The sequence below is a fragment of the Juglans regia genome, chromosome 2 (genome assembly GCF_001411555.2).
Source record: "Juglans regia cultivar Chandler chromosome 2, Walnut 2.0, whole genome shotgun sequence".
Lineage (NCBI taxonomy): Eukaryota > Viridiplantae > Streptophyta > Magnoliopsida > Fagales > Juglandaceae > Juglans > Juglans regia.
Window position 1 is genome coordinate 35,824,982 of NC_049902.1, and position 130,482 is coordinate 35,955,463.

A 130,482-nucleotide genomic window follows, 5' to 3' on the forward strand; every position below is an offset into this window, starting at 1 on the left:
CCTGTATCTTTCAAATAACTGTGCTCTGGTCCAACCCCAGGATAGTCCAAGCTATTAGCCATAAAGAAAAGGTGTCCAAAATTTAGAAATAAATACAACATAAAGCCACACCAAAAGTCATATCAAGTGTCTTACCCAGCACTTATGGAATGAGGTTCAATAATTTGCCCGTCCTCATCCTGTAATAAATAGCTCATAGCTCCATGCAAAACCCCCACTTCTCCTTTTGTCAAGGTAGCAGCATGTTTACCGCTGTCCAATCCAAAGCCTGCAGCCTCCACACCAATCAACCTAACATCTTTGTCATCAACAAACTCATGGAAGATTCCCATGGCATTTGAACCCCCACCTACACATGCTACCAGAACATCTGGCATCCCTCCCCATTTTTCCAGTGCTTGTTTTCTAGTTTCTTTACCAATTATTGCATGGAACTCTCGAACCATCATGGGGTATGGATGTGGCCCAGCAACAGATCCCAAAATATAATGAGTCGTCTCAACATTAGTTACCCAGTCCCTAATAGCTTCTGACGTAGCATCTTTCAAGGTGGCTGTCCCAGAATGAACTGCTCTAACCTGTATTGAACAGTTAATTAAACGACGGATTATAACAGTCAATGCATCGATTAGGCTACATCACAGAAAGAATCAAAGGATGAAAACTATGACAAATAGACCTCAGCCCCAAGAAGCCGCATTCTGAAGACATTAAGTGCTTGCCTCTCCATATCTTGTGCACCCATATAAATGATACACTGCAAACCAAACCGAGCACAAACAGTTGCTGTCGCGACCCCGTGCTGACCAGCTCCAGTTTCAGCAATTATCCGATTTTTCCCCAATCGCTTGGCAAGCAAAGCTTGGCCAACAGCATTGTTGATTTTGTGAGCCCCCGTGTGATTCAGATCTTCTCTCTTAAGGTAAATGTGCGGGCCTTCACCATTTGGACGCTTATAATGCTCAGTTAGCCGCTCCGCAAAGTAAAGAGGACTCTCCCTTCCAACATAATCTTTCAGGATTGCATTCAGTTCTTTCTGCAATATCAACTATTTTTTAGCTCACAATACAGTAACTTCGACACATGTACATAAATTCATGCACAGTTCACAACTAGAGTTCTTTTCCCCCAAGACACTTGATTAGGAGTAATGTACTTCAATAACGCTCGATACTTTCTCGCTTGATTGAGCTTTGACAAACTGGGGAATTTTTTTTGGAAAGGCAGAAATTTGGTTCCTTTTGTGGCAAATTATCAAGCCCTCAAAATTGCTATGCACAGTTAAGTTGGGTCTCAGCGTCTCATTACACTCACACCAATGCATTACTTCGATAACACGTCAAAACGATACGAAAATCACGAAAATGAAGCCCTCGGACAAGGAAATCTCAATCCTCTATTTCTAACCCTCTATTTGGTATCCGGGAAAATGAGGGGAACCCGAAAAGAAAGAAAAAAAAAGGCCCGCAGTTTACAAATCAATGTCCTCCGAAAATTCATACTTTCCTCCCAATAAAAAAAGTCTTCGCCAACATCCCAACGAACCGAGCCCCAGCAAACAAATGAACCAAAACAGATTGGACATTGGAGGAGTGAAAAGAACCTGAAAGCCCTCGTCGGCGGCGAGAGAGTGGAAGGCGGACTCGAGCTCGGAGAGGGCGTGCATGAGGGTTTCGGGGACATACTTGCCGCCGAACTTGCCGAAGCGGCCGAAGGAATCGGGTCTCTGAAGGAGAGAAGTAGCGGTAGCCATTTGGAGAGCCCGGCTGTCTAGGGAGCATGATACAGCAAAAGAAGATAGAGCCTTGGAAGGGCAGGAGGGGGTAAATTGGTGGAAGCGGAAGGGGAATTTGGAGGAGAGAAATGGTTTGGGGAGAGCTAAGGTGGTAATGGTAGTGGCTGTAGAAGAAGAGGGTGGTGTTGCGGGTGCGGCGGCCATCTGTGGGAAGAAATGGTTCAGTGATAGTTATCTATTTATTTTTATTAATTTTCAATCAGTTGGGCATTTTAATTTTGGATAGAGTTGTGATACACATAAGCTCCACACTCTGCACACCCACTTAAAAATATGTGATTTTATTTTTTTATCTTCATATTTCATATTGAATAACATAAGCTCCACACCCTGCACACCCACTTAAAAATATGTGATTTTATTTTTTTATCCTCATATTTTATATTGAATTCAATATGAAATATGAGGATAAAAAAATAAAATCACATATTTTTAAGTGGGTGTGCAGGGAATTCAATATAAAATATGAGGATAAAAAAATAAAATCACATATTTTTAAGTGGGTGTGCAGGGTGTGAGGTTTATGTTTAGAATTTTTCTTTTCGATACGGGGAAGAGGGATGCCGTTTTATGCATGTATCTCTCGACTGAAAGTACACAACAGGGACAGGTCACTGTCTGGATTTTCTTCACGTGTTGTTTTTGCATTCCGCAACGTGTGTGCTTTCTTGGAGTTGTTCTTTTTTCTTTTAGCAATGGGCAATCTTATCCAACTTATCAACTTTTACGTACCATATTTTTTAAATTTTTTAATATCTTTTAATTTTTTGAGTTTACCTTTTTTAAAATAATTCAATCTTTTTATTCATTATTTATATATTAAATATTTAATAAAATAATAAAATAATAAAAATTAAAAAAAAATATAATGTGTGAAAATTATGTGAATAGTAAAAAATTGTATAGATTTTTTCTTTAACAATACTTAAGGCCAGTTTAGTAATAGAGTAAATTGAGATGATTTTATATGATATTTAAAAATTAAATAAAATATTATTAGAATAATATTTTTTAATATTATTACTATTTAAAAATTTGAAAATTTTAAATTATTTATAATATTTTATGTAAAAATTTAAAAAAATTATAATAATAAGATGAGATAAAATATTTTCTAAATCTAAACATGGCCTAAATCTTTTAGAAATACATTTAAAAATATTCACTAATCAAATTATAATGGTTGATACTTTGCCGATAAGCAAAATATTTAAAATTGCACTTATTCTTTCTACTCCTACAAGAGATTCTTCATATATTCTATTAATATTTTTTTAGTAAATAGCAAAATCATAGATGGGGAACTATACTAGACTAAGGACCTACCTAATTTTATTGTATAAATTTTCAATACCAATGATTGGATCATGCAAACTATAAATATATTTTTTCTAATATTACTCATCATCTTAATTCTCATTATTTTATAATGTGACATTAAACGATAGGTTCACAAGTAAAATATACTAAATAATCTTCTATCATCTAATATCACATCATGAGATTATGAGAATTAGGATTTACTCATACATATATATACACACACACATACATATAATCTATTATTTTTTTCTATGCAAGTTTAGTATTTTATAGATAAACTAAAGGATTACAGGTTACAAGTTTCAATGGAGTAGAAGTTCCCTACAGTCATTCCAAAACCAACAGATACATCACAAAAAAAGAAAAAAAAAGGGTTTTTGAGCAAAGTAAATGGCTCACACCTATGTCCTACTAGGAAACGCTACTTGAAGCGGTTTTTGTATAGTCTGGTAAAACAGACTATACTACTACGACTAAAAGCCGCAGTAAAAGGGGTTGAGTTGCATCTTGTTGGTTTGAATTGACTAGAAGAAACCGTCACGTCCACTTTCACTAGATCCTCAGTTCGAAAAAACAAGAACATAGGATAGCAGCCCGAAACAAAGGTGTGTGACTTGCACGCGCTACCGTTAGAGTGGAATAGAGGGTCAGATCCGAAGGATCCAAGGCCTCTGATGCCAAGGGGCCGCACGTGTCGACAAAAGAAACTCCAGGACGCGATAACACGTAGATGAAGCGCACAACATAAGTTGCGCATGCGTTAAAAGCGCCAAACAAAAGAGCAAAAATCTTTCGCGAACTGGAAGATCGGCGACTGGAGATGCAAAAAAGGCGGCGCGTGCTAGTCGAAGAACGCCGAAAAGCAATAAAGCGACTTGTTTCGTCGCTGTGGAGAAAATATAAGACAAAAACTAGAAAAAAAAAAAAAAAAAAAAAAAAAAAAAAAAAAAAAAAAAAAAAAAAAAAAAAAAAAAAAAAAAAAAAAAAGACAAAACAAGAAAGGAAATTAGGCTACTAAAGCTGGCTAGTGGAGGAGGTGGGTGGAGCTGGTGGAGCTGAAGCTCCACCCACCTCCACCCAGTAAACGAGTTGGAGTCCTGACGACGTCAAAACGGTTTTTTTCGCCTGGGTAGAGAGAAAAAGCTCTCCCACATACATATAATCTATTGAGACTCTAAAGTGCTCTCAAATTTTGCTTATATTTAAGTATTGTTATATAGAAATGATAATATATATTATTTTATTTTTACTTATATATAAAAGCGTCAATTCAAAAGGCAAGTGTTTTTTTTGTCTGACTTTGTCTGACAATTTTATTCTCATGAAATTGTCTGTTTTGTCCCTTATGAAATTGTCTGAAAGCTTAATATCGGAAGAACAATGATTGTCTACAACTTCTCTCTATGCTCTCTCATCCTCTCTCCCTCTCTCCCCTACCCAAAATCACGACATATGGTTGCTTTCGGACTCAAAAAGACACTTGAAAGTGCATTAGCGAATAAATCTTTGGTAGAGGTGTAACCGGTCCGGTCTAGTTTTGGATAAAATCTAGGACCGAATCGGTATGTACCGGTTTTGTATTTTTCAAAACCGATTACGCACCGGTTACCCTCCTAAACCGGTACTTTCGGTTTTACCGGTTTCCGGTCCGGTCCGGTCCAGTTTTCCGATTTTTTTAAAATGTAAGTTTCACAATTTGTCATTAAAAATTTGTTTATAAAAAAAAAAAAAAAAAACTGATATAAAAAATATTGTTTTATACTTTTATTATAAGTTATATATTAGTATTAGTTATAAACTATATATTTAATATTAGTATTATTTATAAACTTTTAGTGATTTAGTATTAACATTTTATGTAATAATTTATAAATTATAATAAGAAATTATTTTATATATGAATGTATATAATTATATATAAAAATTTCACATAAAAATTTATAATTATACATAATATATAAAACTTATATATATTAATATATATAATATTTTGCATAAAACTTATATATGCAATAATACAAATATTATTTTTTATATATATTTTTTTATCAACCGGTCTGAAAAATCTTAAAACTAGAACCGGTCGAAACCGGTCAATTTTCACATTTTAAGAACCGGTCTCGGACCGGACAGGTTCAAAACCAGTAAAATCGGTCCGGTCCGGACCGATTTTCCAGTTTGAACTTACAACCCTAATATTTGATAACAAACCAGACATACATCAAGCAAACTAAGTGAGGCAAAAATTTTCACGAGCCGCACTATTTGTCGACTATATCCCACATGATCAACATAAAGTTCTATCAAGAAGAAAGGAAGCCAACAAGCCCAGAAACCCATAAGACAATAAAATAAAATAACAACAAAAACAAAACTCCAAAGTAAATTTCTTCAACACATACAAAAAAGAATGGGAATGGAGATGAGTTCCCTTTGCTCTGTCGTTATCTCCGTTCCACACGAGCATCTCATCCAACAGACACCGTGTAAGCCCAAATCCATTGTGTATTCTCCATCTCGATGTCTCTATCACCAACGATTTTTGCTCCAACCACTGTTGTCTTCAACCGCGTCTCCTCCATCTCATTATGCCATCATCGACCTCCAGCCGCACCATCGTGAATAACGGTACAACCACTAAGCTCCATCACGCCCTTGTTTCTTCCATATAGTGCTTTACTTTTCATTGGGTAAGCTATGCCGCACAGCGCTCCTGGTTCTAGAATTTTTATGGGCATCATACCTATTAAATTTGAAGTGTTATGTTTATGAAATAGTAAATCTTTTAAAAGTAATGTTTTATTATAAACCATTGTAACTTTTAAGTTTTATTTCCTTTCTTACATATAAAGTTATAAACCGATTCAAGACTTCACCCAGAAATACTAATTTAACATTTATATTATTTTGTATTTTAAGCGGAATCATATGATTCTGATGTGATATTCTACTCATAAAAATAGGTATTCTACCCATTAGTCTTGAAGTGTTATATTTATAGAGCGATAATCATTTTAAAAGCAATATTTCATTATGAACTGTTGTAACTTTTAATTTCATTTCATTTCTTATATATAAAAATATAAGTTGATTTAAGTCTCCACCTAAATGCACTATTTCAATATTTATTATCTCGTCAAATAAATCGTCCTATAAATTATTTCGAATTTCTCCACTATAAAACTCAGTCTATCTCTCTTTTTCATACATAATATACATAACAATCTGTACATTGTGCAGGTTATAGGCTTGTGTTAGTATAATTACAAAGATGATCATTGAAAAAAAAAAAAAAAGTGAGAACCGTATGACGTGTACCTATCTTGTAAAGGTTTTGAACCTTTTAGTGTATTGACCAAATGACCCTAACATTTTTAGATGGGCTAAACTCTCATGGACTTTCGTTGTAGTTGGGCTTATCCTAATTTCAACTTAGTTTTAATGGGCTTGAATTATAAGTTGAACCGTGTCTTTAATTGGGCTCATTAAATCAGCTTGCATCTCTTGCTTTAGTTGTTTTGTTTGTTTTAGCTCGGCTTATTTAACTTCACATGGGCTTTTGTTTTACGAAAAAGCTTGTTGCAAGCGCCCCTATGCAAGCGGCGTGCAAGCGGGGCCTACGTGGCATAAACAAAACGAATCGTTTTGTTTTCGATTGGGTTTTTGTCTCCTCAGTTCCCCGCATTTCCCTCCCACCCTCTCTTTTCCCTCAATCAATTCCCTCCCTCCCTCCCTCCCTCCCTCTCTCTGTGTTCCCTCAATACCCGCACTCCCTCCATCTCTCTCTGTCATACACCCACACGAAGCTTCCTTCCTCGACTCGTCGGCGCGAAGCGGCTACCTCGGGTAGACGTCCCTCCCCATCTGGGCCATCCCTCAGCAGGTCTATCCTCGGTTCGTCTCCCGCAGAATCGATTCCACCGCGGCCTCTCGTCTCCCACAAATGTGAGATTCTGGTAAGTTTCCCTATCTCAAACCCTAACCCACCCTAACCCACCCTAAGCCGCCCCAATCTCGCCCATCCCGAAACCCTAACCCGCCTCCCAAAACCCAAACCCTAGCCAAAGCCCTCCCCAATCTCGATCACCCAGAAACCGTAGCCCTAGCCCGCCCCGATCTCGTTCATCCAGAAACCCTAGCCATAGCCCTCCCCAATCTCGTTCACCCAGAAACCCTAGCCCGTGCCCGCCCCTTCCTGTTCATCCCGAAACCTAATCCAAGCGGTAATATTGTTAGGTCAGAGGTAATATTGATATTGAATTTATGATTGGTTGTCGAATCTTTGATGGGGCAGATGAGATTCTGATATTCCTATGGTAATTGTTAGGTCAGAGGATAGATTGAGATTGAATTTTTGTACTGTTGTCGAATTTTTCATGGGGCAGATTCTGTATTTACGCTGTGAAGTTCTTTACTTTATTGTTTTTGAACCCGTAAAGGTAATACTGACAGTTAATATTGAACACGTATGAGTGAATCAGTTTATTATAAGTTTTTGTTCCTATGGTAATTGCTAGGTCAGAAGTAATATCTCTTGATTGAATTTATTTATTTATTTGTTGTTTTCCAATTTATCATGGGGTGGCTTAACGTGGATTTATTCTTTGACCAAGTTATCTAGTTTATGGTATTTGAACAAGTATTGAGACTATTGTAATGAAGTTATTTTTTGTTTAAAGTGACTATTGTAAGTATGAGACTACTCTGCCTCATGGGGCAGACTATTGTTTATTGTTCATTAGACTAAGGTAACAAGTAAGTTGTCCTCTAATTTTTGTGAAGTTGTCCTCTAATGTTTGTTCAATATATTTTCTGGATTTTGATCCTCACCCCAGCTTCTGTTTGTTTGTTCTCCTGTTTATTGCCTGTGTATTGTAATGTTGACAGTTATGCTGGAATTTAAACTATGTCCTTCTGTTATTTTACTTATTCAAATGAACAAAAATTCTGGCAGCTTAGATTACAGAAGTTGGGGTTTTTTTTTCTCCTTCTAATGCTATGGTAGGCTAGGTATAACTACAACAGGCAGTGACACCATTGGTTTCAGTGACCCTTAAGTTTTCATAAATATGTATCTTTTGATATGGGCCTCCTTTCCACTGTGCTTATTGTTGAATGTTAGAATGTCGTCATCAACTCTATCTTCTTCATCCTCTGGTATACGTACTTGTCAACCATTGTGCTTCTGCGATCTTCAAGCTACATTCAGATACTCAAATACTCCCAGAAATCCAAGACGACCATTCTTTGGTTGTCCAAATTATAACACGAAGGTAACTACATCACTTGTAATGTAACATGTTTATTAAATTGTTTGCAAATTAAAAACATCTAACATTTTTTTATATATGTTTGCAAATATTAGGGATTACCATATTGCAAGTTTTTCAAGTGGGTAGATGGTGATCAATACATGCAGCTGGAATTACAAGATAGAAAAAATGAACTATTAAGGAAGGAGAAAGAGGTCGATGAGAGACTTCGCGACATTGAGAAGAGGGAGATTGAGCTCCGTAAGAGGGAGGATGAGATTGAGAAGAGAGAGATGGTGCAAGATGGTCGAGATGAGGAGTTTAAAAAGAAGGAGTTCATGCTCATTGAGAAAGAAGCTGGAATAACACGTTCATGGAAGCTTCTTCGGCTGTCTTGGGCTTTTTTAGTTGTTGTTTGTTGTTGGTTAGTGAGTTGGTAGTGGTTTTTGTTGTTTCTTAGTTTGAATGTGTAATTTAAGTGTTAGAAGTCATTTTCTTTTTTATGATGAAAAGTTTGTGAATGTGCTCTTTATATGAGTGCACCTGCTGTTAGGTAATATTTACTCTATTTGGCTTGTATATTCTGTTATTATGTTGATATTGTTAGGTAATATTTATATGAGTGCACCTGCTGTTAGGTAATTTATTTTATAAAACGTTTTGATATTGTCATAATAATAGAACGTTAGGTAATTTATGTTGATATTATTAGGTAATTTAACTTATCATATATTATTAGGTAATATATGAGTGCACCTGCTGTTAGGTAAAATGTTAGGTAATTTATGTTGATATTATTATGTTGATATTGTTAGGTAATATTTATTTTATAAAACGTTATCATATAAAACGTTTTATATGAGTGCACCTGGGGTTCACTGAATAATTTGATTTAGGTTCTCATGTATTCATGCATGCGAACACTTTCTTTTCTGTCAATGGCAGCACGTGTTATATGGTATTATATTAGGATCCCTTTTTATCCTCCAATTCTGATAATCTAATTCAACTTATAAAAAAAAATCTGATAATCCTTTTCTCTTCTTTTATTGACTATTTAAAATAGTCACTAGTCACTTCTCTGTTTCAGAGTTCAATGCATTTGATATTTAAATTTGTCATAATTCATTCCATACCAAACATAGTCTATGGACATAATATTCCAAAATTATGTGATAAACATTGACAATAGCTCCTAATATTATGTAATGTTGGACTAGGACCCAAAACATTGACAATAGCTCCTGGTTCCAAAATTCAAGTGTTCAATCTGTATACAAACAATCTAGCAGCCCCTGTCATGTTTTCAAAGATCCATATCAACAACGTTTTTTTAATGAATAAGAAAATAAGATCCATATCAACAACTTCATTACTTAGCACAAGGACATTGGTGTTTAATCACCAACAAGCATCAAGATGCATTTAATCACCAAGAAGCATCAAGATACCAAACAACCAGTACAGCTGCATGAGAAGGTTTGCATTCAAGTAACATCACCAAAATCAGCATTTGATTACAACATCACCAACAGGACACTATGATGTTCTTACATTTACACCAAATCCCAACACATACTGTAATAACATTAACTAATTCAACATTTACACAAAAATGCCCATTTAATTAATCCAGTTGCTCAGGTTGTGATCCATCGAACCCATGTTGTACCGGTTGATCTCCATCCAACCCAAACTGTATCTGTAAAGATTTGTACGCAAAATGTGAAAAGTGAAACTAACTAAAAATGGTAAAAGTGCAAAACTGAAATTATTAAGTGAAAATATTTGAAATTATTACACTTTCTTGACTTGCAATCACTGTTTCCTGGAGCTGGGTTCCACTGTCTCGAACAGGCTGTTGATTAATAATAAAATGGTATATTATTAAATTTTTTTTTGCATTTACTTCTTCCATAGGCAAACTAAAATATAACAAAATATAACTTCTAATTAATATACCTGCATTTGTCTAGGACTGGTGATATCTACATCTGATGGGCGAAATAAATTTCTACACACATCCGGGAGTGGTGTATCTCCTTCATCTCGCTAATGGACCATGTAATTACGTTATAAATCTAATGTACATAACCATGTATATATGTAATACCATTAATATTAAGACATGCACCTGTTTACGTTTCCCTTTGACTGGTGCTTTTTTTTGCTTGGCTTTAACCTTCCGCATGTCTTTCTCCATCCTGGATGCTCTCCTTAGAGATGGAGGTCTTCCTTTCCCTCGCACAACATTTGGACTTAGTACGGGTTTTGAACTACCACCAGCATTTGTGTCCAATGTTGTAAAACCAGCATTTGAACCTGCCAAGGGCGTAGAATTGTTGAATATGACATACTATGAAGAACTACTTAAAATAAATAAACTGTAAAAATTCGCATACGAACCTGTTTGGGTCATAGATGGGGGGTGTTGATTCTCACGGTAGAGGTCAATCATTGAATATAACTTCTTTTTTGCATCTTCAAACTGCTCACTGGATCCCGCTGCATAAGTTATCATCTGATAACATATATTTAACAAACTTGAATATCTATTACCATCTGGCCTCTGATCCCTAGCATCATAGCTACTGTGGATTAACGTGTATCTCCTCTTGATGTCATTTCTCCATCGATCTAAAATGTACCGGTCTGGTAATAACTTTATACCGTTAGCTTTGAAGATGGCTAAAATATGCCTACACAATATCCCCCTCATCTCGAATAACCCACATGAACACTTTCCATCGCAGTCTTCCACATTGAAGTTAACTGTATAGGACACAAGTTTAGTGAACTCTTCAACACGAACTTCATCTTCCACCAGATATGTTTTCATTACACCATCCTCACTGAGTAGACAAGGATCCATATCGAGCACACCCATTACTTGCTGCTGGACTTCCCTAAATTTAGAATTCGTGTACAACTCTTGAAATCTCTTCTCAATTGGAGATCTAGATATACAGGGAATGGTGACACTAAATGTGTGGAAGTCTGCATTGTTTTCATTCTCAATTTTCTTCCTCAGCGCACTGTCAAACTGGTCGACAAACTCCTTCAAGTTTGTTCTCGCATGAACATAACCATCAAAAAAAGCATTCATACTTTCACTGCGCTGGGTTGTACTCATTCCAGCCCAGAAGTGCTCTTTCAAGAATACTGGTACCCAATGGTGACGCTCATCATATAAACTTTTCAACCAGACATTCTCATGTAAATCATATGTGTTAAGTAACCCATCCCAACATTTCTCAAACTCCTCAATTGTTTGAGTGTCGTACACAGATTTCATTAGGTGACTTTTTAGTCCACTTTTGTAGGCAGCATATGACCCAAGCTTCTCGGAAACTTTTTTCAGTATATGCCATAAACAGAATCTATGCCGACTTTCTGGAAAGACAATAGCAATTGCGTTTTTCATTGCTCTATCTTGATCAGTAATAATAGCTTTTGGAGGTATACCATCCATACACTGCAACCAGGTCTGGAATAACCATGTAAAGGTCTCTGTATCCTCACTTGAAATCAACCCCGCTCCCAAAAGAATGGATTGTCCGTGGTGGTTGACACCAACAAATGGTGCAAATGGCATCCTATATCTATTCGTGAGATATGTGGTGTCGAATGTGACGACATCACCGAAATACTGGTAGGCCGCCCTACTGCGTGGATCTGCCCAAAATACATTCTTTAGCCTCCCATCATCACTTAAGTCCATCGATGCAAAAAAACCATTATTCTTGTACTGCATCCTCAAAAAATAATCTCGAAGTGCTCCAGCACCACCTGCACCAAGTCGTAGATGACGTGCCTTGTCTATATAATTGCGACAATCCTTTTCCAAAAACGGGAGGTTCTCGAAGCCACCTGCACCAACGACAAGAGATCCGAAACTCTTATTCATCCGGATCCCAGCCAAGTCGTTTGTATATAGGACTCTTTTTACAGTCTCACTCACTTCTCTGTTACAACGAAAGAAGCGAGCTTTCTTTGGACTGAGGCCGTGATTATGTGTATTATGGACTGTTGTCAACCGCATCTTTCCATCAACCTTTAAGGCATTAATCCTTGCCTTACAATCCGTCTTTCCCGTCGGGCGTGGTGCTGCGACGTTCAAACTCTTAACCCGGGCCTTCCCTCCACGGGCACAACCAAGAGTGACATATCTGATACTTTGATCATCTCCCCTCTCACTCCTTTGTGTCATCACCCCAAACCCGCTTTTCTTAGCATAATCCTTATAATAGATATGTAAATCTTCAAAAGAATTGAATTCCATCCCCGACCTTGGCTCCTCAATTATATCATCACCATCCGTTTGCACTAACTGTGGTGAACCAGTAGTGCAACCGTCGGTTTCCCGTGATTCGGGTCTATCCTCTTGACTTTCTTCATCAACCATTGAGTTTGTACATGGCACTTCAGTTTCCCTACAATCGGGTCTATTCTCTGAACAACCCCTTGCGCTCGTTGTGGAGCTTGTAGCGATGTGAGGAGTCGGAGGCCCAAACCCATATTGAAATGGGTAACCAACATTCTGAAAAAAAAAAAAATAATAATAATACAAGAGCAATTAAACTCTAAAAAACCCCAACTTACATAACAAACAAACAGACGTTGAAAACCACCTGAATGTTACTGGGATATTGGCTGCCATCTGGATATGGCAGAAAAGCTGGTGACCATGTAGGCACTGGTCCATAGTAACTGTGCATGTGATTTGGATTTGGAAAGTTTGCTAAACCCGTTTGAGGGATGTCCTAACATAAAAATAATAATGATAATTCGGATAAAAAACATTGAGTAGACCATTTCCAATAAGTTTTTGAAATATAAAATAACATACTGAGGTATGGGTGTTTGCGTGAGATGGTGTTAGCGGGTTTGAGTGTTCTTCCCCTTTTTCAATGCCCTGTACAAATTGTTCAATATCCAATGTCAATCTTTGGGAAGAATACTACAACTTCTGACATGCTAGGGTCCAAACAAATGTTTCTTCTATATAGAAATCAAATACCAAGTTTCATGCCCCAATTCCACAACATTGTAAATTTCTATTTAGAGGCACCCTTCCTTTAAAGGGTTTGTTCCTATTAATCTTTCTGATTGACTGAACCAAGTGCTTCGATGGGCTCCGAGTGCTGTGGAAATTATTCTCAACAGACACTGCCCCAAATGGTATGGCTATGGTCGCAGGCTTAAATGGCTAGAGAGATTCGCATATGTGAACACCACCAGCTTGCATGTCTTGTATTTGGCTTAAAAATATTTTATGGTGAATATTTAAATTTGCAGTAGGAGTTCACATTTCCACAATTAACATGACATGCATTATTTTATTTTACCTCTTAAAACAAAGTAACATGGCATGCATTCATTATTTAGGGATAGCGACATTTACAGAGCAGTGATTTATTGGGAAATGAATGCATGCTTTTCACAACCTTCACACAAATGCTCATCATATAAACTTTGTGAACACACAAATATTATGCGTTTTTTTTTTTACTCGAATTTCATTCACATGAATATACATTTCTACGGCATAAACACATCTTCATTCATCTTCCTGGGTTTCCAAACACACACAAACAGAAGCTGCTTTAAGCTGCTTTACCCAACTTTCACACAAATGCTCATCATATAAACTTTGTCCACACATGAATATTATGCGTTTTTTTTTTTTACTCAGAACATGAATTTCATTCACATGAATATACATTTCTACGGCATAAACACATCTTCATTCATCTTCCTGGGTTTCCAATCACACACAAACAGAAGCTGCTTTACCCAACTTTCACACAAATGATCATCATATAAACTTTGTCCACACACACGAATATTATGCGTTTTTTTTTTTTACTCAGAACATGAATTTCATTCACATGAATATACATTTCTACGGCATAAACACATCTTCATTGCTCTATCTGGGTTTCCAAACACACACAAACAGAAGCTGCTTTACCATTGCGCACCGAGCCCAGTTGATATCCACCGTGCTGGACCAGTTACTCACGGCTCGACTTGAAGACCACGAAATCCCAGAGTAATCAAGAGAGTCGATTTGAAGCCGAAGACCCCAGAGCTTTCGAGAGAGGGAGATTGAAGCCGAAGACTGTTAGACCTCCCTAACTCTTGCAAACAAACAACACAAAAATGTAAGACCTGACCCAAGAAGATGAAGAACGTGCGACAAAGACACCCACACCGACAAACCCAGGAAGATGAAGAACTTGCGACACAGACACCCACCCACGCCTCAGATCACCCACGCCGAAAATGACCTGACCCAAATCACCTACGCCGAAGACAACGCAAGCTGATCTGAAGGAAAAATACCAGCCGAAGATCTTTGTTTCGACGTCGACCACCGAAGCGGGAATCTCTTCACACCAGCCGAAGGCGAAGACGAGAGAGGTCGAGGGGGAATCCAAAACAAACGAAAGAGAAATGAAACCAGAGTGTTCTGTTTGCACGCCGCTTGCGTTCGGCGACTGTGCCTAGAAGAAGTGTTTGTTTTATTTAAAAATTATTAGTCCATAAATTTTATTTTGTAGAAAATATTTACGGATTTTAATTATGTTATTAAGTATTAATTTTACAACAAAATTTAGTAGTAAATAATAAGAGCCTACTTTTATTTTTAGCACGTTAGGTCTGGTTAGGTATATTTTATGAAAATAATTTACAGTATTATTTAATAGATTTAAATAAGATATAATTTCCTACTAAATTGTAATATGATATTAGTCTTAAATTATTATTAGATTATATTAATAGTTTTTCCAGGATTTGAATTTTAAATAAGATTTTAGGTCAATTATCAAAAATAGTTTTCGTTGTTATTTTGCTAGCTTCGATAAAATTATTTTATTATAGTTATAACTAGAAAATAAAGAAGTATGTTCAGCATAATTAAATGACATTATTATTCATTAGATTTCTTGTAAATTTGAATATTTATGTTATTCATAAGAAAATTTAGCCATTTTATGAATTGAGATTTCATGACTTGTTTTAATGGATTCGTGTAAGGATTAAATACTTTACTTAATTATAATTTGGAAGTGAGAATAGGTTATTAGTATTTGAATAATTTAAAATATCAGTATTTATTGATTTTCGTATTAAATGGAATATTTATTTGATTATTCTGTATTGTATGAATTTAATTACGTGAGATATTATGACACATTTTCCTAGACATATTTAGTGGCATTTAATACTTCATGCAACTGATGAACTGCGAAGTTAGATTTAGGAAGCAGCGCATCGAGGTAAGTAATTTAATCATGAATTAGGATCATCACGTCCGCTTAAATAAATTATTATTAAAGTCAGTTATTTGACAACCACTTTTTATGTATCACGCATGTCATAATATATGCAAACATGTTATCCAAAATAGTATACGATTATGTCATTTCGCATCATGTTCAGATTCAACACTTTTAATTATATACATATTATGTCATGCATTTCAGGTTGCACAAGACACGTAAGCTTCCTTAAATTTAAGTGCAAGATAAGATCACATCAATTTAATCAGGTGGTCATTCAAAATTGACCACTTGATTCAGGATGAATGTGCAAGGAAAACTAAAAGAGTATGACTTAAGTGATAAAGAAAAACTAAAAGAATATGACTTTCAAGAATTAAAGGAAAAGTATTTTATGATGGATTGGATGTCATGTCAACTATGCATGGAAAAAACCATAAAAAAACATCTTGCTAAACTTTCTCCCAAACATATTCTCGATTGATCACCACTTTCACATGCAATCAAATCTATCCCAAGAAATGAAAAATTTCCAACCAACATCCTCAAATGTTTGTATGATTTTGAAATACTGGTTTCATTTGGCAAGAGAATGATCATAGGTAAATACTTGCATATATTTGTTTTCATAAATTCCATTTATATAAAGAATGTGTTTTTAATTAGGTGTTGTTCAAAATTTATCTTTGAAGAGCTTTTATTTAATAAATTATTACCATTGTCTGCTTTTATGAAAAGATTTTATTTTTGTATAAGTTTTTTTTCCCTCCAATTGGGCGCTACGTATAAGGGGTATACGTGGCTTGCAAGTAGTATATTATATATATATATATATATATATTTGACAAACTCTCTACACCCGTAATGAAGTGTATTTTTAAACAATCTGACCATCAATGATCTTCTTACCTTATGCTATTTAATTCTCAGCAATGAATAAATTTTATAATTCGGATATTGTTATTTATGATATTGATCCAATTTATAACCGAAAAAAAAGTGAAAAGATTAGATTATTGAAGTAAATATACTCCTTTTTTTTTTTTTTTTTTTAAGTTCAGAAAGTTGAAACTAGTTGTAAAATCTCAGAATCACATGTTCATCATACTTTACACAGAATTAATGCCAGATAGGTGCACAGTCAATGGCATACATTATGAAGACCATCCCAATTTACTTCATGAGTGCATATACTGGAACATACGGCAAAAGGCTTCAGGAAGTCACTAGCCCATATTATAATATGCTTATCCACACCTACCGAGAAATCCCAAGTGCAGCTCATTCCTTTTGGGAACTCGACCAAGTCACCAGCACCTAATCTCCACCGACTCAGAAGCCCCATCAGGCGTAACCTTCACTTTTCCTTCAAGCAGATAGCAAGTCCATATATCCATAGGAATTTGCTTGGAGGGCAACCCCACTTGGGCCATTTTCTGATACCGAGTTGGGTGAGCTTGGATTCGGGTGGGTTCTTCTCGATCTTGATTCCCAGTTTCTCAGTGGCCATGGTCTCTGCTCTAATTGAACCAAACTGCCGCCTAACCCTGTCTCTCGAACGGCTCACGGGAAGAATAGGAAAGAGGTGATAAGGAGTGTTTGGTTTTGGCACATAGGAAAGACTGGCTTGGTGATCGAGCACCAACACGCGCCATGTGCAATGTGTATTAGCGATGGCTCGAGATTCTCATTTTTTGTGGGTGGCCAAGTAAATACACTCCATTTATTGCTAACGAATTCCAATTTTTATTCCAAGTCCAATCAATATCTTCTTTACATTCTTTCTATTCTATAAACTACGCCGAATTGAAAAACAAAAAAACTTCGCCCTCTTTGTACAATCATGCGATGATTTATACTTACTAACATCGGTTATATATATGTAAAAAAAATTAAAAAAAAAACCAATAAAATAGCCAAAAGAAACTAAATGTAAAAAAAAAATTCTACTCATCATCCTCACACCACACATCACAAATACTTATTTAATTTAATTTTTCTCTTACCAAATGTATGGTATGTTGTATATGGTTGATGTGTAGAAGAACTCAATTAGTTTAGAAAGAATAAAACCAATTTTAAAAAATAAAAATAAGTGGTGTAATAATGAATAGTAAAACTCAATATAAAAAAGAAAATACGACCGTTATCCAATGAGATGAAACTTAAAAAATGATATTGTTAAAAGAAAATTATTACATACACAAAGAGATTACATAAAAGTAGATACAAACTAATGTGACTTCATAAAATCTATTAGATCTATTTTATAATAAAAGTACATTTACAATTCAAGGTGTCAATTTGTGAATTTATTTTTATTTACTCTCTTTATAACTTAAAAGTATTTATCTCGTTAAAACTTAAAAAGGAATGATCGTGATTGAAGAAGAAACCCGAACCAGGCACTCACTCCAAAAAAGCCAACAGGGTCTTAATCACCTAGCCATAAACAATAGTAGTATCAGTAGTCCACCATTTTGTGTCTCCATCTTTTCCAACATATCAGTTTTGGTTGAGTCGGGCCTTAATAAGTCCCACAATATATATATACAAAATATATATATATATTTAAGCCCAACAAAAGAAAAAGAAAATAGAAATTAGAAATGTATGCTTGAAGTTCTTGATCTAGTCCTCCAAAACCAGTCTGCTCAAGTGCTTATGAACTTTGCAATAGATATGTATAACTTTTGGAGATTTTGTTTTGAATCCAAAAATAGACTGCCTAGAAAAAAATAATAATAAATAAATAACAGAGTACAAATGTCTTCCAAATGAAAAATTGACTCCAGAGTCGAGCAAGAGGTCAAAGCAATAATCAGGTCCTGATTAATATGTAGAAGAACACGAGTCAAGACATTCACCAGTTATTTCAGCAACCTCGGCACTAAGACAATCAAAACTGAACTCCATCTATAGAAAAAGCACAGGCATTCAGTAAATAGTACCTACGCATATCAAATCAAAACATGTTCCACATGCCAGAAGGAGGCACATCGAGCAGCCAAATTCTCGTTGTCACTCGGCAGAGTTCTCGTGCAGTAGTACATACTCTCGGCTACAAGAAAAGGCAATATATAGAATCATATTACAATGATGCAATGGGACTGTTCAGGTAGAGATTCTAAAGAAATTGTGATAGTTCAATGCATGCTTCACTTGCCAATCAATATTTTTCATAACCACACTTAAATGATGAGCCCCCCATGTTTATTTAAGATTTTTTTTTTTTTTAATAAGAAAGTTTTACTCATCAAATAAAATAGGCGAAACCCATGCATACATGAAGTATACAAAAGAAAACACTTAATTATATTCTATAAAAAAAATAAAAAAAACGAAAACAGGTAATCATGAACGTAATCTCCATTAAGCACTAAAGCTAAAAACCATTGACATCAAAGAAAACACAGAATTTCCAGATTTCCTCTCCCTGTTATTAAAACATCTCTAGTTCATTTTCCATCAAATACACCACATAAGATACAAATGAACCATCTTCCACGAAGCAGCCACTTGAGGAGAACTTTGAATTTGGGTCCAACACGCAAGTAGATCCACTACTTTCATAGGCATCACCCAAGCCATCCCAACTTTACTGAAAACACCATCCCACAATGTCTTTGCCACCTTGCAGTGCAGTAATAATTGATCCACAGATTCTCCATGTTTCTTACACACGAAACACCACTCCATAACAAGACTGCGCTTTCTCAAGTTATCAATTGTCAGAATCTTCCCGAGTGATGCTGTCCATATGAAAAAACGACTTTTGAAGGCACATGTGACCTCCAAATACTCTTCTAAGGAAAAGGAGAACAATGCTGAGCAGTCAACACCTTATTGTAAGACCGTACCAAAAACATTTTATTACCCGTATGCTTCCATAAGATTCTATCCCTCTCATTACCCCCAAACCCCAGTGAGTGTAAGAAGCTGAAAAAATCAGAGACCTCGTCAATTCCCTAGTCCCATACAGCTCTAATGAAACAAACATCCCACTGCAATATACCATTGGAATGGTTTAACAAATCAGCAACAGTAACATTCTGATTGGCTGCCAAACGAAAAATAACCGAAAACATACTAGAAAGAGCCCGATCACCACACCAAACATCAAGCCAAAAACGGATCCTTGAGCCCTCACCAACAAAAAAATTTATACGTTTAGCAAAAATTTCTCAACCCTTTCTAATAAATTTCCAAAGACTCACCCCATAAGTCCCCCTTGCCTCTTTAGAACACCAACCCCCCAATCACTCGCATATTTCTGATCTATAACCTCCCTCCACAATGACTCCCCTTCCAATTGATACCTCCATAACCATTTTCCCAGTAAAGTCTTGTTGAAACTTCTCAAATTTCAAACCACCAAGCCTCCGTTTGAAATGGGAGAACAAACTCTATTCCGACTAACAAGGTGAAATTTAGGCTCCGTTTGGTTACGCAGTTGAGATGAGATAAAATATTTTAAACAGTAGTGAAATTTTTTAGTTAAGATGAGATGAAATAGTTTGTAAAAAAAATGTGTGAATAGTGAAATGAGATGAGATAATTTTTAATTTTTGGGATTTGAAAAATGTGTGGGTCCCACTGTTGATTAGAGAGCTGAAAAGTGCACTGTTTACACTATTCACGCACAGTTTTCATTGTTCATGCACTGTTCATTTACTGTTTATGTAAGTTTTGCACTGTTCACTATCAGTATTCAATGTTCATTACTATTTATTTAAGTTCATGTTTTTAAAATTTAGAGATAAAATAGTGTGTTTGGATAGGGAAAACTACCATATGGTATAGATGAGATATTTAAAAATATTTCATTTGTACTGGCTAACCAAACCGGGCCTTCGTCTCCTCACCCAATCCACCCCATAGAAATGTACGAAATAATTTTCAATCCGGTTTGTCACCCCTACAAGTAATGGAAATAAGGATAGGTAAATAAGTTAGGAGATTGGAGAATACTTTTGATAAGAGTAACTCTACCCCCTTTAGAAAGATATAAACGCTTCCAACCCGCTAGCCTTTTCTCAATCTTCTCAACTACCTCATCTCATATGGACTTAGGTTGCGTTTGGATGTTGAACTGAGCTTAGCTGAGTTGAGTTCTTTATGAATAATAGTGAGTTGAATAGTAAAAAGAATCATGTGAGACCCATTTAAACTGAGTTTAAAGTGTGTTTGAATGTTAAGATGAGTATAATACTTTTTATGGGAAATTGAAAAAGGTTATGGGTCCCACATATAAAGATGTTTTAAGTTGAAAAATGATGTGGGTCTCATGTATAAGAAGATTTTGAATTGGAATGAGTTTAGTAATTTGAGAGTTGAGTATTTGGATGTTAGACTCAGCTTAAAATTATACTGAATTCAGCTGAACTCAGTTGAGTTCAGTAACCAAACGAAGCCTTAGCCTTAAAAGCGCACCCAACGGAAGACCAAGATATTTCATAGCTAAAAAAGCAACTTTACAACCCAATAGATCCGCCAAACAGTTAATATTCTGCACCTCCCCCACCGGAACCAACTTCGACTTATCCAAATTCACCTTAAGACCTGTTACAGTTTCAAAACATAATAATACAACCCTTAAGGCTTGAATATACCCGCGATCAATATCACAAAAAATAAGTGTATCATTTGCAAAAAGAATGTGAGTTAAGAGTGATAAAACCATCATACGCATTTTCCACCGAAAAACCAGATAGAAACACCCCTCCCCCTCCAAATAGCAGCCTCCACCATTCGACTCAAAGCCTCCATATTAATGACAAAGAGGAAAGAGAATAATGAATCCCCCTGTCTCAAACCGCGAGAGCTATGGAAAAAACCACAAGGGTTTCCATTAACTAGCACTAAAAACTGAAAAGTAGAGACACAATGTCATGGATCCTCTCCCCAAATCCACATCTCCCAAGCATATAGAAAAGGGGAGTCCCAATTCACATAATCATGTCTTTTCCGTATCCAGTTTACAAATAACACCATGAACACCTCTCAATCGACTATCAAGACATTCATTAGCAATCAGAACAGAATCAAGTATTTGCCTACCCTGAACAAAAGCATTTTGAGGTTTAGGAATAATTTTTTCCATCACCATACTCGTACAGTTAGCAAGCACCTTGGAGATTATCTTATAAACCCCACTTACAAGGCTAATATGGTGGGAATTCTTCAACTCAGAGGCCCTGGCTATTTTAGGAATGAGAGCAATAAATGTAGCATTAAGAGACTTCTCAAACTTATGATAAGAAAAAAATTCCTGAAAAACCCGCATCACATCTTCTTTCATAACATCCTAACAAGCTTGAAAAAATGCCATAGAAAAACCATATGGGCCAAGGGCTTTATCTTTAACCATCCCACACACCACCTGATAAACCTCATCGTCCTCAAATGGTCACCCCAACCTGCTCGTAGAAAAAGGATCCAATGTATACAAAAGCCAACCCATCAAGATTGGGCCTCCAACCAGTTGTTTCGATTAGAAGACCTTCATAAAACTGCACAATATGATCTTGAATCACGGAGGGGGATGAAAGCACACTATTTTCATAACGAAGAGCTCAATGGCATTATACCGCCTATGTGAGTTAGCCAATCGGTGAAAAAATTTAGTACATTTGTCACCCTTTTTCAACCATAGTGCCCTCGACTTTTGCCTCCAAGGTATCTCCTCCAACAATAAAATCCTCTCAAGCTCGATCATCACTTCCTTTTTCCTCATCAACGCCACCTCATTCATAACTTCATTCTCCTCCCCAACCTCCAACACATGCAACTCCTCCAAAATGGAATTTTTCTGATTATCAACATTCCCAAATACTTCAACATTCCACTTCTTTTACTTATATTAAAAAAAAAAAAAAACATAAGTTTTCCAACAAGTATAAAACTAGGCGTTCCCGTACATTGATAAGAAGTCCACCAACTCCTAACCCTGTTCACAATCCCTTAAGCTCTTAGCCACATGTTTTCAAACTTAAAATACAGCCTACCTCCATGTATACCACCACAATCTAGCAAACAGGGAAGTGATCTGAACAGACATGAGGCATTCTCTTTAGACATAGCTCAGGAAAATGAATTTCCCAAGATGGAGAAACAAGGAATCTATCCAGTCTCAACCAGCTCCTACCATTGGACCAAGTGAATGCTCCCCCTACTAAGGGAAGATCCAAAAGATTCAAATCAAAGATAAACTCTAAAAATTCCTCCATAGCCGAAGACAAGGTTCTCCTGAACGCTCACTAGGAAACAAAATAATGTTGAAATCCCCACACACACACACCAAGGCAATTCCCACAAATAATACAAATCCACCAATTCCTCCTACAATAAACGTCTATCAAGTTTGGCCCATAGACTACCACAAAAGCCCAAATCCACCCTTCCTCAATATTTTAAAAGAGCATGCTACACTAAAATGCCCAAACACTCATCTACTAACTCCACCACTTTATTATCCCACATCAAAAGAACACCTCTTGAAGCTCCTAAAGAAGCCAAATACACCCAACCCACAATAGCACACCCCTACAAGCTACAAATAATACTTCTATCAATAAAACCCAGCTTCATTTCTTGAAAACATTCGATATCAATCTTCCAACAATGGAGAAGAGACCTAATACGAAGACGCTTGTTCACATCATTAATCCACCTCATATTCCAAGAAAGAATCTTAGGCTTCATTAGAAAAATGAGACTCCCTTTCAATATGTACCTCCCAACATTGCCCTCCTTTGTGTCATAATTGATAGAACATTCTAACCTTCTTAACTCCCTTTCCTTCTTAGAGGCTGACTTCAAGGCCGATGAGCGACCAGCTTCGATAGCGACAAGAAGAGCCTTAAATTGCTTTTCAAAGCCTATGCACGATATCCCCACACATGCATGTAAATCTTCAACCTTTTTTAAAACCCAATCCGAGGCATTTTTAGCTGAAACATGAGGCGGGAGGGTACGTATAGGAGTCGGGCTACCCACATCCTCATCAAAGCATTCCCCCTCATATAATTCCAACTGTAAATTGTGCTGAACCAAATCCCCTCCAGAAGAAGTATCCTGATGTAGATCTTCAGAAAAAGCCAATGACGAGCTATCATTCATTTCAGGATGCACAAGATTCTCAACTGGAAAAATAGGCTTTAATACCAAAGGAACTGAATCCAACAAATGCACACCATTAACCAAAGGAGCCAAAGATACGAACGGATTAAATTCACCTTCACTCACCACCTCCTTTTCAGTGTCCTGAACCACTAATTCTCCCTCTTCCATCTCCAACGACAGAACCATTTCCGACACACCACCAAAGGGGTCGTCGATGACCGGCGAAGTAGTCTGTGCAACCTTTGAGACCATTGGATCAAGTAGCAGCGTCGTCATGCTAGAAGAGAAAACACCGAGACTCCCGATACAAGTCTTAGTCTTCCACACCCGTTTTGGGCTTTTAACCAGGCCCAGCCCATTCACTTTATTTTTACCCTTCAAATTTACCTCCTTGTGACCCATACCAGAAGCCTACCCACCCATACACTCTGCTACGTATCCACCAATCCATTTTTACCTTCAAAGCCCACAGGGCCCAACCCCAACTTAACCCATTTCAACATGAGATCCACATTAATTTCATATCCAATAATGCATCATGCATAGCCTTCAATGAGAAATCCTTCCCAGCCCCTGACGTGCTTTCATTGAGACTCAAATCGTCACCCTTGAGAATATGAACAGATTTTTGCATCAACTGCCCTCTCGCATGCAAGATCTTCCCACCAATCATCCCACGGACCTCCCTACTGCCCTCCATACACGGCAACGGCTTCTTCAAGACCTCTACAAAAGTCCCATTTCGTCCCTCATCAACATAAGAATATGATGCAACCTTCTCAGGTACTCTGTATTTTACACCTGAAACAGAGGGAGAAGAAACAGCCACTCTCAGCAATTCTTCAAACCTCCTCACCCCCTTGCCCTTTGACCCTTCTGGAACAGAAATGAAGCCACGTCTTCTTTTTTGTCCAAACTCCGACATAGACAAAAACCTCCCATAGCTATTGTGACATCTTTGAACCACCAACACTCGATTCCCCTTCCTACAAGTTTTATAAAACTCAGAGGAACCAACGAACGCTCCACAAGCACCCACCACAAATGCCAACTATACCATAGCAGCAACATCAATGGAAATGAACTTAGTGACCCTATGAATACTCAGTGATCCTCCACCATTGAGCATTTTCTTTTTTAAGCTCAAAGAGCTTCTAATCAATACGTAGCTTCCGACACGAACCCATCAAACAAACAAGAACCAAGAAACAACCCAAAAAATAGCAAGAACAATAGAAGAAAGAAAAGAAGAAATGAAGATGCTTAAATAATTCTTGATCCTATCAAGTCCTATGCTTTGAAATTATTCAGGGCATGAAATAAACTTGGCCAAGTTGTAATGACTGTTGATTGGAGCGGTAGATAATATTGAAGGCTTTGCATGTATTCATGGCTCTAAGGTGTCATGCATGCCAATGTACCCAGTCTCCCCTTGGGAGCACTGATTAACTCCAGTTGGAATGACACTATTGAAATAATGGAACATTATTATTTAAATAGGGGTGATACACAGTAAGATCATGCACCAAGGTGCAATAAGGAAGAAATACTGAAGCTTATTCACCATATCAGAAACCCAACAAAGCTCAACTCATTTCATCATTTTGTCTTTAAATATGCAGAAACTGATCACGCTAATTACTCCTTTCCATAAAAAATTTAAGTTTTCCACAGCAATATTGGATTGGGACTGTCCTAAGACAGTCATGAAGATGGAAAAACTACCACTTTTAATTATTTTATATCATAGATTCATTTTTTTTCCCATTTTTTTAATAAATCTTTACCAAAAGTAAAGTTTCGTTTTATTGAAACGACTTTATGGCAGATCTAAAAGATAATATACACTAGAAAATATACACCCAATTGACATGGTAGTTACCCACTTCTGAGCGCATAAAAAAAATATGGGGTGAAGGTTGGGTGGAACCATTACTTGATACCAGAACAGTTATGATGCCTTATCATGCAGTAGGCTAAAAAATATGGCGTGGGGAATACACTAGAAAATATACACCCAATTGACATGGTAGTTACCCACTTCTGAACGCATAAAAAAAATATGGGGTGAAGGTTGGGTGGAACCATTACTTGATACCAGAACAGTTATGATGCCTTATTATGCAGTAGGCTAAATTGATAGACCAAGGATGGAATTAACCATCTACCCACAGGTTAGGTGATGTGATTAGGTGGGGTTGGAGGGTTGTTTAGGGTGCGTATTACCTACCAATATTGGTTGATTTGTTGCCGGGTGAACTTAAGTTGCACCACTAAATGGGCAGTCTAGATAAATGCCAATTTATATAATTTGTACAGAGTATCAAATTTAAGATTCTGAACAACAAAATTAAATTGCAACTGCAATAACACAGACAAGATAAGGCAGACGAGACAAAGTAGTTCCACAAAAGAATGAAGAGAAACAAGAAAGCAAAAAAACTGCCCCCTTATTGCAAGCAAAGCATGCTTTGGATAGATCTCAGCAATATTCTTTTCTTTTTTCCTTGGATAGGTAATCTTAGAAATAATTCCTTTTTTTTTTATAAGTTAATCTTAGAAATAATTCCTTTGGCAGGAGAACTATAAAATTGCTATACTTTTCTCTTATAAAGGGAAGAGGAACTTTTCCATGCGACAAACGAAAGCTTATAATTAACACCACAAATCTGCATGGCATCCTATGGTTAAAAGAATCAAGCCAAAGCAACAAAATCCTAAATATATTCAACCTTCTCCAAATATCCTTCTTCCACTGGTTCCACACAATTAGACAAAATTTGTACTCCAAAATAATCAGACCCCTAAAGCTTTTGGTGGATATCAGGAGTTCCTTCATTCAGCCTAGTCCTATACCTAATCACAAGTAAATAAACAAAAATATCAATGCTATGACCCAAGCAAACAAGTCTGCATTCAAACAGCATTAACATTTCTCAAAGCCATCGCAAACTCATTCATGCACCACATTATCATATTTAAAGGATTTGAGAAGTCATCTCCTTTACTTTAGAGAACAAGCATAACTTTGATACATGAGTTTAAGAGAGGGAGGAAGCATCACATTTCACTTTTTACCTGTAGTTCCCCTTAATTTTTTTTGATCGGTAAACAAAATTTTATTGATCAAAAGTGATACAAAGGATGCCCAAGTATACGGGACATATACATGAGCAAATTTAAGTCTAGCTTAGGGATACAAGGAAATCGTGAAACGACCTGCCCTGAAAATCAATTACAATTGACCAATGGAGTAAAGTATTAAAAAACAAAATTCTAAGCTCATCCATTGATCTCTCTTGATCTTCAAAGCATCTTGCGTTCCGCTCCCCCCAAATGCACCACCATAGACAAATAGGTAGCATCTTCCATATGGAGGCAATTTGAGAGTTGCCCCTAATACCTCTCCAAGAGGCTAAAAACTCACTTACCTTTTCTGGCATCACCCATGCTAACCCCACCCGTGCTAGGACCTCGGACCATAAGGACCTGACAATCTCACAATGTAGTAAGAGATGGTCTGCGGACTCACCACTCTTCTTACACATATAACACCAATTCATAACTATGATGCCGCGTTTCCTCAGGTTATCTATGGTAAGAATCTTTCCCCACGTGGCAGTCCAAACAAAAAAGGCTGCCTTTAGAGGTGCCTTCGTCTTCCAGATGCTCTTCCATGGGAACGGGACTGAGTTGTGCACATGTAAGGAATGATAAAACGAGCGGGCCGTGAAAACTCCTTTCTTAGAGGGACGCCAATATAACTTGTCTTCTCCTTCCCCCGACATCCGCGTGGAGTACACAAGGTCAAAAAAGGCCGAAATGTCATCCATCTCCCAATCTTGTGCATTTCTATTGAAAGTAAGGTTCCATTGGAAGGAGCCATTTGTAAAGCTAAGTAGATCGGCAATGGATGCATCATTCCGTCTTGCTAAGCTGTAGACTCCTGGATATACATCCTTGAGTGCCCGATCACCACACCATAAGTCATGCCAAAATTTTACCTTAACACCGTTGCCGACTTTGAAGCAAGTGTGTGCTGCATAGATGTCCCATCCTCTTCTGATATGTTTCCAAAGCCCTACTCCATGGGGACCACTCACCTCATTGGAACACCACCCTCCCCATGATTCCCCGTGCTTCAAGGCAATGATGGTTCGCCAGAAGGCCTCCTGTTCATGGTGGTATCTCCATAACCATTTGCCAAGCAAGGCTTGGTTAAATGCTCTCAAATTCCGTATACCTAAACCTCCTTCCTTAATGGGGGAGCAAATTGTAGCCCATTTCACCAAGTGATATTTAAACTCTTCCTTGATCCCTCCCCACAAGAAATCACGTTGAATTTTCTCCATGCGATGAGCCACCTTGGCGGGAAGTGGGAATAGTGAAAGGAAGTATGTTGGTAAGTTAGAAAGAGTACTTTTTATGAGAGTTAACCGGCCCCCTTTAGATAAGTACATCCTCTTCCAACTAGCTAGTTTCCTTTCCATTTTTTCTATTATTTCATCCCAAATAGCTTTAGAATTAAGGGATTAGTTCCCCTTAATTGAGTAACCGTTGATCATGAACCTCTCAATTTCAACTTCCCTTCTAGTTTTTTTTAATCTTTCTTATGGTTAGGAATTTTCCGTCAATACATCCACCCATCTAACAGTCACAAAAAGCCAAATGCCCACCTATGGCCATAGATTTGAGGTGCTGGTTATCCTACAATGGTGAAAACTTGAATAGACAACTTGACACTATTTAAGAACCTTACAAAGTTAACAGCATAAGAGCCTCAATGGTCCATTTTTACTCCAGGTATTACCAAAAAATCTCAAAACCTTATCATGACATCTAGACATAGGTGTTACCTTTTCCACCTCTATTTGTTCAGCAAACAATAATTAGGTTCTTAAAAAGGGATCAAAAACTGCTTGTTTTTTAAAGATATCAAATCCCTAAGAAAAACAGACACAATAAACTGCTACTAACATAAAATACAATAGTCCAACTCAAAGGCAAATTCATCATAAAATACTATAATCTGATCTAAACATTTGAAAGCATAAGTTAGATATTAATGAGTGGCCTACCTACTATTACCAAATCTGATGGTGTCTCTTTCAAAAAGTTCGTAATAACGTTGAGGTTCAATGGCATTATCCTGCAAACATCACAGAACATGTTGCAGAATGGCTACAAATGACAAGCAAATTTCATTTTTGTTGATGCTATTTATGCAACTGAACAAATTATTGAGAAAAATGTAAAAGGGATGTCAATATGAGCAACTTACATTAATATGAGTTTTATTTGTGCTTCCGAGGTCCATTAAGTAAGGCCTAACATGGTGGAAACAAAAGAACTTACCTATTAAATTGAAGATATTCTCTTGGCAATCAAAAACAGAAATCATAAGGTACTTTAGTCTCACCTTACTTGCTTTGATAATGTACCATCAGGTTCTTCCTTTTCTACTTGTCTGACAGGTAGGGGAAAGGAAATTAAACAGTGTTCAAGAACATCAATGACTGAATGAAACTGCTAAATATAGATATACCGGAATTGAATGACAGCATGCTGCTTGCTACAAGATGGGTGGTCTGTCGGAATGTCTGCAACCCTACGTTCCCTCCCAAAAAGATAACAACTTTGACGGTGTATATAAAGGGGCTCTGTCGATGATAGGTACTTCTTAGAACATATGTATAGTGCCAGGAACTAAAAAAAGCCTTCTTGAACATCAAGAATATTCTCTGACAAAGAAAAATTAGTAATGAATAGGTGCAGCTAGCATTAGCTAATATAGCCCACGATTGTTCAACTTTTTGGCTTCCACTCGATGTAAGCAGAAAGGGAGAGTGAATAATAGTTCAATAACATTTACGCCCTCATAATTCTTTATTTATGTATTATTTTAAAGGGGTGAAACTGAGTCAAATGATTTTTTTCCTACTTTTTCATTCTCTTCCCCATGCTAAAAACCAAACAAGAAGATACAATCAGTCTATTATCCACTCCTTTCTTCCCTTCATCCATACATGTCAAAGGAAGAACTACCCTCTCCCTTTCCCTTTATTTTCATTTCCATTGCTCATTTCCTTTTTCCTTCCCCACCCCCTCATGCAATTAGACATGGTATAAGAAGAATAAACTGAGAAAAGCAGCTGGGCAACAAGAGAACATGCAATTTTATTAGTATCAAACAAAGCATAGAGATGTATCGTGCAAGAAGGGAAGCAAGAACAAAGAGATATAGCTTGCAACTATAAGCTCTACAGGACTTAAATACTCACCATTTAGCACTTCACCAGCCTTGAAGACATAAAGTCGCCATCTTACATTCGGCTTTCGAGCATCAGGGGGTTCAGTGAAGAGGAGTGTCACACCTAACAAGGAAATACCCACTTAGCAAAGGAATGAAAAATTCAAGGTCAAAACCAATTTCACATCCAACTGGACAATCAAATCAGACAATTCTTCACTAAGAAACACGCATAGGAATGAGAATAGTGCAGTGAAATCTAAGAAATGAAAATATCACCTCTGACTCTATTGGTTTCTGCAGCAAGCTTTCCAGATAGTTCAAATGAAGGTTTTTGCTGCAATAAAGATAACAATAATTAAATAGGATGCATGTTATTTACTCATTTAAAACAAATTACACCACAATAATGATGCCCGGCATTTAAGGATAATCAATACCTCTTCTTGCCACAAACCTAGCACAAGTTGGTGTAGATAAAGATAGAAACAAAAGATCTTGTCATTATGATGAAAAAACCAATATGACCAAGCTAAACCTTACCGTTTCCTTAGCTTCCAGAGCCTCCTCAGCAGCCTTCATCTTAGCTACTGAATCATTCTCATTATTCCTGCTCAAGCAGCAAGCAGCAAGCAACCACCAGTTAAAAGCTTTACATCAAGATCAATCTCAATAAGATTAGTGTATTGTCCGACTTTAGAGAAAGAAAAGAACAAAAGGAAAAAAGATAAGTTAACAAATTCAAGTATATTGATGAGCCTAATTTAATTTATCTACCCTAGTTGGTGGAAATCTAAAATGCATTTTTGCTGTAACTGGAGCAAACTCAGATCCTTCAACTCCAGATCCTAAAGTTAGACTTCCCTTTTTGGTTCAGGGAAGGAGTTGTTATTAATATTATGAAGAATTTATTTTTCCTTCCAAACTAAATTCCGCAAAATTCTTGTGAAATTTTTAATTTCTTTTATTTATGCAGTTGAGATTATTTCTCAATTTCATTTTATTGCTAACACCTTACTTCACATGTATGCAAGGCTTCTCCCCTGTTGGCTGAGGAAATGAAAATGCTGAAATCCAGAACCAAAGGTATAATAGAGAAAAAACAGTCGCATAACAGAACGAAAAGCTTCATTTAACGGAAACATTATATATAAAATCTTTTTGTCCCTTATGCATTAAAAAATCAATGTGTACAAATCTAAGGAGAAGAAGCCATTACTCCAATGTGCATTTTCAACACTTCCATCACAGCACAAACTGAACAAAGCAATAAAATAGAGCCAGTTTGATAAGTAATAATTTGAGAAACTCAGCAGCTTCAAAGAACTATAATGAGCTGCTTCTTAAAAAGCCACCTAAAATAGCCCAAGCCACTTAACAAAAGCAAAGAAAAGTTCACTGCCAAATGGGCAGCAAGGCAACTTCTGCTTCATAAAAGCAGAAGCTGAAGGAAAGCCACACTCCATCAAACAAAGCCTTGGCAATAATATATGGAGTGTGGTTACAAAGTTGCAAAGGTGATTTATATATGATAACTGGCCTTTTTTTTTCATTTCTCGGCTAAGATATATCTTAAAAAGATTCCTTGCTGAAGCTTAAGTGAAGAGTTTGAAATTCTTCAGCAGCTTACCGGTCTTCAGAGCCTCTTAAGTTTGCCACCTGAAATTATTTGTCAATTGAACTCACAGTCAGGAACTTTAGATGAGCACCAACACAAGGCAAACAATCTTAACAAATATGCACTTCTGATCCTTTTTCTTTTTCTCCCTTTTAGATCTGAACTCGGGGGAAATGCATGTCAAAGAAAATAAATAAATTCAACTGAGAGCTCAAACTAAAAGTAAATCATTCAACAACTAAATTTCTCATCCACTCCATTTTTTTTTACCTCTCTACTCCATTTTTTTCTCCCATAAGCTATCTTATTAAGAAAAAGAAGTCATTGTCCATCAATTTTAAAACACTAATTTCTAAAAATTTTATAGCAGTTATCCAAGATGACAAAACTAGTTAATCCTATGCCAATAACGGCCTGCAAATGGAAAATAAAAGCAGTTCTACTATGAAAACAATTTTAATTGCATTGGTTTTTTCAATGCGAGAATAATTGTAAGAAAACAAATAAATAAGGAAATTCATTTGAAGGAGTGGATATCACCAGACACCTCGTCACGAGCTCTGGTATCAGCAGCTGGTGGAGGCGAATGAGATCTATGCTTGCTCCTGTGATGACGATCTAAAGGAGAATTAGACCGCTCGTGCCTTGATCTTGAAGACTTGCTTTCATTACCATCTCTACCTGACCTTCTCCCCTTTCTCTCTTCCCCAATTTCCCTATCAGAACCCCTTTCTCTGTGTGTCCCAATATCACTACCCCGGCCATGGTTCTTTTCATGCTCTGTATAAATTTCTCTCCTAGTCTCATTATCATCCCTACCTGACCTTTTTTCTTTTCTCTCACTTCCAGTTTCTCTCTCAGAACCCCTTCCCCTATTTGCCCCCCTATCACTCCCCTTTCCCTGGTTCTTTTCATGCTCCCTCTCAGTTTCTCTCTCAATCACATTATCATGCCTCCCTGGCCTTCCCTCTTTCTGCTCACTCACAGTTTCCCTCCCAGAACTCCTTTCCCTCTGTCTCCCCCTATCACTTCCCCTGCCATTATTCTTTTCAAGCTCTCTCTCAATTTCTCTCTCAACCTCTCTTTCAGCTTGAGCTCTCCTCAACGGCTTTTTCCGGGGAGAAGGCGAGCGAGCTCTCTCAGTTTCCCTTTCATCTTGAGCTCTCCTCAACCGTTTTGTACGAGGAGAAGGTGAGTGAGCAGTGGGAGAACTTGACCTCACATGCTTTGGAGATTTAGCACGACCAGAATGTTTATCTCTTGCCGGAGAACTAATCCTGTGGGAGCTCTTTTGTCGAGTGGGTGATCTCTCTCTTTGAGGACTCCTTCTATGAAGAGAACCCTGACCCCTGACTGGAGATTCTGAATCATTGGATATATTTCGCCCCATCAGTGATTCACAATACAATATTGGACTTTTCTAGCTGCAAAATTAAGAGTTATAAGTTAAGAGTATAAAACACACGCAGATATACATATACACTAATGTATGTATGTATGTAAGACAAAATCAGAAACCTCTAACAGAGAACAATGACAATAAGGAGGTTAAAAATAGATTTCTGAAGATTTTGAACTTAGGATTTGCAAATTACCCAACGATTGTCAGCTTAAAACGCTGAGAAAAAAAAAGACCCAACCATGAATGCTGCTTTAACTTGCTTCCGAAAGAGAATGGAACGAGGGGATTACTTCAACTAAGCCATGGCATCGAACCAGGCCCAAGTTGAATCATGACTGAATAATCTAAACTTACTGTAAAGTAAAATGCTATTAGAAAGAAAGACCTCAAGATTGAGCATCTTTTTTTTCCCTACATTTGTCTCAGCCCCAATGTCCAAGAATCCCGAACAATGACATATCAAAACAAAACAACTGATCTATAATTTCCAGCCTCGTGTTTGTCGTCTTGTTGCCAAATGCTACACAAGTATAAGCACCCATATGCCTACGTTAATGAACGTAACGGTGCAACCCTCCCTAACGCTCTGTTTGTCTCAGCGGGAAAATCTCAGGTGAAACACCAATCAAAACGAGAAGCGAAAGGACCGAAAAATAAAAGTAAACAGAAGTAGTTACCAACTCGGTGAGCGAGGAGAAACGGAGTGAGTCGGACCGAACTCGATCGGTGCTGATAGGGTTTGGGATTTCGCTCGCTTTGTATGTGCTTATGGTTTCACTGAGGGTTTTGGGAATAACAATCTGATTGGATTTTTGCCCGACAGATCCTCTCCGTCTATGCACAAGGGTCCCAAAATGAACAGACGGCTACGATTAATTCAATCTCACAAGTCAAATAGAGGCAATCTTTTTTTTATCTTTAAAAAAGCTTCCAAATGCGACGGCAGGATGATGTGTCGAATGTCGTCGTCTTAATAAATTATCGTCATAACTAACTAGAAAGGAACCGTTAAATTACACTTGTCATTTGCTATCCATACACTATATATTTTGTGCCCGCGAAAAACTTCTGTTTACTTGAATATCAAAAAGACGCAACATTTCGTCGAAACTCGAAACATCGCATCGTTTTCTTCCTTGCAACGTTTCACTGATACAAAATGGACCCAATTTATGGCTTTTCGAACAGCCCACGGCAAAACTATCTGGAAGCCATGGCCGGGAACTTGGACATGTTTTCAAGGTTGACCGACGAAATTCTCTTGATCATCATTTTTTTCTTGCCGTTCAAAGAAGCCGCCAGAACTTGCGTTCTATCCAAGCGTTGGCGTCATATATGGCGGGAAACAAAGAACATAGACTTTGATGAGAGGTTCTTTGTCGGAGTTGGTGAATCCCAGGAAAGACAAGAAACTCAGAGACAGATTTTCATAGATTTTGCAAGACAATGGATGAAGAACTATAAAAAAACTGGCATAGATAAGTTTCGGCTCTCATGCTTGAAGCCCGTAAATTTCCGTGAGGATGTGGAGCGCTGCATTGCATTTGCCATTAGCCATAATGTGAAGGTGTTGGACCTTGATTTTTCGGATCCAATATTATGGGAAGAAGATGGCTTTAGCAATCATGAAGCTTTGTTTGATTTGCCCATGAATGTGTATGGACATGTTGTTCTGGAATCCCTGAAGTTGTTTTCTTGCAGTTTTCGGGTGTCTGACTTCATGAATCTCAAAGCACTGAAGCATGTATCTTTAGGTTGGCTTCAGTTGAAAGTGTCTTTTATTGAATCTTTGTTACTGAATTGTCCACTGCTGGAGAGTTTGAGCTTGACGAAATGTTGGAACTTAGAGCATCTGCGTATCAACGGACCAAATTTGCGGCTAAGAAGTCTAGTCATTGACAAATGCAATTTTCTTAGAGATCATTGGTTTGACATAGAAGCGCCGAATTTACGGTTCTTAAAATATTCAGGGGTGGTGGGAATTTTTGACATAGAGATAAACCGGAACTACATGGAAGAGGCAGATCTGGATTTTGGACTTGAGTTCGAAGTTGATGAAGCTGTCGGTAATCTTCTTCATAAACTCCTAGAACAACTTTACCCCATCAGGGTTTTGACCGTTTGCAGTTACATGCTTCAGGTATATATATGATCTACGTTATTTCTACATTTCCACACATCCATATTCGATTTCATTTTAAGAATTTTTATATCATTGATCTAAGCATGATATGATGTACTCTTTTGGTTAAAGGTTAAACCCTAGGATCAGTTCTACTTGTGTGTGTTTCTCTCTAGGCATCATGAATTTTAGTAAAAAAAGTTCTCGGGATTTTGATTTTATAAGGAATGTGAAGACCATTTATGCTGCATCCCAAGTCTGTTTTGACCGTTTATGTTCACTATTTTAGGTTATTCCCCTTGGAGAAGAACCATTGCGTATGAGTTTTCCCTTGAACTTAAAGCACTTGATACTGAAAGCTGCTATGCACGAGAATGAATTATATGGAATCAGATTCTTCCTGAACAGTTGTCCTTATTTGGAGACTCTTACTATTGAAATAGGTCCTGGAAGAGTTTTTGATGTAAGTATCAATAAGAATTGCTTAATTACTTACTTTTTTTCCTTGGAGTTATCTTACAAATAATCTCCATTTACTTTGGTTTATTTTAGGATTATACACCTCCATTTGAGTTGAACCCTGATAGATTCTGGACGCAGTGCCCCAAATTCGATTGCCTAGGTAGAAATCTTAAGGTGGTAGATATAAAAGGCTTCACAGGGACAAGACATGAAGTTTGCTTGCTTTGCTATCTAATCTTTTATGGGAGGGTCTTGGAATGCCTTAATATCACTATTTGGAAGGAAGGAGGAGCTAATGGTGGAAATGTGGAAGTATACCGAAAAAGAGCTCAAGGGTTGCAGAGTTTTAAAAAAGGCTCCCCAAATCTGCAGATATCAATCTATTGAATCACTGATACTTCTGCTGCTTACTATTGACTACAAAAAATGGATAATCGAGCGGCTCTTACTAGTTATTGCATATAGGAATTTGTATGAACTTAGATAATATAACAGATACTGTTAATTTGTCCTTAAACTCAGTATAGTCATGGGTGTATAGGTAGGAGTTCTTTGATTTACAGATTGTTTTATTGCTTTCAAGTGTCATTTGAGCAGGTCTCCAATGTGTTGTTCTTGAATTTCCAACTACAACCTAATGATTAGATTTGGAATGTTTAATTGCAAATTGCACGAGTGCAAGGGAAAGAGAGTGGCTTTTTCCGACTGATTCTGGTCTAAATCCCACTGAAAAAAAGGAAATTGATTAAGGGATTAGCTTTATAATTGCCAAAATGTAGTTGCTGTTTTTACTAATCTGGCACATTGTAATGGTGCCGTGTAGAGTTTTCTGCAGTCTAATAAAACTATAACACTTGAGGTTTTTTCATATTTCACAATAAAATGTTCTGCTTGTTTTTGATACAGAAAAGTGTGCTTTTGCTCTTCCATTTCCAGGCGGTAATTGCATCGTCTCATTCATACTTAAAAGTGCTATTGGTATTGTATTATGGACCGCACCCTGAAAAATATGAAGTCCACTGAGGGTAAAAAAATCAAAAGATATAAAATTCTCAGATCTTTGCTATTTCTTTGCTTGTGAAAACATTTTGCTACAACCACTATTCACACCCCTCCCTCCTTTCATTGTAAAACTAGTAATTAGAAATTTAGAAGTTAAAAAAAAAAAAAAAAAAAACTAAAAAATGGAAAAGAAAAAATGACAGACCATGAAAATGGACAAGTACTAGGTGGTGAGCCCTGGGGTCAATCAGCTGGGGGGTTAAGGCATTTGATTGTAGTTTTCTTTTCAGCTTTGTACATGTGGATCAGTGCAGAACACGCCTTAGAAGTCGATGATTGGCTCTCCAATGGTCAGATTCCGCTCTACCTTCCATGGCAAGTTAAAGAGCTTGGCCATGACAAATTTGAAAATCTTATTCACATTTATGTTGTGAGTTGCACTTGAGAAGAAAAGGGTCGCCTTCATAGCCCTTGCATATGCCCTGGCCTGTATACACAGAAATCAAACTTGTTAAGCGGCCAAGTCACATGAGAGAGGCATAATCTTTAGCAAAAGTCCTGATTTATCTGAAGTTTTCTTTATATTTTAATCCAACTTTAATTAACATGTGGCCCCCCTGTGCTTATCTCTAACGCGGAGAGAGAAAAGAAGATTGACAAAGGAAGACTTTTATGTCTGCAGAATTTTCCTAGTCATTGTACAAGTAAGAGAAACACTTTGGTCAATATAGTTACAAACATTGGGGTGTTTGCTTAGTTACCTGAGTCACGATTGTCCACTGCAAATCCGGAGGAAGTCTAACAAAATCATCAAATTTTGTTCCTATTAGAATGGGAATTGCAGTCTGCATATGAAGAAATATGGAAAAAAATAAAAATAAAAATATTAGATATAAAATCGTCCATTCATATCAGTTCTTAATCATGAACTTTGGGGCTCCACTCACTCTAAGAAATCATAAGCACTCATTTTGCAGGTCAAGCACCAAAAACATTGAAGGTGAAGATGTTTTGTGGGGAATATGAACTTGACATTTCTGTGATAAAAGAGCAATTATTGTACCTTAATATCATGTCTTTTATCTCTTTCCTTAAACAGACACTACTTTATTCTTAAAAAATGTCAATTATTGTCATAAAACAGAACTGGTGCCTGCATCATCATCAGCATTAATGGAGTCACTGTCCTTATAATTCAGAAACTTTTTCCGTGTGCAAAGGCACTCGTATCAACATTTAATAACTGATGTGAACTATTTATCCAGAATTAATATGATTAATTATTACCTGATTCCACTTTCTTGCTTGACTATACCATCCGATAACACTGAAAATGCACAAAAATGAACAAGTTTTTTCATGAACATGAATACAACAGCTATTCGGATCTATTTTTCACCCAAAATAAAAGAGAATTATAAGCACACCTATTTAGTGTACTCCGACTAGTAAGATCGAACATGAACAAAATTGCTACTGCATCTTTACAAGCGATTGGAACTTGGTCGTGTGATCCGGGGTCACCTACATCCAAATAAATATGGAAGAATATTAAGGCCGGAAAAGTTGATTTGATCCGCAAATAGGGCTCTGGAATCAGCAAGAACGGAATCAAACAAGATTAAACATACCTCCCACATCCCAAATGTTAAGTGAAATCCGGGCACCTTGAACAGATAAAGTCTTGTCCATCAAATTTAATCCTGCCATCTGCAAGCTGCTCTTTTCCTGCTCATCTCCTACGTATTTTATCTTCAAAAAGGGAAAACAAATCATGAAGAAAAAGAAAAAAACCGTTTAGGTTGTGTGACATGGATGAAAGCAGAAATTAATCACCATCAGAGAACCAGAAAATCATGGGACTTGTCGCGAAATACTAAATCTACTCACCACAAAGCTTGTTTTTCCAATCTGGCCATCACCCAACAGACTGATCTTCAAGGTCACCAAATCTGAATCCGTCTCATACCCACCACAAGACATGGAGGATTCATCGAATCCCAAACCCGCCTCTATTGCCTCCGGCGGAGGAAACGAACCCCGGCGAGACAAGCGCCGGTACTGGCTTGCCTTTCCCGTGGAACAGACAAGAATCCTATCCCAGATGAATCGAAAGAACTGCCGGATAAACGAAACCCTTTGGAGTACGCTCCACCGGATGTTGATGTGAACAACTTTCCGGCAAAGTTGTGACATATTTCTAGCTGCTTCGTGAACAAACTTGGCCATCAAGAAGGCTGCCGAACTTGTAATTGTATTCTCATTGTATCTGCGTTTGTTTTGGTACGTTTGGTCTTATTAACTAATTAACAGCGAACATACGGAGGTGACTGTGTTATTGGAAGACAGTTGACCGGTATTTTATTTTTTGTATTTTTTCTTTTTGATTTCGATTCCCAAGCAGTCCACGTTGCCGGCTCATTGGAAATGGAAACTACGAAGATGGGGGCATTTTGATCTGCTGGCTACCAAAACCTCGGATAAGGGGTATCTTTTGGTCTGAGGTGTATTTAGATAACAAGTGTGTAATGCTTATAAGAATATGGAATTTTCTACTTTCTAAAGGGATATTAATATAGCATGAGCAATGCTAGGTACAGTCCCTATTTAGGGACTGTATGTGCAGGTCTAGGCTATTTAAATTTTAAAATTTTTTAAAATTACAAAATTATTTCTCCTAAAATAATATTTTCTCTCATTTAATAATGTGCCTGCACATGCAGTCCCCCCTTGAGGACTGTAAATAGAATTTCTCATATAGCATATTTGATATTATTTTGGCCCACACGAGAGAACGTATTAAGATAAATATAAATAATTAAATATACATATTTTTATCAGTTTAAATTTTTGAAATGAGTTATAATTTCACATGGTATCAGAGTATAAGTTTGAATTCTAAGGCTTGGTTTGTTTTCATAACTTCTCACAACTCATCTCATCTAATTATTACAATTTTATTAAATTCTCACATAATATAAAATAAATAATTCAATTTTTTAAATTTTAAAATAAAAATAATATTAAAAAAAATATTCTAACAATATTTTATTTAACTTTTAACTAAAATAATAATATATTAATAATCTCAACTCGTCTCATCTTATCTACGAAAATAAATGAGGCCTAACTCTTCAATTATCTTATTGTTGAGAGAGAATTTAACCTATGTATAAGAAGATTGTTACAATATAAAATAAATAATAAAATCTTTCTCTTCTCATCAGTAATACCATTCTTTTAAAAATTGGAACAAATATTTGTGCAGTGATGCCTAGAAATTCGGGTCAGTGTTCAAATTTGTGTATTGCATTTTTCTATTGGATAATTGTGATAAAAAAAAAATAATAAGAACACGATAATAGTGATAATATAGTTAACTGCTAGCATGAATGATGAGATGAAAACATTTAAAAAAAGTGAACATCCCATTGGTGGACAAAATCACACATACCCATCTTTAGTTTGTCGCTTTTTTCCATTAAAAATATATATATCATAGCAAAAGAAAGAGAAAGGCATAAAAAAATGGGTTCTTTAATTGATTGGTTTATGTATAAATCTTCAACTTCACTCATCGTATATGCTTTCTCTAATGGTCACTTCTTACCCACTTCACCAGCTTATGACATGATATTATTAGATATTATCAAGTATAAATTTAAGAAAACGTCTATTTATCATCTTCACATATTATATATTATACATTTTTTTTCTTATTAAACGTGTGATATATAAATAATGAGTATAAGAATTCAATTAGTTTATAAAAAATAAAATTCAAATTTTTTTTTTTAAACGTGGGAATGATGAGTAGTAAAATTTTAAATTTAATAGATTACATTAACTCACGTTAGTTTATAAATTTATTTTTATGAAATTTTTTTATGATTGTAATACTTCTCTTTTACTAAAAGATAAATATTTTAGTTATAAAAATAAACTTACAAATTAAAGTTTTTTTTATAGAAAAATTAATGTATTTTAATATGATATATCAAGTTGTATAAATATTTTTATTATAAAATAAATCTAAAACGTGTCTTATTATACTCCCATTGAAAAAAAAACTTGTGAATCCGTTTTTAACGCATTGAATTTATCAACAAGGTGGATTAAGATATTCTATGATGATAAAAAAATAATATTGATATTTTAATATACTTTTATCATCGTTTGGTTCGTTTCAGTTTAGGTGTCCCAATATATATATATATATATATATATATATCTCACATCAATATATATATATATATATCTCTTTCTCTCTCTCTTACATCAATACTTATTATTTGTTTTTCTTACTTGAATTGAACTTTGCCCTGGCCTCATCGTTAGGTATTTCTTTCTGTATTTAGTGGGGGTAGGACCCTAGGGAGGTCCAATATTGGAACACCTGGACCGAACGAACTGATTATCATACAGTGGTGTACGTGTAGGTAATGCTTCTGGGTTGGGTTGGTATGAAAACTCAGTTCCAAACATTAAAGAATGCTTGCTGCTAATTAATCTTATCAACATCTAAATAATCATCATTCTGCACATAATTTAGTCCACCTTCTTGTTTAAAAATAGAAGACAAGTGATACAGCCGTAAAGAGAATGATTTCATTAAAGTAAATTTACAAACGTAACTATATATGATTCGTTAAATATATCTTTTTTATAATAAAAATAGATTTACAATCTAATATATTTTATCAAATCAAATCAACTTGTAATTTTAATTTTGTAAGATATTTTATGGTTAAAGGATTTCGCTTAAGGATATTGTGTAAATAAGTCTCCTTCAACCTATCAAAATTTGAACATCTTGATACAACTCCAATCACATACAATTAATCAGTAATGCTAGATACAATTATAAGATATACAAGTTATTCGCATTTATTTTGAAAAAAATAGAATTTACTATTAAAAAAATAATTTTTTCTCACGTGAGTCTCATATTTATCCAACTTATTTAAAGGAAGTGTGCGGACTTGCATATCTAATGACTGCAATTATAATTTCTCATAATTATTACTACCATTATTCCACCAATATTATTAGAGTTTGGTTCGCATCTAGTGACAAAAGAAAAATGCTTTAAATATGAAGAAATTTTATAAACTGATATGATTTTATGCAATACGTTAAATTGTAAATTATATTTAATATATCATACGAAACTATTTCAATTTATGAGATTAAATATCTTCGTATCCTTACTTTAATATTTGTTTTATAATTTAAAGAATAATTGGAACCATCTCATTGAAAAAACAAACAAGTGGGAAGAGAATTGTGTTGGGATGTAATTACATAAAGACCACGTCTAATCATGAACTATAAATTAGGAGAATAACATTTTAATGCATAGATTCGAACACCATCATAGTAGACAGATTTAATAATATTGTCAATTAAATCTTGGTGCCACGTTGATTTCGTTAATGCGATTTGTCGACACATCAAAGGAGACTGAATTGAAATTTATTTCAAATGATGGGCCCTCCTGTTTTAACTTGAATATATTCAAGTTTGTATGGCCCAAAAATCGTCAAATATAGTCAAATTGGCCTTTAATGTTTGTGCTTTTATTGTATTTGGAAAGCAACCACCGGCGATAATAGGAAGAGGAATTAATCAAGTTGTTGGATGCTATGAATGACCTCGTAGCTTTTGTATGTATCCAAGTTGGATTTTGCTGTTGGCATTAAAGTCAACAACATATTCTTGACCCTTCCTAACTTTAAAATAGAAAGATAAATATTTTATTTAAAAATTAATTTTTTTTATAAGATTGACGCAATTTCATATCATATGTTAAATCTGAATTTATAATATAAGATAATATATTAAATCATATTAGTATGTGTGTTTACTTTTATATATTAGTACCTTTTTTTTTTTTTTTTTTTTTTATATATATCCCTTTACCAAAAGAATCATACTATTTTTAGAGGAGATCAAATACGAGCACGAAGTCGTTAATTTGTACGCAAGAGTTGGCCTCGGCCAGGCCTTATGCGCATGGTGCAGGGTACAGTCGCTGTACGCCATATATGTAATCTTAGAGTGTATAAATATTGTATAATTATTTTAAAAAAGAGTAGAGTCTATTATTAAAAAATTATTATTATTATTTTTTATATTAATCTCATATTTTCTCTTTTTTTTTTTAAAGAAATTGAGAGGAGTTTGCATATTTCATGACTATGAATATTATTTATAGGTAATTAAACGTTATTCCTTCAACAAATTTGCCTTTTTTAATTTTTCGTTTTGGGCTCCGGTGTATTAGTATCCTTGCACGCAGATTGCTCGTTTAGATGACAAATAGAGCTGTTGCTCCTGTTATTATTTGTTCTCAACTCTAGCTAAATTGACAGTCTTGGGTAATAAAACAGGTGGTTATCAACTGGGCTGAGCTTAGTTTTGGGCTGTCATTTATGGGTCTACTGGTCTGCTTATAAAAATAGAATTGGGCTTTGGGTAATTAACAGACCCCCAAAACCCTTGTCCCTTCCGTTTGCGTCCTTAAACCCTACTTTCCCGAATCTCCAGTACAAACGTTCATCAAAGGAAAGCTCTGTCTGAACTCTTCAATGGAGGAACCGAGCTCAGCTTCGAAAGATCAAGGTACAAATCTACATATACCACTACTCGAGTTTTTCTCACTCCAATTTCGGATCCCGGGAAAAACTTTTGTAATATACTAAGAAATCTCTTAAAAAACTGCCCAATTCAACATAAAATGCTCTGAACTTGGCCGTTTGGAGGATTTTTTTTGGGAGATGAGATATGTAGAAATTCTCATATCGGGACTTATACTGGGAAGTGATTGGATTAAGGGGTTATGAAATTTCTTGGATATTAGTGAATGTCATTGTGCAACGTGTCAATTATCATCATATTTATGTTTGTTTGTTTGTTTGTTTTTTTTTTTTTTTTTATCTCGTTCATTCATATATTTAGTTTTAACTCTGTCATTTTAAAACTGAGGATATGTCTCCCTTTGAGGCTCATCTGAATGGGAGGTTAAGTACGCCGAGGTTTGTTCTTCCTAATTTTCTAAGCAACTAAACATAACGTATGGTTTAATTTATAGGAGTTATTTCTTTCAGGTTTCAATACGAAACTATAAACTGAATGAGACTTATTTAAAGTAAATATTGATTGTGATTGGAATTGCAGGAAACTGTAGCAATATTCTTTATTTTATGTTTGTATTTCAATTGCAGTCATTGTAGATGATGATGATAATAGTGAGGTTGAACGAGCAGATCCCAGGTTTGAAGTCAAAGTGAACCACGAAGCTAAACTTAAAGAAATATTGCATATGATTAATTCGATTGAAAAAAAACTATGCTCAGATGGTGTAAAGGAGTTCATTAAGTTACTAAAAGGTAACACTGGAGGTGAATTGCTCCGTCTATATATAAGGGCTTCTTCTAACTGCTCAGAGCTTCTAGATGCTTGGAAACTTCAACGGGGGAAGCCCGGATTGTCATATATATTGTCACTGGTATCTACTATTCTGGGTCATCCTGATGGGATGTACCATCCAAATGATGCGGAAAGAATAGCTGTTAGTAGGGTTCTTGACAAGTTTGCAAAACTTGTCATGGAAGAATACATGATAGATGTTTATAAGGAACTGAATAGTACAGAAGTGAAGCACCAAACTGCTGCACTGTTGCTAATGGCTTCAATTGTCCGGCGTAGGCCAGGATTGGCCTCTGAGTTTGCAAAGAAATTCGACTTCAAACTCAAGGCATTTTCCAAGCTTTCTGTATATAAAAAGAACCAAAATGAGAAGAGAATGAAGCAGTCATCGAGGAAGGCTTTTGTTGGCTTTGCAATGTCATTTTTGGAGGTGGGGAGACCAGGATTGTTGAGATGGGTGCTGCAGCAGAAGGAAATGTATTCTGGTGTCCTTCGTGGTCTTGGGGATGATGACGACGAGACTATTATTTATGTTTTGTCCACATTGCGTGATAGGGTTCTTGTGGAAGAGTCCTTGGTGCCCCCTGGTCTTAGAAGTGTTCTCTTTGGGAGTGTTACCTTGGAACAATTGGTCAGCATTTCTGGGAGAGAAACGGATGGACCTGCTGCAGAGTTGTCGTACCATATTCTTGTCCTTGTTTGTTCTGATCCTTGTAATGGTTTAATGCCAGATTTGAAGAGACACCCAAGCCCATTGAAAGGTAATCCGAAACGACTTGTTGAACTCATGAAAAAGCTAAAAGCAACTGAGATTGGCTATCACAGAGACTTGCTTTTGGCTATTGTTAGTGGGAGTCCCTCTTTTGGTTCAGCATACATGGAAGAGTTTCCTTACAACCTTGAAGATTTTGCATCACCAACCTGGTCAGTTTCCTTATACCATTGCATGTCTAAATGATCTCTCATCATGTGTTTCATTATTTTTTTTTCTGTATTTGTTTATTTGCAAGGTGACTGAAGCATTTGCAGGTTCTCTATTGTTTCTCTGGCTGCAAACTTGGTTTCCTCAGTGGGCACTGGCCATCCTTTTGGTTTCCTCGATTCTAGGTCTCATAATCCCCCCTTGTTTGATGATGAGCATGTGCAGAGTATCTTGAAATGCTTGTTTCCTCGTCCATTCAGCCGGTCAGTAATTAATAAGGGGTTGCTTCACTCAAACTTTGTTGTGAAGCATGGAACTCTAAAGCTTCTTTTGGAGGCACTGAAGTTGCTGGACTCCTTCATTGGTGCATTGAACCATGGTTCTTATTTAAGTGATCAAATGATGCAAGGTTGGGCATCTCTCAAGCAAGAAATTCAGAATGAAGTCCGAACCTTGCTCCCTGATCCACAAGTTTTACTGACTCTACTTTCATCTCTGACTCGCCACTCCAAAACTCATGGGTCTTGTCTGAAGAGAACGGCATATTCAGAAAATTTTACTGAACGTAGCGGCAATAAACTAAAAAAGCTGAAAAAAAACTTTGGGAACAAGGACACAGATATCATTGTAAGTGGAATAGGTTCTACTCCGGGCATTGCTTTGACTGGAGACAGTGAAAGAGTTGTTGGTTCAGTTGCAGGAGATGAGACTGACAGTGGTAAGGATCTTATGGTTGTTATTGCTGAAATTTGGGATTTAGGCCGCCACTCCATGCCTCTGATTACATTGGAGGATACAGGGATTTTCTTTCAATCTAAGCTGCTTGATGCTCTTAAAATTTATATTGTAAGTTTCATATTCTTTGTTCCCTCTAAATAATTTGGCCTTTAGAATGTGGTTTGCTAGCTTAACTTCGCTGGAAATGTAGTGCTTTTGACGAACCATCTTTTTTGTTTCTTTTGATACATTTCATTTTTTTTTCCTTTAGAAGCTCTTAAAATTATAAAACTTTTATGCTTTTGACTATCATGTTAACTTTTATGCATCTGTAGCTGAAGTTAAAATCACCCTGCAGCACCAGATGGATACTTATTAGTTTTGTATATCATTCATCGTTAGCCCTCCTGAATTTTTTTTTATTTTTTTTATCAGTAGAAGTAAGATTTTATTGATAGTAAAAGACATAGCCCAAGTACACAAGCAGTATACATAGGCCACCTGAAAAATAAATGGGTGTTATGTGAACTCATCAAGGGTCGAGTAATTTATCCAGGGACAACTGCGAGTGTTGCATTTTCTATGATTGACTTCTACTGGTAATTAGAAAGCTTAGTATAATATTCTTACAATGGCTTCTAAATTTTCTTGTGCAGCGGACAGCACCTACTGCATTGGAAGGTTCATTTGATTTTTTTATAGGTCTCCTCAATAATCCTTTAGCAATGCCAATTAATCTGCAGTACTCCCTCTTGTCTCTGCTAACAGAATACATTGGATTCTCTCCAAGCAGGGGTATTCCCATTAGAACCCCTCCACAGATGTACAAGCATCTTCAATCATTTATTAACTTGTTCATTTTTTCGCCTATCGCTGATATAAAGGATCTATCACATGGTTTGGCACAAGCAGCTATGTTTAGTACTGGTGCGTTTGACAAAAACCTAGATGAAATTGGAGCATGGTTCTTATTTTTACCTAGTTATGACAGAGGAAAATCATCTTTTAAGGTCCCAGAGGTTGAACTATTGCAGAGTTTGTCTCCTGTTGTTATCTCATTTTTATGTGATGCCATTTCTACCACCGGGAATAATTTGTTCAAGCATTGGGATATTGTTAAGCATTATACATACCATTTGAAAGGTGTTAAAGGTAATTGGTGAGCATATGCTTCCTATCTGTTCAATTGCATTTCCTTATTGAAAAAAAAAGTTCGATCACATTTCATTAATCATACCTGTATGCCTTATTTTTGGGCCGTGTGGTTATTATGTGTTAATGCTCTTCTCCTCTCTTATGCATCATATATCTAATTTCTTATGAAGTCTGAGGTGTTCATTGTGGCTGTGGCATGATAACAACTTCAAATGATCAGTACTTTAGGATAACTTTAAGAGGTGCTTCTTCTATAAAAGAAAAACATAGAAAACAGTGTAGGAGGTCAGGATGGTAACAATTTAATAAGATGTTGACAGAGACACATACAATCTTTATGCTTTGAATTATGCATCAATAACCTTTTTTTTTTTTTTTTTTCTTTTAGCATTTGATCTCTAACCGTTATAGTTTAAATAAATCTCTTATAAACTCTCTGTTTTATCAGATACTTTCTACGTTGCTCTTGATATTAAATTTATCCACTGATTGCACGAGTGATGCTATTTTTTTTTGGAAATGGTGTTGAGTGGCTCTACTAAGGTCTGCTTTATTTTTCACAAGCCTCTAGGTGATGAGTGGCTGGTTTGTTTTATATTTCACGAGCCTGTAGAGTGCTAGCTTTTTGCCTTGGCTTGGGACTGTTGGTGGAAATCAAATGTTATTTCTGGTTGTCAACTCGTCTAGACTCTTTTTTTTGTTTTGTTTTTTGTCTTACTATTGTGTGGAACACTATGTTTTATTTTTAATTCTCAAACATGGGGTTTCTCCACTCTTCCCTGAATAGGATAGTGATTGTGCTTCATCTGTATATAAACACAAATATGCCTTTCCTCGGTTAAACTTCATACTAATAAAGTCATGTCTTTCACACAAACCATATAGTATGTCATTGCGAGGCTTAAGGTTGTTATTCACTTTACTCTAACCATAATGTGGCCTGGAAGCTTACATCAATTAAATTGGAAATGATCTGCTTGAGGGAAATATTTTGCTATGAACTTATTGAATGTTTTACTTTTGCTGACTACTTTGCTATTCATTGAATTGCCAGATTATCCTACCCTTTGAAAAGAAAATAAGAAGAGGACGATAAAGTCTTGTTGTTAATTGATGTTCTTTCTATCCTTTTATGAAATGAATGATAAATGGTGGATTTTTTCCCTTTTTAATTTTTCACCCCACTTTTCTGGCAGAAGTATCACCTACTTTCAGTCCTCTTGCTGTATGTGCCTTGCAGAAGTGTCTAAGGTTGCTAACTTCTGAATCGGGAAGCTTTACATTGCCTGAGAAGTCAATCATATCCTTATATGTATGCAATACATTAAAATATCTCTTACAAACTCAGGTAAACATCTTGTCTTTTACCTTTGTAACTGCCTTCTGTTTCTGCATAATCTAATTAAAGGAATGAATTATGATAGGTAGATGCAGGATTGTTTTCTGCGTTGGTTGAATCAGTCTTGTCTGAGAGACTTGGTGACCACTGTTGTGCAGTTGATGATTCTCGGGATTTCTTCTCTGAGTGGAGACCATTGGAGAACTTACTTCTCTTTTCACAGAGCATTTCACATCAACAAACTTCTTGCATTTTTTCCACTGATAAAAAGGCTCCACCCGTTGATGGTTCTTTTGCGAGCACACTTGATGAAATTAAAAGACTTGTAAGGAGTGGGGATGTTGGTAATATAGCTGGCATAACCAAAGCATTTTCTTCCTCAATTATTTGTACCTCACCTGATGTGATATTGATAAATTTTCCATCAGTTATGACCATTTCATGTAACCTTCGTGGAGTTCCTACGTCAATTTTATTATCAGAATTCTTTCTTGAACAAAGCTTCCTTACCAGTGTTTCTAAGTTATGGCCTGACATGTTCTTTACTGGTCTGGAAGTGGCATTATCTACTGTTCATTGTAAGGACAGTGAGGATGATACCTGTGGAAATCCATGTCGTTCTGTGGACTCTCAGATGGTGGGTTATGATGGAGAATTTGGTGAAAGTGAATCTGCTGCTGCATTTGGTTTGTTTTTGAAGCAAGTACCTTTCGATGTGCTATTTCCTGCTATAATGAACATTGAAGGTCCTTACTCATTGGAGCCCTTGAAAATGCAAGACCTGCTTCTGGCCAAGTTGTCTGACTCTACAGCTGATTGCCACCATATTTCTTATCTTCGGCTTGTGCTCTTTTGGATCCATCAGATAAAATTATCTTACAAGAGTAAACCATTAATTGAACTCCAACAACTTGCGGACATTTGCTTTAATCTCGTTGAGAACTTGTTAGCTCAACTATTGATTTTAAAAACTGATTCTGATTCTTCCAGAAATTCTGGGTTTCCTTTCTCAAGACAAGATATTCAAGAAGTGGCTGAATCTATCTTTTGTCATCCTGCTGTGGTAGCATCATTATCCTGTCCGATTGATTGTAAAGAAGACTTGGGGAATATAAACGTAGCTGAAACTTTGGATGTGCTGATTTGTTTATCCAGGCGGACAGTCCATAAATTGGATCATTGTATCTTGAGTATTTTGACGACAACTTCCGAGTATTTGTTTACTCTATGCAGTGACCAAAATTTTGTATCAAAAGCTGGAAAAAGTGCCAATAAGCAGCTTGTGGGGGCTTTTAATGCCTTGGTGGAAAGGCTATTTCTGGAAGCCAGGGACAAGTTTGATCTGTGCATTCGTACTAAAGATATGATACCTTTTCTTCCAACATTTTATTGTCTACATGCTCTGACACGTTTTATATCCCCATTTGAACTTCTTGAATTCGTGCAGTGGATGTTTAATAGCATTGACATGTATGACTTGACAGTTTGGAAATCTTCCAAAACTTCTCCTCTCGCTGTTGGATTTTGTATTGCTGCCGGTGCCTTCAAAAACCTGTCTTCTTATTTGGAGCATCCAATTACAAAGAGGGTATCACTCAATGCGTTATGGGGAATAGAAGAAGAGAATATCAATATCGACCTCATTGAGGAGATCTATATTAAGGTGGTTAATTTTGCCTTGCATTCTGAATCCAATTTTGCAGATACATGTTTGCTTGAAGCTGTTAATGCTGGTAGCAGACAGAAACACAATGACCAACAGAGTATCCATCCATTAAGTTTGATAGTCTCAAGGGCTATAATGATAACTCCTGTGGAAATGCTTTCTCATTGCATTTACAGGACCAGCAAGACAAAAGCTAAATTACTGTTTCTTCTTATTGAGACTAGTTCCTTACATTTGTCACTTTTTGGTCACTTATTTCTGGATATCGTGAACAAAGTTTTGCATGAGGGCAACATGATGGAAGAAAGCTGTGGCCTTGCCCTTTCTGATGAGGACTTTATCATTCTTCTGCCTGCTGCTATGTCATACTTGAACGCAATTTTTATGAAATTTGGAAAGCAGTGCCAGAGGCATGTTGAAAACATGGATTCTTTGTATTCAAGAATTCTTTGGAATGGTTTCCTTCACTGGAAGAGCTTTGTCTCTGGAAATGTATTTGATGAAGAATATGGTGAGTTCTTGCCGTCATCTACCCAAGAACTTCTCAGTCTTGTGGATGGCAGTCTTCTTGGCAAATCTATTCATATGTTGCAGTATCACTTTGCCCATGGTGGAGTTTCAATGAAAATGAAAAGGCGATTGAAACTATTTGATAAACTTTTCCCACATTCTACTGCACAAGATGAGCTGTTAGACTGGGTTATTGGTGAGATGGATTCTCGTTCACTTAACCAGTCATTAAACCATATGAACAGAGTTATTGCAAAGTTATCTCTTTGCAGGATTTTGTTATTTACAAAAAATAATCAGATGCTGTCTCTGCAAAAGGAAGCAGGTGGGGACTTGAAGGAAGGTTCTTTGGAAATGGGATCAAATTCAGATGCATCAAGAATGCGGTTTATAAATATTTTGGTGAGTATTTGGCAATGGATTGTTAAGAAATTGCCTATACTCTCTGATAGTTGTGCAAAGGAAAAGAGCACAGACAGTCTGTGCAGATATTTGGAAGTCTTCATTTTGGAAAGTATTTTTGAATTAACCAAAGAGATGCATGATGATCTTGTCCAATTGCAATCTGTTCCCTTCCTAGAGCAATTGATGAGATCAGCACTTCTATATAGGTTTGAGGATCCCACAACTCTGAAAGCACTGCGACATATCCTAACTTCGCTGTGTGATGGAGAGTTTTCACGTGTCCCTTATCTGCAGCTGCTGGTTGCCCACTCTCAGTTTGCTCCTACTCTTCATTCAGTCTCCAAATCATCTGGTTCTTCTCCTGTTGGTGCATTTTTAAGGCCTATGTCCAGTATTCTGAGATCACTTGTTATCTCTTCTACTAAACACAATGCAGTTAGTGGCAAGCGTGATGTGTTTTCAAGACAGTTGGAAGTTATTAAATTGCTCCGCGGACTCTTTCCGGACAAGGCTCAATTTGGTTTTGATTCTGGAAAAGATTTTGGTATAAATTTTAGAGAGTTGCATTTACTGCTTTTGTCTTCTTATGGTGCAACACTCAGCGAAGTCGACTTGATGATATATAGTCTGATGCATGATATTGAGTCTGCAAATGGATCAGACTTTGTGAATGCTACTGAAACAGATCACCTATGGGGAAGTTCTGCTTTAAAAGTGAAAAAAGAACGGGATGTGGAGCGGGATATGTGTTCAGATATCATGACTGATACTGAAGGAGTTGGGGAACGTCGGAAAAGTCAATTTAGAGAAAATCTTTCAATTGACCCCAAAATATGTGCGTCGACAGTGCTATATTTTCCCTATGATGCTATTGCAGTTGATGAACCATTATCCTTGAACAAGGTTCAGACAAGTTATATTAGGGATATATTGAGTGATTCATGTTTTACTTTTTACTTTTTACTTTTTATAGTTACCATTTTTTAATTACTCCTGAGCTTATCCTAATTCTCACCTGATGATGTCATTGAATTTTATGCAGGCACATCCTCCTGTTGTTGGAAAAATTGAACGTTACGATCCTTTTTTCATCTTGCACTTTTCGATTCATAGTCTGTCATTGGGCTATATTGAACCGATGGAGTTTGCTGGTTTAGGCTTGCTTGCAGTTGCATTTGTTAGCATATCTTCATCAGATGACAGGATAAGAAAATTGGGTTATGAGACTCTCGGGATCCTTAAGTGTGCATTGGAGGTGATGTTATGTTTTTTTATAGCTTGTTTTCAAAACATGTTTTATATGCATGTATATTTATGCTTGTGTTGCCGAAGTTTCACTGTCAGCAATTTTCTTATGGTGTGTCGCATAGCTGAAAAGCAATCCTTCATATAGGCTGTATTTGGATTTTTTTTTTTGATCAGTAAAAAGTAAATTTTCATTAATATGAATGAAGATAGGCAAGGCCTATGTACACAGGGAGTATACAATAGAAAACACCTAAATACATTCTTCAAAAACTAAATTTGAGCTAGGAACTCATGTACACTGTTTCCATTAAGAACAATGGCTGAAAACCATAATAGTAAAGTGTGTAGAAAAAAATTCTGAAGCTCCTCCATCGATCGCTCCCTATCTTCAAAGCAGCGTGCGTTCCTTTCCAACCAAATACACCACATAATGCACAGCGGGATCATCTTCCAAGCTGCAGCTACTTGTGTACCGCCTTTTAGACCCTTCCAACAAGCAAGCAAGTCCACCACCTTTGCCGGCATAACCCATGCGACATCTACCCTACGAAATATTCCATTCCACAACTCTCTCGTCACCTCACAATGCAATAATAGATGGTCCACTGATTCTCCATTTTTTTTGCACAAATAACACCAGTCCGTTACTATGAGTCCCCTCTTTCTTAAATTATCCGTGGTTAGAATTTTCCCAAGTGCCGCAGTCCACACAAAAAAAGCCACTTTGGAAGGTACGCGTGACTTCCAAATACTTTTCCACGGAAAATATTCATTACCTTGTGATACCAGAATTTTATAGTATGTCTTGACTGAGAACTTCTTACTGTCTTTGCCCCTCCATTGTAGCCTATCATCTTGTGTCGTTAATCTTTCTGAGGAATATATCATGCTAAAAAATTCTGAAACAATAGACAGCTCCCAATCATGATTAGCCCGAGTGAATAAAATGTTCCACTGAAAAGAGTCTTGGGCAATCACACATAGATCTGCTATAGAAGCCTCCCTATTAATCGCAATATTGTATAGAGCTGGAAAGGCTCTCTCCAAAGAACGCTCTCCACACCAAACATTCTGCCAAAACTTGATGCGAGTGCCCTAACCAACTACAAATCTAACATTATTTTCAAAGCACTGCCATCCCCCCCTTATATATCTCCATAGACCCACACCATACCCCCCCCTTACTTCATTAGTGCACCATCCCCCCCAAGCACCTCCATGTCTCGAAACTACCACTTCCTTCCATAATGACTCCCCTTCTTCTTGATACCTCCATAACCATTTTCCCAAAAGCGCTTTATTGAAAGTTCTCAAATTGCGCACACCTAAACCACCACCCGAAACTGGAGAGCAAACTTTGTTCCAACTAGCAAGATGGAATTTAGTTTCTTCCCCCAGACCACCCCACAAGAACTCCCGGAATAATTTCTCGATACGATGCGCCACCCCTACCGGCAACGGGAATAATGATAAGAAATAAGTTGGTAGATTGGATAAAGTGCTATTGATCAAAGTGAGCCGCCCTCCCTTCGATAAATACAACCGTTTCCACCCTGCCAATCGTTTCTCTATTCTCTCAATAACCCCTTCCCATATACCTCTAGCTTTGAAAGTGGCACCCAAAGGAAGGCCCAAATATTTCATTGGCAAAGAACCCACTACGCATCCCAACGTTTCTGCTAGTGTATTGATATGAGGCACCACTCCTACCGCCACCATCTCGGATTTGCCCAAATTGACCTTTAGACCCGTCACCGCCTCGAAGCACAACAAGAGTGCCCTTAAGGCTTGTATTTGATCCACCTCCGCTTCACACAAGAGAAGTGTATCATCTGCAAATAAAAGGTGTGATATCATGACAGAGCCAAAAGTACCATTGCCTGCCACAAAACCCGCTATATAGCCTCCTTCAACAGCTGCCTTCACCATCCGGCCTAGTGCCTCCATAACAATAACGAAAAGAAATGGAGACAATGGATCCCCTTGCCTCAGACCGCGTGAACTACGAAAGAAACCCACCGGATTACCATTAACAAGCACTGAGAAACGCACAGTAGTTATGCAATATCGTATCCATGAGATCCACTTGTTACCGAAACCACATCTCCCAAGTAGGTAAAGGAGGAAATCCCAGTTTACATGATCATAGGCTTTTTCCATATCCAGTTTACAAAGTATACCTGATTTACCTTCCTTTAACCTCTGATCTAGACACTCATTAGCAATAAGAACTGAATCAAGTATCTGCCTCCCCCGTACAAAGGCATTTTGAGACTTTGAAATGATTTGTTCCATAACCACACTTAAACGATTAGCCAGCACCTTTGAAATAATTTTATAAATCCCACTTACTAAACTAATGGGACGAAAATCTTCAATTTCCAGCACTCCCTGTTTCTTCGGAACAAGAGCTATGAACGTTGCATTGAAGCATTTTTCGAATTTTTGGAAAGTGTGGAATTCAGAAAAGACCCGCATAACATCACATTTCACTATCTCCCAACAATGTTGAAAAAACCCCATCGAAAACCCATCCGGTCCAGGTGCTTTGTCTTTGGCCATGCTACTAATGATCTTCTGTACCTCTTCTTCTTCAAAAGGTCTTTCCAACCAACTTGCACTTTGCATGTCAATGGACTGAAATGGCAAACCATCGAGCTTTGGCCTCCAACCAGTCGGCTCTGTTAGCAGATTCTCATAGTAGTTCACAATATGATGCTCTAAATCAGTAGGAGAAGATAGAACTTGATTACCTGACTGAAGGGACTCAATAGTGTTGTTACGCCTATGAGAATTGGCCACTCTATGAAAAAACTTCGTACATTTATCCCCTTCTTTTAACCAAAGAGCCCTGGATTTTTGGCGCCACGATGTTTCCTCCATCAACAAGACCCTCTCTAATTCAGTCACCACTACCCTTTTCCGTAGTAGTGCCTCTTCCGAAGCATTTCCGTAGTAAGGCATTAAATCTTGCTTTAATGCCTTAAGTTTCCCAGCGAGAATGAAACTAGGGGTACCCGAGATCTGATAAGAAGACCACCAAGAACGAACTTTCTCAACAAAGCCATCCACTGCTAACCACATATTTTCGAACTTGAAATACTGACGACCCCTATTAATACCTCCACAATCTAACATAATTGGGAAATGGTCCGAGCAAACCCGGGCCAACCTCTTCTGATACAGCTCCGAATAGTGGGTTTCCCAAGAAGGAGAAACAAGAAACCTATCCAGTCTTGACCACCCCCTATTATTAGACCATGTGAACTCCCCCCCTGCAAGGGGGAGATCCATAAGATTCAGATCAAACATGAACTCGGAGAACTCTTCCATTGCTATTGAGTGGCTATTATTCCCTGATCGCTCGCTTGGAAAACGAATGATATTGAAATCCCCACCCATACACCACGGCACATCCCAAAGATGATATACACCCGCTAACTCCTCCCACAACCTTCTTCTTTCTCTATATCGATTTGGTCCATAAATGCCTGCAAATGCCCATTCCCACCCATCAATTACATTTCTAAATAAACAAGCCACTGAGCAAGTCCCAACACACTCTTCCATCACCTCCACAATTCTTTTATCCCACATCAAGAGCACCCCCCCAGAAGCTCCTTCCGAAACCAAATATGACCAACCCATATAAGGACATCCCCAAATACTACGAATAAGACTTCGCTCAACATATCTTAATTTTGTTTCTTGAAGGCACACTATATCCACCTTCCACATTCTCAACAAAGTTTTGATGCGGGCGCGTTTGATGCGCTCATTAAGCCCCCTCACGTTCCAAGATAGAATTTTAGGTTTCATGGACAATGGTCATACCCCTCCCTTTCGTTCTATCCCTACTACAACTACCCTCCTTCCCTTCATAATTTATAGAACATTGTAATCTTTTAAGCTCCCTTTCTCTCTTTGTAGCCGACTTCAATCTACTCTCTTCAATGGCTATAATGAGAGCCCAAAACTGCTCTTCAAAACCTGTACAAGACACCCCAGTACATAATTGCAATTCATCCACTTTCTTGAGAACCCAATCAGGGATAATGTCAGAATTGGGGCTAGGAGGAAGCATTCTTAATGGTTCAGCCTCTCTATTATCCATGCAATCCCCTTCACAAAACCCCAACTGCATATTAATACCTTCTAAACTTGCTTCTCCATCACTATTTGAACCAACTATTTCATTAGCCTTTGAATTTGATTTCTGCCCAACAAGGAGTTCTCCAACAACCATTTGAGACATAGCTGAATTCTGTAGCAATCCATCTGTAGAAGTGCCGCTAGTTTCCATCGTAGAAGTGCCGCTAGTTTCCATCGTAGATTTCTGTTCCAGAGAGGTCTGTATAACCCCCGTCGCTGACCCCTGTAACAGCCCACTCGTGAGGGATGAACCCATCTCCTCCCTCGCATTAATCTCAAGCCCCAAAGGCGTCGCCATAGGTCTCTCTGCCTCTGTCGCACCTTTCTGTGCGATATCCGAAACAATTTCCTGCACCACTACCTCCGCCGTAGACTCTATTACATTCGGCAAAGTTGTCTGAGGCAACTCCGAAAGCAGCTCTGTCACTGTTACGTTACTCAGATGTGTCTGAGAATCCCCCTTCGTTGACCCCTGTAACAACCCATTCGAGTGGGATGGACCCATCTCCTCCCTCACATGAATTTCAGGCCCCAGAGACAGCGTCGTAAAATCGCTAGCCTCCGTCGCACCTTTCTGTGCGATTTTCGAAACCTTTGCCTGTACCACTACCTCCGCTGTAGGGACTACCACCTTCGACGATGTTGTCTGTGGCAACACCGAAAGCGGCGGCACAGTTCCATCCCCCGATGGACCTCCAACTTCCTCTCGGGTCCGGTTGAATGTCTGCCTCCAGAAAGGGCCCGATTGTTTTTGGGTCTTGTTGGGCTGAAACCCAACTTCATGGCCTAGTATTTTACCCTTCCCCTTACCAGCGTTTTCCTTGGCCCATTGATCTTCAATATCCCGTCCATGATCCAAGCCCAGTCTCGCTATGCCTTTTAATTCAACACACCGTTTTAGCCATCCCACCTTATTTGCTAACTCTCCCAATTGCTCCTCCATATCACTTAACGCCTTCAACACGTTTTCTTCTTTCAGCGCGACAACGTCTCTGCCAACTCCATCCCGCAACAGGTCATTACCCGCAGAAGTGACGGGACCTTTCTTCACCAAACCCATTTTCTCTGCATAGTTTACGTCTCGAAACTTCTCCACTTCTCTGCTCCCCCGCAAAACATCACTGTATGAGCGCAAGTTTGAATTCTGCACAGTTGTGATTGGTGGTAACTGAACACCACCACCACTTCCAGCTTCCTTCAGCTCCATCACTAATTTTCTCCATCCAACTCTATCCTTATCCCCTGGTATGAAGACACAGTTTCGACAACCCCCTCCACAATACTCCACCAGCGCCATGTATTCTCCCCGCGAGTTGGAACACCGTTGCGCAATGTAGCCCCTGTCTCCATCCCTATATGCAGAGTAAAAGCCCTTACCCTCCTTCTTCAAGCACACCTCCAATGCATTAAAAAACCAGCGTACTGTTCCCAGACTTAAGTTCAACTTTTTTATCCCTTTCCACCCCTTCTCTGTAAGAATCACGTACCTGCCATTCCTATCCACCTCGAAAAGCTTTGATTCAATATTGAAAAACATCTCATACTAGGATTAATATCCCTTAAAGGCAGAGAAACCTCCTCTTCTAAACTAGATCCCACGATCAAACTCCCACAAACGCCATTAAAGGCAAGTTATCTAAATTCTACACAAGACTACATGCTAATCACCACTGTAACTGCATGTTAATCACACAAGAAAATACCAACACAGCAGCAAAACACAAGAAAACCAAGAAAAGATAATAGTGTACGGAGAGAAAATTTTTAGGAGAGAGAAATATCTGTTTCACTCCTGTATTTGGATGTTAAGTTGAGCTGAGCTGAGTTGAATTCTTTATGAATAGTAGTGAGTTGAGATGGTGGAGTGAGTTTTGTGGGGTCCACCTAATATGAGTTTAAATGTGTTTGAATGTTAAGATGAGTTTAGATGTATTTTTGGGAAGTTGAAAAAGGTTGTGGGTCCCACGTGTAAAAAAGTATTGAATTGAAAAAGGTGTTATGGGTCCCACTTGTAAAGAGGTTTTGAGTTGAGACGAGTTTAATAGTTTGAGAGTTGAGCGTTTGGATGTTAGACTCAGCTTAAAATTAGACTGAACTGAGTTGATCTTAGCTGAGTCTGTCAACCAAACGGGGCCATAGTGTTGTCATTTTGAAACTTTTTAAGACCAGCACACTTGTCCCTTAGTCCCCAACGAAAATAGAAAGCAGTAGATATAAATTTTGGGAAAATGATTCAAGGTTGTTCCCAAGTGGTGGCAGTGTGGAAGATGATCCCATTGTGCATCGTGTGGTGTATTTGGTCGGAAAGGAATGAGTGTTGTTTTGAAGACAAGGAGCGAACAATGGCGGAGCTGCAGAATTTCTTTGTACACACTTTAATGCTTTGGTTTTCAGCTATTGTACTAAATGGGAATAATGTGCATGACTTTTTGTCTTTAATTTACCATTCATAGAATGTATTTAGGTGTTCTTTTGTGTACCTCCTGTGTACACGGGCTATGCCTATTTCATTCTTATTTATAAAATTTATCTATTACTTATAAAATAAAAATAAAAATAAAAGTTTGGGAAAAGTGCACTTTGCACCTTCAAACTATCAGGAATGTTGCAATTTGCACTCCAAACTACATAAATCAAAACATTGTACCCTCAAATGACCAAAAATTTACACTTTACACCCTCATTCAATTATGTGTCACAATCTTGACAGTTTGATCTTAACGGGGTGAAAAGTGTCAATATGTTTTTGTTTTAAGGTGCAATGTTTTTGTTTTCGTAGTTTAGGGTGCAATGTGCAAAACTCTTGATATTTTAAGGGTGCAGAGTGTATTTATCCCAATAAAAATGAGTAGGTATACTTGGTTTTGGTGTAGAGCAATGTAATGCTGTTATGGTCATATTTTTATAACCTGCATCTACCTCAGACCTTTGAGAAATCTTCTCGATTTGTACAATGGTGGATCGTTTTCCATTCTGCATCACATTTTTGTTGAAGTTATTTTAACAAAAATGCATGCTTTGATATGCAGAAATTTCAAAAGAGGAAGGATGTAATGCAACTTCGGCTTCTGTTGACTTATGTGCAAAATGGTGTTGAAGAACCATGGCAGAAAATCCCTTCTGTTATTGCTCTTTTTGCTGCAGAATCATCTTTTATATTGTTGGACCCTTCGCATGATCACTATACAGATATAAGTAAGCTTTTGATGCAGTCTTCTAGGGTAAATATGAAGGTAGATGTTTGTGACCCATGCATATATCTCAATTTCAATTTTCTAATTCACTGATTTATGTTATATTAGTTTATTTGTCTTATAATTGTTGCTTTCTTGCTTATCAAAATATTGTTGCTTATTTTCTATTCTATCTGCAGGGTATACCATTGTTTCAGAAATTTTTCTGGAGTAGCTCTGTTAATTTCAAAGCAGAAAGGTTGTGGATACTGCGCTTACTGTATGCAGGCCTGAACATGGATGATGATGCACAAATATATATCAGAAACTCGATTATTGAGACGTTGTTTAGTTTTTATGTCTGTCCTCTTTCAGATAACAATTCAAAGGCACTGATTCTTCAGGTAATCAACATGCCCATTTGTCTTTTCTGGTATATTACTTTCCCTCACTGTACTGTGTCAACGCCTGGCTATTGTTTTTGCATATTTTTCTGAAAATTCTGGAAATTTCTTTCTTGACATAATCTGTTTTTTAGTCCCCTTCAATAAAATTTTACGGTTCATCAAAGCTTCATGGAGTTGTTAGGCTTTTTTGTTTTGCTTATATTTTTGTTTTGGTTTTTCCCATTGGATGCTAGATTCGGGTCAACATGTAGAGTTGTGTGGAATTTTTATTTGAAATTGATTCAGTATGAGATTAGGATTTTAAAATGATAATTTTGAGGAAAGTTTTTTCTTCAAAATGCAGGGGCATTATATATATTACGGAAGAGAAATGTCATCTTCCTGGTGCTATCTTAGTCGAGAGATGTCTCTTGCCCTTGTCTCAGTCCTTTTCCATTGTTTGTCATCCACGAATTGGATATAACCAAAAAAACCAATGAGGTCTCCCCTGTATTAACAAGTGGAGAGTGAGGTTATGAGCTCAAAATCCACTGGTTGCACGTGTAATATACTGACAAAAGAGAAATCTTTTGCCTATTTAGACCTCTTTTGCCTATTTAATCCACCTTGTATACCTGGGCTTGGCCTATTCTTATTTATACTATCGTTTACTTATCAAAAAAACAAAAAAGATCTAAAATAAATTAACAGACATAGCTTGGTCTGCATGCATATATCCATCTTAGATCAGTTGAGCATACTAGTTTCATTTCCCCATGTAATAATTTTTTTTTATAGGTAATAATAGATTTATTCCAAGTAAATAGCCATAGGCCACGTAATTTTATATTAGTGGTTTGATACTCGTTTTCTGTTTACAAGTTGCTCTCTTCATGATCCTGATGTTAAAAAAATGCATTTTGAGATGGTAGAATGGCAAGACATTTAAGAATGGAATTAAGTTGTAGTAATTACTAACAGCATCACCAGCCTTATTATCTTCCTCATCCTTTAGTTTGGTGTGTAAGAATAAGTACATGGAATTGCAAGATACTAATTTGTATTAGATGAAGAAAACTTGGTAATGACAGTTTGGACATCTGCAACAAAAACTAGCAATCAGTGTGCACTGGATTGTAGGAGTGACTTCTTTAAGGTTGTAAATGTTGTAAGGATTGGAGAAAACAAAGGAGAAAAGGGGTAGAAGCTTTGGAGAACCCCTTTTCTTGTGGAATTCAAGAAAGAAAAAATTGTGCTTTCTCTTGTATATACCATGAACTTTGACGTGCCCTTTGCGGTTATCATATAATTGCTTTTACATTATAAAAAATTCAAGAAACAAATTGTTCTCAAATGTAATGGAATGACAAAATAGGTTCCATGCAGCTGATCAAACATATGTGACAAAGGCTTTGTTGAGCAGCCTTATGCTCTTTGTTTGTTTCTGAACTGTCGAGTTGGCTAGAGAACTGTGATCTGTAACTGAGTTGAAATCTTGATCCATTATAGAGACGTTAACATGAAAGTTAGGGCTGGAAATTCATGTAGTCGTCCTTGGTTCAGATCATGTTAAGTTGGGTTTGTATCGCATATGAGTCAACCCTAACTTGACCCATTTAATTAAAAAAGTCAAATTCCTCAACCTTAACCATTCGTGTTGGTCTGAGTCAGCTTCAAGAATTGTGACAAAAATTGCCAGCTCTGAAAGTCATGTGTCAGGTTGGGGTCATGTCAAATCGAGTCTGGGTTGTATACGAGTTAATCCTAACCTGACTCCTTTTATTAAACAAGTAAGACCCATCAACCCTAATGTGTTAATTTTGTATTGGATTCGTGGATTGTATCACAATTTGACAGTCCTAATCGAAGTTGGGTGCGAGCTGGACCTTTCAACATGGGATTTTACAACTGACAATTCTAATATTTCTTCTTATTTGCACTGCAGATAGTGAAGAAGTCTGTCAAATTGCATAAGATGGCTCGTTATCTAGTTCAACACTGTGGTTTGTTTTCATGGTTATCATCTGTTCTCTCATTCTCCAGTGATGAGCTCTTTGAAGACAAAGAAAGTTTTTTCTTAATGCAATTGCATGTCGTATTGGAGGTAATGTACTCATTTCCACTAGGGCTAAACAGTTTTCACTTATTTTTCTTTTATTTTTTCCCTATTTGATATCTGCAAATGCTGATGACCTCGTGATGATTTAGTCCATTGTTCTACCTTATGGTGAAGAAAGGAGATGTTATTCACTTAAAATTTTTCTCCTCATAAGATGTCACGTATATTCGTATATCTTTTTACCTGTAATAAAATGTTCTATTTCCTTGTTCATTTTGTCCCAATGTTGTCAACTTGAATGTTATTGAAGTTTGTTAACGTTATTTTTATCATCATCATAATCAAGAACCTCATTTTTCGTGATGATATGCTGAGATGTGATTGTTTTACAATATAATTGTAATATTTCCATGTTTATGTCATAGAGCACTCCTAACAGCTCAATGAACCACAACTGTTTTCTCTTGTTGCTCAATCAATAATATGTCACTAGTAAATGTACATAGCAGTTTTCTGTTTCTTTCTCAGTTAACTTTTCTCTTGTTTGAATTAGGTGGTCATTGATGCTATTTCATCCAGAAACATTACTGAGTGGTTGCACAAAGATGCCCTTGAGCAGCTCATAGAACTTTCTTTGCATCTGTACAAATTCGTAATTGGTGGGTCAACATTCATAGAGGAAAATGTGGCATTGCTTGAGCCATTTCTGCAAATAATTATATCAACTCTGAAGATATCGCTGAAGAGGAAAATATACCAGCCACATTTTACCATATCAGTTGAGGGTTTATATCAAATATATGAGGCTGTTAATGTAAATAATTATGCTTGCTCTTGCCCTTGTGCAGTGGCTGGGCTAAGAGCTATACTTATGGGTGCACCTGCAGTTGCTATTTTCCACATGGTATCTCCCTCCCTCTCTCTCTCTCTCTAACCCCCCGGTGCATATCAGTATTGTATCCACATTATGCCCTCCAATAGCTTAAAATTGTAACTTCAAATAAAAACAATAGGATCTAGTGATTGCAATATTTCCCACTTAATTCTTTCTGGAGAGCCCTTATGAGTCACTGATGCAGTACTGCCTTGTCCTTAATACTAAGGGGCTGTCTTGCTGAAAGGTGGCAAGCATCTGGACAGAGATGGCTTGGAGAAAGTAAATGTGAGGTTGTGGTTGATAGAATGAGAAGAAAGGATCCTACTTTTGTAGGCTTACCGCTTATGCAGAGAAATGCTGAGAAAATAGGCAGGTTTTTGTAGACATAACCTGATTTAAGATACTATGTGCCAATGGATGTAACTTCTATTAGAGAAGCCCAGGATTTAGAGTTGGAGATGTTCTCTATTGTTTTTCAACAAGTTGTATTCGTTTTCTTGGTAAGTGAAAGAAATTTTATTAATATGATTGACAAATAGGCATAACCCAAGTACATAGGACGTATACAAGAGATAACACCTTCTCAAGAACTAGAAATATATACAAGAAAATCATGAAAGCAGAGTCTGTTGAAGTCTGTAGCGATTGCACATAACCTTGAATTATCAATTAACAAGTTGTATTCTTTCAAGTAGTGAAGATGTGATGATGACCAGATAGTTGGATCCTATCCAAATGATGAATATTTGAGGTTAAATCTTTCTTCAATGCACCCCCCCCCAAAAAAAAAAACACACTATCGAATGCTGCTTTCATCATTTGGTTGCCAACCTTAGGAACGATCTTTTTTTCTTTTTATTGGCACTGGATGTCTAGGACAGAGTCTTGACTAATCTCGGGGGTGCACAAGCCCTCAGCAAGGAATTTCTAGCAAGTGCACCTCGGCTAATTCAAGGGAAAATTCCCTCAATCCGATGCCCCAAGAGTGTGAATGCGGAGTTTCAACATCCAGTTTATATGGTTTGCCCAAGGACCACTACGCCCCTCTCGAGGTTGCCTTGGGAAAGATCTGAACAACAGATAATCCTGGAAAGAAATATATTGTTGTAATAGATTGGTGCTTTATGTGTATCTAGAATGAGGAAAACAGTGATCACCTTCTGCTACATCATGAGTTGGTTAGGGACCCATGGGTGGTGATATTCGGCACTTTTGTGATTGAGTGGGTTATGTCCCAGTGAGAGGTGGAGATATTAGCACGTTGGCAGAATCCCTGTGAAGGTCATAGAAATTTAGAAGTTTGAAGGATGGTCCTCCTATGTTTAATTTGGTGTTTTTGGCTAGAACGCAAAATTCAAGCTTTCAAAGATCAAAAGAGGATGGTGACAAAATTAGAAGCTATTGTATTCAGCACCCTATATGCTTGGATGGCTGCTCACCTTGGCTTCCAATTCTCTTGCTTTTTAGACTTTTAAAGATTTTTGCTCTCTCTTCATCCTTGCTTGTTGGGTGTTTCCTTTTGTAGACTTCCTATGTACTTGGATTGCACCCTTCTGCGCTCTTTAATAAAATTGCAGTACTTATTTAAAAATAACAAAATAAGCTGCTCGTAGTTGTTTCATTCTGAAGTAGATCAAACCTGAGTCTTTCTTAGATTTTGAAGCATTTTATACTTGCCTAGTGAGGAGGGAAACAATAATTCTATGCATCCTGCTTTTCAAAATTGATATTTTACTGACAATCCCCAATATAAGCTGCTGGACAACATCCAGGTAGTCTATTAAAGCTAGCTACATTTGTAGGTTTGCCCCTTTTGTGGCTGGCCAAAGTTAAGGAATCAATAGTGCGCTGTCCCTATGTTCCTTGCACATTATTCTCTGGCTTTTGTTTCCAAAATTAGAGTTTTTCGTTTGTCCTCCTAGGGGTCCATTTATTCTCATTATTGGATGCTTAGGCTAGGGCGTAAGTAAACATTTTTTTTTTGTAAGTAAAGGCATAAGTAAACATCTTCCATTGGGGTTGTCAAGTATGTCCTTTCATACTTTTTGATGACCTACTTGAGTAACTTATTTTGGCATTTAAGATGTTTATATTTATTGTATTACCATGGAAAATCAGTTTTTGCCCTTTTGGTTTGACTATCTTCCAAAATCTTGTTTTTGTATGTTTTGGCAGGGTCGGGAAAAGCTTTCAAGTTTTCTTATGTGGGCAATTTCTACTGCTTCAAAAGCAGACTCACAAATGCTTCAGCTTAAAGAATCTCATCCCTGTTTCACCATTTCTTCAGAGGAAGAGATCTATAAGGAATCTTTGAGATCAAAACTTTTACGTTGGCTAACTGCTGCTGTAATTCTAGGGAAGCTTTCTTTGAAATCTAATGATTTGGACCCTGAATTATCAAATCGGTTAAAATTGGGAACACTGCAATCTTTATGGGATCTTATTGGAAATGCACGTAATGAAAGCATCCAAAATAGATTTGGCTGTGAGACTTTATTAGCTGCTGTGATTTTCTACCTCCAACAGCATCTTGGCATTAATTGCAGAGTTCTCCCATCAGTTATATCCGCACTTTGTCTTCTTTTTTATGCCTCCAGTTTTGCAGGTAAGATATTCTAAACTTGGTTTTAGCTATTTGGCATTCTTGGTTTAGGCACCAGAGTAGTGAATTTTGGAATCAATTTCTTTGTTTGACTAGGAGTCTAAACTTTGAATATGGTCTTGGGTATTCTACTTCAGCCACTATACTTCACCAAGCAGGGAATCTTAGAAATTGATTAGAAATTTTGAACTCACATATCGAAAGAACTTATTGAAATAGCCGGCTTACTTTTGATGGACATTAATTTTGACCTGAGGCTTGTTTGGTCTAAATAGCCGGCTTACTTTTGATGGATATAAATTATTTGTGACAATCAATATTGAGAATGTGATGTTATTATCATTGTCCTTTTGTTAAATAGAATGTGGATCTGTGATGAAGAATACCCTGCTATAAACAGCCAATGTTTTCAGGTTTCCTAGGCCTAGCCAATCCCTTGTAACTTGAATGGGGCGGAGTAGGGGTACAATGAAATGTCTACACTAACATATACGTTTGTAACACCCCAATAGAAGGCCCAAACCACATTGCTTATGTTCCAAAAGGACTAGTCAATGATACAATTGAAGCCCCATTGGAACCTTATAAAGAGCAAGAACTTCTCCTTCCCAAGCAATGTAGAATCCCATATACCACCTACCCTTATTCATATCATATGGGGTATCACAACGTTACACTTGGTATTACTTGTTAATTTATAAGAGTGGAAGAATGGTGTGACTTTTTTTATTTTGAGATTGTTTATTTGAATTATGTCTTTTTAGAGGGATTGAGAAATTCATTGTCAAAAATTACGCCCGTGCAATGTTTTAATTACTACAGTTCTGGCCTTCCTCCCAAAAATATATTTTTTTAATAGTGACTGGATGAGATTGTACAAATTATATGTTTATGCAAATATTATTTATTTTTTGTTTGACACTTTTGGGAAAGTGATAGTTTGCTGAGTTTAATTTCATATATTTGTAGAACCCAGATCTGATATCTTCCTTGGTAACAAAACTCTTGCGGCATCACTGTGTTTGAAGATACGTTATCCCGCTGAAGCAAATCCTTCCTGGAGATGGTAATATATCGTGCCCTCCATCCTTTTCTCCTTATTCACTCCTTAGTTTTTTGTTACGGCCACAAGATTTGGAACAGAAAGGTGTTATATAGATGTAAAGAAGATTCAGAATCAAAAAAGAAACAAAGTTTTTCACAGGGGTTGCAGCTGCTAAATGGCACTATTGTGGTCGGAGCTGACAGAAGAATCAAACTGATGATAATTTGCTTTCAAAGAAAGCTGATCTTATGTAAAAATTTGGCCTGACTTTGTTTTTGTTGAATCCTTGTTGAAGAATTAGATAGAGTTCAGTTAACCAGTCACACAAATAGTTGGTATTGTTTATTCACAGTAGATGTTTTGCTCTAGATTTCATGAAATATCGACAAGCTTGGATTCCATCTCTTGCTTTTATGCAGAAGATTGCTTTTATAATGTTTATCTCGCTCATTGATCTATAATCTGAACCTGCACATTCAATATGCAGGTCATATTACCAGCCATGGAAGGATCTTTCATTGGAGCTCACTGACTTGCAGAAGATGGATGAACTCCATGCTTGTCAAACGCTTTTGGTCATTTTTGCAAACGCGTTGAGAAAGAAACCATCAGATTTGCAGGTTTTATCATCTCAAGACATGGAGACATCTGGTGTGTATGAGTGGGAAAGAAGTATCATAAAAGAGACGTAATTTTTAGTTTTTTTTTTTTTTAATTTAAATTCCAACCTTTGTTCATGAATATGAGAGGTTATGGAATCAAAATTTTGTCCAGAGAGATTACTTGAACCCCATGATTCTCCATATAAATGTATATTTTTGAGTTTAATAAACTTGGATTTATGGCAAATTCCTCAGTATTTATCATCAAACTGCGCAGTTCACCCTCAGCTCAGCTTCGATAAAAAAAAAATATATAATATAAATACCAAATAATTGTGAAAAAAAAAGAAAGATAGAAAGTGCCTAAATTTCAATGTCACAATTTTTTGATATTTAGATATTTTTGTAAAGGAAAATGCCAGAAGAGAAAAACAGTGACTAATGAGACTTCAAAATCTTTTTCACATTAATGAATGGAAACAATCTGATTATCATACAGTAGCTATTTTGTTTGCTGTAGGTGTAAGTAATGCTTCTGGGTTGGGTTGGTATGAAAACTCAGTTCCAAACATTAAAGAATGCTTGCTGCTAATTAATCTTATCAACATCTAAATAATCATCATTCTGCACATAATTTAGTCCACCTTGTTGTTTAAAAATAGAAGACAAGTGATACAGCTGTAAAGAAAATGATTTCATTAAAATAAATTTACAAATGTGACGTAATGCTAGATACAGTTATAAGATATATAAGTCTTACGCACTTATTTTAAAAAAAAATAGAGTTCACCATTAAAAAAAAAGAAAGAAAAATGAGGATGCAGGAGACTTGGCTCACACTGCGCACGAAAAATTGGTGGGAGTCCATGTGGAAAATAATACGGTATGTTTCATCATTTTCATCGTTTCACCATCCGAGATTCTAAAGCCCATTCGTGTTACCTCATTTACAGTTTCCTCCCTCTCCCTCCTCTATTCTCATCCTCTTCCATCTCCCTCCTCCATCTCTTCCGTGTCGTGACACGAGATGTTATGAAGTTATTGGAAAAGTAGTTTGTTCTCATTGAGAGAATACATACGTATACAAATCGGATGTTCTGAAATTTTGCATTCACCGGAGTCATTATCCTTGGACAACATGAACTATAAGGCAGAAATATTGACTGCTGATTCTGAGTTTTCATACCAGGGTGGGGGTGATGGTCTTAGTTACTGGTTGTTTAACTGGAGACAACAATTATAGAAGGAAATTTACTAAATCTTTCTTTCAAGCTCCTCAAGAAAAAGGATACTTTGTCTTGAATGATTTTTTTAGACATGTAGGTGAATATGATCAGGTTGATTCAGTGGCAAATAATAATATTATAGAAAGCGCTCAAAAAACTGTTGCTTTAACTCTTGGCAAATAATCATATTACAGAAAGATGCAAGCTTTCTATTTCATCGGCATCATTGGGAGTGTTTTATATTTTAAAAAAATTTCTTCCTAACATTCCACATATTACACAACAAATTCCAAAGTAATGATCATATACCACAAATGATGCCGAATAGTGGTGGAGGTGAAGTGTTCAAAGCTGACAGAGATGACGCCGACGTAGACGACTGGCAGAGGTGGAGGTTCTCTCCGAAAAATCTTATGACAGTAGGGTGGGTGGCAGAGGAATGCAGGAAAGTGGAAGTAATGTTCTTGCTTGCCAAATAAAGTTGATGTCCTCTGTTTATTGTTTAAATGGTTACTTGTCCATATTGTATATAAGTTGAAATATTATTTTTTGAAAGTTGTCTATTCTTATACACTTTAGAGCTTTTGGATGTACTTCAACTCCTATGATCTTTTTCAAGCTTACTTCATGTGATTTTTTTTTTTTTTTGTTCAGAAGAGCAAAAAGAGTATCATTTTCACCCTTGACTATTCCTCAGTGAGATATCTATCTTGCTTGCTCGATCTTTTTTCATGGGATTTTCTCTGACAATGTTGGCTCTGCTTGCACGCCTTCGAGCTTTGGTTCAGCAAGTATGTTTCCGTAAATTAAGTTTATTTTAGGCATATCACCTCGTTGATCCGGTTGCTATATGTAATAGTCCCATCTTGAATAACCACATTCCCGGAGGATGAAATTTGGATGGATGACATGGTTAGAGAGGTTATTTCCCAGCAGCATTTAGAAATGGAAATCAGATGAACTAGCTTTGGTTTCAGGCAACAATCTCACCTGCCCCAACTGACAAAAGAAAATTATTACTTCAGGCATTGACGTTAGCCATTTGTAGAAAAGCTAGCAGTCTACTTGTGACTGTCCTTAAGCAATCTGTAAAGATAAGCCAGGAAGGAATTGAGGTTGGTCTGCACCTGTTTGGGTCCTACGAACTCTTCTGGTCAATATCTCCTTCAGATGCCTTTTTGCTTCTTGTTTTTTTATTTCTAACTACTTTTTTTTTTAGTCTTGCCATGACCCATGCAGGTCTTCAGGGAGTTTTATCCAAACAATGATGAAGTTGTTACCTTAGAGTGTGTATGGAAATTGGATAAGTTTGTATCGCTTGAGAGGACGTATAAGAGCAATACTGGAAGCCCAAATGGGGATCTTAAAGAAGATGCATCAATAGGAACATCAGCTGTAAAGTATCAAAGTATTGAGTCTTTTATTGGAGGTAAGCATTTCTCATGCATGGCTTCCCATTGCCCGCCCACTTCTTTCTTTTCTTGCAAAACCACCAGCTTTCTCTGTTATTGATTGGCTGAAATGTGGCTTGCTTGTATAATTTCCCATTTGTTGCAAAAGAATTATACTTTTAATCTAAGATCGAGACTAGTAATCCCCATACGATGAACTCTTAACAACTTTTATTGCTCAAGAGTGACTTCATCTATCAGGATCAGATGAGACAAGAGTTGAAGGAATTCCATGAACCCAGAATTTACGATTCATTAAACTACGTACTATGTACATGATGGACTACATTATGATGCATGTAAACTCTGTACCATTGTTATGGTGTCTTGATGCTATTACTTTCTAGCAAGTCCTGAACGTCTCTTTTGTAGACGATGAACTTGTTCACGAGAGGGTGGATTCTGACCAAATGGGTGAAAAATGTCCATCTCACTTCAAGGGGGACAAGATTGATTCACTGGCAAGCCCACCCATGGAGAGTGACAATGGGAAGGAAGTTGAAGATTGTAGGTAAGTCGGAGATGGTTCAGACACAGCATCTACACCTAACAAGAAACTCCTGCAGGAAGTTAGTTTGCTTACAGCCTTCTCAAAGCCCTCACCAAGTTCAAATACTTCAATACTCAAGTCTGGATCCAGAAAAGTAGCATTCGTCTCCTTGAAAGATCCTCCAGCATCAACAAAAAGATGAGAAAAATCCTCGAGTACCCGGCTTTAAGGAAAATGAAACCAATGGTGAGGACAGCGGAGCTCCATTTTTCAGTTTGCTCATTGGTGGAAATGTGAAGGATAGTCTCCTCTAGTTACTAATCCTTTTGAATCGGAAATTTTTCATAATAATCTCATGAATTATTTTTTGCATATAATTAATTCTTTGACTTTATTAACCTGTAAAATGGGAAAATCTTCGTTATAAATCTTAGATACCATATAATTTATTTGGCGTCAAAGTGGAGGAAAAGCAGCCTAACGAAATCTGAATGCTGTCTTCTTGCTTAGACTTTTGTTGGGCCTCAAGAGTCATGATTGCACCAACCGGAGTGGAATGTTTAGTTTAGCATCCAGGGAATTAAGAAAAATTCTTTTAATAAGTCATTATTCACTTTCTCACACTTCACACTATATGAAAACACTTTTATATTTTATGAAAAAGAATAAATATAGATAAAAATTACTATTAAAAGTATCTATTTTATACACATGATGTGACATCATCTAAACCACATATCTCCCTAAGTGAGTATTGGGAACAATCAACTAGAAGCAGCTACATAGTGAGTGTAAAATATGAATTATTATAGTGGTTTCTCTCTAATATTACTCTATAAAAAAACTATAGATATTAAGTGTGAGAGTGAATAATAACTGATGCATAATAAATCTCGAGAATTAATCATTTTGCCGTTCTCTTGTATGCTTTCAACGGCCAATTGCCTTATTGGGTTAATTCACTCAATCCTGTTGAACATTGTTGGTTTTGACTCATTCTATGCGTAGGGATTTTACAAGTTACAGCTTTAAAGATTTTTTTCCCTTTTTTTTCAAGTTATGGCTTGTCCTGTTCCTTCGCTCGATTGTCTCTATTTACACCCTTTCTATTCAAGTAAAATAATAATAATAATAATAATAATAATAATAATAATAGAAAATAGAAGAGTTTGTAATAGCTCATTTTAATTTTTTTTTTAAATGTTTTACTTTAAAATATAAATAAACTGTTTATAAATACTTGTTGTGATTCATGGTTTGGTCTAGTAATGGTCCTAAAATTTGTGAGAAATAAGAACAAAATGATTGATATATTTTTTTTTTTTACATTCTTCATGTAAAGTAGATATCGCATGGTCTTTTTTTTTTTCATTTTCTATTCCAAAAGGCTTGCTTCAAAATAATATTAAAACTGAAATATTTTTTCTTAATTTTTTTTTAAATTTCTTAGCAAATATTTTACAACTATAAGAATAAAAAGACAAAGAACCCATCACCTTCTTTTATTGGCCTTTGTACTGATAATTAATATTAAAAGCCAAAAAAATAATGGAAATTAAAATAATCCGTTAAGAAGCCGTCCGCGCCAGACACCAGATGACACGTTTCGAGAAGATTTTTTTGGAGGAGAAAGAGAAGAGAGAGAGAGATGGTGGTGACTCTGAAGTCTGAAGCTCGGAACTAAACTGAAAAAAAAAAAAAAAAAAAAAAACTGAAGCTTTAAAAAGAAAGCAGAAGAAATGGTACAGGTTCTTCAAACATCACCAGTGCTCCTTCAATGTTGTTCCTCGTCTCCTCCAAATCCCAGGTTTTCCCTATTTTTGACATAAAACTATGGTCGGGGTCCCATTCCGTTTTCTGCTTGCAACTAGGAACAAAACTGATCCTTTGCTGAATGCTTTCTCTTTTCTCTAGTATTGTTTTCATCTTGTAACTATTTGAAGTATCGGGTTTTCTAGAGTTTCTCAAATGCTCCTTTGGTCGCTGCGGAAGCATCGGGAATCAATGGGAAGCTTGGATTGGATTGGTCGTTAAGAGTTTGAGGCTCGATCTGCCAGTTCATGTTGTATTCTAATGATGGAGACATTGTAACATTTGATATGAGGAAACTCAAAAACAAGAGAATCTTTAAAAAGATAAGCGAAATAATTAAATGAATTATAAATTCTACACTCTTATTGGTTGAGAATGGTGCATGTGCAATGGGTAAATTTCATTTTGAAATATCTGTTCTAGTAAATTTCATTTTGTCTCTTTCCTTTCCGATCCAATTAATGTATATACTTGGGACTTTCTCTCAATTATCTGCTGTTTTAGCATGTAAATTTATGTTTTTGTTTATTTTTTAATTTTTATGGCCCCAATGAAATGTATAGAGTAACCATCTGTTTGCGGCCCATACAGGGGAATGGGAGGAAAAATAATGCTCAAGTGCTCTTCTGAGCACACTATAGCCAGTAAGCTTGTGACCAGACATGTATTATCCGGGATTGCTGCTTCGATGATCTTTCTCTCTCAGACACACCAGGTTAGCATTTGTGCTGCTGCAGGTGCTGGCATTGAATAATTTGAGATATGGTGTAAAGTGCCCGACTTTAAAAGAAACATAACATTTTCATCACTACCTGGCATGTTGTAAGTTGCATTATAGACCAATGATTATAAAGGGAACCTTATAATGACAATATTATAGGCCAAAACTCCTTCGGTTACATTCTCTTCCTATCCTTTCCCATCCCATATGGTTAGAAACTTTTTTAAAGGATTTACTCTCAGTTTATACCGATAAAATAAGGATATACTCTGAGTTTATGTTTCGTTTAAGATCTAGTTGAACGATAGGGAGTCTCCCTTTACAGAACCCTTTTTGTATTGATATTTTCTTCATTTTTTTCTTATAAACCGTACAGGATCCTGTGATTCCATAATGACAGGGAATCTTGTCTAAGACTAGATGTGCTAGTGAATTTCCAGGAGCCAGAGGACTATAGATTATGGCAAAAAACTAGGCATATACCTCCATATGATGGACATGAGCTGTTTCTAAATCAGCCATCTATTTTTTGGGCAGGTTGTTGCAGCGGATCTATCTCATCAATCCAACATATGCCAGCTTGCTAATGTCCTGGATGGCACACCAACTCTTCCACTTGATGAGGGTTCTGATGAAAGAGGCAGGAAACTAATGATGATGAGAGGTATGACAACCAAGGATTTTGACCCCACTAGATATTTGGGAAGATGGTTTGAAGTTGCTTCACTCAAACGTGGATTTGCGGGACAAGGGCAAGAAGACTGTCACTGTACTCAGGTAAGGGGAGGTATGATGTATGATAGTGGCTTGCAGTGAAGACATTTATCTAGACTGGTTTTCATAACCAATCCGTTTTATAGCTCATTGTCATACACAAATTTATTTATTGTGGATAGTGCAAGCAAATAGCTCTATCCAAAACCTGTATCTGCATTTCTTGTCTCTAAGATATGTTGGGTTCTTTTATTGTCTTATAACAGATCATTTTATATTGGGTCTTTCACTCAATACTTGCTTGCTCGCTCGCAAATTTCTGGCTTCTTTCTGGCTTCTAAATATGCTTATATATCAAATTGCAGGGTGTATATACATATGATATGGAGACACCCTCTATCCAAGTCGATACATTTTGTGTTCATGGAGGACCCAATGGATATATTACCGGCATTAGGGGAAAGGTTCAATGCCTTTCAGAAGAAGATTCGGATAAAAATGAGAGTCAACTAGAAAAGCAGGAGATGATAAAAGAGAAATGTTATCTTCGTTTTCCAACGATACCATTTATCCCCAAGGAGCCTTATGATGTGATTGCTACTGATTACGACAATTTTTCTCTTGTTTCGGGAGCAAAAGACAGAAGTTTTATTCAGGTAATTACCGACTGGCTATCATGTCATTTGATCAAGTGATCATATTTTGTTGTCACGTCTTCGCACTCAATAAGTCAATATGAGGTTCAGGTTTTGAAAGATAGAGTAATGCTACATGTAGTCGTGAAGCGTGTAAGTGTCGTGCAGTCGTTTTGAAAAAAAATGAGGTCTACTATTAAAAAATTAATTTTTTTTCATATGAGTTTTATATTTGCTCATTTTTTTTAAAGTGATTATTCGGTGCTTACACATTCACGACTACAAGTATCATTTTTCTTTAAAGATTTATGTTTTGAAGTATATTCTTAATTTGGCGTCAATATTTTCAGATCTACTCAAGGAAACCCGACCCTGGACCTGAATTCATAGAGAAGTACAAAGCTTACTTGGCGAACTTTGGGTATGATCCGAGCAAGATCAAGGACACTCCACAAGACTGTGAGGTAATGTCAGACAGTCAGTTAACCGCAATGATGTCCATGTCTCGAATGCAACAGGCTCTAACCAACCAATTCCCTGATCTTGAATTGAAGGCTGCCATCGAACTAAATCCATTTACTAGTGTATTTGATACTCTGAAGAAGCTCTTTGAGCTGTATTTTAAGTAGTTATCGGGTTCAATAAATTGTGGGCGTGCTTTTGTGCCTTACATCATATAGAGCAACAGAGTTAACTATGTGGGATCGCATGCATAATTTAAATAAGGAATTCAACGCCATTGATTAATATATGCTTGTTGCTGAAAAATCAGTTCATGAAATCAGTTTGCATTTGTCCAGTTGGCAGTTTTTCCGGACGGTTCGGACCATCCAGAAGCCCTACCTCAAACGATCCGAGGCATTAATATTTCTAGACCTATATAGTTATTACCCATGCATTTATATATATAGTTGTGATCTTTATATATCTCTTCAATAAAATAATTGTTGGTCAAATACACAATAATATAAGAAAAAATTACAATGAAATTAACATTCAAATGACATCAGTTTGGACTAAAGCACGAAAATTTCTCTCTCTTTAAAGAGATTCAAACTCTCTGTGATGTACAAAGTTTCAAATTAATAGGTAGAACATAATTTCTTTTGACTTGACTCCTCTATGATATAATAGTCCAACTGATCGTCGTATGACTCAATGTTACTTTGCACAAGTTGTTGAGTCTAAAGCTCTACTCAAAAGAACAGTACCTCTCTTTTATCTGGAAAATTAATACTCTCTAAAAAATCTATTTTTCTACGAGCAGGTAAGTTGGCATAAGGATTGTGCACCAATGAGTCCTTATGCCAAGTCAAGTACAATTAAAAAAAAAAAATACAAAACAAGAGAGATGACAATTGCCCGCGAACTGAACTGAGAAGGTGAAACTCACAAACATGAACATAGGTGTTCATCATTCCCATAGAAGAATTGCATTTCCTTGTCATTCATGTTCGTTTCCCTCATTCACTAAAAAACACTGATTTTCACAACACATTTCCGAAACCCATTCAAATTTGTTGTTCCTCCGCGACTCGTTCCTCGGCTGGGCTGCATTGCACTCCTCTGCCACCCAAGGCTAGTAATCTTTCAATCTATTTATCCTTTCTGATTCTTTTGTTTCTGTCCAAATGGTTCCCTTTTCGCTTTAAAAATTTATTAATAGATATGATGCTCCTAATTTGTAGCGATTTCCAAAGGTGTTGGTTTTGTTAGTTCATATGGGATTTTATTTTTTTTGGTTGTCTCGATTAAAGGAATGCTATAGGTCTGTGTTGAGAAACGAAATGGTTTCCACATTTTTTTTAATTTTTTTTTTCTAGGAATCCTTATGGAAACATTCCATGTTAATGTTTTGATTTTGACAGGTTCAAATTTAGATTTTTGTTTTCTCGGTTATCTTTTTATATGAATAATGTGATAGAAATCTTGTATTGTGATCTTACGATAATGGTCATTTTCCTGAGCTGTGGTTGTCATTTATTTATTCTGAGCATTTACTTTCAAAGCCACACTTCCTCATTTGAACTTATTTGTAAGCCCTTGGAGATGGTTTGATGACTCTATGCATCGTACAATAGAGCACTTTTTAAGCAGGTCTTGTGAGCTTATCCATTTTGCAATCTTATCATTAGCTTTTCTTTTTTTATTTATGTTCCTTATTCTTGGTGTAGTCTTACAAAAACTCCTGCATCCATGAATTTGATATATGTCACTGGAATCATTGTTATGTCAGCTCAAAGAGCCTTATACTTGAACTAGTAGGTTTGATGAGCTTACTAGATTCTCATTACTATTCTCTAGATAGATAGAGAAAGGGAAGGAGAGCTTCCATAATGGAGAAAGTGTGCAAGGCCAAGGTGAGAAAGGTTATGCAAAAGAGAAAATGTAGACAAGTAATTAATCCTTAACTTTTTGTTATAGATTTTGTTTCGTTGTTTTTTAAATGTAACATAGTTTTATTTTTTATTCGTAACCGCATGGAGGAGATACTGAAGTTGTTGACACACGTAGGAATTTGTTTGATGAAGCATTGGATGGGACACAAGAGAGTGTTCTCATTTAGGTTTACAAACTCTTCATATTTAAATTATATTTTATTTTTATTTTTATTTGAAACTAATCGGATTACTTTCATCTACTTTTTTGGTATTAGTCATCTGGAAACATCCCCCAGATTTTTGATTCTATTGGAACCCAATTTGGCAAACCAGTGATTGCGATTCAAAAAAGTGTACTTAATGATTCCATTTTGTTTCATCTCTACTTCATATTGTGGTACTTGATTTTGTTTCATCTCTAGTTTATAACTGCTAAACTTTGTGTTATTATCTTCACAAATGCATCTTGGGGTGGATGTAAGTCAGCTGGATAATGAGGGTGGAGCACAGCTAGATTTTAGGGATTTTGATTTATGATTTCAAGATCTATTGAGTGTATTTTCTCTTTTGGTATTGTGATTGTAAACAATATATGAGTGAGTGATTGCAATATGTGAATTGTGAGCAAGTGATTGTAAAAAAGATGATAAATATTTTGTCATATAAGATTTATTAGTTTCTACAAATGAAAGAAGCTTTTTTGTGGTTCTATAAATCAACCTATGTCCAGTGACATATTTTCATAGTACACAATAACATACCAAATTATTTCATAATACACAACATTTCAAATAGTTCCGTAATACACAACATTCCAAATAGTCCCTAACATACAATGCACAAAATTCCCATTAAGTGGGGCTTCATCTTGATTGTATGAAGTACATGTTTATTAGTATGGTAATAATCCAATAGACACGAAGTAGCGTGCGTTTACGCTGAATGTATGCTTGTTGTCTTCCAATTTCAACTTCTTTGTTGTGGACTTTCAACTCTCTCTTCACAATTTCTTCCCCTGTTTTCTGAAGCACTTCCCCCTTCCAATGCAAGTCAGCTTCTATCTTTACCAATTCTTTTTCTCTGCCTTCACGACTATTTGCCTAAGTAAGCTTCCAATCCATGAGTTTTAATGGCAAACACATCAGATGCCATTGGTTTATTCTCAAGTGAAATGAACTGTACAAGAAAATGCAAACACATCAATTATTTTTCTCTTTGCCACACTACAAAAAACCAAGTGAAATGAACTGTACAAGAAAATGTAAGTATTCATTAAAATAATTGATATAAATTATAAGCTATAGAAAATAGCAAGCAAATTGATGTCTTCTGACCTTCAATAATAAAGCACTATAATATTTGGACATATCTCATCACCAACTAAAATAATATGCCCTGCCCATTTATGATGAAAGGGAAGGAATTAAAGCTGGACTCATACCAAACCCCAAGTCTCAATTTCCAATATCAACCAAACGGGTCCACCACATAATTGTAAAATTACCAAATGGTCCATAAAATATTGGCTATAAAACTAGAACTTGGTGACAATGATTACAACATTATAACTTAGTACCTGAATTCGTCCAACATTAATATAGAAGAGGCCCCTTCTATTATCCTCCATCTGTGTATAATTGGGAAAGTCTGAGTGTGAAGTTGAGATATTCTACATTTCCTTTTTCTCTCATTGTAAAAAAAAAAAATCATTCAGCCAAGAGCCCAATAGAGGCATACATACCATGTACCTTCACCTTTGCCTTCCTGAGACAAATAGAAGAGAAGGATTGAGTAGAAATAATCCATATAAAAAACAACTGCAATCAATTTCTTGGTTGTTCAGACTTACTCTGAGTCCCCCAGTGTCATGAACCACAGACAGTTCCATAACTCATTGCATACAATTGATTTAGCCCACAGGGCTCAAACCTTGAGGGCATCAATAGTATGTCACGGCTGATCATTCCAAAACCACATTGAGTTGGTGCCATCATTTATTGAAGGAACATATAAACCAAGAAAAAGAAATTCTGAAATATCCTGCAGTTATCTTATGAGAAATTGGGACATTAAATCCAACCCAATCTCTAAAAAAAACAAAATCCAACCCAGAGCCAAGCAATTGCTACCCAAAAAAAATCCATATAAAAAACAACTGCAATCAATTGCTCTCATCCAATCTTCAAACATCGGATCCCTAGAACCAAGCATAATCTCAAGCATATAGAAAGCACAAGCAATGTAAAGGGAGCATGACTTCAACGTGGAGCCAAATTATTTGAAAATTATTTCACCAAAGATTCACTTATAAATTGTACATCGTCTCCATTATTTCTGGAATTGCCGACCGGATCAAGTCGATGCCTTTCTGGTAGTCCAGTCTCCCTATAAACCCAATCTACAAAGTTCAATTCCAACAAATAAGAGGGATAATAGAAGCTAGTTAGGCTATGAAGACTGAGTCTAAGCAGACCTTTTTCAGGGTTATATGATGATAGACTGATTAGAAAATAGCTAACAAGTAAATAAGAACAAACGGAATCAACCTCAGAGAGAGAGAGAGTACCTTCGTGGGATCGAGATGGCTCTTGGGCTCTTGGGTCGCGACACGGAGGAGGGAGGGAGATTGGCTTTCGGGCTCTAAACCCATCTTAACTCTTGGCTGCACTTCGGAGATGGAGGAGAGTGAGAATGAAGAACTGATGGACGAGAGTGAGGAGAGTGAGATAATTTGAATGGAGGAGGGAAGCTGAATGGATCGTTCGTGCGATAGATATTGTTTTATTTTCCATGTAGGTGTTCCTGTACGATCCCTGCACAAAGGCTCCTACGGATATCATTTTCCCTAAAAAAATATACTTTCACTAGCTTGTTTTCTCAAATCATGTTATTTTTTCCTCAATCGTACCGTACAAAGAACTAAACAATATAAAGATATAGTTCATAGACGTAACCGGGAAAATGAAATAAAGGAGCCAACTTTTAACAATCCTTCAATGCTATGTTTAATCACAAAGAAACGGAGACTTTATTACAATTAGCCCGTTAAAAACAACGTCCAAAAAACCGTTAAAGCAATAAATTAAACTGCTTGAAATCCAAAACGGTATGATCACTTAAAGACACAAACTCTCTCCAACGGAAATGCTATTAACTACCAACAAATTATTATGAGAGAAAGAAACGTAAAAAGTAACGGTAAGAAATAAATGTTATTAAAAATAAATACTAACAATAATTATTATTGAATAAAAGTTGAAAATAGTCGTGTCTGCATCATTGTAGCCGTCATATATGATATAATACCTGCATGCATGCATGTGAAGATCGAGATAATATATTATTCAATGCAGATAGAGATGTACGTACGTCTACTTTTGGTAAGATTGAGGTGTCTTCGGTTAATTAGTTTTGATCGATGTTGACGAAGTATGAACGAACTTAACTTATTCTTCATATTCTTATATTGATCTTTGCAACAGAAACTCACCAGAATCTCAATCCCCTAAAATCAATGAAACAGAGGATAAAACCGCATGATAAAAGGGATGCTGCGTATCCCTTCGTACCACAACTGGCGGCCTGATCCTATGGAAACCATAGACATAAACTCACGCACACAAGCAAAAGCACCCCGGCACCGCTCAATGCAGCCCACAACGTCTGAAGAGCACGAGCAGCAGTGTTCCGACTACAATGGCACAAGGGACAACATCCCTAGTCCGCAATACGAAAGGTTGGCAAAAGATGGTAGCCGTGGAAACGATGCCATTGGAGGCTCCAGCTCAATGCCGATGGAAGAAATTGGATTCAAGGACAAGGAGGTTCCGACATGGACGAATCAGATAACTTTGAGATCTTTGATCGTGAGCGTGGGGCTGGGGACTTTCTTCACTATACTGTCGATGAAGGAAATTTTGTCTACAGGAGTAATTAGCTCTGTGAATATATATACCCCGGTGGTTGGATACTCCTTCATCAAAGGATGGCTCATGATCCTTGAAACAAGTGGGATTGTAGGAAAACCTTTTACGAGGCAAGAGAATGCTATGATTCAATCTTGTGTGGTTGCAATCAGCGGCCTTGCTCTCAGCGGTAAGCCCTGTTCAAATTTATAAATGTTTTTTCACAAAATTTGACACTGTTTAATTTCTTCTCTTTTCTTTTCAGTACTACTAGTTAGCTAGAGATCAGTATTTATGCAATATTGCTCGCTAGTAGGATCGATATTCTTACGATTTGAGTAATTTGAATATTGGTTTTAATTTCTTAATTTATAATTTGAACCGATCATATATATATATATATATATACATGCATGGATATTGCAGGTGGGTTAGGAAACTACTTATTTTCCATGAGCAGTATTGTAGCATCAAGATTTCCAGAAGGTAATGACCCGCAGAACATTAAGGAACCAGGCACTGCCTGGATAATCGCATTCTTATTTGTTACAAGTTTCTCCGGCTTCTTCTTTATTATCCCTTTTAGAAGGGTACGTACGTACGTAAATTATTATATCTATACAAATTACCTGTTCTCTCTCTCTCTCTCCCCCCTCTAATATATCTCCCATTCCTTTTTCTTATTATAAACTCAACTGATCTTGGTCTTCAGTATATGATCTTAAACCTCAAATTGCTGTACCCTTCTGCGCATTCAGTTGGTAACGTTATGAACACCATCCACGTTCCTCTTAACAGCAAGTTCGCCAGGTACTATTGCCGTCGCTTTCTCTGTCTCTGTCTCTGATCTCCCCCCCTAAATTAAGCCGTCTAAACTCTTTCTATACAGGAAACGACTAGTAATATTAGGCAAGTTCTTCTCCATTTCCTTCTTTTGCAATGGTTTCTCGTGGATGTTTGAAGGTGGGAAGAATTGTGGGTTTTATACCTTACCCATATTTGGTTTCGCAGCACGAGATAAGAGGTACGTCCGTACGCACGTGCTTAGTTTTCTTTTTTTGAAAGCGGAACAACTCCATTATGAGACGTATAAAATACAACTTAACTACTACTTTTACGACTTTTCAATACATAAATATTTTTGTGATTGATATAATCTAGTTCATTGCTGTAATTCTTTACGGACAAACCATTTAAGACATTTTGTTTAAAGATAGAATTAAACAACCACACACTCTGTCTAAGACAGGATAGAGTTATAAGTTCATATGAGCATGACATTATTGATTTAAGAAATGATCACGCATGAATGATAATTTACACACATATATTGTAGATTTGTTCACGATTAATATAATAACCTTGTTATGGCTAATTATAATAATATTGTACTCATGCACTAATATTTTGATCTTGTGGTAACATTATGATCAGCTTCTATTTCGAGTTCTTCAGTATACATGTTGGGGCAGGCATGTTGTGCCCGTACAGCACAAGCTTTTCGCTGTTAGTTGGATCAATTCTTTCTTGGGGAATCTTGTTCCCATTTCTACGAAGTAAACGTGGAATCTGGTACGATGCAGTTATGGATACGAGCTATGACTACCGTGGCTTTGGCGGTTACAGAGTAAAGTCTTGTTCAATATTCCTAATTAATTAAACATATATATATATATTTGAGTCATTAATTATATATTAACCATAAGTGCTGCATGCAACTCTCTCTCTCTTTTCTTTTTTGAGATATTTTTAATTTCTTTCTTAAACATGCATGATATGTACGTGCAGTTCACCCTTGGTATGGCTATAATCCTCGGTGACAGCACGTTCCACATCCTCAAATACATTGTTGCTAATTTGATCTGCAAATCAAGGAACAAAGGGACTACCGCTGTGATCAGTGGCAGTACTGATAATCATCATCATCCTCATCATCTTCCCGTTAATATTTCTGGGCCCCCATGCTCTGACCCGGATCATGAGAGCAATGATATTGATAGTACTAATTGCTGTGCTGATACTAGGATCAGGACCCAAAACTTCCTCAACGAGTTTATCCCAACCAAGGTAGCAATAGTCGGCGTTGTTGCTCTTCTGGCTGTCTCTGCAATATCACTTCCTATAATCTTTCCTCCTGTCAAATGGTACCACGTCTTGTGCATGTACGCAGTTGCCTGTTCTGCAGCTTTCAGCACAGCACACGTCACCGGCCTGACCGACATGAACCCTGCTGCAAATTTTGGAAGGTTGGCCATGTTCATCTTTGGAGCTTGGGCTGGAGTCAGTCATGGCGGTGTTCTTGTGGCTCTAGTTGCTTGTGGGGTGATGATGAATTTTAACGGCCCCGCTTCTCAACTCATGTCAGAACTGAAAACTGGATACTTAACCCTAGCTTCCTCAAGGTCTATATTGGTGACCAAAATGTTTGGGAATATGATTGGCTGCATTGTCACTCCTCTCATCTTTAAATACTACCAATCACATTATAGTGGTTTCGGAAGTCCTGGATCAAAATTTCCGGTCTTTATGACTCCATTTTATAGACGAGGTGCAATCACTGGTAGTCGGGAAGGATTTAAAGGCTTGCCAATGTACGCGGTGCATTTTGGCGTCGCTTTCTTCATTGCAGCCATCGTCATCAATATAATCAAAGAGCTTTTACCGGAGAAGGTGGCGAAATATATTCCAATACCGATAGCAATGGGTATACCATTCCATATTGGAGGCTACATTTCTATCAGTTTCTGCCTTGGGTCCTTGATAACGTTTCTGTGGAGGTTGAAGAACAAGGCTAAGGCTGATGCATATTCATCCGTGGTAGGGACTGCTTTGATTTGCGGAGATGGGTTTTGGGTTTTGGTGGACTCCATAGTCACTTTGCTTGGTTTTCTGCCCCCTTTATGCGCATCGTTTCTTCCTGCAGAGTCGTCTTAGTACTCTTAACTCTTGCATGCTAATCAAAAGCAAGCTAGCATGGCACCACTTCATTTTTAGTTATAGCAGAATTGTTATAAAAATTATGAGTTTCCAAATACTTTGTAATTATATCGGAGATGATCACTTTGGTAAAAATTAATCAATTTCATTCCTTCTTATACTTTACATAAAAGCATGCCATTGAATGAAATCGTACTTTACTTTAGATGCATGACAGCAATTCATATTCTCTCTTTATAACAAGGTCATAATACAGTTTAATAAAACTTTCGATTTCGGGGGAAAAAAAGACTAAATGATAGGACTCATATTCCATTTCTTCTCTCTCTCTCTCTCTCTCTCTCTCTCAACCAGAAAACAAAGCATCTAGTTTATGCCTTCTGAACTGAAAAACTCAGAATGAAGTCCTTGATTTCATCACTAGCAGCCCTGTCAAGGGCAGTCCGTCCATCGGCATCCTTGACTTTGTAACTAGCTCCAGCTCTTAGCAACTCTTCAATTTTTGGCTTGTCACCTTCTGAGGCAGCCATCATCAATATGATGTCCACAGGGTGGATGTTTTGGCTTAAAAGAGCATCCATCTTATCATATGAACCTTCCACAGCAAGCATTCCCATGTAATTAAAATACTGCAAAGTATAAAAACGTCAGCAATAAATTTCTCATTGTGGCTGTATTTGAGACTATTTTCCTTGACCACAATGTTTGGATGTTGAAATGAGTTGAGTTGAGTTGAGATGATAAAATATTGTTAAAATATTATTTTTTAATATTATTATTATTTTGAGATTTGAAAAAGTTGAATTGTTTATTATATTTTGTATTGGAATTTGAAAAAGTTGTAATAATGAGTTGAGATGAGTTTGGTAACCAAACTCACCGAGTATGATTAATCAACCTCAGGATATTAATTAATATCTTTCAGGTCATGTCTGTTTATTTGGTACATATGAAAAGGTGACCTTACTAATTAGCCACCGAATAAATCAGTAGAATTATGATTCATTGTTTTATTTTGAGAAATCCCAAGAGCCAAAAAACACAGCAAACCTATCTAGAAATTCAGGCTGGCTAGCAACCTCGATCTATCAGAACCTAATTATCCAATTGGGGCGCAAAACTTCCCTTTTGATAATATACTTCACCTAGCTACCTGTTTTAGAATTTCTAGAAATTGTGAATGGTATTCCATCTTCGAATATCTTGTTTGATGTCTGATACTGTCAACTGTTCTATGTAAAGGGAGGTCTATTAAGGTTCAAATTTCACAAGTGAGAACAATTTTCTATGTACTCATTGCCACAATCTGCTCTTCTCGAGAAAAACTTACAATTTTCATTCCTAGCATCTTCATTTGCTTATATTGGCAAGATATAGCAACTTGCTTACAAGAAAAAAAAAAAAAAAAAACCCGACGGCAAATTCTTATTAGCACTTGTATTAATGTCAAACATTCTTAACGTGACATACTGCAGAGCCTTCTGAGGTTATATTCTGTTGAGGAATAATCTCACATTGATTGTGGACAAGATCTTGGACATGTTTATAAGCAATGAACGATTCTCTCTTGTACAACCGATTTTATGAAATGAGTTAGGCCCATGAATTTCTTCATGGTATCAGAGCCTATCACAGGACGAATGGGGGCCCACACTACTTACCCCATGACAAGGACCAGAAAAAATTCTGACTTGCACGTGAGGGAGGGTGTTGAGGAATAATCCCACATTGACTGTGGACAAGGTCTTGAGCATGTTTATAAGCAATGAGTAATCATTTCTTGTACAACCAGTTTTATGAGATGAGTTAGGCCTATGAATTTCTTCACAGATTATAATTAATTAAGAATATAATGAAGTTGAACACAAACATCTGTGTTCCATCTTCTGACCACAGATATGTACACCAAGTTGTAGATCAATACAACTTGAATAAAACCATGAAATAAAATCAGAAATCTTTTGTCAATCTTCGGAGTCCAAGTTCGACAGATTCCATTTAATTAACGATCACACACTACTTTCACAGAGCTCTTGAAAGATAAAAAATAACAATAACAACTAGCTACATTTATCTCCAACAGACAGACAAACATATATACGTAAACAGAGAAAAGTTAAGAGGGAAAAAGATAATAACCTGTTCGACATCATCTCTATCGAAGTCTTCACGGGTTTGACTGCCGTAAATGCCCGCACCTTCAGCATCAACGCCACTTTTACCAAACTTGAACCAGCACTTTGCTCTAGAGCCATTGGAGGGTCCGATTCCATAGTGTCCGACCCACCCAAGCCTATTTCGGATGCCCAAAAACCGGGAGTGGAATTTGAACAAAGGAGGAGGACCAACGGAAGGCTTGAAGGTGAAGGATAAGTGGGTGATACATGGGATTGAGGCCATAGCTGAGTTTCCAGAGAATCTGAACGCAAAGTACTCTGCTTTACCACACCCTCGGCTCTATCCACTCGTCAAGCGGAGGAAGTAATGTTAGAGTGTGAGTCATTATTTTTATGTTTTCTTGCATATATGATCTTTGCCGTTCGATTAGTAGGCTATTTCAAGAATCATCGGTTCACTTTTGTTGACGTTCTTTTTTTTTTTTTCTTTTTTTTTTTTTTTTTTTATGAAAGAATTTATTTTGAAAATTTAAATTTTATAAATCAAATCTTATATAATAAGTGACGTAAATTAAAATACACACCGATTTAAAAATAAAATAAATTTATTTTCTATACAACCTGAGCTGCGAGCTTATAAAACTGTGATTATAAAATAGACAAGATTAATCTACAAGATTTACTATATTTGCTTTATATTAATATGTCATCAATCAAGTGAAGTGTCAATTGGGATGAGATTGAGATTAAAAAAAAAAAAATTATACTCCAAAGTTGTTATTTATTGGCTTAAAAAGTTGATAAATGTGATGTTTGAGCCATACATTGCCATAGCAATACGGCATTGTTATTTGGTTTTTCTTTAACCATTTGACTCTGTTACCGGCAGTTCCGGCATCATCCCTTCCAACTTGCTCGCCATTTTACACTGACGATAGGAAAAACAAAGGTAAAAAGGTATTTCCATTTGCAGAAATGATAGGCGAGAGTTGGCAGTTACAAACTGGTCGTGCATGTTCATTTTTTTGAGTTTGACCAAGAACACAACCAACAATAAATGGTATTTCTTTCACCTTCTAATGAACAGTCCTTGGCAAGAGTACAATAGCACCTTTTCTGTTCAGCAAAACTGAAGGAATTAAACTCATTTTCCTTGCCAATCTAGAAATTAATGGACTTTACTTATCTCATAAAATTAGCTCTATAAGAGAAAATTATTCATTACTTATAAACATATCTAAGACCTTGTCCACAGCCAATGTGAGATTATTCATCAACACCCTTCCTCACATGCAGGCCAGTATTTTTTCTGGTCCTTGTCACGGGATAAGTAGTGTGGACCCCCATTCATTCTGTGGCAGGCTAATGGACCTTACTCATCTCATAAAACTGATTCTACAATAGAGAATTGCTCATTGCTTATAAACATGTCTAAGACCTTATCCACAGCCAATGTGAAATTATTTCTCAACAAACCTCACCTTTTTCATCTGCTTTTTTGTTGTTATGAGAGTCTGAACTTATCCACCGCCCATCTTAAATATATTGGCGCAGTTGGCTTACCAAATTCTGAGGTAGTTTCTTCTTTCATTTACTCCTTTTACCAAGCCGGTTTAATGAGAACCAAGAACTTGAATGTTCCTAAAAATAAAAAATAAAAAATGAATTTAATTTCTTTACATGGTATGTAGAATGAACTTCGATGATCATGTCATTCCTGTGACAGTTTTAGAACTGCAATAGAAAGCCACACACAGAAACACAGGATGGCAGAAGAAATCCTCTAAACGTCCTCTCTCTACCAGAAGGCAGAAAGTACTCAAGTTGCTTCACCCAAGTGAGTAGCATTTTCTTCTTTTGCCTTGAAGGCATGGAAAGAAAATAACAGCTTACTGAAAATGGACATGAAAGCACTTATACCTCCCTCCTTCTGAGCCTCACCTCATGATCATATGATACTGATCATAGGGCGGGGAGAGCTCGTGAAAGCCATAATATACTTGATAATTAACAATTTAACATGAAGCAGCACTATCTGCCCCTGTCGAATCCTGATCATGATCCATGTTCACAACCCAAGTATACAGCAAACATTTAAATGGAGACCAAGTGGTTAGAAAAGGGTACAGTGGTTAGCAAATTAAGTGCTTTAACTGCAAGCACATGAATATGATGACCACGTCACCCTCCTATTCTCCAATCAGGGAAAATCTGCTGATCTTTTATTTAAGATGAAGAACATAAGCTAAAGAGTTCGTGTGAATCATAAATCACCAGGTAAAAATGCAAAACCAAATGACTCAGACTCAAAACTTCCCCACCGAGACGAGACCCAAACCCACCTCCCTTCATCCACAAGCCTCCTTCGCACAAATTAAACAAAACATGCGTCAATCCAGCACCAAGGCCATGAAGGTCCCTGATCAAGAAATGACGGTACATAATCCTGTAGAAATAGGTGCTAGAGGCACCATCGGAGCCCTGATAATGAAAGAAATTGAGTACTTCAGCCGGCTTGAATTAAGCTGCCAAGGTAGCTCACAGGAGCCTCAGTTCCACATAACAACCATGGCCTCCTCTAGTAGTCATTCCAGAACCACTTTTGGATCTGACATAGCAACGCAAAAGAAGAAAAAGAAACGCAGCAGGCTCATACCAAGTATATGTTCTATGGTGGAAATTTCAGACAGCAATCGACCAGTTGGAAGTTCTGGTTTCAGCTACAGGAACCTTAAATCAGATCTGAAGAAGTTGCAGGCTTAGATAATGCTCTCAGATAGCTTTGAGAATCCCAGCTTCTTGAGACGATTTGTTATGGGGCTAGCCCATGCTCTATCCTGGTTCCCACATTTTATATCCACAATTTCAACTATCTTAGATGCTTTCTTGTCAGTTTTTCCCCTACTAGGAATTCTATCAAGAGTAATACTATCAGAGATGAGCATTGGTATTCGATGGGTATTTCTAGTGTAGCCGTTTGTTTTCCTGGTAATATCAATGCTTCTATGATCAATGTAGCTGCTGCTTGGCTCATCAGATGATTTTCTTGGCTGTAGTCTTTTAGGAGTTGTAGCACCACAGGGAACTGAAGCAGGTACTGACTGAGGTTTGGTCCGGGAAGATAAGGACATCCGAGGTGCAGATTTAATAGAATCCAGTTCCCTCGCCATCAGGGAACTAATAGATCCCATGGTACCGACCCTGATGGATCCTCCACCACCCTTGATAGCTTCTAGCGTCTGAACCATGTTTACTATAGTCTCAAACAAAGATCTAAGCAGATATCTTTTAGCAGGGAAGTTCTATATCTGCAATACTTGACAAGAAATATGTAGCAGCAACAACAGCAGATTAACAGCCTGACAATAGGATCACCACAACATATATAGATGTCAATGGTATGAAATAAATCTGAATTTCTTTGTATCGAAGTAGTTACCAATATTTTTTTTAGTAGTTTCCGAGTATAATTTACGGTCAAGGTAGCAATAGATTGAAGCATAAGCAGATCTAATTCAACCAGAAAGCTGCAAACTTTAAGGCAACACACGCACCCCAAAAAAAAAAAAAAAATACAAAAAGAGTTCATACCAAATTCTGCTAATCAAACCTGATAAAGGAAGTGGTTTAGAGACTAAGGGTTCATATGTATACTATATCTATAAATAAATCAACTACGAGCACGAGCAGAATGTTGAGCAAACCCAATCAAAATGCTGGTCAACGGGAAAGAAGGAAAACTTCCACCTACTTTAACCATAATAATTAAATGGCAGTGAACACAGCACAGCCCGCAGCCATTGATATCAAAGCAAGAAAACTCAAGATACCATATAAATCTACTTCCTATGGTAAATGTTATAACCCAACACGGCGATTTAAGTCTAGATCAAACAAGATAAATTTCGGTATTTTTAGCATTACATCTCACAAGATTGCCTTGAATCGTTTGAAACCACCTCGAACTATCAGTACCCACAACCAGAAATGGTAAAAGCTAACCATGAAACACTTTCCAGATCAGAGGGCATGAGATTTGAAGCCTACCCACCAAGCAAAGGGTCATAAAGTTTGAGCTCCAGGCGCGCTTGAAGATGACAAATTGAAACTGCCTGACTCAGCAACGAGACAAACCCACAATTCTTGGATCTTAAAATTTTGTTGCTAAATTTGCACGCGTATATGATACTGTCGCCATAGGGGTAATGACAGACTTACGAACTTTTTATCATCACTTTATTACTTTTAATATATATTTTCTTCTTAAATATTTTTTTAATATCTTCAATCATTAAAAAAACATTTATTAATAGTAAATTTTTTAACTATTAAATAAAAGAAAATTTTAAAAAATTAAAAAAATTAAAAAAAATAGTAAAAAAAATAGCGAAAGAGTAGTAAAACTATCATAATTTAACCAATTTTAATCAACTTTATGCAAATCTTTGTTGTGTCTTGTTAGGAGTGTCGCAAACCGGTCAGCGCAGTGGATCTGATCATCTGACAAGTAACCCCGTTTGTAGCTTAGAATTTTATTTTATTTTATTTTATTTTTATTTTTATTTTTTTTATCTTTTATACATGAGAGGCGATTCAACCATTGGTTCTGGTAAAAAATTAAAGTGTTACTAATTCATCTAAAAAATCTTGGATGTAGTCTTGTTCGAATGTTAAATTTAATTCAATCTAATTTTAAATTGAATCTAATATTCAAACATCTAAATTTCAAACTATTAAACTTATATCAACTTAAAACCTATTTACAAATGTGAGATTCATAATCTTTTTTAACTCAACATCTCTTATCTTTTTACATGTGGGACCGACAACATTTTCTAATTTCTATAAATGCATATAAATTCATTTTAACATATAAATACATCTAAACTCATCTTAGGTAGGTTCCACAAAACTCGCTTCACTATCTCAACTCATTATTATTCATAAATAATTCAACTCAGCTCAACATCCAAATTGGGATGTAACTATTGTATTTCCGGCCTTTTTCAATTGTTAGAGCATTAGCAGTAGGCTCAATAAAGTTTGACCAAAATTTGGTTAGAGAATTCACTTTTATAAATTTAACTAGCCACTTTTCAACAACACTAAATAACAGACTCTTCAAATTTATTACTATTTTATTAAAATATTAATTTTTACAGTTTTATTTATTTTAATTTTAATATTTATTCGATATTAAAAAGTACACATTAATTTTATAACGTTCATTTTATTCCTAATAGATATAATTTTCTAACGATATTTTTTTTATACAACGGATATATTCTTTCAACTGATATATTTTTTCAACGGTCATATTTTTTCAACGGTTATATATTCATAATGGATATATTTTTTTTCAATATTTTTACACAAGAGGAACAACAGGCAGTGGGAAGAGAATTGTTTATGGTGAAAATAACTTGGGCTTATCAAATTTGGTCCGTGAATAAATCTTGGACTAAAATGACTGTTTATTTATTGAGTAATTATAGTGAATTTGTGTAATCTAACTTTGACCAAAATTTAGTTAACTTGAGTCCACTGCTCTTAATCAATCATATTTTGCCATGTAATCTTAGGTTGTGTTTAGATGTTAAAGTGAGTTGAGTTGAGTTAAGTTGAGATGATAAAATATTGTTAGAATATTATTTTTTAATATTATTATTATTTTAAAATTTGAAAAAGTTGAATTGTTTATTATATTTTATATTGAAATTTGAAAAATTTGTAATGATGAGTTGAGATGAGTTGAAATGAATTTAATATCCAAACACATCCTTAGTTTCGCTTCAGTTCAACCAAACGCATCGTTTCTGCACGGCCAGAGTCGAGGATTGTTGGTACGACTTATTATTTTTTTTAAGAAATACTTGATATCTCTCGAGAAGAGAGAAAATTCCAAGTATTAAGTTAAATTAAAAAAATCTGTATTTTTTAAGAGCATTTTTATTAGATTAGTTAAAAATTAAATTTAATAAATATTTAACTATTAAATAGTAAAATATAGTTACATTATATTAGTCAAATTTTAAATATTTATAATTTAATTACAGTGACTTTTAAAAATTTTTTCAAATTTAAAAGTTACTGTACATACATCAAATATATATTTTATTAATTATTTCTCTCTCCCTTTCTTTCTATCACATATTTTATCACAATTAATATATTAATTTGACTTAGTGATATATTAATTTAATAAGAACATGATCATTAATTAACATATAATAAGTAGAAAAGTAAAATATGATAAAATTAAAAAAATTAATAATTAAAAAAATTAAATATTTTTTAAATTATTAGTTATTCATTACCATATAATGAATAAATGTATAATCTAATGTAGAGACTTGATGTAAATAACTAAAATCAAATTCATCTTATATTATTTTATTATTATATAATGAAAAAATAACTATTCCAATGTGGAGATTTATGTGAATGGAATAGTCAAAAGTTAAATATCTCTTACATTCATCAAAACTGTCTTTTAATTTTGACTAATCCAATAAGAGTGCTCTAATAAAATAAGGAAAAAAAAATGGAGAGTGGAAAATTTTGAACGAAGAATTGAAATCAATTACAATAATAGTCACAGGGGCATCTGATGAGAAGTGTTACAGTTACAATTTTATAAAAGTAAATTTATAAAATGGCATAATTTATATGATACATTAAATCTATTTTATAATATAATGTATTACATTAAGTTATATCAATTTATGAATTTATTTTTATAAAATAATTAAAGTATTTTTTATTTTTTTATTCAACAAATTAATTTTATTTGATCATGACTTTGCATACATTTATCTCAAAAGATGCCCTTTGAAAGTGGGCTTATAACCCAAGGTCTGCACATTTGAACTAAATGCCCATTTCATTAGAAAGCCCATTTCATTTTCTAAAATTAAAAATATTGAATTCGATCATTGTATTATTTAGTATTAGATGAAAGAACTTGTGAAAGCATAACTACGTTGGTGTCCAGTGTCCATGTCATGGGAAAAGGATGCATGCGCCACTACTCTACTGTGTGCTTTAAATGTAATGTAATATAGTGTGTATTCTCTCTAATAAATAAAAAAATGTCGGTGCATTATGATTGAGTGCAGTAGTAAAACTCCAAATTATCCAATCGTCAATGCAATGTCCTCTCTTTATTATCCATCTCCCATTCATTCTCCCTCGTATCAACACTGCAAAGGATTCAAGAGTCAAGATCACTGTGGTTCCTGCTCTCCACCTTGTCCCCACACCTCTCCTCCTCCATTTTCACTCTGAAATCCTAGATCGATCTCTCTCTCTCTCTCTCTTCCCATTTTTCAAATCCTCGGAAAAACACCCCCCCACCTTCTTTGCTGTCTTTAATACCAATTTACCCAAACTCTCTCATCTTTCTCAACCTTTTCTTCCAACCCAACCCACACTCGCCCATCAATGTAATCATATGTATGTATAGCTCTCATTTCACTCCAAACTGAAAATAATTGCGGACCAAACTCCATTTCCTTTCTCTTTATAACTCTCTTCAGGCACCATCCTTACCATGAGTTCCCAAGATCCCAAGTCCTCTTCAAAGCCCTTCAAATCCCCCAATCTGTCCCAGCCCTCGAGATCTTCCTCCCTCTCTTCCCACCTGGCCATGGTGGAGCTTAAGCAGAAGATACTTACCTCTCTTTCCAAGCTCTCCGACCGCGACACCCATCAAATTGCCATGGACGACCTCCAGTCCACCATCCATTCCCTCTCACCCGACGCTCTCCCTATGCTCCTTAACTCCCTCTACGACGCCGTTTCCTCCGACCCCAAGCCCTCCGCCCGCAAGGACTCCCTCCGCCTACTCGCCCTCACCTGCTCCTCCCACCCCGACGCTGCCTCCGCCCACCTCACCAAGATCATCGCCCACGTCGTAAAGCGCCTCAAGGACAACGACTCCGCCGTCCGGGACGCCTGCCGCGACGCCATTGGCTCCCTCTCGGCCCTCTACCTCAAGAACGCTGGTGTTAACGGCAACGACAGCGTGGTGGGCCTCTTCGTCAGGCCCTTGTTCGAGGCCATGGGGGAGCAGAACAAAGGGGTCCAATCCGGTGCAGCCATGTGCGTGGCCAAGATGGTGGAGTGCGCTTCCGAGCCACCCCCCATCTCCGCGTTCCAGAAGCTTTGCCCCAGGATCTGCCGCTTGCTTAACAATCCCAATTTCTTGTCCAAGGCCTCGCTCCTGTCCGTCGTCGTCAGCCTGTCTCAGGTTTTGCCTTGCTTGCATGCCGCATTTTCTCTTTGTTAGATTCTTTTATTTACGTACCATGTACGTTATGGTAATCCGTAGGCGAATAGAGAGACTTGGGATCCTTTTAATTGAAATCTGGTGCGTTTTGTGATTCTGGTTGAAATTTGTGATGTTTCATTCGTTAGGAAAAATGTGGGAACTGAAACCACCATAGCTTACAACTAGTGGAACATAATTTGGATAATAATTTTTTGACAAAGTAACAATGCGGCTGATGATTTGCAATGTACAACCGGGAGAGGATTGTATACCTGATTGTTGAAAGAATAGGATATATTGGGAAAGAAAATAAATCGATTCCGTCCCTTAGACTTTCTATTGTTTGGAGCCCAATATACCTAATTTCATTTTCTACTGAGCTGAAGGAGAAATATTGGACTGAATGAGGCCTATGTTACTAATATAAACGAGGCCAAGTGGCAAATTAAAAATTTGTTCTATTTTTTTTTTTTTTTTATTTACCCCCCACCAACTAAGCTGAGGGTGGTATGTTCCTCATTCACTCTCTTTTTCCCATGTTTCCATTTTTCTTGTGTTATTTATGCCTATATGTGAGTTTTCCTTCCACAAGTTGTTGTCCCCAACATCAATTTGTAAAAATCTTGCCTGTTTAATGCCTATGCAATTAAGTACGTACGTGCTGAAGAAAGTATGAGCCAGATTTTGTGTGTTAAAAAGGAGCAAGTTTAGGAATTCTCAGGTGGTGTGAGTTTGTACAGGTGGGAGCAATTGCACCTCAAAGCTTGGAGAATTTGCTCCAAAGTATTCATGAATGCCTAGGTAGTACAGATTGGGCAACACGTAAGGCAGCGGCTGAAGCGTTGAGTGCATTGGCATTGCATTCAAGTGATTTGGTTTCGGATAAAGCTGCTTCTACCTTGACGGCACTTGAGTCTTGCCGTTTTGACAAGGTAGCTTTCTGATCAATATTTGGGCTTGCTCTTTTAGTCTTTTCCAGTAGCCTGCAGTTGTCCTATCTGTAGCTCTTCTTTTGGAGGTCGCAAGGTCTAATAATTGTTTTGTTTTTTCCATTTCAATGGATCAACTTATTTTTGCCTTTGGCATTGCTACCCAATCTTTCTTCAGTGGGCTTCTATAATTGAATAGCTCATACATAATTTACGCATCAATGCTTAATATTTCTCATTGAGACTTTTTTGTCAATTTATACTTAATTGGAAAATTAGGGACAGGAGAGAGAGGATGAAGATGTTATTTAAGCTTATGGAATAATTTACAACACACACACACACACACACACACTCATTTACCAATGGAGTGAACTGCAATGATCTGTGCTTGTCTGGACATTCAACACATGTTACTATCCTCATATTTTTCATTCCTCTCCTTTATCCCTAGTTTATAGGTAGATGAAAATCTTCCTAAAGATTTGAAAGCAGTATTTTTCCGGATGAAGGAACTGCTGAAATTGTAGAAGTGAAAAACCACGAGTTTGAATCGAAAATTTTTCATAATTGGTTGTTAAATGTAATAATGATTAATTGGTTTACAGATAAAACCTGTGAGAGATAGCATGGTAGAGGCATTGCAATTATGGAAAAAGATTTCTGGCAAAGGAGGAGATGGATCTCCAGATGGCAAGACACCCTCTCGTGGTAGGCATGCCACTACTGTTTTGTTCTTCAAAATGATAATTAAGTTATGCACTTATTTCTCTCACTAGTTGGTTTTCATTGTGCATGATATTTCAGGTGGTGAAACTCCTGAACTAGGTAAATTGTCTGACAAAAATGGTCCACAAAATCTAAATCTCAGTGAAAGGGGATCAGAGCAACCAGCTAAGAATTTATCTAATGGCTCTTCCCCTTCTTCAGATTCTGTTTCTAAAGCCAAAGGTGGTAGCATTTCAGAAAGAGCAGTTGTAATATTGAAGAAGAAAGCACCGGCCCTTACTGACAAAGACCTAAACCTAGAATTCTTCCACAAACTTGAAACAAGGGGTTCTGGTGATTTGCCAGTGGAAGTAGTTGTTCCTCGTAGATATGTCAGTTCTTCGAATGCAAACAACGAGGAAGAACCAGATCCAAATGAAACCAAATTAAAGGGAAGATCAAATCGCATTGAAAATACCCAATCTGATGATTTTCATGGATCTTTCAACAGCAAATTCCGTAATATAGAGAGAGTAACTGCTTCTGCATATTCTAAACAACGAGGTCATGATGACATTGCACGTGATAAGTGGCCTGAAGAGAGGGTAAATGGAAAAGAGCCTAGAATGAGAGCATTTGATGGTGATGACAGGATTGATACTAATCAGAGGGAGTCATCTGGCAATCGTGTGGGTTTCTCCAAAACTGATGCTCAATCTGAAGGATCCTTCATCAATAACAAAGGAAGTTGGTTGGCAATCCAGAGGCAGCTATTGCAGCTGGAGAGACAACAAGCTCATCTGATGAACATGCTTCAGGTATAACCAATTTAAGCATCAATGAAATAGTTACCATACATAATTTTCTAAATGATTGATAACTTCACCTTGTAGGGTTTCATGGGTGGCTCTCATGATAGCATGGTAACTTTAGAGAATAGAGTAAGGGGTCTTGAGCGAGTTGTTGAAGACATGGCACAGGACTTGTCAATATTCTCTGGTAGAAGAGGTGGTAATTTTGCAATGGGATTTGAGGGATCTTCTAATAGGCCTCTGGGAAAGTATAGTGCTTTCCCCGAGTATTCTAGTGCCAAATTTGGAAGGGGTGGTGATGGGCGAATTCCATTTGGAGAAAGAATTCCCCAGTCTGATGGAATGACTTTGAGCATGAGAGGAAGGGGCCCTCCTTGGAGATCTGACATGTCTGAGGCCTGGGATTTTCCTGCATCCAGTGCTTCCAGAAATGGGCAGATTGGCTCAAGGAGAGCTCTTGGTGGCGGTAGCATGGATGGTAGGTCACCAAAATCGGAACATGAGAGTGATCAGGGTGGTAGCAGGAGAGCTTGGGACAAAGGAACTGGACCTGTTAGGCTTGGTGAGGGGCCTTCTGCAAGAAGTGTTTGGCAGGCCTCGAAGGATGAAGCTACACTGGAAGCGATTCGGGTAGCTGGGGAGGACAGTGGAACTTCTCAGATGGCAAGAGTAGCTATCCCTGAAATGACTGCAGAAGCTTTGGGGGATGATAGTGTTGGCCACGACCGGGATCCAGTGTGGACGTCTTGGAGTAACGCAATGGATGCCCTTCAAGTGGGTGACGTGGATTCTGCCTATGCTGATGTTTTGTCTACAGGGGATTCTTACTTGCTTGTAAAGCTAATGGACAGATCAGGTCCTGTGCTTGACCAACTCTCGAACGAAGTAGCAACTGAGATCTTGCTTGCTGTTGCACAATTTTTACTGGAGCAGAACCTTTTTGACTTCTGTTTGTCTTGGATTCATCAGGTATTTTTTTCTTAGATCTTTACATATTGAAGCTGCTCAATGTGGGAAATTTGCGTTTTCTATTCGTATTCCTTGACTTGCTAGGTTTCATCAAATTTTTTTTGGCAATGTATCATGTTATCTGATACTTTAGGTTCTGGGGGAAAACTCTAACCAAGTAAAATCTCCCTCATGCTTATCTAGCTTTAAGGTGTAGTTTGAATGCAAATTATAGGGTTGTAATTAGTGAATTCCTTGAGACGAAAATTGACAGTACCCAATATTGTTGAACTTATCTAAATATTAACATTTTTATAATGTTTTCTTTTTATTTAACCTTATTTTTAGCTTTAGGGAACCTTAATACTTCTCGGTTTCTTACCATTTATATAGCTGATGGAAGAAGATAGAACCTTAAGTAGGTGGAAGAAACACAACTTTATTTATTCTAACCTGGCTCTATTCTTCACCTTTTAACAATGTTTATTATGTTGAATTTTAGGCCATTAGAATTTGAATCTTTTACTTCATCAATAACTTGTGGTTTTGCAATAACCGTCAAAGTAGAATCCCCAAAATGCTTCACGTTGTAATTCAACATGAGTGCATTTTTGCAACATTGTTAAAGTCACAAATATGGCTTGATCAGGCTGTTAATAATTACTCAAGCTTCTGCCCATGAATAATTTTATAGCCTTACCTCCCAAACATATTACCTGCTTAGTTTTCTGTTTATCCATAGCTTTACCTCTACTCCAGAGGATTGGGAAGAAAGTATGGTTTTCTACCTCACGGAGTTAGCTAGTGAAACTTCTTATTACTTGATGTACTCATGCTAACTGTTTCTTTCTAAGCAAAGGATTTCCTTACTGTATATTTTAGTTCTTTCCATGTGGCGAGAAATGCCTGATTCATTATGCATTGTGTTTAGTTGGTGGAAATGGTACTGGAAAATGGACCCCATGTTTTGAGTATTCCCATGGAAGTGAAGAAGGAGCTTGTGATGAATTTAAATGAAGCTTCTTCAACAATGGATCCACCTGAGGACTGGGAGGGTGCAACGCCTGACCAACTCTTGTTGCAGTTGGCATCAGCCTGGGGAGTTAATCTGCAGCAGCATGAGAAGTAGTCTCCAGTTAACAGCCTATTGGTAATGGAATACTGTACTAAATATGCAGACTTCCTTTCTTTGGGTATTTCGGTATATAGCTCATTTTTTTAGCATAAGTTGAATGGAATTTTGAATGAATGAACGACGCATTTCGATTGCACATTATGCAATAGAGCAAGTTATTGATTGAAGCTGGATTTGCAATGGTTTTTCTTAGTAAAACCCCGTTTGGATTCAGAGGCGAAATGAAACAATATCACCCCATCTCATCCAAATGTTAACTAATAATTACATTATTATTCATAAATCATCTCAACTCATTTCATCTCACTAATAATCACACTGGCGTGCTGGTGCACGGCTTCTCTTGGTCTCCGGCCCTCCAGTGTATAAATCTTTTAAATGTTGCGATGATACAGCCAGCCATTTATTTAACCCACCAGAGAAATGAAAAAGATGGGAAATTGGGGTTGAACGCCACATGGAGCTTTACAAGAAAGAAAGCAAAAAATAAATTGAAAAAGTATCAATAAAAATTGAATCGTTAAAATAAATGCGCCGTAACTGGAGTTAGGCTTTTGTTTCTTTTGGAGAAACACAATCCTTTATCGTGCAAACGGTTACATGGGAACAACAGACTGAAATGGTAAGAACTCTTATATACAGCATATTTGTCCCTAGTGCCTGCCTCGGTGCCTCCCTCATCCGCCAGAAATACATGGCCAAAGTTACAGCCTCTTTTCATCCTCAAACTCCGGCCAGCCAGAAAATATTGCAACATCAAAGTGGCAGAAAGTTTTACTATGGTGGAAGCCCGATTTCCAATGAAAAAACCTGTGAAGTTAGTTGCAATCAAATAAAGATGGTGCTCAAGGTTGCCAGCACAGAGCTCTCCATATTCAATGGGCAAAAGAACCTCAGACCAAAATCCCAGTGTCCTTTGTCGCGACAGACTACTTGGCAGAATACCAGTTTTGAGCGCACTTTGCATCAACCGATAAGTCAACTTTAAGAATATTCTTGCCATTGAAGGGTTTGGACATACACTCAACAACTATGGCCTTTGCGACCTCAGCTGTCTCTGTTGGTCCTTCCAAGATTACTTCATCATGGACCTGTTTTCCAGTGCGATATCCATAAGTTTTCAACGAAACACACGTGTACTGAGGTCGTATGGGAAATCAAATATGGTGCTAGGACATGAAATCAAATGAAATATGAGTTGAAGATAACTCTTAAATTAGCCTCAACATTTCACATAGGGTATTTGTCAAAAGAAAAATATATCTCATATAAGGCACACTTAGAATAGATGGACAACATGAGAATTCTACTGAGGTCGCTTGGAGTGTAATTTAAAAGTTTCAAACAGGACTGGGTACAGGGATCAAACAAGAATTTTCATCTTGGGGAGCCAAATTAAGGAGTATAAATGGATATCCATTTCGATTTTTTCTTTCTTTCTCTCTCTTTTTGGATGGGGGTGGCATGATAATTTTAAAAATTGGTCTCACCTGTAAAGGCCAAAACTGATTTTTGCTTTTTTTTCAGGGGAGCCATGGCCCCTCAAGGGCATAATGTAGCTCTGGCCCGCAGGTACTTTTACAGGCAATACATTCTAGATGTAAATTCTTCCATCAATCAAAGCAGAGAAAAAAAAAAAAAAAAAAAAACTGAAGAGGTAAAACTCAAGGCATGCAGTGAACCTGTAAAAGCAGCTTCCACCCTAGCTCATTCAACCGTGCATTTTTGGTTATTTCTAACATGGCGCACATGGCAACATCAGCAGCACTACCCTGTTACAATATCCTAAATTAGAAACCACTAAGGAGTAGCTGATCAAGATTTGTTTTTTCTGGGGAGTGGGTGAGGGAAGAGATATCAGAGTTTATCTATTAGCAATTAATATGTTTTAAATCTATATTACAAATCCCAGAACTGATGTTTTTTAAGCAATGTGGCTAACAATTTCAGAAGAGGTTTGCATCTCCACCTCAGAATGACAGTCATGTTATTAACTTATTTCTGACATGGTGAAAAATGAAACGTTGAGAGCAAGAAAGGAAGGGTTAGAATAATGAGTTCAGAAGGTAATAAAGACACATCTATGTTAGTATGTGGTACAGACGAACTTTTGTAGGACTTTTTGGGAGTGACAAGCATCAACTAAAATCATTGGTTATGAAAAGTATACAATGGGCCTTTTTTCCAGATCAGGAGCTTCTGGTGTTATTATTGTGGTACAGAGGAGGGGAAGGATAGATTATGGAATTGACCAATAGAGAGAAAGAGAGATGAATGTTTGAGTGAGAAAGAAAGGAAGAACCTGCACTGGGGTATTGATAGCAGCTCGCTCAATGTGACCTTTTTGATAGGTGGTAGCATTGGCCATTGAAGGGAACCGGCGGGCACGTCCTAGCAATGTGCATACAAACTGTTTATCACGGGCCTCTTGTTTACGTTCTTCTTGCCAGGCAAGAACTTCTTTTCTATTGCTGTACCATAGATCGACCGTTTTCTTTGCTTCCTTGACAGAAACCTGAGGAACAAAGATTGAAAATCATCATGCCCCGGGCAATCAAATCATTATGAATGCAAGTCCCTCATACTTGTAGGTTCTCAAGTACCTTCCAATCTCGGGCAAGCCCCACTGGAGTTTTTCCATATGCAATAGAAAAGTTGAGCATTTTAGCTTTCCTTCTTTCAGAAGCAAAGGCATCCTGAAACATTCAAGGAGAAAAAAATGTAATGGGGATTGGATCATTGGGTCAGAGATAAGTTCTATCACTGTGCAAAAAAGGACCTACAACTCTCAGATCAATGACTTGAATTACTTGTTTTTATAAGTAGCAATGACTTGAGTCTCCTTCAACTCTAAATTACTCGAATAACCTATGTTGTAGGCAGGCCCCACCTATAAGAAGTCACCACTGCTCAACCACATGTCGCATTTCAAGTGCACTCTAACCAATTTCTTTCCTCAACTATAATAATTCTTTCCTCAACTATAATAATTAATCGAAGGGAATTGTTCTGAGTTAACCTTTGATAACATTTGGACAATGTAAGTCAATAGTGGTACTTGAAATTTTAAGAATAGAAACCATGCAAGGGTTACTACAAGTGAAAGAAGCATAAATGAAATTCCATCCCCACTATGGACAAGAGGAAGATGTGCAATGAATTACAGGCCCTGACACTAAACTGGTTTGCTACTTCAAAGTTACTTTTATATCTCCTACTACATGCTTCAAACAAAGACAGGGAGGCATCAAGTATATGTATCTTTGGCAGTAACGCATCATTTTAGAATTGGCAATTGTTGCCATGGAGCTTTATGGTTTACCTTTAATAGTGGAACTGGGGGTTTATCTTCACCAGGTTGAGGGTGCCACTCAAGAAGCACTTGCTTTTTGTCAATTGCTTCACGAATATAATGGTACATATTCATTGCAGTCCTTGAATGGAAATCTCCACCAGCTCTGAAGGCATCTAGCATACTTTTACAACTAGCAAGATGGGCAAGAATCCGAAGTTCCAGCTGTAATATGAACACACGGCTCAATCACCAGATGGAAACCAATGCAACCACTTTAGATCTGAAGGTAAGAGTGTCACTAACTTGTCCATAATCTGCAACAATAAGGGAATTCCCTGGTGCAGCAATGAATGCCTGACGGATCTTATACCGATCCTTCTCTAAAGCAGGTTGATTCTGATTACAGACAGCATGAACAGTATACTCGTAAGTCTCTATTAACATGAAGTTACAAGATCTTTTCCTGTTTTCGGTCTTGTCTACAACTCTACAGGCAAAATTAAATGTCAAAGAATACCAACCAGAAACCAGTAGCTCAGATGTAAGTAGATTTGGTTAGCCACTGACGTTACCATTTATTCCATGACATGACTGCGAATTTCACCTCTAGCCAATTTGTATTTTTACCTTAGTTGTCACATTCCAAGAAATATGTAGTATAGAACATCTATATTCAAAACATGAGCCTTTTTTTTAAGTAAAACATGAGCTATTTGAGTCGTATGTTGATTGAAAGATTAGTAAAGAACAAAAATAGAACCTGTAAATTTGGCCTCCTAGCTGATAAGCGCCCAGTTTCCGTGTTGATATTTAATGAACAATGAATACGCCCATTCTTGCCTGATATATTAATTCCCTGTGGTAGAAAGAAACTAACTTCTTAAGCCAGGCAACACATCCTTGCTTATGCACATGTAAATTTTGGGGCTTTATCCTCGCCCAATCCCATATGTAAACTCTTGCATGAGTAGGGGAATCACTTATGCAGCCATTTCACATGTACTCATGCAGATGCCCTAATTCATGATATATGCCAAGAAAATAAAGTCATATGTTTAGTGGAAGGGGGGTTGCTTGAGGATTTTCTCTCCGTACACTTTTTGCTTTTCTTGGTTTTCTTGTGTTTTGCTGCTGTGTTGGTATTTTCTTGAGGTGATTAGCATGTAAATCTTTGGTGATTAGCATGTAGTTTAGTGTAGAATGTAGATTGGTATCTTCTGGAAAAAGTCATATCATCTGGAGATAAGTATGGGAAGTTTTTGGGAGCTTGTCATTGAAGCAAAAATATTCTCCATCATGAGAGAAGGAGGTCTCATACGTATCACTGAGAGAGGTAGAAGGTTTAAACAGGAGATTCTGATGGGCTTGAGCACTGCTCAGTGGCTTGAGAGAGTATTGGAGGAGAGTGTGACGGGTGTTAATAAGGATTATTATTCATCAACAAGGGAGGGGTACAGGAGTTTCATAGCGCAGAGATGTTCCAATAAACGCGGCAGATTCTTGGAGATTGCTGTGTATGCTGAAGGGGGGCGCCGTAGTCTCATGTTGATTCCTGAAGAAGAGGGAGGAAGGGGATGGAAAAGATTGAGGGAGGTGCTTAGGAAGGCCTCTCTGCTGGGCAGCAAATCTGCTGGGTATGGTGAAGGAGAAAGGGCTCGAGGTCACCAGTGGGGGAAGGAAACTCAATTTCAATCATACAAAGAAGCTTTAACATCGACAGAGACAAGGGTTGTGCCAAGGCAAGGGGCTGGCGGAGGAGAAGGGGCTCGAGGTCACCAGGGATACTTTCGGGAAGGAGATTTCGAGAGAGACATGCGGGAGGTACGCGGTATGGTGAGGGACATGCAGTGGCAGTTGAGGGACCTGCAGAAGGAAGTTGAAAAAGTGTTGCGTGTTGTCGGGGATGGAATGGGTCAGTGTGAAACGGGGCGTTTAAGGGATGATAAGGGGAAGGGGCAGACGTCGGGAGGGCCAACTCATATGGGCCCTTACGGGCCAAATCAAGCCCGAGACCCGCGCGGAAGGTGGAGGCCCATCTTCAAGACCCGAAACCTCTGGAGGCCTAGGGCGACTTCTGCGAAGGAAGGAGATCAGCCGCCATCGACGTCGCGGCGCCTTAAACAGGATGAAGACTTGCCGGAATCATCGTCACGTCGATCTCAGAAGGCGCCGACGAAGACACTGATCCAGCAGGAAGGTGAGAAGCACACGTCGACGATAGAAGTGGTTCTTCCATCACCTCCGAGCGTTGTTCTTCCTCCTCTATGTGCACAGAACGCGCCGATGGGGTGTGGGGGAGGTACCGAAGGTGCACAGAATGGTGAGAAGCACACGTCGACTCCGAGCGTTGTTCTTCCTCCTCTGTGTGCACAGAACGCGCCGATGGGGTGTGGGGGGGGTGATGAAGGTCCGACGGACGCTTCTGAGCCTTTCAACGAAGACGTTTCTAGGAGGGATAGTGAAAGGGGAGATTCGGCAAGTGAAGATTTATTCCTTTCGGATGAGGAAAATTCTCAGAGAATTATTCAGGTGTCAAATACCATGGATGAAGTAGGTCTGGAGGAACTACAGGAACTACAGGAATTTCAAATTCAAAATCCTTTCCCGTTGAGCTGTCTCTTCCCAGATCAGTCGAATGCTTCAGATTGGGTTTTTAAAACAGTAAAAGATATTCAGGATATTGTGGGATTGAAATGTGAAGGGTATGAGGAGCAATTCATGGCACTCCTCACAGCCATTGAAGCAGGCCATCAACAACATAAGAAAATAGGATCCAAAAAACAGCGAGAGCTTAGGAGGTTGACTTGGTCAATGAACTCTGAAGGTAATTCTAGTAGGGAAAGGTCTAAAGGAAAGGGGCTGGCCCTTCCCAAATGAAACCAAAAATAGTTTCATGGAATGTCCGTGGCCTAAATGTGTTGAGTAAGAGACTTCAAGTGAGAAACTTGTTGAGAGAATGGAAGGCGGACATTGTTTGTTTACAGGAGACGAAGTTGAAAGCTATCACCACTAGTATTATAAGAAGTGTATGGAGCTGCACACACGTGGAGTGGGTTTACTTGGCAGCTAATGGGGCTTCAGGTGGTGTTTTGGTAATGTGGGATCAAAGGGTAGTGAAGAAAAAGGAGGAGTATATTGGGGCTTTTACGGTAGCATGCTCGTTTATGAGCATCTCGGATGGATTTTTGTGGGCATTTGCAGGGGTTTATGGTCCAAATTCAGACATAGATCGTAGACTTCTATGGGATGAATTAGCTGGAGTATACAGTTGGTGGGATCTTCCATGGTGTATTGGAGGAGATTTTAACGTAACAAGATTCCCTAGTGAGAGCTTTGGTAATAGAAGACTAAGGCCAGCTATGACTGATTTCTCAGAATGTATTTTTGAGTTGAATCTTGTGGATCTACCTATGGCGGGAGGCTTAGGTACGTGGGCTAATAATCAGTCCTGGTCTCGAATAGATAGATTCTTAATTTCTCCTGAGTGGGAAAATCACTTCCCGGAGGTTTGGCAAAAAAGAATGCCTAGACTATGTTCGGATCATTGGCCAATTATGTTGGATTCTGGTGGGATTCAAAGAAGACGTAGGTATTTTAAGTTTGAAAATATGTGGCTAGAAACAGAAAGTTTTGTTGATAGGGTCAAACAGTGGTGGTCAGCTTATCATTTTCAGGGCACTCCAAGTTTTATTCTAGCGAGGAAATTGAAAGCTTTAAAACAAGATTTAAAATTATGGAATAGACAGTCTTTTGGAGACATTGGGGAACAGAAGAAAACCAAGACAAGGGAGATCGCTGAAATGGATAGGATTCAAGAGTCCAGGTCTTTATCACAGGACGAAATGATTAAAAAACTAGAGATGGTTGCAGATATGGAGAGGATCATTCTACTAGAAGAGATTTCGTGGCTGCAAAAGTCGAGGCACTATGGTTGAAGGAAGGCGATAGATGCACTAAGTTCTTCCATAGAGTGGCTAATTCACACAGAAGATCTAATAATATTGAGATGCTGAAGATAGATGGGGCAGAGTGCAAGGATGAACAGAGAATTAATAATCATGTAGTTGGGTTCTTTGAACAACTACTTACTGAACAGGAGGTGTGGCGACCAAAGCTTGATGGATTAGCCTTCGACACTATTGGGCCTAGGGATGGTATTCATTTGGAGAGGCCGTTTGAGGAGGGTGAGGTTTTCGAAGTGGTGAGGAAGATGGCCAAAGACAAGGCTCCGGGTCCTGATGGGTTTTCTATGGGTTTTTTTCAAACTTGCTGGGATATACTAAAAGATGATCTCATGTTGGTGTTCCAGGAGTTTCATGAAGCTGGACATTTCGAGAAAAGCCTAAATGCCACATTTCTTGTTTTGATCCCAAAGAGAGTTGGGGCTGAAGAAATCAGGGAGTTCCGACCCATTAGCCTAATAAATGGGGTTTACAAGATCATTTCCAAGGTTCTCGCAAAACGCCTTAGTGAGGTAGTGGGAAAGATAATTTCAAAGCCTCAAAATGCTTTTGTCAAGGATAGACAGATCCTAGATGCTGTACTTATAGCAAATGAAATTTTGGACAGCAAACTAAAAGATGGTAGAAATGGGGTCTTATGCAAACTAGACATGGAAAAAGCGTATGATCACGTAAATTGGGAATTTTTACTAGATCTCCTAAGGAGATGTGGATTTGGGGAAAGATGGAGATCATGGATCCGTTGGTGTATTTCTACATCAAAATTTTCAGTGCTGATAAATGGAAGTCCAACGGGTTTTTTTAATAGTACACGAGGCCTTAGACAAGGAGATCCGTTGTCACCATTACTTTTTGTCATTGTAATGGAGGCTCTGAGTAGAATGACTTCAGCTCTGGTTGCAAACGGGTGTCTGAATGGGTATTCAATAGGATCCCCGGGAGGAGGATCAATTAATATTTCACATTTATTGTTTGCAGATGATACTCTTATTTTTTGCGAGGCAGACAACAATCAGATTCGCGTCTTAAAGGCCCTTCTCCTTTGTTTTGAAGCAGCTTCAGGGTTGAAAGTGAACTTGGATAAATCAGAGATGGTGCCTATTGGAGGTGTGCGACGGATAAGACAGTTGGCTAATACTCTGGGGTGTAAGATTGCTTCACTTCCTATGACATACCTTGGTCTTCCATTGGGGTCTGTCTCACGAGCGATTCCTATATGGGATATAGTGATTGAGAAAGTAGAGCGTCGATTAGCAGGATGGAAGAGAATGTATTTGTCAAAAGGCGGTAGGATTACCTTGATAAAGAGTACGTTATCTAATTTACCGACATACTTTCTATCCTTGTTTCCTATCCCAGCAAGTGTGGCAGTTCGCATTGAGAAACTACATCGAGATTTCCTATGGGGAGGTATGGGGGAAGAATTTAAATTTCACCTAGTCAGGTGGGAAAATGTTTGTAGACCTATCTCTTCTGGCGGGTTGGGCATTAGAAATTTGAGAAGCTTTAATCGGGCATTACTTGGGAAATGGTTGTGGAGATACCATAAAGAACCTGAAGCATTATGGAAACTGGTGATCGAGAGCAAATATGGTGAATTATGGGGGGGATGGTGTACCAATGAAGTGAATGGGACATATGGTGTGAGTTTGTGGAAACATATAAGAAGAGGTTGGGGGGTCTTTTCCAGGCATATAAGATTTTGTCTTGGAAATGGGACTAGGATCAAATTTTGGTATGATAATTGGAGTGGTAATGGGGTTTTAAAGGATCTATTCCCTATTCTCTTTAGGGTGGCAAGTGATAATGATGTATCCGTGGAGGAAGTTATGGTAATAGTGGGGGAACAAATTCAATGGAATATTAACTTTACCCGCAGCACATGATTGGGAAGTTGATATTTTTGCATCCTTTTTCAGCCTCTTATATTCTCTCAAACGCAGCAATCATCAAGCTGATAGGTTGTGGTGGATACACACGGGGAAAGGCTTATTCTCGGTTCGCTCGTATTATAAATCCTTAACACAAGAACAGCCAACCCAATTCCCCTGGAAAAGGATTTGGAGACACAAGGCACCCCTCAAAGCAGCGTTTTTTGTGTGGACTGCTTCTTTGGGTAAGATACTCACAACAGATAATTTGAGAAGACGAGGAGTGATCATCGTTGATTGGTGCTGTATGTGCAAGAACGAGGGTGAATCGGTGGATCATCTTCTACTACATTGTGATATAGCTAGAGGGATATGGAATGAAGTATTCAGAAGATTAGACTTGGGATGGGTTATGCCCAAGTCCGTGGTGGAGATATTGGCTAGTTGGACAGATTTAAGAGGTAACAAACAGATCAAGGCTATTTGGAAAATGGTGCCCATTTGTGTCATGTGGTGTCTATGGCAGGAGCGTAACGAACGGACTTTTGAAGACAAGGAAAGATCAATAGATGAACTAAAGGCTTTCTTGTTTAGAACCCTATGTACTTGGGCCCATTCTGTTAATTTCAATGGCCAAGATTTCCATGCTTTCCTTATTTTCAATGTTCCTACTTAGCTAGGACATTATTTGTACTGAACTTGGCTTTTGCCTATTCTTTTATTAATATACTTACAATTATCAAAAAAATAAATAAAGCTAGCATGCAAACTACACACAAGCAAAGAGGAAAGTTGGATAACTTAATGCACACATACACACAAGCACGCACGCACGCCCACGCACGGCATTTACACTTAAATAGCAATACCAATGAGACACCCTTAGCCATACACACGTGCGCACAGAAAACTAATAAGAAACCCTAATCCACATACACACAATGAGGGATAAACAATGATGGGGCAGCACCAGACCTTGCCCACTTTCACCAATAATTGTGATAACTTCAGACATTTAACAAGTTAAGGCATCTTATAAAAGATTGTTTCGAAGCCAAAAAATGCTTTTGTTAAGAGAGACAGATTCTGGATTCGGTCCTTTTGCTAATGAATGCTTGGATAGCAGAATTTGATCCGGCATTCCAGGTATCCTTTGCAAACTAGATATGAAGAAGGCTTTTGATATGTTAACTGGGACTTTCTGGTTTATATTCTCGGCAGATTTGGTCTTGGGGAGAGGTGGTGCAATTGGATGAAGTATTGTATCACTATTGCTAGATTCTCGGTGTTGGTTAATGACACCCCCAATGGTTTCTTCAACAGCTCATGCAGATTGAGACAAGGTGATCATCTATCTCCTTTCCTCTTTGTCTTAGTTATGGATGTATTGAGCAGAATGTTGGAGGTAGCGGGGGATTGGTCTTTCTTGTCCGGATTTTCAGCAGGTGGTACTTCATTTGAGAGCTTCAATGTATCTCATCTTCTCTTCGTTGACGAGATCTTAATTCTTTGTGAGCCAGATCCTAATCAAATTCGTTCATTGAGAGCTCTCTTACTTTGTTTTGAAGTTGTCTCCTGCCTCAAGGCGAAACTTGTCTAAATTTGAATTGGTACCAGTTGGCTTGGTAGATCACATCGGAGACTTGGCTGAAATTTTGGGTTATAAGGTTTCTTTTTTGCTTATGAAGTACCTTGGTCTTCCCTTGGGGCCCCCTCACAAATCCAAGGTAACATGGGATGGTGTTATCGAAAAAATTGAGAATAGATTGGCTGGTTGGAAAGTAATGTATCTATCTAAACGGGGAAGAATCACTCTTATTAAGAGTACATTATCTAACCTCCCCACATACTATCTTTCATTATTCCCGATTCCAGCTAGCGTGGCTAATAGGATGGAAAGATTTTCCCTGCTTTCTTGTGGGGTGGATTGGGGGACGAGAAAAAGTTCCATTTGATTAAATTGGACAAGATTTGTACCCCAAAACCCCATGAGGTGGTTTGGGGATTAGAAAAATAAACATTTTCAATAGGCCCTACTCAGAAAATGGTTGTGTCAGTACCATCAAGAAAGTGACGCTTTGTAGAGGACCGTGGTTGAAGCCAAATTTGGCAGCATCAGGGGAGGTTGGATTTCTAATGAAGTGCGTGGATTTGATTTTATGGTGCAGGTGTATGGAAATTTATTAGGAAGGGCTGGGAGGATTTCATTCGTAATTTCAGATTTGTGGCGGGGCATGGAAAAAGGGTCCAGATTCTGGGTTGATGTTTGGTGTGGTGATGTTGCTCTCAAGAAGATTTTTCCTTCTCTTTTCAGAATTGCATTGCATATGGAAGCCTCTGTTGCTGATTATATGGACTCTTCGAATGGCCTGCTACAGTGGATTGTGTCATTTATCAGATCAGTTCAAGATTGGGAAGTGGGAGACATTTCTGATTTCTACAGCACCTTGTATGCATTGAATTTGGAGTGTGACGTGGAGGACAAACTATTGTGGATACAACCCGGACACAAGAACTTCTCTGTTAGATCTTTGTACAATGCTTTTTCTACCCATCCTTCTACTGTTTTTTTTTTTTTATAAGTAATCGATATTATTGATAAGAATAGGCAAAGCTCAAGTAGACAAGATCGTATACAAGAGACAAGACCTATCTAGGTCGCAAAAGTGAAAACAAGAAAAACATGAAAATTAAGGTAATTAAAATCTATAGCTATGGCCCAAAGAAATAAAGTACGGAAAAATAAAGATTGAAGCTCCTCTAGTTTTTTTTTTTATAAGTAAAAATATTGTATATATCAAAAGGAGAAACCAAGTACACTGAATGTATACAAGAAAACACCTTGCCCAAAATGACCCAACAAGCCCCTAATGACTCAAAAAGCCCATAAAAAAAACCAACCCAAAGTACATCAGACCCGACCCCAATCCCTTGTTTCCCGTAGAACTAAAACTCTACCCGAACACCAACCCCAACAACTTGATTCTCATCTTCACAATGCCCTCCCTTTAGACTTCCCTCTAGTTGAACTACCACCCTTAGCGTCGAAGTTGATTGTCTAAAAAAGACGATGTAACTCCCTGCTTTTCTTGAAGCTTGATTTGGTTTCAAGTGTGCGGCTTGTCTCGATCGCAGTAATTAGTTCGTTAAATTGGTCTTCACATCCTCCATGTGAAATTTCCACGAACTACTGAATCTCGTTAACTTTAGGCAGAATCCAATCCGCTATTGGAGGAAGAGAGACCAGGGGAGCCACAATATCCTCATCAAACTACACTCCCGACTCTAGATATTCCTTTACACAAGGCACCAACACCAAACCCATTGGTTCTCCAGTAACTCCATTGGTTCTCTCCAATGGTATCGGGGTCCCCATTGGAGATTTTGGGGTGACAGTAAGGGCTCGTTTGTTTTCTAAGATGAGATTAAAGTTAAAAAGTTGAATAAAATATTGTTAGAGTATATTTTTTAATATTATTTTTGTTTTGAGATTTGAAAAAGTTGAATTGTTTATTTTATTTTGTATTGGAAGTTGAGAAAGTTGTAATGATTAGATGAGATGTTTTCTCAAAACAAACAAGGCCTAAGTCCCTTCACCTCTAGGATGATAGCGGATCTCACATCTCCTTCAGACCTCAGCAGTACACCCTTTTCTTTCAACTCTGACGAGGGAGCCATAGTTTCTTCAGGGACCAAGGGTGTAATACCGACTATTGAATTATCCTGTGTTACACGAGGCGAATGACATTCCATTACTGATGTCTCTACGCAATTACCCGATGTAGACCCTACTTCAAATAACCCAGATTTCCTTTCGACCTGCATACTCTCCTGGATCTGGTTATAGGGACAGGGCCGAATCCGATCTTCCGTTTTCCTTTTTCTAGGTTTAAAGGATTTGGGCCTATCATGTTCTTACCACCCTGTTACCTCCAGCTGAAAGCAGGTCTATTTTCGTCGACAAGAAAGTTATCGCTGCCTTCAACTAGACAAGTTGGGTTTCCATCTCCTTTAGAGAATTGTGCATCTCGACAAGCTGGTCCTAAGGCGTGATTGGCAGACCCCCCACACTCTGAACCCCCAAAGCATGTCCCGTCTTTAGAGCTACCACATAGGATTGCCTCGCCACCGAGGATGTACTTGGGTCTTTATGCACCTCCAAATTCTCCCTCCCTGCCACACCACCTGCACCTTGTCCTTCCAAGCCGTCACTCCCTCTCTTGCCGAAGGAAAAATGACGTAGCACCTCCCCCATCCTTCTCCAGCCACTGCCCCCCTCTTCAGGAATGAAAATAAAATTCCTCCTCCCCCCTCCACCATACTCCTCCACCTCCATATAACGTCCGCGAGTATTCGAGCAGCGATGTGCAGTGAAACTGCGTCAACCTTCCCGGACAGTGGAGAAAAAATCTTGTTTCTTATCCTTAGTGCAAGCTTCTATGGCCTTGGCCAGCCACTGTATTGTTGTCGAACCCAGAACCAACTTAGATATCACCCTTCGACTCCTTTCAGTAATGGCCAACATGCTCCCCTCCTTCACCAGTGTAAAGGATTTAGATTCTATGGCCAACTCCATAGAAGAACCCATATTGACCCACTAGAAGAACCCATATTGACCCACTCCCCTTCTTCAACAACCATTCATCATCTCAAAGAAACCAGATCAGAAATCCGTTGGGAGCTGCAAGCACTGCAAAGTTGTCTGGACTCCAGGTCGTGCTCACTGCAAGCACTGTAGAGTAGCTGCAAATCGTGCTCACAGGAGACGCCGGAGCCTTCAGAGTTGATGGCATGACGAACAGAGCCTCGCCAGAGTACTTTGAGAGACAAAACAACGATATCTAGGACGCTGGAGGTTGGCCCGACGCCCGACAGCCCTCAGCGAAGTCGCCGAGGTCCGTCAGCTTTATCTGTGACGACGGTGCAGTGTGTCTGGCCAGCAAGGGTGGGTGGCGGCAGATCTAGTTCCTTAGGATTTTCACGCTTCGTAGTGTTTTCTCTCTCCTATGGACCGACGCCGAACTACCCTTAGGGAAGTCGCCAAGGCCCGACGGCTTTGTCTGTGACGTCGGTGAGAGGTCACTTGCCGGCAAGGGTGGCGGAGATTTCCTTAGGGTTTTAAGTACGGAGAGGAAAACAATAATTATCAAGATATAATAAAATTTCTCACTTCAATTGTTATTCCTATTGAAATGTCTTGATTTTGTATGTAATTTCTGAGTAGGTTATCCAAGATCCTAGTAACTGGGAAGCAAAGAAGTTTCGAAGCTCCTCTAGTGTCCACTCCTTATCTTCAAATGTCCGATCGTTACACTCTCGCCATATGCACCACATAATGCAGATAGGGATCATCTTCCACATGGTTTTGACTTGTGGAGCACCTCCCAGAAGTGTCCAGATAGCCAATAACTCAACCATTGTGGCAGGCATTACCCAATTTAACTCTACTCGGCTGAACACTTCAATCCACAAGGCTCTAGTTATCTCACAATGTAGCAAGAGATGATCCACTAACTCACCAACGACCTCGAAGATTCGAACAACGCTACGCAATAAAACTGCGATTGCCTTCCCTGACTGTGACGAAGAAATCTCTTTTTTCTTCCTTCATGCAAGTTTCCATGGCCTTTGCCAGCCATTTCACAGTTGATGGTCCCAAAACCACCTTTGACGCCACCCTCCAGCTTCTTCCTGTAATAGCCAGCAGACTCCCCTCCTTCACAAGTGTAAAATATTTTGATTCTATAACGTCTTTTGGAAAACCCATTCAGAAAACACACCAGCACCCAAAAACAAGTTGTGAAACGCCGTCACAGACCACCCAAATGCAACGGAGAAAATAAACGTTTGTTTTCCATCGTCGAGATAAAGGTGTACAGAGAGAAAATGTACGGAGAGAAACTAAGTACCATTTGGGAGCACATTTGGAAGTGCAAAGTGCCCCTAAAAGTTACTTTCTTTGGTTGGCTGGCCTCTCACGGGAAACTTTTGACCATAGATAAGCTGAGGAATGGCGAAGACAGACCATCTACTTCTCCATTGTAAATTGGCAAAGGCTCTATGGGATGAAATCTTTGTCAGGCTGGACATTGCTTGGGCGATGCCAAAGCATGTGGTGGATCTTTTGGCTTGTTGGTTCAGAATACGGGAAAATCGTCAAGTAGCAGAGGTTTGGAAGATGAAACCCCTATGTCTTATGTGGTGTATATGGAATAAGAGGAATGGAAGATGTTTGAAAATAGAGAAAGCTCATTGGGGAGGATTAGAGACTTATTTTTCCAATCTTTGTTACTTTGGACTAAGGCTATTGTATTAGAGGGGGTTAATTTTAATGACTTGTATGCTTCTTTTTTTGTTCTTAGGCTGTAATTAGGTATTTCTCCCTTGTATACCACCTGTGTACTTGGGCTATGCCTAATCATGAGGATCAATAAATTTTCTTACTTATAAAAAAAAGTTAAAAAAGTGAAAAATGACCAAAATAACTTCTAGAACACACGTGAAATTGGACAAGACTGTCCAAATGTTGATGGGGTGAGACCCCATCATATACTATGTCATTATGCAATTATACTAATTATTTTAGGAAAACAAATCTATAATAAGAAACATCAAGAGACTCCCCACCCCCCTGCATGTGCCATGTGAAAGACATCCTAGCTGTCAACTGACTACACTAAATAAAAAATGTAGGCGCATCTATAAAAATATACACAAACACACCCTCATAATGCAGACACCACAGGAGAAAAATTCCTGTACCAAACAGGAGCTGTCAACAGAATAAAAAGACCATAAGACTGACCTTATCTGCTCATACTAGTTGTACTATTATTGGGTTCCAACAAATGGATTCAAAAGACATAAACAAACTCATAGTCGTGTACGTGAATTCACTGATTCTAATGACTATACAAAGAGGTAATTGTTGTCTCGATCACCTTTTACAGTCTATAACACATTGTGGAGCATAATCAAACAACCATACAACTCCCATAGTTTGGTTTAAAGAAATAAATTCTTGACTGCTTCTGTATGAGGTAGGCAATTGCAATACTGGCAGACAAAAATTATCAATGCTAATGAGCTCTGGTACATTTCAAATAGGGGTAAATACAAAAACCAATACCAGAAAGACATCTTAGTGGCAATCACCTGCAAGGGGAGTATGAAGTTGGATATCAAGGAGTCAATGGAGCAAACTTCACATAATGCAGAAATGGCATGACAAGCCTCCCTCCCCTCCCCTTCTGTTTCGAAAGCTCGAAAAGCTTTTCCATAAGCAGATTTGTCAACATCACCAGTTGATTTTTGTTTTTCTGAAACTTCATTTTCAGCAGCATTTTCTACATTGTCATCCAGTTGCAAGTCACAAGAATCACTCATAAAATCATACTCTGCAGAAACCTTTCCAGCCAGGGCCTTCAAAGCATCACCACTAACTGATGGCCAACCACTTGCTGTGAACATGTCAGCTGGTAGCGGATTGTCACGGATGCTGCGCAGCCTAATATTTAGAAATTTTGGGGGAGTCTTCTCGCCATCTTCAATCACTTTATGAACATTAGGAACTTTGAAGATCCTCTCATTTGGTAGACACTCATCAGGATCCTTTCTGTAACAGAAAAGAATAAGATTAAAGGGCACAATGCTTTCTTGGGACTCCATTTACCTAGGAGGAATGTGCGACAGTTGGGGGATCAATTTTTCTATGAAGACAGACATTTTGTAATCTTTTAAGCAGTTTATATTCCTTTGAATATCATGGAATATGAACTTTATAAAAGGAAACATAACATTTCATTATCATGAAGGGTTATCATGCAGACCTCTTGGGGTCCATTCCCCACTATCTTAAGCAATAATTCCAGTAATATTCCGGCAACCTTTGATACTCAAAGAAACATATTATATCCCCCACCCCAAAGGGGCATGTGGAAAAGAATATCACGCTAACCAAAAGAGTATGAGTATCAACAATATTGAAGTATATTGGGAATTGGTCATTTTGCGTGTGAAAATTTCAATCTTTCAGTTGTACCACAAGAAAGCTATTGTATCCCTTCAAAAAAGTCACAGCACATTACAATACTACACACTTTACTGTCAAAGATTCCAATTTAGTAGACCTTTAGAATCATTTCCCTCATTGTGTTGGAATCTGAGATTTTAACTTTCTGTATATGATTCCAGTGTAACTCTTAAAATGCTGAGCATCTCTAAAGGAAAAATGTCGGCATTTATCTATAGAGGCTGCAATTCCACACCATTCACCACCAAATGTATTTAAAAACAAATACACTTGCATAAGGTATAATGTAGTGTACCTGTTTGCAATGCCACCAAAAAATAGCTGGCGTAGTTGTGTATCACTTCCCACATTCATGTACTTGGCATCAGCGCAATATCTGGTTGCCCAGTTGCGAAATCTATTAGTAGCAACCACTTGTTCTGCTTTGGCTACCTTCTCCACCTCAGCAAGATATGCTCGATCAACCAGAATTCCCTCAGTTTCCATTTTAACCAAAAGGTCACCAAATGGTTGCCAGTATTCTTCATAGAAGTCAAACATGGATTTTCCAGAAACTGGTTTTCCATCAAGTTTCCATGGCATATTTGATAGTTGGCTTTTCAAGCTCTCATAAAGCTTTAGTGTGCTTTTTGCATCTAATACAGAATAACAAATCCATGGTCTCCGCTCTTCTCTTTGTAGCTCTTCAACAGGAGAAAGGGTGATCATTTTACCTTCCGATCCATCTATTTTAAGCTTTCTCCTGCCAAAGATTGTTTTCATAGAAACTTTACCAAACAACTTTTCTTCGTGGCACAATTCAGCCCCAGACATAACCCTCTTGTCACCAGTAAGTGCTTCAAGAGAATACCCGCCCATAGTTCTTCTTGATGAATCCCACAACCGTGCCATATGCATTGTGTCAGCATGAAAACCAGAAAGCTTAAGCCCATAGTTTTCAATAACATGGTTATCAAAGCTATAGTTGTGCCAAACCTACAGAAAGGGCATGTGGATTGTCATTTTCAAACACCAGTTTCTAGTAGTATGATTAAAATGGTAGAAAGAGGGATAGAAAAATTGTTCAATACAGTCAATATTCAATTCTATAACAAGTATTTGCAACATCAAGGGACATACCATACGAGCCTGGCTCAGTTAAGAAACAAATCTTACCGGGGAGAATTAAAATTCTGATTTTCTTTTATAAAGATTATGAACAAAAGTGTAGCTTCAACCCATGAGAATGGGAGGCTATGGTGATCTTGAGTACCTTGGTAATCTTGTAATCTAGTAGATAGTGAGTAAAGTATAATATATATGAATGTGTGTATCTATACGTGCGATCAATATATGTATATATATTTTTTACATATCATCTATATTTTTTTATAAGTCATCAGACGGTGAAAGTAACAAATGTGGACGAGCAGGAATCACATCACCAATAAAAATTTTATTAGAACATAGGTATATTATATATACATGCTATGTAATAAAAATTTTATTAGAAAAAGAAAAACCTCAAGCACACAGGTTGTAGTACCCTAATTAAGCAGATTAAGAGAACAGGTGTTGCTGAGTCTAACATTGAGCATGTAGTAGGTTGATCTAGGCAATTATGATCAATCCTTTTGAGCTTTGAGATGTTATAAAAATATAGCTAGCACATCCTTGGCTCATGACAGAAGTTTTATACAATTGGTCTGCCTAAAAAATTATCAAATGTGTATCTATCTATCTATCAATCGATATATATATATATATATATATATATATATATATATAGCGAGAGAGAGAGGGCAATAAGTGAACACAATCAACTTAGCAAAGTGCCACACACAAAACAGGATACTCCTAAAGGAAGGCCATCAGATCAGAGAAGCCATTTCACAAGTGGCTTGAATTTTAAAAAATGCCTTGTTCCACAGGCAGAAGTCAGTGAAACCCACTTTTCCAGAGATTTCCCATCTGAAGCAATTTCACACAAGCACCAACCTCTAAAAACTGCACCAAACCTGTCATACCACATATATAATAATTGAAGTAATAAGGTAGTCATTCACAAGCCATTGCTCAATACTTATACATGTAATTATCACTTAACTAGCAAGCATACCGATCCCTAGAAAGGAGCAAACGCAACCAAAAGAATATAAAATACCTTTTTGATGGATGGGTCTTCAAAAAAAGGAGCAAATGCCATCAAAAGATCCCTACCACCACCATCAAGAACATCAACCCAAACAAAAGACTTCCCATTTCCAAAATCCACTTCAGGTCCAGAATATATACTGAAGCATATAATCTCCCCGTGATCGACAGGTGTTTCTTGCTTCACATCTATCTTAGCAACCTGAAATTATCACAAAGGATAAAGTAGCATGCAGATAATAAAATTTCTAAGTAGCTTAGAAATGCACTCTATTAAATATATATGGATATTGATAATTATGTACTTCTCCATTGTATAAAAAATCACATGGTAATTAGTAAAATAGTAAAACAGAGGCAACCTTTGTAGAATAATACCTCAGTATCGCAAGCATGGACAAGATGTCTGTACTTATTTGTAAGCATCCTAACAACCTCCTTTGCTGTAGTGGCATCATCAACAACAAGAACACTGTCATAGATACTGCCTAGTCTCTCATGAAGATCTGGCTGCCAATATGCCTGTTTACTGGTGGAGGGTTTGATTAATCCAGAATTTGTTTCTTTTATTTCCTCCAAGTATCTTGACCGGTCAAGTTTGAGACCATTAACATCTTTCACAACTATATTGCCGTCTCCTCCACGCTCTATTTCAGCAGAAGCTGGGTCAGAAGCTGGGTCAGGTGGTGCAAGATCAGTATGAGTATTAATAAGGATGCCACCACTTGAAGACAATATGTTTGCTTGACTACAAGCTTTATATCGTGGAACAAAACCACGTTTCGAAGCCTCCAGCTCAAGTTCCCTTTCAATTCTCATAAATTGTGTCTCTCGTTTCCATGACTCTAAAGTGACCCTTGAGCCACCACGCATAGCAAAAGCATCACGTCTGTGAGGATTACCACCCCCAATCTCCTGAGATAGTGGTCCACTAAAATTTCTCAGAACATGCTCCCCTTCGTTATCTACCTTTTGGGGGTTAATGATTGGTTTTTTCAAGAGGCTTCCATTTGAATTATCCTGATCCATGTAGCAAGGGACCATCTTAGGTGTGGAATAACAAGGAGGCATGCGCCTGAGCCTCCAACAAATAGATTTAGTGTTATAATTCTTGTCACGGTGGAATGTGCACCCTCCTTGTCTGATATCAGTACCAATATTACTTTATCAAGGACATTAAGAAAAATAAACTGGAACAAAATAATTTTCTGGCATGTTAAGTACAAAAAAGAGCAGAATTAAAGAATATCTTGAGCAGTGACAAGACCATAGCGTAGCAACAATTGACCACCTATATGTTAAGTGAAATATATCAGCTTGCATGTCCTAAAATTTAAGTTAATTCCCCCTGGTCCGCCATTTTTTTCCTCGTGATGTGTCTACTAAAATTATGCATAAAAAATAAGGATTAGCACACCATAAAGTAAAAGTGCGGTAGCAAGAGCTAAATAAGGAGACGTGAAATTCTATATTGTTCGCAAAGCAAAGACCGGTGTACTTGAGTGTTGCCTTTGTGCTTATTAATAAAAACTTATTACTTATCAAAAACACAACGTTCACAAAGCATATTGTGCTGATAAAAAAAAAGGCATATTGTGCTCTTATTTTTAATTTGTGGGAAAATCCTGAGATTATTATTGAACATCTTAAATTTTGTCTCTTATCCAAAGATTGAAATACTGATAAAGACCCTCCAGAGCCTGTAAATATATTGCACTCTAATGATTCGGATTAAGACCATATTAGCACCAAAGCCATTTAAAAGCTGCAACTGAGAACTATACTTACCATATAACTAAGATTCATTGGAACCTTATTTTCAAAACGAGCAATACCAATTATCCAACATCTTATCCGATGTCCTTTTTTAACCTTTGAAACTAGTGACATGTACACGAGTGAACATCATCAAGAACCTAAAATAAACTAGAATATTCTTGAATTTGCACAACGAATTGCATAGTGAAGCGTAATTTGAAGTTACAAGTCTCAAAACCAACATCAAATCGTGGTTTTCGTGTATTCCTAACTTTGTTTTCTCTCAGTAAGTCGCTCCCTAACTTTTCCTCACAGTTAACTCCAATAATATAAAACGAACATTTTTTTTGATCAGTAATCAAGAAGTTTTATTCCTAGAAATAGGCAAAGCCCAAGTACACAGGAAGTATAAAGAACTTAACTAGAGCAATAATATAAAACAAAATTTAAAATTGGAAGGAAATGATACTGTCAATACAATTTCAAATTATGACCAAAATGACGAAAAGTCAAAAAACATGAAATTCAATAAATAATCAGTTGCATATAACCCGACCAACTGAAAATTCAGAAGGCATAAAAAAAGTAAATAAACAAGGTAACAGCACAATGGAATAAATAGAAATAAATATTCAGAAACAAGAAAACCCCATATAACCCAAGAAACCAACAATAAAAACATGAAAATGGGTAAGCGCCAGGCTAAAAACCCATGTAAGAAAAAAAGCTGTCAGGTAATATGACAGAAATAGTGCAGTTTGAATGACATTGAAACTGTACCTGTGCAGGGGTTTAGAGGAGAGCAAGAGGGACCAAGAAGAGGAAGAAGAGATGGAAGAAGACCGGGAAAACAAGGAATAAGAGGCGCAAGACGGTCTCGGGTTCAGGGGGCGGGGGGTGGATAACCCCATAGCCATCAGTCTTCCAACTCGTCCCAGCTTGCTTCCACAGTTGCTTAAACAAGATGCCGTCTTGGTGCGCTTAGTGGTAAACCCGTAAATATGCTGAGGGTTCGAGGAGCTTCCTATTTTGCGTATGGTACTTAACCCAATGGCGGGTCTGAGAGGGAAGCAGAACAGGGTGTCGCCATGAGAGACAGACGGGGACACAGACAGAGAGCGGCTAAACCCTGAAGCTGAGGACAAATAAAAATAAAAATAAAACCCAAAATATTAAAATGATTAGCTAAAACTAAATTCATCGACGATTTAATTATTAAACTATAAAATGTATCATATTAGAATAGATAATTAAAATTTACCTATAATTATTTTTAAAATTATTTTTAAATTTAAAAATAACTATTTATTTGCTAAATATATTTTATATTAATTATTTTTTTCTCCATTTTAAATAACAATTAAAAAAATATAATTAGAATATGATTACTAATTAATATATAATATTATGAATAGTAAAATATGATAAAATAAAATAAATTCATAATTAAAAAAATTAATATATTTTTAAAATTATTAATTACTCATTACTACATATGAATAAATAGATAATCCAATATAGAGATATGATGTGGATAGCCAAAGTTAATTTTATCTTATATTATTTTATTATCATATAATAAAAAAATGACTATTTCCATGTGGAGACTTATGTGAATGGAATAGTTAAAAGTTAAATTCATCTTACATTCATAAAAAATATACTTTAACTTTAACTAATCTAATAAGAGTGCTCTTAACAAACAAATGGCTGGCAGACAACGGGGCAAATAAAGCCAGGAAGTAGTGGGTATACATATATGGGTCCATGATAATAATTTTATTCTTCATCTTTACACTACGTATCAAGTATAATTTTTTATTTTTTTATTTCCTTGAATAAATATGTAGTATAGGTATGAGGATTAAAATAACTCAATTACTTTAGTATAAATAAATATAAAAAAAAAATTAAACCATACATAGTGTGAGATATTGGATAATGTGTAATGAAGTTTGTCCAAATATATAGGCGGCAATAGATGAATGGAATGATCATTACAGTTTTTTAAGAGACGAGATTAAAAGAAGACAAAATCATTTAAGTATCTTTGTTTTATAAAAATAAAAAATACAAATTCACCGATAAAATTTTTAACAACAATAGACTATGGAAAAGAAAATGAAAGTATATTGAGAGTCTTGTGTTGGTAAGTCATGAAAAATTCGTTGATCAGCCCGTTTAAGCTATAAAGTTTTAAGGGTGGTCCCGATGATGTTCCCTCAAAATCTTAATCTACTTATTATCTTTGAATATATGAAATCCTTGTTTAAAAATTTTATCTCGATAAATTCTTTATTCAAATCTAATTCATCAAAATCCTCTGCTATTATATCTATAGAACCTAATAACATCAGTAAAAAAGATTATGATATATTAAACATAGAAATAATTTTATAAGATTGGGCAATTCCTATTATCTCAAAAAAACAAATCTAGAAGCAATCCACCTTTTTTTTTCTTTAAATTATCATTTCATTTCTTACTAATTATACTATTAAAATTTTAGAAAAAAAATTATTAGTTTAAACAATGATTATGAATCACTACAATTATTAACCAAATATGCTATTAAACATTATAAGGAACATAAATATTCTTTCATACATATTGGATCAATACAAGTTGCTATAAAACCACTCACTACAAGTAGATTAAATGCCTCAATACTACTTTGTCTAAGAAATAGAAGACATTATAAATTTCGTAACTCATTATTTGATATGGTAGAATCTAGCCTGTTCCAGGACTCGGTTTATTCCAATTGTTATCCTAATTATTCTATATCATTATTTGATACTAATATCCTACATGCTTTAACATTAAATATTAAAACAAGTGGTTATCATATGATGAAATGATCGCATTCTTTAACTACACTATATAGGATCCATTATAGACTTATAAAAACAATACTAAAGCCTCAAGCTCTTATTACCAATCTAAAATGCTATACATTATTATTACAATCTAACACATCAAATTTTAGTATACAAATTTCTAAACAGATTCATTGGAATCAAATTACTTTTCCTAATAAATGAAAGTTAGATAATATAACTCCATTATCTAAAATAGAAAATAATATCTTAGAAGATTTAGAATACATAGATCAAAAGACGCACGGATTAGTTTAAACAGCTTTTCAACCTTTTAGAATATCGTTTTCACATTATTCTTCATCAGCATCCTCTATTTATCACACACCTAGATATATTCTTACTTCAGTTTCTCATAATGAATCCTAAAACTTGGACATACATATTTGGAAAATTATTCCTGGAAATATTATTGACACGCCTGTATATACTGTTGATCCTAGTATACCATATACCTCTCATAATTCTAAGCAATTAAAAGAACCCACTTCTCTAACATATTCACAGGTAATTGGAGATGATACTCAAATATACACCCTTAGTAAGGAAGATTTTAAGATTAATAAATAATATCTTAAACAAGACTATATGAAATAATAATAATAAAATATTATTATTCTTCTCAATTTTCACAAAAATGGAGCGAGATTATATTCAAGAGAAATATTATAAGTACTTAAAAGAATAAATACAAACTAATATACCTTTTTTCACATGGTTTGAAATCTATAAATCAAACCAATTATCAACTATAAATAAGACTACTAATCAATGGATTAAGCAAGAGAGTGATCATGTTATTTATAAAGAATATCCCCATTTGAAACCATTAAATATAGCCAAAGAGGCACTCAAGTCAATTTTAAAACTATAGTTATAAAAAGAAGTATGTTCCAGCTTGCCAAATGCTTTCTAAGCAAGAGAGTGATCAAGTTATTTATGAATGATATCCCCCTTTGAAACCATTAAGTATAGCCAAAGAGGCACTTAAGTCAATTTTAAAATTATAGTTTAAAAAGAAGTATGCTCCAGCTTGCCAAATGCTTTATAGAGTAGAAAACAAGGAATTACCTTATAACGAAGAATTTTCTCAAAAAGAAATAATCATACTAAAGCTTGATCAATTCAAATGAGCAATGAATTATTGAAATCTTGTAAAAAAAGAAATTAATGATTTATTAACAAAATGATTAATAAGCAAAAGCAAATCACCATTGAGTTATGTTGCCTTTTACTTTAAAAAAATGCAGAATTTGAATGGGGAGTTCCACGATTAGTTATCAACTATAAACCATTAAATAAATTATTAGAACAGATTAGGTTTCAACTATCAACTATAAACCATTAATAAAAAGGACTTACTATCTCGTCTTTGTAATGCTATTGTATTTTCAACATTTGATATGAAGAATGAATTTTGGCAAATCCGAATTACTGAAAAAAATCGATATCAAACAAAATTCACAGTCTCATTCGAAATTATGAATGGAATGTCATGCCATTTAGATTAAAAAATGCTCATAAGAAATTTCAAAATATTATGAATGAAATATTTACTCATTTCACTCACTTTTCAATAGTTTATATAGATAATATGTTAATTTTTTCTTCATCTATTGAGCAGCATTGGAAATATTTAAATATCTTTGTTTAAATTATTAAACAAAATTGATTTGTTGTTTCATCTCTAAAAATAAAATTATTCCAAAATAAAATTAGATTTATTGGATATTATATTCATTAAGGAACTATTACCCAAATCAGTAGAACAATAGAATTTGCTAATAAATTCCCTAATGAGATAAAAGATAAGTAATAATTACAAAGATTCTTAGGACGCCTTAATTATGTTGTAAATTTTTATCAATCTTTGAGACCATTATGTAAACCAATATTCAAAATATTAAAAAATAATTCATCTCAATGGATAGAAAAACATACAAAAATTATAAAGCAAATTAAGTTACATGTTAAGAAATTACTCTACTTAGGACTTCCATATGCTCATACTTTTAAAATCGTTAAAATTGATGCATCTGATCTTGGTTATGGTCATATGGAGAAATTATGAAGCAAAAAAATTTTAACTGATTCGGAACAAATTATTCGATTCCATTCAGGATGTTGAAATCCTGTCCAAAAGAATTACAGTATTATTAAAAACGAAATTTTAACTATTGTATTATGCATTTCTAAATTTCAAGATGATTTATTAAATCAAAAGTTTTTACTAAAAATCTATTGCAAATCAGCCAAGAAAATGTCAAAAATATGGCTGCTAAATAAATATTTGCTAGATGAAAAACTATATTAAGTATTTTTTATTTTGATATTGAACATATTAAGGGAGAATCTAATTCTCTTCCTGACATTCTATCCCGAAAATTCTTACAGGAAAAATCATGTCATCCTCAAAGTCAAGAGTAAAGTCTAAATCTTATTACACTGGGTCACCATCTTCTCCCTATCATTCACATTATTATTCTGCAACTCTAAAACTATAAACGATATTGAGAACATTACCACAACCTGGTAGCCCATCATAAAACCTATTTTCACCATTAGTCTCTCCAAAATCACCAACATATTCAAAAGCTGATTCTTCTTCTTCTTCTACTCATTCTCAGGTTATTAGTCATCCATTCTTATCTAACCTTATGATTCATCCTTTATTATTATCAAGACTCACTGGCATCTAGTCTTTCCTATTAAGTCTCAAATCCAGCACATGTCTGATCCCAAAAATTACTTAATTTCTTTCTCTTGTCAGATTGGCATTATGTTTCACAAAATATTAAGAAAATCTAACAATTTTATGAGTTTATATTAGTAGACATAAATTCAATTATTCTTTTTAAAATCTCTTGTTCTCTTCAAACCTAACATTTTTCACATGCTAATTATTGTCTTTCACTAAGTTACCATTAAATAAGTCCTCACCTTGAAACAATGGGAGGAAAAAATTCTTATTTGACAATGAAATTTCTCTTATCCTTATGACCCGCCATATTATGATTATTACGATTACCAGTAAGCATGGACAATAATGTTTTTAAAACAAAACAAAAAATTGTGTCATTCCTAGTTCTTCTACTTTGACAAATTACAAGAGATCATGACACTCCCGCAATGGTTTTTACTATGGTGAGATTATTATAGACTTGAACCTCTTATTCTTCCTATTCCTTTCCAATAAAGTTTTATAATTTTCTCATCACAAAATTACTATCTACCCGCATTAAATCATTACCGTCTCTTCTTATTTTCTTCATCCAGATAAGATTAACTTGGATTATGAAGTAAAAATATGTTATCAAACCAGCCATATGCATGAAACAATATATACATGCGGTATAACTCGCTGACGCATGAAGACAAAACTTTAGCCATCCATTATTGAATTACTCTGTATAAAGTTATTAATTTTGTGTCTACAAAAGGAAGTCTGTAAACAAATGAAAGCATTCAAAAAAATCTCATCTGAAACCCTTCCATTCTCTCAATCCTCACTTCCGAAATAATCTCTGTGTAAAACTTTATTCATATATTTTGCTTCCAATCATTCTGAGAATTAATCTCATTATAAGTATTATGTTTTTAATGAAATCAAATTTATCAGCTATGATTTCTATCTTTTATGTTTATATAAATTCATACATATGGTTGGTTATACTGCCTGTATATATCATTTCATGCATATGGCTTCTAACGTCATGTTTAGCATGCTCTTGGGCCAGGCCCCAATAACTCGGATCTTCAGAGTTTGGCCTTGATTGGTGCTGTGTGGAGCCCCCAGTAGTGTCCAGTGCAGTTGTATGGTATCGGTTCGTACATCTATGGCAATGAAAAATATTTAAATGCAGAAAATAAATAAATATGAACACAGTTTTACATGGTTCGGCATTAGGCCTACGTCCACTAGAGTTTGGGGAGGGGATATTCCACTATAATAATTTTGTTTACAGTCTCTCATAGCCTCTCATTTATTAGTGTACGATGGAAGATGTAGAGCTATTTGCAGGAGAAGAAATTCTCTCTAGAGCTCTCTGGCTGAAGAAGAAGTCTCAAAATCCGAATAAGTCAAAGTCTTCCCAAAAAAAAGGGTCCACAATCTGTAGGTTTCTCTTACCTTTTATCTCATATCATTCATTTGCTTTAAGTCACTTTCTTACTTTTCTCTTCCGACACTTTAATTTTCCCTTATGTCAAATCCTCCATTTCCTATCTTGACATTACTTTCTCATGCTTTCTGACACTTCCATGCCTTAGTCCCTTATTGTTCCTCATTCTTCTATAATACTTTTGTCTTCTAGTGAGTACTCCTAATGGCTGGGCCTAGCAAATTCCATAGATCGGAGAAAAATCATCTTACAATTATCCCGCCAATTCCTATCGGACCTGTTCGATGGAAATTTCTTAACTCGTTTTCCATTTGCCTCACTTCATTCTGCTAGGTCGTCAGTTCTTCCGCTTTTCGATCTTTAGGTGGGGTCCTACCCCGCCGAGTCTTCCCGTCGTTACTTTGTCCTACCGATTTCTTTTAACATTATTTTCCTTTAGTGGTATTTCCGTTAACTACTTCATTTAGCCGCACTTATCTTCTATTCCCTACTTTCTTGGATGGCTTTCTATCCCGCTCATATTTCCTTTAACTCCATTCATTTCTCTCTTATTTCCTTAGCCACCTTTTATTTTCACTCCCGTTTCATTTAACTGCCTTTTCCTTTCGCTCATATTTCCTCAGCCTATTTTTCCTTTCGTTCCTATTTCCTCAGTCACTTTTTCCTTTCACTCCTATTTCCTTTGCCGCTTTTTCCTTTCTCTCCTTTTTTACTTCCCTATTTGTTTACTTCTTCCTTTTATTTTCTTTCACTTTGTCCCTCCGCTTTTCTTAAATTTTATTTTCATTTACTCCTTCATGCATTGTCAAAGTATTAGTTTTTGTTTGTGAAAATTCATTTGATGGAGATTTCATTGTTGAAGATTCTGTTGATGGAGATTCCGCTGATGGAGATTTCGTTGGTGCAGATTCTGCTGATGAAGATTATGTTGATGGAGATTCCATTGATGGAGATTTTGTTGATGGAGGTTCCGTTGATGAAGATTTTGTTAGAGGAGATCTTGTTGATGGAGATTCCGCTGATGAATATGTCGGGTGGCTGAAGGCTGACCTGCACTCATTCGTGAGAGGGATAGAGCCGCATCTGGCCTGACTTGTCCCTTTTGCCTTGCGGGGAGGTAGGTTGGAGCTGTTGAAGTTTCCTTCAGTAGAGATTACGTTGATGAAGATTTCCCTAATGTGGAGTCTGTTAGTAGATATTTTTGTCTTCCGGTGGCCAAGAGCCGACCCACATTCCTCTGTAAGAGGGACAAGGCAATTTTTAAGGCATACATTTTCATTTTGCCTGGCGAGGAAATAAGATGCCAATGGCGATTCCGTTGATGTAGATTATGTTGATGATGTCCGTGTCTTTCTCTTCTTTATTCGGGAGGTCCATAGACTCGGCCAGCTTTCCGTCGGGGAGAGGTCGAAATGTCTTGTGCCAAACCGAATCTCTCTCCCATGATGAGGTAATTCGGGTAGCGATGTGGCTGGTTCACTTTTTCGCCACGGTGGGGTCGGGATAAGTATTCGTGTAGCCTCAGGGCTGAACCCGCTCTCCACTAAGGGAGGAATAATGCAACATTTTAGGCCTACATTTCTCTTTGGTATCCTGCAAGGAGGTAAGTCATTCGGGCAGTCTGTTATTGAATCCGTTCCTGCCCATTGACATTGTAGGAAATGGTAATTTTGGGTCAGGCTGGCGCTAATCCCACACTTTGTCGTAGCGTGGGTTGGGATAAGTTATTCGAGTAACCGCGAAGCTAATTTCAACTCTCCACTGGGGGAGAAATAATGCAACTATTTAGAGTAATGACCTAGCCATTGCCAAGTTTAAAATTTAGCTAGAATGTTATATTTTGGCCATAACATGGACTTGTAGTTAGATTAGTCCACATTGGACTAGCTGTCTTAAAGTTTAAATAATAATAAAATATTATATATTTTAATAATATATAGTTTTTTTAATATTTTACAAATACACTTCATATATTAATTAATAACTTTATTAAAAAATAAAATTATTATTTTTCAACTATTTTTTCCCTCAACCTAATTATTCAATAAATATATTTGTCCAACCATTCACCCAACAATCATATATACAAATATACCAACATTTCTTCTACCCAACAATTACATGGTCACCATAGCACTAACATCCAGAAATAGCAATTACAAATAGCACTAACATCCATAGTTGTAAATCACAAATATTCTTCAGTTTTTACAAATATTCTGAACATCCATAGTTGATAGACAACAACCAATCTAGCTATTAGTACCCCAAAATTGATAGACAACAACCAATCTATTTGGTATAACTCATGTTAATGAGACAACAACTTGAACCATACTTCCTACACAGATAACTCGTGTCCAGTCCAGCAGGCACACACAGTGCAAATGAACGTGAGCTATGGTTTTACCAAGAAACCCACTACCCCTCCCAATTATATTTTCCACTTCTACTCGTACATCTTTAAGATTGATTCCCATAGATTTAAGAACCTTTGTAGCAATTCCTATTCCTTCACCAATGAGACCCAACAATATCTGCTCTAGCAACTAAACCAAAAAAATTAGCTGACGGAACCAAAACCCTTGCCATGATGCCAACCAACTACCCTGCATATCAGCTAACACGTCAGTCTAACACACGCAGTGGAGAAAATATGAAAATTTCAAAATTCCAAGTTTCAAAGGAAACATTCAAGAAGAAATATAGAGCATCCTCCCAGCATACACCAGAGTTCTCAAAATTATGAATCAACAGCCAATTTATTCACAAAACAAGATGGGAATAAAAATACACTTCATAGTTCAGAATTACCAATCAAGGTGCCACAATATTTCTAAAGATTTTGTAATTAATTACATTTATATCAGTTGTTGTTTGTGTAAGTGATGTTGGGTAACTTTAATATACACTGCCAAAAACAGTGGGTTACATCTATATCAGATTTTCTTGCTTCATATTAATGCACCCTTCATTCAATTTTATTCATATTATACAGATTGATACTGTGTTTGAGAAGAAAACTTTTGTTTGCTCTAGTTCTATAAATATTGTATGAGGCATTTCAAAACCAAAATGTGATTTTACATCCAAAAATTGGGGATATTTGCTATTTCTTATCAAGTATTCTGTTGTGTACAGGGTTGCGAGACATGCAAGAAAATGTGCTCTAGAAATATGGAAATGGAAAAGCATTTTAAAATTTGAAATGTTCTAATACTAGATTCAAACCAAAAATACCCAAATCAGAAACCAAAATACCCAAATCTCATATCAGATTCCAGCACAAAAATACCCAAATCACAAACCAAAATACTGAAATCTCAAAGCAAAATACTGAAATCATTAAATACTATGCATGACCACAGACAAATACCCAAATCACAAACCAAAATACCGAAATCTCAAATCAGTTAGGAAATACCCCAATCGCAATTTTCAAGTTCAATTTGTAGAGGAAATGTGCAACCTTTTGGACGAGGATTCACGGGCAAGGCAACCTTGTGACAGAGTTCGAGATGCACAAACCATAAACACAGATTCAATCACTTGATGAAATGGGAGAAAATAGAAAAAGAAGAGGGAGAGGAAATCTAAGCAAAGAAGAGGGAGAGAGGGGCGAGGAAGAGAAATTACCTTTTGGGCTAGAAGACGACGGCTACACGACGGAGAGAAGGCGTCTTACTGTTGAATAAGACGTAGGTCTATTTGGTGCTTGCGGTTGAAGAGGACGAAGGGTTACGGAGATATGAGTTTCGGGATGAAGAAATGAAAACGAGGGAAATAGATGAAAAAAGAGAAAATAACGTGGGAAAGTAGATGAAATAATAAAATATTGATTTCAACTATGAACAATAATTGTAGTTGAAGAGGAGTATAAATTTGAACTTTTCGCTAGTCTAATGTAAATGAAGTCTTTAACTTTGAACTTTTCGCTAGTCTAATGTAGATATTTTTTTTTACATATAGCTAAATTATGGACTTGCATTGGCATTTGGCTAGGTCATTGCCAATGCTCTTAGGCCTACATTTCCTTAAGGTATCCCGCAGGGAGGTAAATTGTTCGGACAGTTTTTTACTGAACTCGCTCTTGCCCTTTGACGCTCACAAGGAAGGTAAAAGCTTTTTCTTTCTGGTAGCTGAGAACTAACCCGCACTCCGCCGGCTGCCGTAGGAAGGATAAGACAACCTTTAAGGCCTAAATTTCCCTATGTTGCCTCGCGGGGAGGTAATTCAGATAGCGATGTGGCTGATCTACTTCTTCATTGTGATGGGGGTCGAGGTAAATTATTTAGGCCACCTCGAGGTTG

The 130,482-nt window shown here is 37.0% G+C and overlaps 12 protein-coding genes and 1 long non-coding RNA gene across 31 annotated transcripts in view; 5 read left to right on the forward strand and 8 right to left on the reverse strand.

Moving 5' to 3' along the window:
• Positions 1 to 2,009, reverse strand: part of LOC108983753 (tryptophan synthase beta chain 1-like) — a 2,470-nt gene extending 461 nt beyond the window's left edge. The window contains exons 1-4 of the mRNA XM_018955511.2: positions 1,604 to 2,009; positions 680 to 1,036; positions 136 to 578; positions 1 to 51 (exon numbers count right to left, since the gene is read on the reverse strand). The exon at positions 1 to 51 is cut by the window's left edge and continues 44 nt beyond it. Coding sequence (XP_018811056.1) covers positions 1 to 51; positions 136 to 578; positions 680 to 1,036; positions 1,604 to 1,939 — 1,187 coding nt within the window. The 5' untranslated portion in view covers positions 1,940 to 2,009. The remainder of the gene's footprint in view (positions 52 to 135; positions 579 to 679; positions 1,037 to 1,603) is intronic.
• Positions 2,010 to 9,997: 7,988 nt separating this feature from the next.
• Positions 9,998 to 17,169, reverse strand: LOC118347710 (protein FAR1-RELATED SEQUENCE 5-like). The gene is made up of 12 exons (XM_035687758.1): positions 17,103 to 17,169; positions 14,550 to 14,677; positions 14,345 to 14,494; positions 13,220 to 13,285; positions 13,002 to 13,133; positions 12,160 to 12,910; positions 11,540 to 12,045; positions 10,777 to 11,428; positions 10,505 to 10,692; positions 10,333 to 10,422; positions 10,172 to 10,228; positions 9,998 to 10,072 (listed from the first exon to the last, which is right to left on the reverse strand). The coding sequence occupies exons 1-12, from the start codon at positions 17,167 to 17,169 to the stop codon at positions 9,998 to 10,000; spliced, it is 2,862 nt and encodes a 953-aa protein (XP_035543651.1).
• Positions 17,170 to 17,955: 786 nt separating this feature from the next.
• Positions 17,956 to 33,850, reverse strand: LOC108983760 (FHA domain-containing protein DDL-like). 8 transcript variants are annotated; one of them, XR_001994926.2, is made up of 12 exons: positions 33,731 to 33,839; positions 32,199 to 33,075; positions 31,664 to 31,692; positions 30,577 to 30,643; positions 30,313 to 30,370; positions 30,065 to 30,157; positions 29,329 to 29,443; positions 29,208 to 29,250; positions 29,065 to 29,133; positions 28,862 to 28,932; positions 18,611 to 18,720; positions 17,959 to 18,101 (listed from the first exon to the last, which is right to left on the reverse strand). XR_001994926.2 is itself a non-coding variant. In XM_018955546.2 (11 exons), the coding sequence occupies exons 2-11, from the start codon at positions 33,039 to 33,041 to the stop codon at positions 18,681 to 18,683; spliced, it is 1,410 nt and encodes a 469-aa protein (XP_018811091.1). In that variant the 5' UTR covers positions 33,042 to 33,075; positions 33,731 to 33,850; the 3' UTR covers positions 18,325 to 18,680. The 8 variants fall into 8 exon arrangements, 6 of the variants coding, with proteins under 6 accessions (XP_018811103.1, XP_018811091.1, XP_018811066.1 ...); XR_001994927.2 differs by lacking the exon at positions 17,959 to 18,101 and adding an exon at positions 18,325 to 18,487; XM_018955546.2 differs by lacking the exon at positions 17,959 to 18,101 and having other exon boundaries at positions 18,325 to 18,720; positions 29,065 to 29,110; positions 29,203 to 29,250; positions 33,731 to 33,850.
• A 362-nt stretch (positions 33,851 to 34,212) lies between these two features.
• On the forward strand, positions 34,213 to 36,024 carry LOC108983135 (F-box protein At3g62230-like). The gene is made up of 3 exons (XM_018954686.2): positions 34,213 to 35,193; positions 35,465 to 35,638; positions 35,728 to 36,024. The coding sequence occupies exons 1-3, from the start codon at positions 34,213 to 34,215 to the stop codon at positions 36,022 to 36,024; spliced, it is 1,452 nt and encodes a 483-aa protein (XP_018810231.2).
• Positions 36,025 to 36,677: 653 nt separating this feature from the next.
• On the reverse strand, positions 36,678 to 39,034 carry LOC108983812 (septum-promoting GTP-binding protein 1-like). Of its 2 annotated transcripts, XR_004800846.1 has the most exons (7): positions 38,530 to 39,034; positions 38,271 to 38,391; positions 38,067 to 38,163; positions 37,927 to 37,966; positions 37,703 to 37,792; positions 37,401 to 37,484; positions 37,107 to 37,126 (listed from the first exon to the last, which is right to left on the reverse strand). XR_004800846.1 is itself a non-coding variant. In XM_018955581.2 (6 exons), the coding sequence occupies exons 1-6, from the start codon at positions 38,866 to 38,868 to the stop codon at positions 36,962 to 36,964; spliced, it is 846 nt and encodes a 281-aa protein (XP_018811126.1). In that variant the 5' UTR covers positions 38,869 to 39,019; the 3' UTR covers positions 36,678 to 36,961. The 2 variants fall into 2 exon arrangements, 1 of the variants encoding a protein (XP_018811126.1); XM_018955581.2 differs by lacking the exon at positions 37,703 to 37,792 and having other exon boundaries at positions 36,678 to 37,126; positions 38,530 to 39,019.
• Positions 39,035 to 43,176: 4,142 nt separating this feature from the next.
• LOC108983821 lies at positions 43,177 to 67,168 on the forward strand. Of its 4 annotated transcripts, XM_035687421.1 has the most exons (15): positions 43,177 to 43,263; positions 43,866 to 44,831; positions 44,920 to 44,994; positions 45,141 to 45,838; positions 46,366 to 46,861; positions 48,061 to 48,212; positions 48,289 to 51,687; positions 51,827 to 52,039; positions 59,214 to 59,417; positions 59,558 to 59,761; positions 61,689 to 61,847; positions 62,356 to 62,706; positions 64,855 to 65,284; positions 66,251 to 66,347; positions 66,814 to 67,168. In XM_035687421.1, the coding sequence occupies exons 1-15, from the start codon at positions 43,230 to 43,232 to the stop codon at positions 67,016 to 67,018; spliced, it is 7,683 nt and encodes a 2,560-aa protein (XP_035543314.1). In that variant the 5' UTR covers positions 43,177 to 43,229; the 3' UTR covers positions 67,019 to 67,168. The 4 variants fall into 4 exon arrangements, with proteins under 4 accessions (XP_035543314.1, XP_018811137.2, XP_018811143.2 ...); XM_018955592.2 differs by having other exon boundaries at positions 43,866 to 44,994; positions 45,100 to 45,838; XM_018955598.2 differs by having other exon boundaries at positions 43,866 to 44,994; positions 45,100 to 45,838; positions 48,064 to 48,212.
• Positions 67,169 to 71,687: 4,519 nt separating this feature from the next.
• LOC108983831 (chloroplastic lipocalin) lies at positions 71,688 to 74,726 on the forward strand. Its single transcript, XM_018955616.2, has 5 exons — positions 71,688 to 71,902; positions 72,499 to 72,622; positions 73,166 to 73,405; positions 73,708 to 73,998; positions 74,328 to 74,726. Exons 1-5 carry the CDS (start codon positions 71,835 to 71,837, stop codon positions 74,604 to 74,606), a joined length of 1,002 nt encoding a protein of 333 aa, XP_018811161.1. The 5' UTR covers positions 71,688 to 71,834; the 3' UTR covers positions 74,607 to 74,726.
• Positions 74,727 to 77,077: 2,351 nt separating this feature from the next.
• Positions 77,078 to 79,155, reverse strand: LOC108983367. The gene is made up of 5 exons (XR_001994856.2): positions 78,925 to 79,155; positions 78,208 to 78,756; positions 78,100 to 78,122; positions 77,935 to 77,985; positions 77,078 to 77,534 (listed from the first exon to the last, which is right to left on the reverse strand). It is a non-coding gene; the product is annotated as an uncharacterized LOC108983367 (long non-coding RNA).
• A 739-nt stretch (positions 79,156 to 79,894) lies between these two features.
• Positions 79,895 to 83,197, forward strand: LOC108983153 (probable metal-nicotianamine transporter YSL7). Its single transcript, XM_018954707.2, has 4 exons — positions 79,895 to 80,453; positions 81,022 to 81,073; positions 81,698 to 81,890; positions 82,052 to 83,197. The coding sequence occupies exons 1-4, from the start codon at positions 79,895 to 79,897 to the stop codon at positions 83,195 to 83,197; spliced, it is 1,950 nt and encodes a 649-aa protein (XP_018810252.2).
• Positions 83,198 to 83,380: 183 nt separating this feature from the next.
• LOC108983846 (protein LHCP TRANSLOCATION DEFECT) lies at positions 83,381 to 85,691 on the reverse strand. The gene is made up of 2 exons (XM_018955625.2): positions 85,340 to 85,691; positions 83,381 to 83,829 (listed from the first exon to the last, which is right to left on the reverse strand). Exons 1-2 carry the CDS (start codon positions 85,598 to 85,600, stop codon positions 83,572 to 83,574), a joined length of 519 nt encoding a protein of 172 aa, XP_018811170.1. The 5' UTR covers positions 85,601 to 85,691; the 3' UTR covers positions 83,381 to 83,571.
• Positions 85,692 to 87,517: 1,826 nt separating this feature from the next.
• Positions 87,518 to 89,492, reverse strand: LOC108983857. Of its 7 annotated transcripts, none has more exons than XM_018955639.2 (2): positions 89,369 to 89,492; positions 87,518 to 88,676 (listed from the first exon to the last, which is right to left on the reverse strand). In XM_018955639.2, the coding sequence occupies exon 2, from the start codon at positions 88,563 to 88,565 to the stop codon at positions 88,077 to 88,079; it is 489 nt and encodes a 162-aa protein (XP_018811184.1). In that variant the 5' UTR covers positions 88,566 to 88,676; positions 89,369 to 89,492; the 3' UTR covers positions 87,518 to 88,076. The 7 variants fall into 7 exon arrangements, with proteins under 7 accessions (XP_018811184.1, XP_035543317.1, XP_018811190.1 ...); XM_035687424.1 differs by having other exon boundaries at positions 87,518 to 88,633; positions 89,365 to 89,492; XM_018955645.2 differs by having other exon boundaries at positions 89,365 to 89,492.
• A 2,957-nt stretch (positions 89,493 to 92,449) lies between these two features.
• LOC108983881 (microtubule-associated protein TORTIFOLIA1-like) lies at positions 92,450 to 98,288 on the forward strand. 2 transcript variants are annotated; one of them, XM_018955676.2, is made up of 7 exons: positions 92,450 to 93,568; positions 94,330 to 94,521; positions 95,127 to 95,229; positions 95,326 to 95,346; positions 95,449 to 96,044; positions 96,120 to 97,007; positions 97,918 to 98,288. In XM_018955676.2, the coding sequence occupies exons 1-7, from the start codon at positions 92,870 to 92,872 to the stop codon at positions 98,113 to 98,115; spliced, it is 2,697 nt and encodes an 898-aa protein (XP_018811221.1). In that variant the 5' UTR covers positions 92,450 to 92,869; the 3' UTR covers positions 98,116 to 98,288. The 2 variants fall into 2 exon arrangements, with proteins under 2 accessions (XP_018811221.1, XP_018811212.1); XM_018955667.2 differs by having other exon boundaries at positions 95,326 to 96,044.
• Positions 98,289 to 98,625: 337 nt separating this feature from the next.
• LOC108983896 (DNA polymerase I B, chloroplastic/mitochondrial-like) lies at positions 98,626 to 120,300 on the reverse strand. The gene is made up of 12 exons (XM_018955684.2): positions 119,953 to 120,300; positions 117,793 to 118,555; positions 117,425 to 117,616; positions 115,577 to 116,256; positions 114,405 to 114,864; positions 102,177 to 102,272; positions 101,720 to 101,812; positions 101,444 to 101,638; positions 100,725 to 100,817; positions 100,424 to 100,636; positions 99,804 to 99,893; positions 98,626 to 99,212 (listed from the first exon to the last, which is right to left on the reverse strand). Exons 1-12 carry the CDS (start codon positions 120,087 to 120,089, stop codon positions 99,051 to 99,053), a joined length of 3,174 nt encoding a protein of 1,057 aa, XP_018811229.2. The 5' UTR covers positions 120,090 to 120,300; the 3' UTR covers positions 98,626 to 99,050.
• Between the last annotated feature and the right edge of the window lie 10,182 nt (positions 120,301 to 130,482).

What these genes read in the sequence shown, in the direction of transcription:
- LOC108983831 (XM_018955616.2), top strand. Translation starts at nt 71,835, where the DNA reads ATGGTACAGGTTCTTCAAACATCACCAGTGCTCCTTCAATGTTGTTCC. An exon ending in TCGTCTCCTCCAAATCCCAG is followed by an intron (nt 71,903 to 72,498) that starts GTTTTCCCTATT and finishes CGGCCCATACAG; the next exon opens with GGGAATGGGAGGAAAAATAA. An exon ending in TTCTCTCTCAGACACACCAG is followed by an intron (nt 72,623 to 73,165) that starts GTTAGCATTTGT and finishes TTTTTTGGGCAG; the next exon opens with GTTGTTGCAGCGGATCTATC.
- LOC108983846 (XM_018955625.2), bottom strand. Translation starts at nt 85,600, where the DNA reads ATGGCCTCAATCCCATGTATCACCCACTTATCCTTCACCTTCAAGCCT. An exon ending in ATAGAGATGATGTCGAACAG is followed by an intron (nt 83,830 to 85,339) that starts GTTATTATCTTT and finishes TATACTTTGCAG; the next exon opens with TATTTTAATTACATGGGAAT.
- LOC108983896 (XM_018955684.2), bottom strand. Translation starts at nt 120,089, where the DNA reads ATGGCTATGGGGTTATCCACCCCCCGCCCCCTGAACCCGAGACCGTCT. An exon ending in TCCTCTAAACCCCTGCACAG is followed by an intron (nt 118,556 to 119,952) that starts GTACAGTTTCAA and finishes TACTGATATCAG; the next exon opens with ACAAGGAGGGTGCACATTCC. An exon ending in TCCATGCTTGCGATACTGAG is followed by an intron (nt 117,617 to 117,792) that starts GTATTATTCTAC and finishes TGATAATTTCAG; the next exon opens with GTTGCTAAGATAGATGTGAA.
- LOC108983760 (XM_018955521.2), bottom strand. Translation starts at nt 33,041, where the DNA reads ATGGGGCGAAATATATCCAATGATTCAGAATCTCCAGTCAGGGGTCAG. An exon ending in ATACCAGAGCTCGTGACGAG is followed by an intron (nt 31,693 to 32,198) that starts GTGTCTGGTGAT and finishes AAATAATTTCAG; the next exon opens with GTGGCAAACTTAAGAGGCTC. An exon ending in ATCAGATTTGGTAATAGTAG is followed by an intron (nt 18,721 to 28,861) that starts GTAGGCCACTCA and finishes CTTTTCTTGTAG; the next exon opens with CCGAGAGTATGTACTACTGC.
- LOC108983135 (XM_018954686.2), top strand. Translation starts at nt 34,213, where the DNA reads ATGGACCCAATTTATGGCTTTTCGAACAGCCCACGGCAAAACTATCTG. An exon ending in TTTGCAGTTACATGCTTCAG is followed by an intron (nt 35,194 to 35,464) that starts GTATATATATGA and finishes TCACTATTTTAG; the next exon opens with GTTATTCCCCTTGGAGAAGA. An exon ending in GTCCTGGAAGAGTTTTTGAT is followed by an intron (nt 35,639 to 35,727) that starts GTAAGTATCAAT and finishes GGTTTATTTTAG; the next exon opens with GATTATACACCTCCATTTGA.
- LOC108983812 (XM_018955581.2), bottom strand. Translation starts at nt 38,868, where the DNA reads ATGGCCAAGTTTGTTCACGAAGCAGCTAGAAATATGTCACAACTTTGC. An exon ending in AAGCAAGAAAGTGGAATCAG is followed by an intron (nt 37,485 to 37,926) that starts GTAATAATTAAT and finishes CTTCATATGCAG; the next exon opens with ACTGCAATTCCCATTCTAAT. An exon ending in AGTGGACAATCGTGACTCAG is followed by an intron (nt 37,127 to 37,400) that starts GTAACTAAGCAA and finishes CTGTGTATACAG; the next exon opens with GCCAGGGCATATGCAAGGGC.
- LOC108983857 (XM_018955639.2), bottom strand. Translation starts at nt 88,565, where the DNA reads ATGGTTCAGACGCTAGAAGCTATCAAGGGTGGTGGAGGATCCATCAGG.
- LOC108983153 (XM_018954707.2), top strand. Translation starts at nt 79,895, where the DNA reads ATGATAAAAGGGATGCTGCGTATCCCTTCGTACCACAACTGGCGGCCT. An exon ending in CAGCGGCCTTGCTCTCAGCG is followed by an intron (nt 80,454 to 81,021) that starts GTAAGCCCTGTT and finishes CTGCGCATTCAG; the next exon opens with TTGGTAACGTTATGAACACC. An exon ending in CTTAACAGCAAGTTCGCCAG is followed by an intron (nt 81,074 to 81,697) that starts GTACTATTGCCG and finishes CATTATGATCAG; the next exon opens with CTTCTATTTCGAGTTCTTCA.
- LOC108983881 (XM_018955667.2), top strand. Translation starts at nt 92,870, where the DNA reads ATGAGTTCCCAAGATCCCAAGTCCTCTTCAAAGCCCTTCAAATCCCCC. An exon ending in TCGTCGTCAGCCTGTCTCAG is followed by an intron (nt 93,569 to 94,329) that starts GTTTTGCCTTGC and finishes GAGTTTGTACAG; the next exon opens with GTGGGAGCAATTGCACCTCA. An exon ending in GTTTGTCTTGGATTCATCAG is followed by an intron (nt 97,008 to 97,917) that starts GTATTTTTTTCT and finishes CATTGTGTTTAG; the next exon opens with TTGGTGGAAATGGTACTGGA.
- LOC118347710 (XM_035687758.1), bottom strand. Translation starts at nt 17,169, where the DNA reads ATGGCCACTGAGAAACTGGGAATCAAGATCGAGAAGAACCCACCCGAA. An exon ending in CCCATCTATGACCCAAACAG is followed by an intron (nt 10,693 to 10,776) that starts GTTCGTATGCGA and finishes CGCCCTTGGCAG; the next exon opens with GTTCAAATGCTGGTTTTACA. An exon ending in TGATTGCAAGTCAAGAAAGT is followed by an intron (nt 10,073 to 10,171) that starts GTAATAATTTCA and finishes AAATCTTTACAG; the next exon opens with ATACAGTTTGGGTTGGATGG.
- LOC108983821 (XM_018955592.2), top strand. Translation starts at nt 43,230, where the DNA reads ATGGAGGAACCGAGCTCAGCTTCGAAAGATCAAG. An exon ending in CTTCTAGGGTAAATATGAAG is followed by an intron (nt 59,418 to 59,557) that starts GTAGATGTTTGT and finishes TTCTATCTGCAG; the next exon opens with GGTATACCATTGTTTCAGAA. An exon ending in GCAAATCCTTCCTGGAGATG is followed by an intron (nt 66,348 to 66,813) that starts GTAATATATCGT and finishes TTCAATATGCAG; the next exon opens with GTCATATTACCAGCCATGGA.